Source organism: Orcinus orca, chromosome 10 (assembly GCF_937001465.1).
Source record: "Orcinus orca chromosome 10, mOrcOrc1.1, whole genome shotgun sequence".
Taxonomy (NCBI): domain Eukaryota; kingdom Metazoa; phylum Chordata; class Mammalia; order Artiodactyla; family Delphinidae; genus Orcinus; species Orcinus orca.
The window spans coordinates 91552909-91697087 of NC_064568.1; the positions used below are offsets into that span (position 1 = coordinate 91552909).

Here is a 144179-nt window from a genome sequence, read left to right on the forward strand (position 1 = left end):
TAAAGAGCAAACAAACAGTGATGAAAAACACAATTAATGAAAAACACAATAAATGAAATTAAAAATTCTCTAGAAGGAATCGATAGCAGAATAACTGAGGCAGAAGAACGGATAAGTGACCTGGAAGATAAAATAGTGGAAATAACTACTGCAGAGCAGAATAAAGAAAAAAGAATAAAAAGAATTGAGGACAGTCTCAGAGACCTCTAGGACAACATTAAATGCACCAACATTCAAATTATAGGGGTCCCAGAAGAAGAAGAGAAAAAGAAAGGGACTGAGAAAATATTTGAAGAGATTATAGTTGAAAACATTGCTAATATGGGAAAGGAAATAGTTAATCAAGTCCAGGAAGCACACAGAGGCCCATACAGGATAAATCCAAGAGGAAACATGCCAAGACACATATTAATCAAACTATTAAAAATTAAATACAAAGAAAAATTATTAAAAGCAGCAAGGGAAAAACAACAAATAACACATAAGGGAATCCCCATACAGTTAACAGCTGATATTTCAGCAGAAACTCTATAAGCCAGAAGGGAGTGGTAGGACATACTTAAAGTGATGAAGGAGAAAAACTTACAACCAAGATTACTCTACCCAGCAAGGATCTCATTCAGATTTGACAGAGAAATTAAAAGCTTTACAGACAAGCAAAAGCTAAGAGAATTCAGCACCACCAGACCAACTTTACAACAAATGCTAAAGGAACTTCTCTACACAGGAAACACAAGAGAAGGAAAAGACCTACAATAATAAACCAAAAAAAATTAAGAAAATGGTAATAGAAACATACATACTGAAAATTACCTTAAATGTAAATGGATTAAATGCTCCAACCAAAAGACAAAGACTGGCTGAATGGATACACAAACAAGGCTCGTATATATGCTGTCTACAAGAAACCCACTTCAGACCTAGGAACACATACAGATTGAAAGTGAGGGGATGGAAAAAGATATTCCATACAAATGGAAATCAAAAGAAAGCTGGAGTAGCAATTCTCATATCGGACAAAATAGACTTTAAAACAAAGACTATTACAAGAGACAAAGAAGGACAGTACATAATGATCAAGGGATCAATCCAAGAAGAAGATATAACAATTGTAAATATTTATGCACCCAACATAGGAGCACCCCAATACATAAGGAAATACTAACAGTCGTAAAAGGGGAAATTGACAGTAACACAATCATAGTAGGGGATTTTAACACCTCAGTTTCACCAATGGACAGATCATCCAAAATGAAAATAAATAAGGAAACACAAGCTTTAAATGATACATTAAACAAGATGGACTTAATTGATATTTATAGGACATTCCATCCAAAAACAACAGAATACACATTCTTCTCATGTGCGCATGAAACATTCTCCTGGATAGATCGTATCTTGGGTTGCAGATCAAGCCTTGGTAAATTTAAGAAAATTGAAATTGTATCAAGTGTCTTTTCTGACCACAATGCTATGAGATTAGATATCAATTATATGAAAAAATCTGTAAGAAATACAAACACATGGATGCTAAACAACACATTACTTAATAACCAAAAGATCACTGAAGAAATCAAAGAGGAAATCAAAAAATACCTAGAAACAAATGACAATGAAAACACAATGACGCAAAACCTATTGGATGCAGGAAAAGCAGTTCTAAGAGGTAAATTTATAGGAATACAATCCTACCTTAAGAAACAAGAAACATCTCAAATAAAGAACCTAACCTTACACCTAAAGCAATTAGAGAAAGAAGAACAAAAAAACCCCAAAGTTAGCAGAAGGAAAGAAATCATAAAATCAGATAAGAAATAAATGAAAAAGAAATGAAGGAAATGATAGCAAAGATCAATAAAACTAAAAGCTGGTTCTTTGAGAAGATAAACAAAATTGATAAACCATTAGCCAGACTTATCAAGAAAAAAAGGGAGAAGACTCAAATCAATAGAATTAGAAATGAAAAAGGAGAAGTAACAACTGACACTGAAGAAATACCAAGGATCATGAGAGATTACTACAAGCAACTATATGCCAATAAAATGGACAACCTGGAAGAAATGGACAAATTCTTAGAAATGTACAACCTTCCAAGACTGAACCAGGAAGATATAGAAAATATGAACAGACCAATCACAAGCACTGAAATTGAAACTGTGATTAAAAATCTTCCAACAAACAAAAGCCCAGGACCAGATGGCTTCACAGGCGACTTCTATCAAACATTAAGAGAAGAGCTAACACCTATCCTTCTCAAACTCTTCCCAAATATAGCAGAGGGAGGAACACTCCCAAACTCATGCTACAAGGCCACCTTCACCCTGATACCAAAACCAGACAAAGATGTCACAAAGAAAGAAAACTACAGGCCAGTATCACTGATGAACACGGATGCAAAAATCCTCAACAAAATACTAGCAAACAGAATCCAACAGCACATTAAAAGGATCATACACCATGATCAAGTGGGGTTTATCCCAGGAATGTAAGGATTCTTCAATATACGCAAAACAATCAACGTGATATACCCTATTAACAAATTGAAGGAGAAAAACCATATGATCATCTCAATAGATGTAGAGAAAGCTTTCGACAAAATTCAACACCAATTTATGATAAAAACCCTGAAGAAAGTAGGCATAGAGGGAACTTTCCTCAACACAATAAACGCCATATATGACAAACCCACAGACAACATCGTCCTCATTGGTGAAAAACTGAAACCGTTTCCACTAAGATCAGGAACAACACAAGGTTGCCCACTCTCACCACTATTATTCAATATAGTTTTGGAAGTTTTAGCAACAGCAATTAGAGAAGAAAAAGAAATAAAAGGAATCCAAGCAGGATACAAAATCAATGCACAGAAATCTCTTGCATTCCTATAGACTAATGATGAAAAATCTGTGAGAGAAATTAAGGAAACACTTCCGTTTCCCACCACTGCAACAACAAGAATAAAATACCTAGGAATAAACCTACCTAAGGAGACAAAAGACCTGTATGCAGAAAACTATAAGACACTGATGAAAGAAATTAAAGATGACACAAACAGATGGATAGATATAGCATATTCTTGGATTGGAAGAATCAACATTGTGAAAATGACTCTACTACTCAAAGCAATCTACAGATTCAATGCAATCCTTATCAAACTGCCAATGGCATATTTCACAGAACTAGAACAAAAAATTTCACAATTTGTATGGAAACACAAAAGACCTCAAATAGCCAAAGCAATCTTGAGAAAGAAAATCGGAGCTGGAGGAATCAGGCTCCCTGAGTTCAGACTATACTACAAACCTACAGTAATCAAGATAATATGGTACTGGCACAAAAACAGAAATATAGATCAATGGAACGGGATAGAAAGTCCAGAGATAAACCCACGCACATATGGTTACCTTACCTTTGATAAAGGAGGCAAGAATATACAGTGGAGAAAAGACAGCCTCTTCAATAAGTGGTGCTGGGAAAACTGGACAGCTACATGTAAAAGAATGAAATTAGAACACTACCTAACACCATACACAAAAATAAACTCAAAATGGATTAAAGACCTAAATATAAGGCCAGGCACTATAAAACTCTAAGAGGAAAACATAAGCAGAACACTCTATAACATAAATCACAGCAAGATCCTTTTTCACCCACCTCCTAGAGAAATGGAAATAAAAACAAAAATAAACAAATGGGACCTAATGAAACTTAGAAGCTTTTGCACAGCAAAGGAAACCATAAACAAGATAAAAAGACAAACCTCAGAATGGGGGAAAATATTTGCAAATGAAGCAACTGACAAAGGATTAATCTCCAAAATTTACAAGCAGCTCATGCAGCTCAATATCAAAAAACTAAACATCCCAGTCCAAAAATGGGCAGAAGACCTAAATAGACATTTCTCCAAAGAAGATATACAGATTGCCAACAAACACATGAAAGGATGTTCAACATCACTAATCATTAGAGAAATGCAAATCAAAACTACAATGAAGTTATCACCTCATACCGGTCAGTATGGCCATCATCAAAAAATCTACACAATAAATGCTGGAGAGGGTGTGGAGAAAAGGGAACCCTCTTGCACTGTTGGTGGGAATGTAAATTGATACAGCCACTATGGAAAACAGTATGGAGGTTCCTTAAAAAACTAAAAATGGAACTACCTTATGACTCACCATATGGCATATGGGCATATATGGCATATATGGGCATATACCCTGAGAAAACCTTAAGTCAAAAAGAGCCATGTACCACAATGTTCATTGCAGCACTATTTACAATAGCCAGGACATGGAAGCAACCGAAGTATCCATCGACGGATGAATGGATAACGAAGATGTGGCACATATAAGGAATGGAATATTACTCAGCCATAAAAAGAAACAAAATTGAGTTATTTGTAGTGAGGTGGATGGACCTAGAGACTGTCATACAGAGTGAAGTAAGTCAGAAAGAGAAAAACAAATACTGTATGCTAACACATATATCTGGAATTAGGGAAAAAAAAAGGTTCTGAAGAACCTAGGGGCAGGACAGGAATAAAGAGGCAGACGTAGAGAATGGACTTGAGGACATGGGGACGGGGAAGAGTAAGCTGGGATGAAGTGAGAGAGTGGCATGGACATATATACACTACCAAATGTAAATTAGATAGCTAGTGGGAAACAGCCACATAGCACAGGGAGATCAGCTCGGTGCTTTGTGACCATGTAGAGGGGTGGGATAGGGAGGGTGGGAGGGAGACACAAGAGGGAGGGCATATGGGGATATATGTATACATATAGCTGATTAACTTTGGTATAAGGCAGAAACTAACACACCATTGTAAAGCAATTATACTCCAATAAAGATGTTAAAAAAAAAAAAAAACTTGTTCCTGTGCAGAATTGCACAAATCCATTATAGTTTAAGCAACTAAATGAAAGTGCTTTTCTCCTCACCCTTTTCTATGGACTGAAGTGTCTCCCCAAAATTCATTATGTTGAAGCCCCAATGTGACTATATTTGGAGATAGGGCCTCTAGGGAGGTAACTAAGATTAACTGAGGTCATAAGGGTGGGAACCTATTCCAATTCAATAGGACTAGTCCACAGAAGAAGAGGAAGAGAGACCAGAGAGCTCTCTCCATGTGTGCACTGTAAGGACACGGTGACAAAGTGGCCATCTGCAAGCCAGGAGGACAGCTTTCACCAAAAATCAATGCTGATGGCACACTTAATTTTTAAATTTTTTGACATACAAAAAGCTGTACATAATTAATGTCTACAACTTGATGAGTTTGGAGATAAGTATATAGCCATGAAACCATCACCACAATCTATACCATAAACCTACCCATTACCTCCAAAAGTATCCTTCCACCCTCCTATTTATTTTTTGTGTGTGTGATAGAACATTTAACAGAAGATCTACCATCTTAGCAACTTTTTAAGTATGTGATACGGTAATATTAAATATAGGTATTGCACCATACAGCAGATCCCTATGGCTTATTTATCCTGAATAACTGAAAGTCTGAGCCCTTTAACTAATATCCTCCCATTTCCTCCTCCCCACTCAGCCCCTGGCAATCACCACTCTACTCTCTACTTCAAGGAATTTATTATTTTAGATACATCATATAAGTGGTATCATGTAGTATTTTTCCCTCTGTGTTTGGCATATTTCTCTTATGCCCTCAAGTTTCACCCAAGTTGTCACAAACAGCAGGATTTCCTTCTTTCTCATGGCTAAATAATATTCCACTGTGTATATATATGATACATGTTATTTATTGAACATTTAGGTCATTTCCATATCTTGGCTGTTGTGAATAATGTTGCAATGAACATGTGAATGCAGATACTTCTTTGAGATCCTGATTTCGATTTCTTTGGATATATATACACAGAATTGGAATTGCTGAACCATATGATAGTTCTATTTTTAGTTTTTCAGGAGCCTCCATACTGTTTCTATTAGTAGCTGCAAAAATTTACATTCCCACCAACACTGTACAAAGATTCCCTCTTCTCCACATCCTCATCAACAGTTATAATTTTTGGCTTTTTTTAAATAAAAGCCATCCTAACAGATGTGAGGTGATATCTCACTGAGGTTCTGATTTATTATTTCTCTGATAATTAGTTATGTTGAGCACCTTTTCATACAGATAGGAAATATCTGTTGGTCTTTTGTTATGTCTCATTTGGGAAAATGTCTATTCAATTCCATTGCCCATTTTTTAACCAAGTTATTTGTTTTGTGTGTTTGTTTGTTACTGTGTCATAAGAGTTCCTTATATATTTTGGATAGTAACCCTTCATCATACATATGGTTTGGAGATAGTTTCTCCCATTCCATAAGTTTCCTTTTCATTTTGTTGACTGTTTGCTGTGCACAACTTTTTAGTTTGATTTAGTTTAGTCCCACTTGTCTATTTTTTCTTTAGTTGCCTGTGCTTTTGGTGTCATATCCAGGAAATCACTGCCAAGGCCAACACTGACAGAATCTTAATCTTGGACTTCTAGCCTCCAAAACTGTGAGAAAAAAGTTTCATGTTTTAATCCACACAGTCTGCGGTATTTGTTATGGCAACCCATACAGACTAATATGTCTTTGTTAAATTAGACTTGAATTTTGTAAAATTATTGAAACATGTTTCTTAGATAGAAGCCACCGGGCTTTATCAGGTTTACAAAAGGAAATGGGAAACTAGCCACTAAAGTGAAAGATCCACATGGGCACAGACCTTATTTATACAAAAAAGCATTTATTGAGTGCTTTGAATATGTTAAACACTGTTCTTGGCATTAAGGATATAATAATGAACAGAATAGAGAAAGTACCTGCTCTCATAGAGATTGCATTCTAGTTGAAGAGAAAAATAAGAAGTGTTTAAACAAATAAATGAATTAAATAATTTTGATTAACAATAGTGCCAAGAGAAAAATAAAACAATGCAATGTGATAGAGATGGAGACTAAGCAGGGAGGGGGACAAGTGATGGTCGTCCTCTCTAGGCAGTTGGCATCTGAGCGAAGACAAGGATGAAGTGATAAAGCCAGCTATAAAGATAAGAGACAAAATCATTCTGGGTAGAAGAAAAATCAAAGGCAAAGATCCTGAGGCAGGCACAAGCTTGAAACAGCATGAATGTCCCCTGCGAAATGGCGTATTAGAAGGTGGGCAGGGGGCACAGTGTGTAAGGCCAATGGAAGGAATTAGGAATTCATAAGTATGATACAAAACAATGGAAGCCACTGGAGGGTTAAAAAATGGGGGAAATTATACGATCTGATTTATATTTTTAAAGATCACTTTAGCTATTAGAAGATGAAGGATAAAGAAGGCCACAGGTGATACTGGGAGATGAGTTAGGTGGAAATTGTACTAGATTAGGTGAAAGGTGGTGATGCCTTGGGTTAGAGCAGGTGAGTATAATAGTTGATTTGGTATAACAGATCCAGGTTACATATTTTGGAGGTAGACTCAACACGCTTTCTGAGGTGATATGAGTTGAGGAAAAAAAGAATTAAGAATGACTTTTCTGGTTCTAGGTTTAAGAGACTAAGTAGATGGTGACTGACTTGTATGTCTTATTCAGTCCTCCATATCTCAGTATCTCCATAGCACCATACCTGGCTCAGAGAAGGCCAAATAGATATTTGTGAACCGAGGAGGCAGGGGAAGGGAGAGGAGAGGAGAAAGGAGGAGAGGAGAGGGGACGGGAGGAAAGGACTGCCCTCACTATACCTTCATCCAAAGGAAAACGTCACCATCTCTTGCAAATACCCAACTATTTAAATATAATGACACCCAAGTTTTAAAATATATACTCCATATACACTCAGTATACCTTCCATAAAAGTCAATATAATAAGTATTGTACCTAATAATAACTGTAAAGTATTTCAAAATTCAAAAGCTTTCTAAATAAAAGATTAAATTCTCTTCAATATCGATTTAGTCAAGTATATATTATTTCCTCCTATGCAAAATAATACTATCCATGCTACATGGTCCTTTCTAGAGTCAATTTTGTTTAACCCAAATATCCATTCTCTGACCATGTCTTAGAATAGTTAGTTTATTGTATCACTAAATTTGGAGACAGATTATTTTGAAGACTCAGTCTTCAAATTTATCACTTTAGAACTCAGGTAATAGCCAGAAATTTTTACTTTAATATAAACCTTTTTTTCAGCCTATGTTTGGAATAACCACATTCAATATTTCCTTACTAGAAATTGCTGGAATAACCATTAACTCAAACTTTTGTCTTTTTCTTTTAATTATGCATAAAAGTATAAATGCGAAAATCTGCAGGAGTTGCCATAGCCAGAAGATACCCTATACAGGGAAGTTTAAATTAACATCAGGACTTAAATACGACATATTTCCATGCCTATATTTTAAATGGCAGAATGAATAATGGTTTCACATTGCACATAATAAAGAGGATTAAACAACATGCAGGGTGAATCCGGAAAGTCAAGCCAGTCTTGATCATCAAGTCAACAGGCAAAACATTGTCTGGAAGGTAAAGGGTGGAAGAGCAGGGAGCCGAGGTAGCTGTCCTGGAGTTTTAAAACTCTGGGAGAGTAGGACGGGGGTATTATAGCCTGGCCCACATTAAATGTAATCGTGCTGAATCATGCTAGTCAGAGATATAAAGACTTATCTAATACAGAAGTCCATGAAAGTTTGCCATGTCTGGTAGTAGATATTTAATTTCTTGGTTCCTTGGCGGCAAATTTATTTTTAATTTTGCCAAGCCCTAAGAAGACACTTAAATATTAGTATCTAATTCAGGGTGATTATAGAAGAGTAAAATTTGGAAGAGTCACGGCAGAGAGAAATGATCAAGATGTCCTCCGTCCACAAGCACATTATGCCTGGACACACCGTGTTTGCCAATCTATCTCCCACTGTCTCTACCAGCCAGAGAACAATTCAGCCTGGAGAAATGGGCATGAGCGCACTTCTCAGGAGACCTCTGGGAAAAAAAACACAGTACCTTTTTTGCCTTTGTCACCATTTTCCTCATAAAATGATCTTTAAAAATCAAACCTTTTAAACATCCAGATGATCAGGGGAGTTAAGCTATAACCTCAGACATATGGCTTACTTCCAAGAGCTCAAGAGAACCACCTCTCATTCGCTCCCTATATTTCTTCAGACTCTAAAACCAGACATGACGCAAGATGTTCCAATGGCGCGCTCCAGTGTGACATGGGACAAACTCATGCTAAGCCCTGAGGCACCTAGTCTTCCATGTCCTTTTTTACAGTAGACAGAACTGACAGCTTTGAAAGAATTTTCAGGTTCTCTCCTCCTATGAAAAACTGAGGGAAGCTCTCTTTCCAGAAGTTCCAATAGGAAAATGCAAGGTAAATCAGACCAGCAAGAACACTGCACAGCCTGTGTATAAACAAAGCCTCACAAAACAGCCTTAGAAACCTTCTCAACAACGAAAAGAAAAAAATCAATTTCTTGAGTATCTTTGTATACTTACTGTCTTAATTTGCCTCTACTTTTCACCTACATTGTTAAAATACCTACATCACCTTATCAGCAATTGATTTTATAACTTATTCTATACAAGTCCACTTTCTGGACTTCTCTGGATAGAATGAAGCAGGTGTTTCATGAAATACTGTACAATATAGTAGGTACCTCAAAGTACATTTTTTAAACGCATTAAAATAAATACACTATACAATTACTTTCCTTCATACCATGAAGACTGAGTTTATTTTCAATTGACTGATATTTGCCCATTTTAGGTACCTATTTTTTCCCAATTGGCATAAGAAGAAATGTTGGAAAATCTATGACTTTGCTTAATGCATATTTTGTTCATGGTTATCGATTACCAGGGTGGGGAAACATCTGTTGAGATTGGTGGATACATTTAGTCATCCAAAGTATAGGAGTGGAGATAGCAAAAAACCACAGCAAAGAATCTCAAGGAATATGGCTTTATTTTGCAGCATAGCAAGATTAACCTGTCTCACACAATAGCCCTGGCTGTCATGCTAGGGAGAGGAACACAATTGTTGCTTGCCCTTAGGAAAATACACGAAAAATATAGGCTTATAAAAGCGAGCAGTCTGGACATTTGGTGCTGATTGTTATAAGAAATATTTCATATGTTTAATTCAGCAGCAAAAGTAACATGAGTGGCAGTTAGAATTTTAGACTGCAAGAATGCCAAAAAGAAAGAGAAATAGTAGAAGGAGGTGTAAGAAAAGCAGTTTTAATAAAGTAAAAAATAGGGAGAGGGAATTGAGAAGGGGCAGCTTCCTTTCAACCTCACCTTCTATCACTTTCCAGAGACAGAGTAAGTCAATTATGTACCACAGCATCACCTAATGCAACTCTATTCCCTGGCTGACCTTCTCTGAACACAATTCCCTACAAGATGTCTTGACAAGTTGCCCTACACATCAGCAGAAAAAACTTTTGCTACCTGTAGATCCAGAGAAGCTCATTAGAAACACACCAAGTGTGGCACAGGGCTGTAAATTACTTTAAAATTCTCAGATCTTTCTCTTCTCTCTCAACGTGTACAGATCAATTATTAACATTTTCCATAGAAAAGTGGATAATAATATCTGTTACTATATCACAGCTTTATCAAGTTGCCAGTCATTATACACCACAAAGAAAACAAGTTTACAACCACACTAAACCAACTGTCACCTTGGAAGGAAGGAGGGTGGGGGGAAAGGGAAGGAGACAGGAAAGGAAAAAAAGTGATAAGAACTATTTACTGGGTAAATAAAAAAAATTTTAACAATAATTAATAAGCCAACATTTATTACACTAATTAGTATCTCCTAGAGGGATATAAATGTGTTTATACCAATTAAAGACTGTCTGATATGACAAGAAAATAGCCACATACCGAACATCAAAAGTATGTCTTTCTTCTTTCTCTTCTTCCCTTACTGTAGTGAGCACATGATGAGCACATGAAGGAAGGTAGAATAATTCATTATTTTGTCTCCCACAGCTTTGTATCTTCAACTTTTTTTTTGAATAAATACAAAGTCATAAATTAGCTTGTAGCAAAACAGAATTAATTGAATGTCTTAAGTAAGACCATCAAACCAAGGTCTGAGTCAATTTATCTGCCTAAGATTTTGCTAATGTAGTTTCAGCTCATTAGGGTGAGAGTTGATGCTAAGGATGGGATATTATTAGACATAGAAAGGGAAAACATAAGATCAGGAAAATCTGACTTGCTATGTTTTCACAAGAGAATTCCTTGAAGGTTATCTGACGTGTGCTACAAATCATAAAACAGCTCCCCTTCAAACAGTAATCCATGATTGAAAAAATGAAGATGCTTTCATAGAATCTGAAGATATCTACACATATACTGACACTGAGAAGGCTCTGCCCTTCATTCTCTCAAAAGCCCTTGCCAGAAAACGTCTTAGAAATACTGTGTGGAACTGTGTGTGTGTGTGTGTGTGTGTGTGTGTGTGTGTGTATAACAGCAACACACACACATATATAACAAAATATATTTAAGAAAAAGCAAAATACACTCTATGTATGCGTATTATACATAAAGAGGGAGACCTTATTCTGATTGTTTCCTTAAAAAATAAATTTTTCAGGCATCCAAGTGAAACAAGAGTCATTGTACACAGTAAGAAAGACACAACAGCAAAGTTATGGGGGAGGGAGATTTTCCCTGCATTTCTAGTAACAGAATAAATACTAGTCTGTGATTCTTCCAGCAAAAAGGCTTCCCCACAGGAGAACTTAAGACAGTCACTGAACATTCTGCCTGACCCAGATCAGGCAACAGTTGCACAAATGCCTGGTTCTGCTCCATCCCCACATTTCATTAATGTGAGCCCTCTCCTTACAGACAAGGTAACACGATCTTGCCACTCCTAGCACAACTACTTGTAATAAGTCACAGTAAATTGAGGAAAATCAAAATGTTAGACTAAGGCTTAAGTAATATCAGTTGGGCCCAAAGACACCAGGCTTATGAGTAGATTTTTCATTTGGCTGATCCAAATATTAAAGAATCCAGATAAATGGAGCAAAATATCATCAAGGCTGCATAGCTGGAATAAAATGTCCAGAAGTAGTAAAAAGTCTGGCTTGGTAAACAAGTGAAGTTACTTACCAGATCTGACCACGGTCCAGTTATGTAATCTCTCAGCTTCATCCTCATCACAGTGTCCCCATCATCCAGAGAACAGCATCCATAATACACATACGTTTGTGTGATGATTAGAATAGATGATGTAATCAAAGCACGTAGCACAATGCACATGACAAGCACTTGATACATGTCAGCTACAGTATTTTTATTATTTACTAGATAAATTCTCATTTCTCATTTCACTTAGCCTTTTCGTATACCCTATGATGGTGTAATAGAGCACTTGTTAAATACTCCCTGTAACTTTGAACACAACAACAACAATACTTAGCCTTCATCATGATTTATAAAACTTAATTGGTTTCAAAAATCAGGTTTAAAAAACCTAACTTGATAGACTTTTTATTTCTCTTCTGCTGGTGCTGAAAAACCAATGGCTGAAGCAGCTCCGTATACCAGCGAGATCTGTGACATGTTCAACTTCATGATACATATACTCTGCACAGCCTCAGATTTTCATAGGTTAAGCATGTTGAATTTTGCAATAACAAAAAATCCAAAATAAAAATATATATTTATATATGTATAAACATATATGCATATGTATGCAAAAATTCCTGTCATTTGAAAGGCTTTATATAATCTCTTAAGTATGGAATGTTTTATACAACTACCACTTTGTATTTTACACCCCTTTAAAACTTTCATATTTCCAGTTGAGTTGAAATTGTAATTAGTGCGAATTTCTAAAATTTATACTCTGGTAGGGAAAGAGTGTCACTATTTGTCAGAATTAGAGATGACCTTGCCCAAAGTGGGGAAACAAAAGATTGTTTATTTGGGGTGAATTTATATTCATGGCCAGCAAAATATTTCTCTGGTGCTTCAGACTCTCCTCTCTGGTACTGTGAGAAGGCAACTTTGGTTAGTTGCTCCCACTCACATCTGAGCAGAGCTGCAATAACAGCAAATGGTCCTTGGAAATCACAATCACATTAGGCTGCTGTTCAAATAGCTTTTAGGGTTGCGATAATAGGAGACATTCCTAATAACTGGTGACTCTGTGAGACCCTGCCCAGAAGGCCTCCAAATGGCAGCACACAATTTAAATTTTAATCTGGAAACAGTGGAAATGATGAGATTCCAGCTGGGGACCTTCTGGTCTGAGAGCCAGTGTTCAGCCTCCCCATTAGATGCCCCAAAGGTCCATTGAGTTGCTGAGTGAATGCCCTTACTCTTCTTACTCTTTCCCGCTTCATGCCCATCTCCCACCTGACTCCCCAGACAGAAGCAAGCTGCGTTTCGTTGCTTCCACAGAAGCTTTATTGGAGCTGATGAAGCATTCCCACATTGCTGTGACCCAACAAACGCATTTGCTTGAGATAAGTGGCATATTTTCATCTTTCTGACAAGTGATAACTTTCTGAACTTTTTTCCTTCCATGTGCTGGGTGGGCTTTGGGACATACGTATCCACTTAAAGCGTCAACTGAAAGCTGGCAGATGCATGCCATGGGCAGGAGGAAAGCACTTTATTTTTTCCTACAATAAGCAATAACCCTTAGTATAATAACTCAACACAAGTTAAATAGCTAAAGGGAACATTAGTGGGACCCTGTCAGCATAGAAAAGAACAGCTGGCCATGTTAGTAATCACTGCATGTCATTACTCGGGAAGTCCACTCCTAATTCTACTACCAACTTGTATTTCCTGAGTGTTTAGGCAGTATCACACGACAGATAAGAAAGTATCATAATAGGACATTGGAGGCAAAAGTCTAGATGTTGGTAATTGGCAATGTCAGATTTGGTTTCCAATGAACAGAAAGGAAAAGTATCTTACTAACTGAAATAAAGTTGGGAAGAAAATTTTGAAGACTCCTGCAATAGTATCTCTCTCGTATCTCTGTCTAAATCATTTTTAATAGGAAATTTTTTATCCCCGATGTATAACAATGACTCCCAAGAATGGTGATTTGTCTCTCAGACTAGGAGTGTGAATCTAACGAAAGGATGAACATTAATATCTGGATGCCTGGAATACTCGAGTGAAACTCATCTGCTTCCACTGGGCTCCATTAGGAAATCTATTCCAGTACCCCACTACCCTCGGCAGCAGAACTAGAAAGTTGTTTTGATTTTTTTAAACCACACACAGGAGCAAATTTCTACAAGGTGGAAATGGGAATAAAAACCAGTGTTTTGGAATTTTTTCTTTGCAGATAGTCATCAAATGAGTTACAATATTTGCTAACAGAGGGTAATTTGAATTATCCACGGATAGTTCAAAAACACAAAGAGTTCATTACCCAGATATCTCTATTTAAAATAGATTTGCTTTTGTTCATCAGTGCAGTGCACATGGCTGGGAAATGGCAAAGTGCCAGAATGAAACTGCTCCTAATTTTCAGAGGAGGCCACCAGCTAATTACACAGACTGCAGGTGTGAAGAGAGAAGCTCAAAGTAATCAATAGCAGTAATTAATCTGCTAGACTGGAGCTAAAGAGCTAACAGCTGGACATCAGAAACGGACACATGCAACAAGATCAGCAATAATTACCTCTTTAAATATTGAATTTCCATAGCAACAATTAGGCTTATAAATAAAGGCTGGAAACCAAGGCTTTGAGGCATGACACTGCATGGCAAACGCAACATTCCTCAAATCGACCCTTTCAATAAAACACCAACAATATGCTTGGGTCAGGTTGACCAGTTTCCAGGGTGGGAAGAAGCTGAAAGTAGCTCCTCCAGCCTTAGCTTTCTTGGCAGCTGGCCACTGGCTATCAGACCTGAGTCACAAAGATGGCCCTAGAAGTTTGCTTTGGGCAAGAAAGAGAGCAATGCCCTTCCACGTCACCTAGCACCACAGAGCTACCAGCTACAAGACAGGTTTCTCATTTGTGAAATGTGTTCCTTTTTTAAAATCACAAAACCTGTAAGCAAGCTGTTTAACTAAGGTGCTGGACCTATCACTCTTGAACAAAGCAGGGTTTTTTCAAAACCAATATGACAAACAAGAGACCCAGATATTGAGGCCTCTGTGACAATCTTTTGTTTTGTGGAAAGAATAAAGGAAACTTTTTCTTAGTGGGTTTGGTATTATTTGCGAGTCAATGGAAAAGTGGAGGGTAGTTGTTATTAATGTGAAATAAATGCCTGACACTAAGATCTTCATTAATTTGAGCCTATTATCGTTTTGTTTGATGAAGCAAAAGAGGCATAGGGAGGCGAAAGACTTGCCAGGACCCCATAGCCAATAGATGGGAGATGGGAGGGCCATAATTTGAACTCAGCCCTGGGAGTTTTTAAGATATTTCAGCAAAGCACTCAGACATCTTTGGGAAGGAAATATGTTCTCTAAAACACTGCAAATTATTGTTATGATTTGAAATGCAATTTAAATTACGTTGTTTATGTTCTATCACTGCCACAAAAAGTCAGCGATAGTTTGATTACTCAATAAATATCTGTTTAATTTTCTTTCACGCTTTTTCGTTTTGATGTTAGTTCACAACTTCCATAGCCCTTCTGCAAGCAAATAAGCGTTCCACAGAAAAACATGATGAACAATAATCACCAATCATTTATTTAACCAGAATCAAATAACAGAATAACTCTGCAGTATGGAGTTAGCCAGCACATTTCATCTTAATCATTATCAAAATAGAGCAGTCTTTATTGAGATCCTATCCTCTGCAAGGCACTTTTCATGCATTATCTCATTTAATTCTCATGATAATACTATAAACTATATAATATAATTAACACCCATTCACACTTGAGAAAAATGAGCCTCAGAGAGATTAAGCAATACTCCCACGGATACATCTATCAGTACAAGCTTCCTTGAGTTAGAAATTATAGTCCATCTATACTTGATCTACTTCCATGCTACGCCCCCCTGTATTGTCACTTTTTTACTAATTATGATGACCTTGTACTTTGGATCTGGATTTGCTACACCTTTCTTTCTAGTTAGACACCAACTGCTTAAGAAATAATACATGAAACAGATACGAAGACGAGCATTCTAAGAGGTGCGATAGATTGGTCATATGGTTAAGAGCTTAGACCCTGAAATTAAACTCAGAGTTTGAATTCCAGCTCCAACAGTTGGTAGCTCTGTAATTATGGTTACTCAACCTCCCTGTAAAATGGGCATAATAACAGAACCTTCATAGTGTTGTTAAGGACTGAGAGAGTTTAGGCAATTAGCACAGACCTGGCATACAAAAGAAGCTCCTTTACCAGTAAAATGTTACCATTGCTGTTTTTCTAATCTCTGCTATCTCATCCACCAACTCTTTATTCCAATCACTCCTTTTTATTTCCACCATCATTAATCCAGGTCAAGGCCCTTACTCCTCTAATCATGCCTTTTTCATCTCCTTGCCCCTGGCACCTCTAGCACATTGCCTACATGGACAAGGAAAGTGCTGATTCTTACTATTGCATAAGTGTGGGAATGAAGGAAGCACATCAGTACCTGTACTTAAGCACACGAATTTGTGAAGGCCAAGACTCACTCAGATGGCCTCAATATCACCACAGATATGTCCCTCAGTGACACAAGTTCTAAAACAACAGCCAACTCTTGGAAGACTATCCAAGATTGTATAACCGTGTCCCACTCCAGAATCTGTCAGTGGAACGGAAGTGAAACTTAGGAACATGATAAGGCTAGGTACACAAACTTTAACTTGTACAACACATGGAGATGTATGTGAACTTTGACTGCTCTCAAGCTAAACGGCTTTGCAACTGCATGTTCAGTATACAACACACACACATACACACACGCACATGCACGCGCACACACACACACACACACCCCTTCTTACATTAATTCCTTACTCCCACCATTAGTTGCGGGAATCTGAGGTGTGTAAGCAATAGTGACAAATACAGGAAAAGGGATTTTTTTGCTCTAACAGAGCAAAAAAATAAAAATAAGAACTTACCAATTGAATCAGTATACTTCTTTCAGTATTAATCTGTTCCCTAAATAATAAATGTATTATTTTACCAAACTAATTGAAACATGCTATTTTTCTTATTAGTTATCTATTTTATATGTATTAGTATATATATATGTCAATCCCAATCTCCCAATTCATCCCATCACCACCACCACCTCCCCACTTTCCCCCCTTGGTGTCCATACTTTTGTTCTCTACATCTGTCTATTTCTGCCTTGCAAACCAGTTCATCTGTACCATTTTTCTAGATTCCATATATATGCGTTAATATACAATATTTGTTTTTCTCTTTCTGACTTACTTCACTCTGTAGGACAGTCTCTAGGTCCATCCACATCTCTAGAAAAATGACCCAATTTCGTTCCTTTTTATGGCTGAGTAATATCTCATTGTATATATGTACCACATCTTCTTTATCCATTCGTCTGTCAATGGGCATTTAGGTTGCTTCTATGACCGGGCTATTGTAAATAGTGCTGCAATGAACATTGGGGTGCATGTGTCTTTTTGAATTATGGTTTTCTCTGGGTATATGCCCAGTAGTGGGATTGCTGGGTCACAAGATAATTCTATTTTTAGTTTTTTAAGGAACCCCCATACTGTTCTCCATAGTGGCTGTATCAATTTACATTCCCACCAACAGTGCAAGAGGGTTCCCTTTTCTCCACACCCTCTCCAGCATTTGCTGTTTGTAGATTTTCTGATGATGCCCATTCTAACTGGTGTGAGGTGATACCTCACTGTAGTTTTGATTTGCATTTCTCTAATAATCAGTGATGCTGAGCAGCTTTTCATGTGCCTCTTGGCCATCTGTATGTCTTCTTTGGAGAAATGTCTATTTAGGTCTTCTGCCCATTTTCGGATTGGGTTGTTTGTTTTTTTAATATTGAGCTGCATGAGCTGTTTATATATTTTGGAGATTAATCCCTTGTCCGTTGATTCGTTTGCAAATATTTTCTCCCATTCTGAGGGTTGTCTTTTTGTTTTGTTTATAGTTTCCTTTGCTGTGCAAAAGCTTTTAGGAAACATGTAATTTTTTGACTTCTCTCAGATGTTGGGTCAGAAAACTGAGGGAACGAAGGATGTTGTTCTGAATAAGGGAACTAATTTTACATCTTTTCACTCTTATGTCAGTCTTTAAAGTACAAAATTTTGCTGTATTGAAGAAATTTCTATAGATAAAACAGCCATGATCGCCTCATGTTAAACATCATTCCAGTTTTATATATAAAAACAGTGGGTGATTCCTTTATAAATAATAAAACCATATTAATTTGTACAAATTCACTCATTCCAAATTCGTTAACTGAATAGGCACTTTGTTAAAGTTTGATATTTAAACTATCATTGGGGAAAGATAAGTAAATCAATAGCATTTGGAGAAGAATACTTATCGCCAAACTGTCTCCATAGAAGACAGAGACAGACTTCCACGCCACTGTTCAACAAGGAATAGTTGGGGAGGAACACTTCCAGCCTCTCTGTCTGTATGAGAAGAGAAGCAATTTCTTCTTTTTTTTTTTTCGGTACGTGGGCCTCTCATTGTTGTGGCCTCTCCCGTTGCGGAGCACAGGCTCCGGACACGCAGGCTCAGCGGCCATGGCTCACAGGCCCAGCCGCTCCGTGGCATGCGGGATGTTCCCAGACCCGGGCATGAACCCGTATCCTCTGCATCAGCAGGCGGACCCCCAACCACTGCACCACCAGGGAAGCCCAAGAAGAGAAGCAATTTAACTGACACAAGAATCAAGGGCAAAGGACACATAGACAAAGAGAGAAATAAACAGTGAAGGCATACAATGCATTTGGAATATTTCCTCCTGGAAAACTTTATCTAGTATTTAGTGGCAGATGGATTTTGGAAGATGAAAGTAGATCATAACAATACAGTATGTAATTTTATCTGAATATGACACTAAGAGAAACTTGTTTTCCGTAGAAGTTGGCAAAGATTGTGTAACAATGTTAAACACCAGAGATTCTCCTTTTTGAAAAAAAAAAATTCAAATCAAAGAAAAGTGAAGGTTTGGTTGCCATACTAAATCCAAAAGGAAATAAACTATTACTGGTGATTCCCTACGCTGGCTAACCATTAGACCAAGGGCTGGTAAACTATAACCATAAGTCAAATCCGTGTCTTCTGCCATTTGTTCTTTATTTTTTGTTTTTCTGCTCCTTAATTATGTTTTTAATCTACTTTTATTGTAGTAAAATATACATAACAAACATCCACCATTTACGTTTCCTCAGTGCAATTCAATGGCATTAAGTACATTCACATTGTTATGCAATCATCAGAACCATCTATCTCCAGAATTTTTCATCATCCCAAACCAAAATTTTGTATCTATTAGACAATAACTCCCCATTTCTCCCCTCCCCAGCCCCTGGTAACCATGATTCTACTTTCTTTCTCTATGAATTTGACTACTCTAGATACTTCATATAAGTGGAATCATACAATGTTTGTCCTTTTGTGTCAGGCTTATTTCACTTCCATAATGTTCTCAAAGTTCACCCATGTTGTAGCATGTGTCAGAATTGCATTCCTTTTTAAGGCTGAATATGTTCCATTGTATGTATGTACCACATTTTGCTTATCTGTTCATTTACTGATAAAAGCTTGTGCTGCTTCCACCTTTTGGCAATTGTGAATAATGCTGCTCCGAACATGGGTGTACAAGTATCTGTTCAAGTCCCTGCTTTTGATGTTTTGGGTACATGTCTAGGATGAAATTTCTAGATCATATGGTATTTCTATGTTTAATTGTTTGAGGAACCTGCTGCCTGTTGTAAATAAAGTTTTACTGGAACACAGCCATGCTCATTTGTCTACGTGTTGCCTATGGTTACTTTCAGGCTACAATGGTAGAGTTGAGTGGTTATAACAGAGAGCACATGGCCCACAAAGTCTGAAATACTTACTTTCTTGCCCTTTACAGAAAAAGTTTGCCAACACCTGCATTGTATCTCCAGGCACTTATAAAAATACAGATGCCTGGGCACTCTCAGACACTTTGAATCAGAATCTCCAGGGGAGGGAGCTACAAAGCTGTATTTTATATATTCTTTCAAAATGATTCTGAGACAGCTAGTCTCTGAGTCAGCACTTGGGGACCCCTGAACTAAGAGGACCTCCAGAAACTGGTAAAAAAAAATCCAACTGCCCTAAATGTTAGCTACTATAGTATTCACTGAATCTCAGCATTTAATAAACTCCTAATGCATACCTAATCCTTGAAAGCATGTATATTGAGGATTCAGCACAAGCTAAGCTTGATTTAAAACTTGTGTCTGGGGCTTCCCTGGTGGCACAGTGGTTAAGAATCCGCCTGCCAATGCAGGGGACACGGGTTCGAGCCCTGGTCCGGGAAGATCCCACATGCCGCAGAGCAACTAAGCCCCGTGCCACAACTACTGAGCCTGTGCTCTTGAGCCCGCGTGCCACAACTACCGAGCCCACGTGCAATAGCTACTGAAGCCCGCGCACCTAGAGCCCATGCTCCACAGCAAGAGAAGCCACCGCAATGAGAAGCCCGCACAGTGCAACGAAGAATAGCTCCGGCTCGCTGCAACTAGAGAAAGCCCGTGCACAGCAACGAAGACCCAATGCAGTCAAAAATAAAATAAATAAGAAATTTTTTTTAAAATCTCAAATAAAGGGAAACTTTATTAAAAAAAAAAAAAAGACTTGTGTCTGAAAGATGAACAGTCTGGGAACTGAAGTGAGCCTGATTTTAGACAGATGTATTATAACACATACAAGAGGACGTATTTTAATGGCCTCCCTCTTATTGATCCATGTAATGAGTGAGCAGAATTTCTTCGTCTCAGTAGTCTGTCATATCTCTTTAACTCAGCATCTCTAAACCTCTGACCTATTGACAGCTTTTCTACTTTTTAGTCTGTGCTGTTTTGTTTTGCTCTGCATTTTCTGAGTCAGCTCATCAATTTCACTCTCCTTTCTGGGGATCTCGTGTCTCTCTGTCCATGTTAACACTGGTGTGTGTTCATTTTTGAGATTAAGGAGGTGAAGCCCTATCTATGCTTTTCTCTCCTTTCAGATGTTCTTTTTCAATTCTTTGCATGAATCCACAGAAAACATTCACACCACTGTGGCCTTGTGAGCCAAATCACACTCAAACCAGACATCACAGTTACAGCACACACCATATCCCACTGAAGCAAATATAATTTAATGACAATCTCTTTGGATTATAAAAGTAAACATTCTAGCACAATCAAAGTCACTCTTATCTCAGGCAATATTCATTATGAATTAATAGTACGAACTAAGAATTTAGATTTTCTTAAGATATCATTAAATAAATGGACTGGAGCTATAATTGATTAGGGCTAAAATCTTGGCAGCAGCATATAACCAAAACCAGTAATAATTATATGAAAAATGTACTTTAATATGCATTTAGTCAAGTTAACAAATCCCTATTAGGCATTGAAGAAGCAGAAATGAACAAAGCATAGTTCAGTGATCCTCAGCCTTACTGAGAACAATTACAATGTTAGGATTTTTGACAACATACTAAAGGAGCTGAAGTTCATCCACCACACACGTGGTCATCCTTCATAATTATGTAGATGTTTGAGTACATCTATGAACTTCCCTGACTGTGACTTCTTTTATTATCCTACAGAAATACATGTCCCAGAAATCAAGCCATCTTTCTTGATTTCCACTTGGTGTTGTACTCTATTACCTAATACACCCAGCTGCACCCACTCTGCACTGATTTATATCAGCTAAATCCTCACCCATCAGACGGTACTAAACAGTACGGACCCTCAAAGACAGCAAATATTTTATATCCTTATTAAATGTTGATGGTACAGTTATAAACAGTTTAAATGTTTAATAGAAAAAAAGCAAAGTCAGTGTTTAACCTTTTTTTCCCTTCATGACTGAGGCTCATTTTCTTGAACTTCATTTACTATTCTAAAACCCTCAAATGCTTCTCTAGTGCTATAGACTGTTTCCAGTGGCCCTGATTTCCTGCACTTTTAAAAATCTTCTCATTCATTCTCAGGTTAGCTGCTATCTGTCTTTCTTTTTGGATACAGTGATATACTGGAAAATCCATGGGCTTTGAGGTCAACAGACCTGGTTCCAAATTGAGCTCACCACTGATTAGTTGTATAATCCTGTGCAACTTTATTAAATTCTCTGAGCCTCAGTTTCCTCACCCATAAAATGTGGGTATTAAAACTTCATTTGAGAGGGGTCTTTTTAAGATTTAAAAATTAGAATTTAAGGTGTAAAATGCAACATTATGCATAAGGACGTCCTCAAAAAAAGCAACTATTACCATTCTTTTTACTAGTCTTGCTCAAATTACATTAGTCTCCCCTCTAATCTTTCTATTCATATCCTGCTCCCTTCTGCATGTAACCCTATTTCAAACCATTATCAACACTGCTACAGGTGTGGCTTTTCTACAATATGATTCTGCTTCATTTCCTACCCTGCTGAAAGTCATTCAACAGCTCACTAACACTTTATCACAAACGTAACTCCACTTGGAGTTCCCTGCAAGGGACTGTATTAGCTTCCTACTGCTGCTGTAACAAATTACCAAGAATTTAGTAGCTTGAAAAACACAGATTTATTACCTCATAGTTATGAAGGTCAGAAGCCTAAAATCAAGGTGTTGGTAGGGCTTCATTCCTTCTGGTGGCTCTTTGGGAAAATCTGATATCTTGCCTTTTTGAGCTTCTCAAGTCCATCTGCATTCCTTGGCTCCTGGCCCCTTTCTCCAGCTTCAAAGCCAGCAGTGTAGCATTTTCATATCTCTCTCTGACTCTGACCTCCTTTCTGTCTCCCTCTTCCACTTTAAAGAATCCTTGTGATTTATCCGGTTTATCTGATATACAGATTATACAGATTTATCTGTACAATCCAAGAAAACCTCCTTATTTTAAAGTCAGCTGACTAGTAAACTTAATTTCACCTGCAACTTTAATTTCCCCATGCTATGCAATATACATGTCCACAAGTTCCAGGGGTTAAGATGTGGCCACCTTTGGGAGTAGCGGGGGGGACATTATTCTGCCTACAAGGGCCATGTTTTTCCTTTGCCCCTATGCCTTCACACATGCTGTTCCATCATATTATTAATGCTCTTCCCCTGCTTTTCCATCTGAGTCAATCTCCTTCCATTGAGACTCAAATCAAGTATCAACTCATTCCATAGGCTCTCATAACCCTAGCCCTATCTGTATTATATTCCTCATTTCTATGCTTATCTAACACTCTACTTATTACTCAATAATAGCTCTACAATTGAAGTTATAACTATTGATTTATATACATCAAAATTCTGTATGGTCAGGGCCTGGGTCGTTGTTCCTGAATACCAGTCCTTAGCAGGGTATGAAAATTAAAATAGGTGCACATAAAGTGTCTGATGAAAGAGTAAATGCACCTTTGGGAGAATAAAAGTATATAGTTGTTGCTGTTATTTTTTTTTAATTTATTTATTTTGGCTGCATTGGGTCTTCATGGCTGCATGTGGTCTTTCTCTAGTTGTGGTGAGCAGGGGCTACTCTGCATTGCAGTGAGTGGACTTCTCATTGCAGTGGCTTCACTTGTTGCGGAGCACAGGCTCTAGGTGCGTGGGCTTCAGTAGTTGTGGCACAGGGGCTCAGTAGTTGTGGCTCATGGGCTCTAGAGTACAGGCTCAGTAGTTGTGGTGCACGGGCTTAGTTGTTCCGTGGCATGAGGGATCCTCCCGGACCAGGGCTCGAACCCGTGTCCCCTGCTTTAGCAGGCAGTTCTTAACCATTGCACCACCAGGGAAGTCCTGCTGCTGTTATTTTGTCCTTTGGTTTTATCAGTTTCTTTGTGTGTTTTTGCTTATTTCCTGAGTTTTACCTGAATTACATTTCAGTTCAAGACATCAAATGTGTGACTACAGTGAAAATGTGAGTCTAAAATAGAAATTAAAGTCCCTATAATTCTCAACACTAGCTTCACCTTGAAAATCACCTGAGAAGCTTCAAAAATAACTGATGGGGCTTCCCTGGTGGCGCAGTGGTTGAGAGTCCGCCTGCCGATGCAGGGGACACGGGTTCGTGCCCCGGTCCGGGAGGATCCCACATGCCGCGGAGTGGCTGGGCCCATGAGCCATGGCTGCTGAGCCTGCGCGTCCGGAGCCTGTGCTCCGCAACGGGAGAGGCCACAATAGTGAGAGGCCCACGTACCATAAAAAATAAAAAATAAAAAAATAACTGATGACTTCAACCTAGCCCCAGAGGTTCTGACATAATTCTGTAGTAAGACTTGGGCATCGGGATTTTTAAATCTCTCAGGAGGTTCCATCATGCAGCTAAGGCATGAAGATTTGTAGCAATCCTGTGTCAGGCAAGTCTATTGGTACCATTTTTCCAACAGCATTTGTTCATTTCATGTCTGTGTCACATTTTGTTAATTCTCACAAGAGTTCAAACTTTTTCATTATTATTGTATTTGTTATGGTGATCTGTGATCGGCAATCTTTGATGTAACTATTGCAAAAAGATTATGACTCATTGAAAGTTCAGATGAAACTTAGCATTTTTTAGCAATAAAGTAGTATTTAATTAATGTATGTATTTTTTAGATATAATGCTATTGCACACTTAATAGACTACAGGATAGTGTAAACATAATTTTTATATGCACTGGAAGACCAAAAAATTCATATGACTCACCTTATTGTGATACTTGCTTTATTGTGGTGATCTGAAACTGAACCTGCAATTTTTCCAAGGTATGCCTTGGTATTCATTGATATGCTGTTTGAAAAGAAGAAACACTCTGTGAATTTGAGTTGTATTCCCTTTTCTGATAAATTCTGTACATTCTCTTGAAGAAAAAATAGAAGCAAGGTTTTATGTGTTCCTATTAAGTGGCTTTGTGCTGTGAAGTAGAAACCATCTCAGACTCCGAGGAGCTGGATCTCCTGTTGTTGCATGACCAGCTCATTAAACTTTAGTACTTGGGCCCCGGCTTCCTATCCCGGGCTTAACCCGGGAGAATATTGGGACTCACCAAGAAGAAAGGCAAGTTCCCACCTATGGAAACTCTTTGAGGCTGTACAAGGGCAATACCTAATTCATGAGGCCTCCAGAGCCCAGACTTTTGCCAATCATCTATTTTTTTGCCAATCTGTCTGTTACCAAACTAAAAGCATCTATAATGATTTCTGGGAGAAAAAATACTAAATAAAACTCAAAATGGTTGAATGCACTATATCTTGCTGAAAGGAAGTTGTCATATGCAATCAGTGTATCACACATCAATGAACATTTCATAACGTCTCCTTTCCCTCCCAACTCCAAATGTTAGTGTAGCAGACTACACACATGGGGTAGAAAACTGTTTTTAAAGTTCACACCTGCTTTGTACATTTAAAGGCTTAGAGCAGGTTTAAGAGCATAGTACTTTAGATGTGGTTTATAATATTTGCTAAGATACTATTACTGCTTTCTTTGCTTCTTATACTAAAAAGAAAGTAACTTGAAAATATTTTTAAATATAGAATACAAATCTATTTTTCCAATTATAAATATACATAGAGAGAGAAAATTGCATAAAATAGAATATCTACTTTATTATATAAATTATCTATTTCTGGGTAACAAATTTCTGCAAACTTAGAGACTGAAAACAATACGTATCATTTTGTCATGTGTTCTGTGGATCACAAGTCCAAGCACAACTTAACTGGGTCCTCAGCTCTGGGCCCCAGAAGGTTGTAATCAAGGTGTCAGCTGGAGCTATCGTCTCATCTGGCAGCTGGACTGGGGAAGAATCCACTTCCAAGCTCACTCAGGCTGTTGGCAGAATTCATTTCCTTACAATAGGACCAAGGGCCCAGGATTCTAATTGGTTGTCAACTGGAAGTCACCCTCAGCTCCTAAAAGCTTCCCCCGGCTTCTTGCTAAATGGACCACCCCCCCACAGTATGGCTGCCAACTTCTTTAAATCCAGTGAGAAAGAGAGTCTCAAGAGCTAGTCTACCAGCAAGACAGTATTTTATACTATAACATAATCACAGGAGTGACATCTATTACCTTTGCCATATTCTATCAGTTAGAAGCAAGTCACAGCTTCCACTCACACTCAAGGGGAGTTGATTACACAAGGATGTGATCATTAGGGGGTCATCCAAGTGTGTGTCTGCTACCCTCCTTTTGCCACAGCATGACCTGTGGTAGTATGCAATGAAGATTAGCTAACTCATTCTACCTATCCAAGATAATGATTCTAAGTAGAGCTTCTCATACCAAGGTTTCCTGAGACTGGGGACATTTCTAAGACATTTATGGGAACTAAGGGGGTGTAACTAAAGGGTAGACTTAGAATTCTGTTTGCCCTTTGCTAATAAAGGTAAAAACAGTACATTAGTTATGAAATATCTGGACATGCTTCAGTAAACTCTTTTTGCATAGTCCCAAGCTAAGTGGGAGATTTTGGGGTCTTATTTTAAGAATTCAGTAAAAACATTTGCACAGTATTCAAGATGGCTAATTAACTCAAAGACCACCTGGTAGGATAAAACCTTGACATAAGGTAGAGCTCTGATTTCAGCTATGTTGTGTTAAACAGGCCAGGCATTCTGTGAATACACACTGATTTCAAATGAATCAAGACACTGCATTAGGGTCCCATGGGGGATGAGTGACTTGCACACAGTCACACTGTGAGTAGCTTAGGGTTTTATCTTCACATATTATATGGCAAGAACATTGCCTTTCTGTCATAGCTCTTTCCCTCCTCAATTCCTTACACTGATATATAGATATATACACACATATACCCCATTTGATCTTAAAAATAAACTTTCAGCTCCATTTGAGATATGGCGAAACTGAACTTCATGAAGGTGAAATAATATTCCAAACACTATAAACTGTATCTGATGAAGCCTAAATACAGATTCAAATTTGTCAGATTTAAGCACTGACTTAAAGTAGTGCTCCCTCCATTACACCACGCAAACCTCCCATTTCTAGTAAGGCTTCAGTAGTGATTCTAAACAGGGAAGAGGTACAACAAGCTACTTAAAAATTGTCTCTCCAAACATTCATAAAAACTGTTGTAAACATAAAAACAATTACTGCCATTTTCAAGCTTTCTACTGCCAGAGTGAAAGAGAGTATTGGCATGTACCAGTCCTTGGATACTATGGGTATCTTAAACATGCAGTCACTTACCAGATACCAGCACCGCTTCACAAAGAAAATGATCTAATGCAATGCCCCAACACAGAGAGCTGGAAAATTTCACTGGCTACTTACAGACAAAAAGAGGAAATTAGAAGAAAACATACATTTGTCAAGTATTCCATAGCCAGTTTCTTTAGGGACTTTAAGTTATTATTCAGGTTATGAGATGAATGTGTGTGACCCCAAAATTCATGTGTTAAAATCCTAACTTCCAAAGTGATGGCATTGGGAGGCAGGGTCTTTGGGAAGTAATTAGGTTTAGGTTTAGATGAGGTCATGAGGGTAGGATCCTCATGATGGGATTAGTGCCCTTAAAAGAAGAGACTGGAGAGAACGCTCGGTGAAAAGGCGGAGGAGTGGCGGCTGCCCGAGCTGCGCACGGCAACGCGCTCCTTCCCGCTCCCCCACACCGGCATCGGCCCTCTCACCGACTGTAAGAAATGGTGAAAGAAACCAATTATGATGTTTTGGGGGTCAAACCCAATGCCACCCAAGAAGAACTGAAAAAGGCTTACAGGAAACTGGCCTTGAAGTACCACCCTGATAAGAATCCAAATGAAGGAGAGAAGTTTAAACAGATTTCTCAAGCTTATGAAGTGCTCTCTGATGCAAAGAAAAGGGAATTATGTGACAAAGGAGGAGAGCAGGCAATTAAAGAAGGTGGAGCAGGTGGCGGTTTTGGCTCCCCCATGGACATCTTCGGTATGTTTTTTGGAGGAGGAGGCAGGATGCAGAGAGAAAGGAGAGGTAAAATGTTGCGCATCAACTCACGGTAACCTTAGAAGATTTATATAATGGTGCAACAAGAAAACTAGCTCTGCAAGAGAATGTGACTTGTGACAAATGTGACGGCCGAGGTGGTAAGAAAGGAGCAGCAGAGTGCTGTCCCAATTGCCGAGGTACTGGAATGCAAATAAGAATTCATCAGATAGGACCTGGAATGGTTCAGCAAATTCAGTCTGTCTGCATGGAGTGCCAGGGCCATGGGGAGCGGATCAGTCCTAAAGATAGATGTAAAAGCTGCAATGGAAGGAAGATAGTTTGAGAGAAGAAAATTCTAGAAGTTCATATTGACAAAGGCATGAAAGATGGCCAGAAGATAACATTCCATGGTGAAGGAGACCAAGAACCAGGACTGGAGCCAGGAGATATTATCATCGTTTCAGATCAGAAGGACCATGCTGTTTTTACTCGACGAGGAGAAGACCTTTGCATGTGTATGGACATACAGCTGGTTGAGGCATTGTGTGGCTTCCAAAAGCCAATATCTACTCTTGACAACCGAACCATAGTCATCACTTCTCATCCAGGTCAGATTGTCAAGCATGGAGATATCTAGTGTGTGCTAAATGAAGGCATGCCAATTTATCATAGACCATATAAAAAGGGTCGCCTAATCATTGAATTTAAGGTAAACTTTCCTGAGAATGGCTTTCTCTCCCCGGATAAACTCTCTTTGCTGGAGAAACTCCTACCTGAGAGGAAGGAAGTAGAAGAGACTGATGAAATGGACCAGGTAGAACTAGTGGACTTTGATCCAAATCAGGAAAGACGGCACCATTACAATGGAGAAGCATATGAGGATGAGGAGCATCATCCTCGGGGTGGTGTTCAGTGTCAGACCTCCTAATGGGGCCAGCGAATAACACTCACTGCTGGCATTTTATTTGCAGTAGTGATTGAGGGAAGGACTATAATCATAACATGCTCACTACTTGCTACTGTTTGTTTTAATATTCAATTATAGTAGTGTTTTAAAAGTTAAATGAAGAATAAACTCGAATATAAAAGCTCTGACTTTGCCCTGTATATATGATGACTTCAGTGTGCAAGATAAGTTTAATATTTGTAAAAACTACTTTAAAAAATTTCCCCTAGCAGTTGTTAGGCCATACTTTGTAATTGATTTCAGCTATGTACATGGAATAGCTTAGACTGAAATGCCAGGTATATGTATTGGCTTCAGTGTATGACCCTTAATTGTTAAGCTATGAAGTTAAAATTGTATTGAACTGGCAGTCAGACGAAGAATTTGTAGAGAAGTGTTGGTCTGTATAGTGGTATTAAGTGGGATTCATTGTGATGCCTCTGCATTTATTCTATTGCCTCAACTGTTACTTGAAGATGGCATGCTATATAATTTAGCCTGTGGTATCAGTGATAGAAATGACATCTTTCTAAAGAAGGGGTTTATCATATAACATGCGGCTTCTTGAGGGCTTGCGCTTGTAGGATTGCATTCCCTTCTGCTGTGCCATCTTTTTTTAATATATCTAGCTACTGGTCCTGGTTACTTTTTTTTTTTCTTCCTTCTCTTTGGACCACAGTAAGCCTTAGTTTAGAGTAGTCACTTCTGGTGCAGGGTAACTTAGAAGTTAGAGTGATGAGAAGTACTTTGCATGTATGAGTTAGGAAGGTGTTTTGCAGGTATGTTACAGGCTTACTTTAAACCATTTAACTTATGCTCCAAAGTAACTGTAATTTAATGTTAGTAGAATAGCAAATTATGAATAGCTTTAATTGTATGTTTAAAGTCATATGTTCACAAGCTTAAATCTGGATATCAGAATTTAAGCAATTCTTGAAATGTATGAATGTCTCCTTAATATACTGATTCAAAAGCAAAAAAAAAAAAAAAAAAAAGAAGAGACTGGAGAGCTCTCTCTCAATCTCTTTTCCCTCTCCCTCTCTTCTCTGTGAGGATGCAGCAAGAAGGCAGTCATCTGAAAGCCAGGAAGAGAACCCTCACTAGAACTTGACCATGCTGCCCCCTGATCTTGGACTTCCCAGCCTCCAGAACTGTGAGAAATAAATGTTGTTTAAGCCACACAACCTATGCTATTTTTTTTATAGCAGCCTGAATTAACTAAGACAATTCCTTTTTCCATACAATATTCCTGAGAAGCAGGTGGTTTTCTTCCATTTACCAGTGATGAAACTAAAGGCCAGAAGAGTTTAAAAATTTTTATAAGTAATGAGCTATAGAGATGGATTCCAACCGAAGTCTATGTGACACCAAGATCTGTGTATATTCTATCATACCAGGTTGTCTTCTTTCTACTTTACTACTAACAGTGTGACTATTGGCAAATCACTTGCCTGCCATGAAACTCTAGTTAGACAATCCCTTAGCTCCCTTCCCTTGAATTGTGAGCTTCCATGATTCTGACTCACAGTAACTAGTTAAAAGCATCATAGTGAGTGACGTCAGCAAGATGGTGGAGTAAGAGACCCCAGCCTACATCTCCCCACAAGGATCAACATTTAGACAGATATTTACAAACAAAACATACTTGGAGAGCTCTAGAGTCTACTTAAGACACTTCAAAAACATAATGAAACAAAAAACTTGAGACACTTCAAAAACATATTGAAACAAAAAACTTTCCCGCACAAAAAGGGAAGGAAAATAGTTTCATTTTTACCTGCATCATCCCATCCCCCAACCTGGCCTTGCTCAGTGCCAAGAAGAAACTCCTTGGCTACAAAGAGTTCCCCTCACAGGGAAAGAAAGAGTAGGGTGAACAATCAGCTTCCCCAGCTTTTTGGGGCAACCCACGAAGACCCTGCTTTGGGATCAAACAAAAATGAAACCACAACATACCAAAACTTACGGGTTGCAGCAAAAGCAGTGCTGAGAGGGACATTTATAGGGATAAATGCCTACATTAAGATAAAAGAAAGATCTCAAATAAACAACCTCACTTTATACCTTAAGGAACTAGAAAAAGAACAAACTGAGCTGAAAGCTAGCAGAAGGAAGGAGATAACAAAAATCAGAGCAGAAATAAATGAAACAAAGAATAGAAAAATAATAGAAAAGATCAATGAAACTAAGAGTTGGGTTTTTGAAAAGATAAACAAAACTGACAAAACTTTAGTTGCACTTACCAAGAAAAAGAGAGCAACAACTCAAATAAATAAAATTACAAATGAAAAAGGAAACATTACAACTGATACAACAGAAATAGAAAGGATCATAAGAGACTACTATGAACAATTACATACCAACAAATTGGACAACCTTGAAGAAATAGATAAATTCCTAGAAACATAACCTACCAAGTCTTAATCATGAAAAAACAGAAAATCTGATCAGACCAATAACAAGTAAGGATATTGAATCAGTAACCAAAACTTCTCAACAAACAAAAGCCCAGGACCAAAAGGCTTCATGGATAAGTTCTACGAAACTCTTCCCCCAAAAATTGAAGAGAAAGTAACACTTCCAAAGTCATTTTATGAGGCCAGCATTACCCTGATACCAAAGCCAGATAAGGATACTACAAGAAAAGAAAACTACAGGCCAACATCCTAATAAATACAGACGCAAAAATTCTCAACAAAATACTAGGAAACCAAATTCAAGAGCTCATTGAAAGGATAATACAGCACAATCAACTGGGATTTATCCCTGGGGGGCAAAGATGTTTCAGTATACGCACATCAGTAAATGTGATACACCATATTACTAGAATGAGAGACAAAAATCATATGACCATCTGAATAGATGCAGAAAAGGCATTTGACAAAATACAACATCCTTTCATGATAAATATTCCCAACACATTGGGTATAGAAGGAATGTACCTCAACATAATAAAGGCCATATACAAAAAACCCATAGCTAACATCATACTCAATGGTGAAAAGTTGAACGCTTTCCCTCTAAGATCAGGAACAAAACAAGGCTGCCTGTGCTAACCACTTCTATTCAATATAATACTGAAAGTCCTAGTCAGAACAATCAAGCAAGAAAAAGAAAGAAAAGGCATCCAAATCAAAAAGAAAGGATTAAAATTATGTTTGTTGATTACATAATCTTGTATAAAGAAAATTCTAAAGACTCCACAACATAAACAAAACAAAAACCTGCCATACCTAATAAACGTCGTAAAGTTTCAGGATACAAAATGAACATACAAAAATCAATGGATTCTATACACTGACAATGAACTATCTGAAAAGAAATAAAGGAAATAATCCCATTTTACAACAGCATCAAAAATAATAAAATGCTTAGGAATAAATTTAAACATGGAAATATAAGATCTATACACAGGAAACCATAAGACGTTGAAGAAAGAAACTGAAGAAGACAAAAACACATTGAAAAATAGCTCATATTCATGGATTGGAAGAGTTAATATCGTTTAAATGTCCATACTACCCAAAGTAATCTACAGATTACATACAACTATCAAAATTCCAATGCCATATTTCACAGAAATAGAAAATAAAATGCTAAATTTCACATGGAACAAAAAAGACCCCAAATGGCTAAAGCAATCTTTGAGAAAGAACAAAGTCGGAAGCATCACACTTTCTGATTTCAAACTGAAGTACAAAGCAATATTAATCAAAACAGTATCGTACTGGCCTCAAAATAGACATATAGACCGATGGAACAGAATTGAGAGCCCAGAAATAAATACATGCATATATGTTCAACCAATATTTGACAAGGTATCCAAGAATAATACTCAATGAGGAAAGAATAGTTTCTTCAATAAATGGTGCTGAGAAAACTGGATATCCACATTTAAAACAATGAAATTGGACCCTTCTCTTACACCACTCACAAAAATTAACTTGAAATGGATTAAGGATGTAAAACTCCTAGAAGAAACATAAGATGAAAAGCTCCTCGAGGGCTTTCCTGGTGGCGCAGTGATTGAGAGTCCGCCTGCCGATGCAGGGGACGCTGGTTCGTGCCCCGGTCCGGGAGGATCCCACGTGCCACGGAGCGGCTGGGCCCGTGAGCCATGGCCGCTGAGCCTGCGCGTCCGGAGCCTGTGCTCCGCAACGGGAGAGGCCACAGCAGTGAGAGGCCCGCGTACCACAAAAAGAAAAAAAAAAAAAGCTCCTCGACATCGTTCTTAGTAATGATTTTTTTGTATATGACACCAAAAACACAAGCAATAAAAGTGAAAATTAACAAGTGGGACTACATCAAACTTAGAAGCTCCTGTACACCAAAAGGCAATCAACAAAATGAAAAGGCAACCTGAAAAATGGCAGAAAATACTTGCAAGCCATATATACATCTGATAAAGGGCTAAGATCCAAAATATAAGGAATTCATACAACTCAGTAGCAAAAAAAAAAACCTGCTTTAAAAAATGGGCAGAGGACTTGAATAGACATTTTTCCAAAGAAGACATACAAATGGCCAACAAGTACATGAAAAGGTACATGATTAACCATCAGGGAAATGCAAATCAATATCACAGTGAGATACACCACATACCTGTTAGATTGGCTATTATCAAAAAGACAAGTGGTAACAAATGCTGGCCAGGATGAGGAGAAAATGAAATCCTGGTGCACTGTTGGTAGGAGTGTAAATTGGTACAGCCACAGTGGAAAACATTATGGAGTTTCCTCAAAAAATTAAAAATAGAACTACCATGTGATCCAGCAATCCCACTTTGGGTATATACCCAAAGAAGATGAAATCAGGATTTCTAAGAGATATCTGCACTCCCATTTTCACTGCAGTATTATTTACAATAGCTAAGACATGGAAACAACCTGTGTCCTCTGATAGATGAATGGATAAGGACGATGTGATACACACACACACACACACAAACACACACACACACAGGAATATTATTCAGCAATAAAAAGAAGGAAATCCTGCCATTTGCAACAACATGGATGGACCTTGAGAGCATTATGCTACGTGAGATAAGGCAGACAGAGAAAGACAAATATTGTATGATCTCAGTTATAAATAGAACATAAAAACATTAAATGCACGGAAACAAAGAGTAGAATGATGGTTGCCAGGTGTTTAGGGATGAGGGAAATGGGAAATGTTGGTCAAAGGGTACAAACTTTCAGTTATAAGATGAATAAGCTCTGGGGATCTAATACACAGCATGGTGGCTATAGTTAACAAAACTATTGTGTACTCGAAAGTTGCTGTGAGAGTACAGCTTTAATGTTCTCATCATAACAACAAAGTTGTAATTATATGAGGTAAAGGATGCATTAACTAAGTTTATTGTGATAAACATTCACAAAATATACGTCTCAAATCATCACATTGTACACCTTAAACTTACACAATGTTATATGTCAATTTTATCTCAATGAAGCCTAAAATACAATAAAAGTGTCATAGTAATTGAAGCAAGAAAAAAGAACCTCTTTTTCTCTTTCTTTTTAAACTAGAAAAAAAAACTACATAACTTTTAAAATATATAAAAAGAAAGTTAAATTAGTTTCCTAGGGCTTCTATAACAAATTAACACAAATTGGGTCACTCAAAAAAACAGAAATTTGTTCTCTCATCTCTTGAAGCTAGAGGTCCAAAACCAAGGTGGTGGCCAGGTTCACTCCTTCTAGAGGCTGTAAAGGAAGATATGTCTGTGCCTCTGCATAGCTTCTAGTGGTTGCTGGCAATTCTTGGCATTCTTTGACTTATAGGTGCATCACTCCAATCTCTGCCTCTGTCTTTATGTTGTTCTTCCTGTGTGTCTGTGTCCGAATTTCCCTCTGCTTGTAAGGACATCAGTCATTGGACTAGGGCCCATCCTAATCCAGTATGACCTCATTTTAACTTGCTGACATCCACAAAGATGATTTAGAAATAAGGTCACATTCACAAGTACTGGGATTAGGACTTGAACATATCTTTTGGGGCAACAGAATTCAACCCATAACAGGGAGAAACTACTTACCATGTACTCCTAGACCCTAAAGCCAGAGTTAAGTGAGTCAGAGTCAGGTGAAAGGTTAAGGTAGGACACCATTAGGGATGTAGGGTGGTGCAGAGATCCTGGGAGAGAATGATGAGTCAGCACAGGGAATCATGAATAGTTGCAGAGCATGCTTTCCAAGGCAAGAGTTTTTAATTTTAGGTAAAACTGGGTTGGTTCCCTATCTCCTAAGAAGAGGACAAGGAACTAGAGGTAACAGAAAAAGGAGAGAGAGGTAGAGGAAGGCAGTTATATTAAGGAAACAAAAATTAAAGTTAGACTGATGATTTAAAGGAAATAGAAGCCAAAGCTTCATAAGCATTAAGTATAAATATTCAAAGCAAATATAAGTCAATAATGCTATGCCAAACAGTTCACATAGAAAATCAAAACTGTATCACGTAGTAAAAATGTGAATATAGTTTTAATGAGTCACTGAATAAATACATTCTCATGAATTACTCCCATTTTTGAGCATACTATTTGCTGGAAAATCAGTCTCAAGATAATTGTACACAAACAGAAGGGGCCAAGGAAAAACCCCAGGCACTAACTCTCTAAAACTGTGGAAACTATAAATGAGTAAAACTGTCCTTGGGATTACTTATACTTGTAATGACTGCTTTATTCAGTCTTTGGTCTCCCTTCATTTCCCTTTGATGTCTCCACAAATCAGTGACAGCTACAGCATTTCTGCTGAGGCAGCACTTTTCCCCCAAGTGATCTCATAATATCTGAGAGAATATTTGGAACTTCATACACTCCTTGATATGCAAAAAAAGACCTTACTTTCAAGTGCCTCAAGCCAAGACAAGGATTGCATAAATCATGTGACACAGAATGGAGAGGACAAATAAAATACTCTATAGGATTAAAGTTTAAATATTTGTGCCGGAAAATATTACCATTGATCTTTGGAATCTTGAGAACAAAGATTTAACCGTATATTTACTTGAATCCTTGACACTGTATTTTCTACACTAAGTAAAGCAGCATGAAAGAAAACCATCAGCAATAGCAGAATAAAATGAAAGGCAAAGAGGGAAATGGACATTTGATTTGCTCCCTTCATGATGAAAATAAAAAGTAGAGATTTGTTAAATGAATTCAGAATGTGCCATTCTCTGTTCCATTAAATTCTTTATTATCTTCTCTTCCTCTTTCCTTCTGACCAAAAGTCTTTACACCGTCTTTACAACTGGTTCTGTGAGACAATGGATCTGAGGAGTACAAAGCAGACTGTAAACGAAGTAAACGAAGTATAGTAAACGAAGGATAGAGGCTTTTGTGGATGCTTTCAAATGGCATTTGGATTCATAATCGGTTTCTTTTCTAAATATAGAAATATAATCATTCCTCTGTCTTGTAAGACAACTATTATCGCACTGATCACAAAACTGAAACTAGTTACCACTTTGAAAAACCCTGAAACGGGCTAAAATAAGGTAGAAGGCAATGGGGTAGCTTTTCCGAAGACACATCATACATAAATTGCTGTACTATTAAAAAATCATGGTGACACCTTTTCCTCCTCAATTGAAAAAAAGTTTCTTTGACTACTAGAGAGAATATACAATATGCACTCTACTTGTAAGATTTTCAGATCCCTAAAAATACTACTCATTAGAGCAAAGCATTTTTCCCATTATGTCAGGAGTTCAGGCTCACATCAATAGACAAATTTGTGTTGTTTTACCTGGATACTTGAATAGCTCCAAGCAAAAGCAACCATCATACTGGTACATTACTCTTCCCCCCTAAAATTTAGCTGTGAATAAGATGCTTCAGAACTTCCATCAGGACATTCCATGATACAGTCTTAAAATGAACAAATTTTTGCAATAACATGAATAATTTTTGTAAACAAGACGGCAGCAAGCCTGGGGAGATGAGTGAACCTGTTCCTCTGGACCTAATTGCTTGGCTGCAATCTCATTTTCCATCACACCTTATTTAGCTTTTCTTTACTTATATCACATAAATTAACTCAGCAGCCATGCAGAATAATTTTGCTTCATTTAGACCTAAATTAATGAGCGTGATCACAAAGCCATGTGTACAATTTCAATGAAGATACACTATAATTATTCTATTGTACGGGTTAGCATTTCAGCCGTGTATTAATGTATTTTGAATGCATAATATATGATGCTCTTGTGGTCTTCTGCCATAACACTCTACTGAAAAACGTCCTCCAGTTAAGAATTGCTAAAATAAATTATTAAACACAAAGGAAGGAAAAAGAAAGGGGGAAAAATCGGGAAGAAAAAAGAAATGACAAAGGGAGAAGTACGCTCCCAGGAATTCATTTCCTCATATAAATTTTATTTCCACATCGCTTCATTAAGTAATGCATTAAGTTGTGCAACAATAGATCATATTTTTTTCTCAGCATTTAAGTGAGGGGCTTTGCAGATAGGGAACTCTGGGCATTTGAGCATATGTAAGAAATGGAGAACAGAAATCACAAAAGAACACAGGCACTTATGTCTGCAGTCAGTCATGAGTTATGCCAGTATCAGCTTGAGACCATGAATTATTTTTGCCCACGCCATACAGTTCATGGAGCCGTACTCAGGAAACATTACACCCTTAGGGCAGGCAATTATATGTTTTTAGGATTAATCCCAAACAAGACAATGTTTCAGAAGTAGACACATTCTCTTTTGAAGAGCTTTTAGTTATAAAAAGTCATTTTTTCTTCCCGACCCTTAACACCTTCTAACCCCCCTCCTTTTCCCCTACTTTATAAAAGGTATAAAATACTGCATCCACCTGCTAACGCTCACAGACCAATAACTTTAATTTTTGGCACTTATTTACAGGCTGAATAGACCCATCCACACCTGCTTTCCCCTTAATTAGCTGGCTATCTAAAGGCTGCAGATTGGAGGCTGCCAGCTTCCTCAACTAGAGGAAGATCATTTAGTGGCTGATGTAACAGAACAGGAGGTGGGGAAAGGAGGAAAAAGGATCTTTCTTTTTTTTTTTTTTAACATCTTTATTGGCGTATAATTGCTTTACAACGGTGTGTTAGTTTCTGCTTTATAACAAAGTGAATCAGTTATACATATATCCCCATAACTCTTGCATCTCCCTGCCACCCACCCTCCCTATTCCACCCCTCTAGGTGGTCACAAAACACCGAGCTGATCTCCCTATGCTATGCGGCTGCTTCCCACTAGCTATCTATTTTACGTTTCGTAGTGTATATATGTCCATGCCACTCTCTCACTTCGTCCCAGCTTACCCTTCCCCCTCCCTGTATCCTCAAGTCCATTCTCTAGTAGGTCTGTGCTTTATTCCTGTCTTGCCCCTAGGTTCTTCATGACCTTTTTTTTGTTTTTTTTTAGATTCCATACATTTGTGTTACCATACAGTATTTGTTTTTCTCTTTCTGACTTACTTCACTCTGTATGACAGACTCTAAGTCCATCTATCTCACTACAAATAACTCAATTTCGTTTCTTTTTATGCCTGAGTAATATTCCATTCCATATATGTGCCACAGCTTCTTTATCCATTCATCTGTTGATGGACACTTAGGTTGCTTCCATGTCCTGGCTATTGTAAATAGAGCTGCAATGAACATTTTGGTACATGACTCTTTGAATTATCGTTTTCTCAGGGTATATGCCCAGTAGTAGGATTGCTGGGTCATATGGTAGTTCTATTTTTAGATTTTTAAGAAAGTTCCATACTGTTCTCCATAGTGGCTGTATCAATTTACATTCGCACCAACAGTGGAAGAGGGTTCCCTTTTCTCCACACCCTCTCCAGCATTTACTGTTTGTAGATGTTTTGATGATGGCCATTCTGACCGGTGTGAGATGATATCTCATTGTAGTTTTGATCTGTATTTCCCTAATGATTAATGATGTTGAGCATTCTTTCATGTGTTTGTTGGCAATCTGTATATCTGCTTTGGAGAAATGTCTATTTAGGTCTTCTGCCCATTTTTGGATTGGGTTGTTTGTTTTTCTGGTATTGAGCTGCATGAGCTTCTAGTATATTTTGGAGATTAATCCTTTGTCAGTTGCTTTATTTGCAAATATCTTCTCCCATTCTGAGGATTGTCTTTTCATCTTGCTTATGGTTTCCTTTGCTGTGCAAAAGCTTTTAAGTTTCATTAGGTCCCATTTGTTTATTTTTGTTTTTATTTCCATTTCTCGAGGAGGTGGGTCAAATAGGATCTTGCTGTGATTTATGTCATACAGTGTTCTGCCTATGTTTTCCTCTAAGAGTTTGATAGTGTCTGGGCTTACATTTAGGTCTTCAATCCATTTTGAGTTTATTTTTGTGTATGGTGTTAGGTAGTGTTCTAATTTCATTCTTTTACATGTAGCTGTCCAGTTTTCCCAGCACCACTTATTGAAGAGGCTGTCTTTTCTCCACTGTATATTCTTCCCTCCTTTATCAAAGATAAGGTGACCATATGTGTGTGGGTTTATATCTGGGCTTTCTATCCTGTTCCATTGATCTATATTTCTGTTTTTGTGCCACTACCATTCTGTCTTGATTACTGTAGCTTTGTAGTATAGTCTGAAGTCAGGGAGCCTGATTCCTCCAGCTCCGTTTTTCGTTTCAAGATTGCTTTGGCTATTTGGGGTCTTTTGTGTTTCCACACAAATTGTGAGATTTTTTGCTCAAGTTCTGTGAAAAATGCCACTGATAGTTTCATAGGGATTGCATTGAATCTGTAGATTGCTTTGGGTAGTAGACTGATATTCACAAAGTTGATTCTTCCAATCCAAGAACATGGTATATCTCTCCATCTGTTTGTGTCATCTTTAATTCGTTCATCAGTGTCTTATAATTTTCTGCATACAGGTCTTTTGTCTCCTTAGGTAGGTTTATTCCTAGATATTTTACTCTTTTTTTTGCAGTGGTAAATGGGAGTGTTTTCTGAATTTCACTTTCAGATTTTTCATCATTAGTGTATAGGAATGCTAGAGATTTCTGTGCATTAATTTTGTATCCTGCTACTTTACCAAATTCATTGATTAGCTCTAGTAGTTTTCTGGTAGCATCTTGAGGATTCTCTATGTATAGTATCATGTCATCTGCAAACAGTGACAGCTTTACTTCTTCTTTTCTGATTTGGATTCCTTTTATTTCTTTTTCTTCTATGATTGCTGTGGCTAAAACTTCCAAAACTATGTTGAATAATACTGGTGAGAGTGGGCAACCTTGTCTTGTTCCTGATCTTAGTGGAAATGCTTTCAGTTTTTCACCACTGAGGACGATGTTGGCTGTGGGTTTGTCATATATGGCCTTTATTATGTTGGGGAAAGTTCCCTCTATGCCTACTTTCTGGAGAGTTTTTATGATAAATGGGTGTTGAATTTTGTCAAAAGCTTTCTCTGCATCAATTGAGATGATCATATGTTTTTTCCCCTTCAATTTGTTAATATGGTGTATCACATTGATTTGCGTATATTGAAGAATCCTTGCATTCCTGGGATAAACCCCACTTGATCTTGGTGTAAGATCCGTTTACCTGTTGTTGGATTCTGTTTGCTAGTATTGTGTTGAGGATTTTTGCATCTATGTTCATCAGTGATATTGGCCTGTAGTTTTCTTTCTTTGTGACATCCTTGTCTGGTTTTGGTATCAGGGTGATGGTGGCCTTGTAGAATGAGTTTGGGAGTGTTCCTCCCTCTGCTATATTTGAGAAGAGTTTGAGAAGGATAGCTGTTAGCTCTTCTCTAAATGTTTGACAGAATTCGCCTGTGAAGCCATCTGGTCCTGGGCTTTTGTTTGTTGGAAGATTTTTAATCACAGTTTCAATTTCAGTGCTTGTGATTGGTCTGTTCATATTTTCTCTTTCTTCCTGGTTCAGTCTCGGAAACTTGTGCCTTTCTAAGAATTTGTCCCTTTCTTCCAGGTTGTCCATTTTATTGGCATATAGTTGCTTGTAGTAATCTCTCATGATCCTTGGTATTTCTGCAGTGTCAGTTGTTACTTCTCCTTTTCCATTTCTAATTCTATTGATTTGAGTCTTCTCCTGTATTTTCTTGATGAGTCTGGCTAGTGGTTTATTAATTTTTTTATCTTCTCAAAGGACCAGCTTTTAGTTTTATTGATCTTTGCTATTGTTTCCTTCATTTCTCTTTTATTGATTTCTGATCTGATCTTCATGATTTCTTTCCTTCTGCTACCTTTGGAGTTTCTTTGTTCTTCTTTCTCCAATTGCTTTAGGTGTAAGGTTAGGTTGTTTATTTGAGATGTTTCTTGTTTCTTAAGGTAGGATTGTATTGCTATAAACTTCCCTCTTAGAACTGCTTTTGCTGCAACCAATAAGTTTTGCGTCGTTGCATTTTCATTGTCATTTGTTTCTAAGCATTTTTTGAGTTCCTCTTTCATTTCTTCAGTGATCTCTTGGTTATTAAGTAGTGTATTGTTTAGCTTCCATGTGTTTGTATTTTTTACAGATTTTTTCCTGTAATTGATACCTAGTCTCATAGCTCTGTGGTCGGAAAAGATACTTGATATGATTCAACTGTCTTAAATGTACCAAGGCTTGATTTGTGACCCAAGATATGATCTATCCTGGAGAATATTCCATAAGCACTTGAGAAGAATGTGTATTCTGTGGTTTTTGGATGGAATGTCATACAAATATCAATTAAGTCCATCTTGTTTAATGTATTATTTAAAGCTTGTGTTTCCTTATTGATTTTCATTTTGGATGATCTGTCCATTGGTGAAAGTGGGGTGTTAAAGTCCCCTACTATGATTGTGTTACTGTCGATATCCCCTTTCATGGCTGTTAGTATTTGCCTTATGTATTGAGGTGCTCCTATGTTGGGTGCATAAATATTTACAATTGTTATATCTTCTTCTTGGATTGATCCCTTGATCATTATGTAATGTCCTTCTTTGTCTCTTATAATAGTCTTTGTTTTAAAGTCAATTTTGGCAGATAGGAGAATTGCTACTCCAGTTTTCTTTTGATTTCCATTTGCATGGAGTATCTTTTTCCATCCCCTCACTTTCAGTCTCTATTTGTCCATAGGTCTGAAGTGGGGGTTTTGTAGAGAGCATATATACGGGTCTTGTTTTTGTATCCATTCAGCCAGTCTATGTCTTTTGGTTGGAGCATTTAATCCATTTACATTTAAGGTAATTATCGATATGTATGTTCCTATTACCATTTTCTTAATTGTTTTGGGTTTGTTATTGTATGTCTTTTCCTTCTCTTGTGTTTCCTGCCTAGAGAAGTTCCTTTAGCATTTGTTGTAGCGTTGCTTTTGTGGTGCTGAATTCTCTTAGCTTTTGCTTGTCTGTAAGGTTTTTAATTTCTCCGTCAAATCTGAATGAGATCCTTACTGGGTAGAGTAATCTTGGTTGTAGGTTTTTCTCCTTCATCACTTTAAATATGTTCTGCCACTCCATTCTGGCTTGCAGAGTTTCTGCTGAAAGATCAGCTGTTAACCTTATGGGGATTCCCTTGTGTGTTATTTGTTGTTTTTCCCTTGCTACTTTTAATATTTTTTTCTTTGTATTTAATTTTTGATAGTTTGATTAATATGTGTCTTGTCATGTTTCTCCTCGGATTTATCCTGTATGGGACTCTCTGTGCTTCCTCGACTTGATTAACTCTTTCCTTTCCTATATTAGGGATGTTTTCAACTATAATCTCTTCAAATATTTTCTCAGTCCCTTTCTTTTTCTCTTCTTCTTCTGGGAACCCTATAATTCGAATGTTGGTGCGTTTAATGTTGTCCCAGAGGTCTCTGAGACTGTCCTCAGCTCTTTTCATTCTTTTTTCTTTATTCTGCTCTGCAGTAGTTATTTCCACTATTTTATCTTCCAGGTCACTTATCCATTCTTCTGCCTCAGTTATTCTGCTACTGATCCCTTTTAGAGTAGTTTTAATTTCATTTATTGTGTTGTTCATTGTTGCTTGTTTCCTCTTTAGCTCTTCTAGTTCCTTGTTAAATGTTTCTTGCATTTTCTCTATTCTATTTCCAAGATGTTGGATCATCTTTACTATCATTATTCTGAATTCTTTTTCAGGTAGACTGCCTATTTCCTCTTCATTTGTTTGGTCTGGTGGGTTTTTGCCTTGCTCCTTCATCTTCTGTGTGTTTCTCTGTCTTCTCATTTTGCTTAACTTACTGTGTTTGAGGTCTCCTTTTTTCAGGCTGCAGGTTCATAGTTCCCATTGTTTTTGGTGTCTGTTCCCAGTGGCTAAGGTTGGTTCAGTGGGTTGTGTAGGTTTCCTGGTGCAGGGGACTAGTGACTGTATTCTGGTGGATGATGCTGGATCTTATCTTTCTGGTGTGCAGGTCCACATCTGGTGGTGTGTTTTGGGGTGTCTGTGGCCTTATTATGATTTTAGGCAGCCTCTCTGCTAATGGATGGGGTTGTGTTTCTGTCTTGCTAGTTGTTTGGCATAGGGTGTCCAGCATTGTAGCTTGCTGGTCGTTGAGTGGAGCTGGGTCTTGGCATTGAGATGGATATCTCTGGGAGATTTTCACCATTTGATATTACGTGGAGCTGGGAGGTGTCTTGTGGACCAGTGTCCTGAACTTGGCTCTCCCACCTCAGATGCACAGCCCTGATGCCTGGCTGGAGCACCAAGAGCCTGTCATCCACACGGCTTTCTCACTCCAACAGCCAGTCACCCTTCAGACCACGTCCACACCGCTCCCCAGTGCCCCTGCCCCCAGCACGGGACACCTGGGGGAAACTTTCCCCTTGCCCCTCAATGCAAACTTGGCTGCCCCCCCAGCGCCTGCAAACCGTCCTAAGGATCTTTCTTTTAGAGAAACCAGAGAGGGAAACATTAGTGCAAAAGGGGTAATCATTCATGAAGAATAAGGGAGTAAATATACATATATATATATATTACTATATATATTATTATATATACAGAATATATATTATGATATATATGTATATTTTTTAAGCAACTTGAAGCCAGAAAAATAAACAGCACCCCTTACTTAGCAGTGATACAATCACTTCTACTTAAGAACATCTGAAATCTTCCATGGTATCGAACTTTCTTCCAAATTTATTACCTAAGACAGCACCCTATATATCCTGGAAGAGGTGAAGAAAGTGACACCTAATAGAGGAAAAATAATTCAGTTGGGGTGAGAAACCCTCAGGGCTCTAGACTTCACTCTGCCACTGACCCATCACTAGAATTTGGATAAGACGCATAACCAGGTTGCCTCAGGGTCCTCATGTGTAACGTGTGGGAATGAATAGGATGGTCTCTATTCTTCCTTGACTTGAATATCCTGCTATTATTTCAGCCCCTCTCTTCAACGGAACTACCACTGAAGCTACCCAGAGAGGCAGGGGAAAAACATAAAATAATAGTGTATTGTAAAACTTCGTCACTTTTCACATGACTGGAATGTTTGAAAACTTTCAAACCAAAACAGGTGAATTTTAGAGCTTAGAGGAAAATTTAATGATGAACTACTTCAACTTTCTCACAGTACAGATGAGAAAACCAAGGCCTACAGTGATTTCTCCCGGCATCACAGAGCACAGTTAAGACTAGAAATCAAGTTCATCTGCCTACCTGCACAAATAACTGGTGATTTGGTAGTGAAAAAAAATCTGACCGTACACATGTGTCCTTAAGTTTGCACCAAAATAAAACTGCAGTCATTAGAAGAGCATGCTGCATGCTAAAATTTAGGTACAAGTTTATCTTTCCATCACATAGTTTACAATCTTTTATATATGCAGTGGGTGCTCAATATAAATTTGGTGTAAATAAAAATATACTCTCCAAAGGCCCTTCCAGATTCGTACTAGACCAGCATACCTGTATGCTCCAGATATTCTGCAAGCATAGGTTCCATTTCCCTCAAGTTAATTATCAAACTCCTCACCATGACCTAGAAGGCCTTGTTGAGCTGACCACTGCCTCACTTCTGCAGCTTTATCTCTACCTGTTGCTCACCCCCAGAAAACTGTATCTTTCAATCATATTGACCTATTTGCAGTTTCACAGGCACAACCCATTCTCTCTCATTTCTCCACTTCCCCTCACATGTTCACCTGCACTCATTTCCTATTCATCTTTCAAGTTCTGTATTTTACATCACTTCTTCCAAAAAGCCTTATATTTGACCCTCCTATGACCAAGTTAGTTGACACTACCAAGTTAGTGGATGCTGGTGCTTACTTCCACCTAGTAATTACTTCACTATATTGTACTTGCATTTCATTCATCTGTCTCTGCCACCATACAGTAAGCTTGTTAAGAGAAGGAATTTTCTTCTTCTCCATCAAATGCCCCACAGTGCTTAGCACTGTGATAGATGCTCAAAAAATATTTGTCAAATAAATTAATATCAAGACAGCTGAAATTATTATTATATTACTATGAATTCCTTTGTTCATGGGTATTTAAAGAACTGAACATGTGTCCTTACAATTTCCATAACAAAGTGTTAAAAGTCTTTTCCTTTATACTCATCGACCCATTGACCTTCCCAGGATCCTTCGAGCATCCTCAAATTTATGAGATTTACTAACTGAGGTATGAATGCAGGGCTGTTGGCTAGGATCACTCAACCACTGAATATTTTCTATTGCATTTCAGTCTTGTATAATAGTCAGTTCTAATTTTCCCCGGAGTGTACTGAAGAGAGTGCTTAGGAGCTAAATTCTGGAGCCCGACTACCTGAATTGAGTCTGTGCTGTGCCACTTAATGTAACCTCAAGCAAGTTGCTTCACCTCTCACTATGTCTCAATTTCCTCATCTGTAAAATAAGATAATAATATCAGTACCTACTTCACAGAGCCACTGGCGTTAAATTAGTTAATATTTGTAAAAATCTTACCACAAGAGGAATTGTTCAAATGCTTTCTTAACATTTTTGTGATGATAATGATCATCATTATCCCTAAGCATTTTATACAAGTTACCTCATTTAATCTTCACAACAATTCAATGAAGGAGTTATCATCTCAATTACAAATTAATACATGAAAATTTGTAAAGTCTGAACTATTGGATGTTGCAAAAGTTGTATCTGTAAACGTCAAGATTCTACTATATATCTTTTCCCCACCTCACCTCTACCCTCTAAAGATAACTGCTCCTCAAACATCTTTATTCTATTAAAGTTAATATGATTCTCTGAGTTACCCACAAACACAAAACCTTGGAATTATCTTCAATTTACCTCTCAGCCCAACATGCAGCCAATTCTCTTCTTTAATATCTCTTGCTTCCCTCTCACCTTTTCATCCCTACTTCTGCCCTCTTCACTCAGGTCCTCATCATCTCAAAATTAGATGGCTGCACATTTAATAACTCTTTGTTTTAGTTTTAAAAGCACATCAATTTCATAGAAATAGAGCTCTACCTTCAGGTATGAATTTTTTTTTTTAAATTAATCCAATAAAAGTCAACCACAAACTTCTCCTGATTTTTGCATCTCCTCTGCAAACCCAATCAAAAAAAGTAAAATAAACCAGAAAAAAAACACTCCATTCCAATGATTCCTACATCAACCACATCACACAGAAAGAGCTTCTGAAATAACCCAATTTGTCTGATTGGGAATGTAAACTCCACATCAAGTTGACTTCACACTTTCCTAGTAACTTATTTGTGCTTCGTTTTTTAGGATAGTTAAGCAAGAGGAGATGCTTACTTAGTGAAACGAATTAACTTCTCTTCTACAATTTGGTTTCCACTATACTGATAGCTTTTTTAAGACCAATTATGCTCTGAGATATCAATAAACCTCTTTTCTCTGCAGCTCTTATAAATAAACAAATGAAAAGGAAGATCTATCTCAAGTCTCATTAAGGGTTTGTCAGTCTTCAGTTGGCTACGACTAACCTCCAGTTAGATTTTTCTGATTCTTGTGACCTCTTGGTCATGATAAACTAAGAAAGGAAAACAGTTCTATGGCTCATAAGGTGGAGAGGGTTCTGAAGGGCAATCCAGGGACTCATCTCTGTGAGCTCACAACTCTAGGGCAGCCACAAAGTTTAAATTACCATCATAGCCTGACTGGATGTCCAATCTAGTAGACCAAATCCTATTTTATCTTCTTGGGAAGCATCTCAGAGCCAGAGATGTATTTCTATACTGTTCCCTGTATCAAGCAGTACATCTCATGCACAGAGAACATACCCAACGTCTGCAGGCACTCAGTCTACAATTCAAACAGTACCTGTTTACTTTGTTAATTGTAAAATAAAGTGCACATTTTTAGAGGTGAGCGTCTCACTGAGGGTCTTTCTTGGGCCAACCCCTACCATGGCTGAATTCAGAGAATAATGATTCCTTTAGTTAATAATGACACCTTGAATCCACATAACTTCTCTCCACTCTAGACTCAAGATACTTTTTTACAGATACAGTGTTATTTATACTCAGAATATATCTGTGATCCAAGAGTAAACTGTGAAAACTTTGAAACCATGGAGTTAATCAAAACCATTTTCCCCAGATTTGAGCTTTAGGGTAAAGGAGAGAAAAGGAATAGAAATTTGAGAGGAAATAAAAATGGACATATCTTAGTATTTAAAGAAATCCTTTAAAATACATAAAGATATTTTATTTGAAGATATATGTTTCCTGTAAAATTACTGCATTTGGTACAGTGACATATTAAAATTTTAAGATAGTAGAATCACATAATAATTATAAAGTGATTATTGAAATTACTCAGCCTTTCTAAGTTAAGCCAATATTTAAGACATAGAGAAAATCCTACCAGGAGAAATTAATTGCCTAATTTTAAAGAAAGAGAGAGAAGAAAAGTGAAAAAGAGTAAGATGTTTGGTTTTCTGGACTTAGTGTTAACCATTTAAAATGTTTCATTTTCATTGAATTTTCTAAGGAAAAAAAAAGACAGGGAATCTTCCTGAATACTCCTTTTTGCCATGGATGTTCTTTAAAATCATCTCTTATTCTGAACTGTCACCCTCAGAGGTCTCTGAGTCTTCTAATGTTCTCTTCTTTACATCTCCACAGTCTTTTGAAAACTGATGATTCTAAGACAAGAGTCTTTCAAAATGTCCCAATATGTGATATTTCTAAATGCAGACAAATTGCTTTCATGTTGCAAAAGATGAAATAAAAACCAGACTTAAGCAAGCAGGAGACTCAAGACTGGGTGGTGCAGAGCACTTGTTGCAGAAAGCCCTGGCTTGATAAACTCTCAGGCGATCCCTTGACTAAAGGCCTGAATGTGTGGTTTATTCTGTAACAAGACAATGAAACCTTTTGTTTCAAATCTAGTCAAATATGGTAGGAACCTATTTCTCCACTTCTACTTTTGAAAAGGATACTACTACAGACTGTTCCGGATCTCTTCTGTTAGCCCTATATGAATCCACTGTGCACTTTTCTCCACTGTGTGTCCTGGGAGGCTGACCTGGACGGACCACTCCATCAGCAAGCTTCTCACACTCTGGCTGCTGGTTGGGTTCCCTGGGGAGAACCCATTAGAGTAGACAGGAAATCAGAGGGTAGACAGATATCAATGTAGACTATTCCATGAGCAAGCTTCTTACACTCTCTAACAGGAGAACCCATTCGTGTAGACAGGAAATCAGAAAGAGGAAAAGCTGAAGGTCAGGTACGCATTCACCCAGCTCTCTCTCTGCTGTCACCACAGGATGGATTAGTCCCTAGACTGAAGGTCACAGCTCCTGTCAAGCAGACCTCTCCACCTCCTTCTCTCCCTTTCAGGGCTCTGAGAACCCCTCTAGTCATTCTGGACTGTACCTTGTGAACACACTGAACACACTGTTGTAAATCGTCCCCTTATTAAACTCTATTCAAATTACCCAATATCCTGCCAGGACCTTAACTGACACAGATTGTATTCAACTCCCACTCTGAGAACAAATCAAGAGGATGAAGCCATAGCTACAGATCTCAAGTCAAGAAAAGGAAATCCACAGAGAAGACACAGCATCCTAGCTTGCGAAAAATAGTGCTGATCTCTGAAAGCTAGAAAGTGTCCAATTCATCTTTAAATGCTGTACTGCACTGTCTGCCTTTAAAACAGAATGAACATATAATGTTTCCTAACAAATAAAGCACAAAATAATTCTGAAAAAATGTCTTTAAAAGTAATTTAGTAGGATTTAAATTCTAGGTAGCAAAATATAAAATACTTATCCTAATAATGGTTTTTATAATTCTAGAGTATTTTTCCCATCGAGTACTATAGTACTTTAAAATATTTCCAGGGGAAACAGAAGAGAAATCTTGAAGTTTTTCCTCCCTCCTTGCCCATTAGTTTTTTTAAAGCTTTTCTGTTTCTAAATAGGTAGACAATTTTAACCTCATTTGAGAACTGGGAAAGCTGAGGCATGGAGAGATGGCACAGCTCACCAGTGTTGGGAATAAACTTCCATCAAAGGTCATCCAACTCGTCTTAGAATTCATAACTCTCAGCCTACCTGCTGAAAACATATGAATATCATGACTCAAAGATAATATCAAGTAATCCCTGCTAGAAGTAATCCTCTGACCCACAGTGCTGATACACTTATTTCACACACACATTTTAATAGTCCATTTGGTCCCAATCCAAGACACAGCCCAGAGCTATAGCCCTAAATGAATTCCCCTACACTTTTCATTTCTTCTAGGGAATTGGACTAATTATAGTGACTACTTTGGAGAGAGCAATAGTTTGAAAACATTGCCTGAGGGATACAAAAGTTGTTTTATTTCATAATTAGGCATTTCTGTCCCAGGGGCATTCTATAGTCACGGTTTGAAATAACAGCCATTATTTTATTACAATTTTCTATTTTTTGCACATAAAAATATTTAGAACATGTTTTTAGCTGAGTTTTATTAGTCATAATGCCAGGAAGAGCCTGGTGTTGTGGATGATGAAATTATCTTTGAGGGCTTCCCTTTAGTGTTATTTCTTCCTTATAGTCTCAGTGTTTGGTACTAGAACTGAAATTTAAAGTGGAAATTGAATATTCTATCTGCTTGGGGAAGTGACCTGTACATGAGACTAAAGTGAACCCCACCCCTCTGTCTTCCCAATTCCTTAACCTTAATCAGCACTGTATCTTCTTTGCCACATGTACAGCTACTTATGCCTTGGGTAATGCTATATTAAGAAGAACTAGAAACATGGAATTGATTCAGTAGGCACAGAAGTAGCAATTTAAAAACAATTGACATTAAATAATGCCCTCATCAGGCAACTGGATTAAATTTCCCTCTTGGGAGATCTAATAACCACAAGGTTGTGTGCATGTACTGGCACACACATATATGTAGAAAACAGAATAATGAAGTCATGGAAACAGAAAGGATTGTCTAATATATCTAGGCAATTCTTTAATACAAAACAGGAGTCACCTCTATAATATCCATCAAGTTTTTGCAGAAATTCTTCTAGGGACAAGGCATAAGTTACCTTACAACACACACCACACTCGTACTCTATGAGAATATTATTCTTTATGTAACGACAAAATCTTGTTTCCCCTTCACTTCTGTACACTGATACCAGTTCTTCCCTTTGGGGATAAATAGCAGAATCCTAAACTTTCTAATACATTATAGCCTTACAAGTGTCTGAAAAATAATTATCAAGTCATTCATAGTGAAGAATATCACTTTTTGCTAGCCAGTACCCATCCTTCTTCTTACCCTTCTTCTGGCAACAGCATCTAGTTTTCCTTTAGTGCCACACCTTCTTCACTCTTAATCCATGTGGGTTTTTGCAGGGGTTGGAGCTACACACTTCTGGAATGGGCAATAAACATATACAAATTTCCTGTCCCAATGGTCAGTTTATAACTGGGCATTTGACAAAAACTAAATCAATGAGACCCAATTCCACTTATTTTTTTACAGAACCTTTGAGAAATAAAAGCTCTCTTTTTGCTTTGGGTTGTTAGTTTTAAAACGATGCAAACTCAAAGTTTCAGGCACCACCTCATGGAGAGGGTTTTCGCCTGAGAAGGAAGCCAAATAAATCAGAGCCAAAGATAGAGGAAAGAGATCAGACGACATGGTTTGAAACCTGGATATCAGCTGAACTTTATACCAGGCCTAGTCCCGACCTTTTCAGTTATTTACATAAGTCAATCCATTTTACTTTTTGCATAAGTCGGTATGAGTCATCTCTAACCAAAAGAGTTCTGAGTAATATAGAGCTTTTCTGGATTTCATTCTTTCTAAGCACATCACAGTTCCTCCAACTATTCTTTAAATGACATGTCTTCCTAGCTTCTCACCAACTCAATAAACTCACTGCTTGACCTGTTCCAGTGAGAATGAGTTTCATAAACTCTTACCCAGAACTAAACCCAAATTATGAGATGTTTACCATTAACTGATCTAAATATGATAACTATCACCTCAACTCAATATTACATGAATAATATTGTGATGGTTAATTTTCTATGTCAATTTGGCTAGGATATGATACCCAGTTGTCTGGTTAAACACCAATCTAGGTGTTGCTGTGAAGGGTAGACTTTGAGTAAAGCAGATTACCCTCCAAAATGTGGGTAAGCCTCATCCAATCCATTGAAGGCCTTAAAGAAAAGATGGAGGTCCCCATAAAAGAAAGGAATTCTGACTCCAGACTGCCTTCACACTCAAAACTGCAACACTGTCTCCTGCCAGAATTTCTAGCTTGCCTGATTTCAGACTTACCAGCCATCCACCAATTAATGCATGTATGTCTATGTGTCTATGTGTGTCTGTGTGTGTGTCTGTGTCTGTGTATACTACTAGTTCTGTTTTCTTCTACTCTGCTGATTCAAATAAGGATATAATACTCTTTCCTTATGTAGAGCTTTCAGACAATAAAGACACTCAATCCTTTTACTTGCATGAAGACTCCCATCTTGTAATTGCTCAATTCATTGTTTTAAACTAAGCTCTTTATACTTTATATGTAGGCCTACTTTCCATCAATTGAGATTCTCTTCTTAAAGATTCCTTCATCTAGCACATTCATTAAGGTTCCCAGATTGGGACCTACACACATTTGGTAAGAAGGCTTTGATCTCTTCATTCTAGTAATTAGAAAAATGTTCATTAAACTATACCTTATATTGGAGCCCTGCTGCACACAACTCAAGGCTCCCATCAATCAGTATCCTAGTGTATGAGCTCTTTAACCAGTTGTTAATCCACCTAACAGGATTATCACCCAGCCCAAACTTCTCCTTCTTGCCTGCAAGAATATAAAAGTTTCCAATGCATGCCCTGTGGAAATAAAATAGCCTATGTTCACAGAACTCTTTCCATCTTTGAATCTAATAACCTATGTAAAAATAGTTACTTTGACATAAATTGTTTGTGGACTCATTCTGGTTTTAAATGGTCAGTTTTTCTTTTGTGAAGAGTCCTGATAAACAATTCATCTAGAATTTTGCCAGAGTGCCATCAAAATACTAGCATAGGGACTTCCCTGGTGGCGCAGTGGTTAAGAATCCGCCTGCCAATGCAGGGGACACAGGTTCAATCCCTGGTCCGGGAAGATCCCACATGCTGTGGAGCAACTAAGCCCATGCACCACAACTACTGAGCCCGCACACCCTAGACCCTACGCGCCACAACTATTGAGCCCACATGCTACAACTACTGAAGCCTGCATGCCTAGAGCCTGTGCTCTGCAACAAAAGAAGCCACCGGAATGAGAAGCCCACACACCGCAACGAAGAGTAGCCCCCACTCACCGCAACTAGAGAAAAGCCCTCGTGCAGCAGCAGCAAAGACCCAACACAGCCAAAATTAAATAAATAAATTTATCAAAAAAAGAAAAAGAAAATGTGCATAGTCTATATAATAACAACCATGTTATACAAATCAGCAAAACTCTTCACTGAAAGAAAAGCCTAAGAAAATACACCAAAAATAATATGGTTGTGACACACTAGATACTAAATTTCTTATAAAGAGTGTGAATTACTTTTACAAGTAAAAGAATAACAACAGGTTCTATTTTAAAGAATGGGTTGAGGGGTTCTGTTTTTTACCAAAACTTACAGGATCTGGGAGTATTTTTATAATAGCCAGTTAAAAAGTCAAGAAAAATGATGAAAAGTGATCCCAATTACAGAATAACATGAGGGAGAAAGATAATGAGTCAGTCAAATTATGTTATAATCTGTAAAACCTAAGAAATGCTCTCCTTTTTTCCACCACCACCACCCCCCAAAAATATATCTTCCTAATTGTGTTCTGCCATACGTTCTTTCCAGCCATACTTAAAGGCATTGTCACTGCTCCGTAAAAGGATTTCAGTCATGAATTAATGGTTAAATCATAGTTAGCTCATAGCAGAGCCCTGAGCATGCAAGACTGATAAATTTTATTAAGGATGAGAGATAGAAGGAGAAGATAATTTGCCGTATGTAAAGCAGCCCCCCTTCACTTCTGAAATGCATCCCTGTGAGTCCTGAACACAGAATTCATGTGAATGTAGGAAATATCAATACACACTTAACACACTGAATTCTTTTTATGAAACCATACTGTCAGAACTAATACCATTCTATGCGTAGCAGCAGTGAGCAAACCCATTCTGATTTGAGCCTTGTAATATATTAGTGATTTCTCCAATAAAAAGTGTCATGAGATGGTAGAAATATATAGTATGAGGTGAGAAAAAAAGTGATTCCCATATAGAAGAAACTAAGATTGTGCTGCGACCCAACATATATTTATTAATAAAACTACACTGACAGTGAGAAAACTAAATCCCAGATATCAGACTTTTAGAAAAAGGCAATTTTCCAGATCCCATATGTAGAGGTAGGATAAGGGGTATAAAAGGCATACGTATGTGAGAAGAGAAGGACAAGTTAATGCAGAGGGTGTTCCCCTGAGAGTTGTCTGAGAGGTGACACATCAATGAAGTATAATAAAATGAGGTTCAAGGACAGGAGAGACTAGATTTGCATTGAACTGATCAGTGGGCTAGAGACAAAATGACTGATAGGCAGGGGGATAAGGAAAACAAAGCGAAGAGCAAAGCAGAGAAGTTAAGATGAAAGTGTTCAGGAAAGCAAGTCCATTAGTCCAAGGATAGAGAAGAAATTCCCTTTTAGTCCTTAAAACCTCCCTACTGAGCTTAGGAGAAATAACTAAAATTTATAATCACATGTTAAAGAAAACATATTCATTTCATTTTATCTCTCCAAAATTAAGTGATAAGTGACTGCTGACTTGTTTTTTAATAAGAAGAATAAAAGATGAACTTTAAACCAGTGAATTGTCTCCTAGTACCTTCTCTTCTCCAACGCTGCACAATCCTTAATGATCCTTCTATGGAACTCGGCCCCCAGGCTGCACTCTGCTTCTCACTATAGAATACTGCCTCTAATTAAGGATTTTGCTAATGCCAGGGTTAATCAGATGAAATATAGTTTCGGTGTAGTTATAAAACTGCTCTGAATTCAGAGAAAGTTGGATAAATCAGTACCTATAAACACAGCCATGAGAGGACATACTGCTCTGAGTGATTCAAAATTGGCTTCTGAGTCTATTTTGACTACATGACTTTTTCTATCACAAATATATAGGATTCTCAGGCTGAAATGATTTTCTTCTTATAGTGTTTTTCATGACCTTTAAGTGTCTCTAAATGTCCATACAGATTTATTTAAAAGAAATGTAAATATTAGTCTCAACAATAATAGAGCCATTTGACAATACATGCTGTTGGTGTGATGCAACGGGAAGTACATAACATCACCTGTGGAGAGTTCTGGGCTTAAAAATGTTTATCTTGAAGCTAATCATGGAGAAACAACCAGACAAATCCAAATTCAACCAAACAATCGGACTTGACTCTGCAAAACTGTCAGTGTTATAAAAGACTCTAAAGGGGCTTTTATAAGGGAAAAGGGAGGGGCTTCCCTGGTGGCGCAGTGGTTGAGAATCTGCCTGCTAGTGCAGGGGACACGGGTTCGAGCCTTGGTCTGGGAGGATCCCACATGCCGCGGAGCAACTTGGCCCGTGAGCCACAACTACTGAGCCTGCGCGTCTGGAGCCTGTGCTTCGCAACAAGAAAGGCCACGATAGTGGGAGGCCCGCGCACCGCGATGAAGAGTGGCCCCCACTTGCCACAACTAGAGAAAGCCCTCGCGCAGAAACGAAGACCCAACACAGCAAAAATTAATTAATTAATTAATAAACTCCTACCCCCAACATCTAAAAAAAAAAGCCTAGCACATTATCGTGGAAATCACTCAGACCCTTTATTAAAAAAAAATAAAATAAACCGATGGGAGAATCATTCCAGATTAGAAGAAACTAAATAGACATGACAACTAAATGCCAAATGTGATCCTTACTTGGATCACTAGATTGAAAAAAGAATAACTAAATGGCATTACAAGGAGAGTTGGGAAATGTGAGTATAGACTGAATGTGATATAGTAATAATAGTATATCGATGATAAATTGGGATAATTTATTGTGCTTATGTAGAAGAATGCCTTTGTTCTTAGGAAACATGTCCTGAGCTATTTAAGAGTGATGTTCGCAACCTCCTTTCAAACTGTTTAGAAAAAAGAAAAAAGTGTAAAAAGTGTAAAAAAGAAAGATATGCATATGCATATCTTACATATGCATAGAGAGACAGACAGACAGAAACAGAGAAAAACCAATGTGGCAAAATGTTAACAATTGATAAAGAATATATTGGTGATCATAGTATTTAACATTCTTTCAATTTTTCTATAGGTATTTTATTTTCAAAATAAGATTGGGAAAAACGCATGCAAAACAAATAATACATAATCCTGTGATATAATGGGGGAAGCTTAGAAGTCCAAAGACTGGGTTGTGAATACAGCTCAGACAGATGTATCTTGGTGACCCTGGACAAGTAGCCTAACTTCTTGGGGCTTTAGTTTCCTCTTCTATAATGTAAGGTAGATAAACTGAATCATCTCTAAGGCCTCTTCCTATAATATGAGTAGGCACTTGGGAATAAAAATAGTCACGTGTCTATGCACGTGGGTGTACGTTGACATATGCAGATAGCATAATAAAATTGCTATTTCTCTTCATAAAATTACTCCCTGGTAATTTCATAATTTATAAATTATTCCTCCTCAGCACCTTGGCTAATTGTGTGTGTTTAATGATATTACCTCACTTGGCACTAAAATTGTGTTTCTTGTTCCAAGAATCAGAGCTCTTATCTACCTTAAAAAAAAAAGAATTCTACACAAAATAGCAAAGAAAAAGGAAAAAAGGACACAAGAGAGAAAGGGGGAAGGGAAGGAGGAAAGAAGGGAGAAGGGGAAGAGGGAAAGGGAAGGGATGGAGGGAGGAGGGGGAAGCAGGGGAGGAAGAAAGAATTCCAAGCTGAGGGATGCTCCAAAGAAGTGTATATTTAACACCAGAGCTGGATGGCAAAATGGGAACTAAGGTTCCTATTTAGTATCACAAATCCCTCAGGTGATCATCTCCAATTGAGAGTTGGAATGGGACCATCAGCCATTCTATTAACCCATATATATATCTATCTAACACATGTGTGTGTGTGTGTGTGTGTGTGTGTATATATATATATATAAAAAAAATACATATATGTAAAGCTCAACCATGTCGACTAGGAACCAAAACAATGAATGGAAGCAAAAATGGATAGTCCCAAGAAAGAGAGTAGACCAGTTTTTTAAAACTGTACATATAACTTGCCCAAAACTCCACCTGATGCACCACTTTCCAAGATTAGAAAGTTTCTAGGACTATCAAGAAGTAGACCAATTTGACCAATACCCTTAGCTAAAAAATAAAAACAGAACAGAACAAAAGAAGAAGCTTCTGTTTATCTTTTTAAAATGCAGGAGACCAGCACAAAAACTCTATGTTCAAAAAAGTTAAAATTTTTAAAAATCACTCTAACTTTATTTTTTACTCTATACTTTTTTTTTGAACATTTGTTACTTTTTAAAAATTTATTTATTTATTTATTTATTTTTGCTGTGTTAGGTCTTTGTTTCTGTGTGAGGGCTTTCTCCAGTTGCGGCGAGCGGGGGCCACTCTTCATCGCGGTGCGTGGGCCTCTCACTATCGCGGCCTCTCTTGTTGCGGAGCACAGGCTCCGGACACGCAGGCTCAGTAGTTGTGGCTCACGGGCCTAGTTGCTCCGCGGCATGTGGGATCTTCCCAGACCAGGGCTCAAACCTGTGTCCCCTGCATTAGCAGGCAGATTCTCAACCGCTGCGCCACCAGGGAAGCCCCTCTCTATACTTTTTTGTATGTTCTGGCTTTTTAGACAATATGCTTTTTACTACGGCTTATTCTGATTTTTTGCTATGGCTATGGATTATCTTTTAAAATAAATTTAAAACCTTAAAAGGAAACAAAAAACCTCCATGTAAAGTAGCATCATTATTTACCTCTGAGATGAAGAAATTTCCAGAACTATCATAAACTGAGTTGATAAATATATTGACATCCATAAAGTGATTCTGCAATTGGAAATTTTTTGAAACATTAGAAACTAATTTTAACTAATGTGAGAGTGTAGTCACTCTTCCCATCATTGGAAGATGGATTCTCTGTTTACTTTCATTATTCTTGGTGACCTGCTTTGGAGTTGCCATGAACCCACTGAAGAAGTTTTTTTAAAATTCTTTGATTTCCATCATATGGATACTTGACCTCATCATTAGCAAGAAGAGAAATGATTGTGGCAGAATGAAGTCGTATTCTATCCAGCTCTCCGTCAAGGGGACTGAAGCCCACCCTCTCTCCCAATCTCACCCTCTTTATTCTGCCCCCATTTTCCTCACCTATGCAATAGCCCAAAAAAAGCCCATAAAAGGATTCTTACCCACCCACCTTGACAGTGTGTCCTTGGCAATATTTCAGATGCAGTCTAGATGAGGATTTATCATAGTGACTGCCCACTTGTGACAGAATTGAGCACACCCACTCAGAAGTTAAACCTGTCATGGCAGCTTTCTATTGGAGCTTCTACTTCTTTGCCTGGGCCACTAAGGGACCCAGAAACTTGCCTGGAATTGTCAAAACGAGTCTACCCAGACCGGGTTTTCAACAACACTAAGAGTTTTAGTAAGACAACAAGAGGATACGTTAAAACACACACAATGAAGTAAGACCCACAAGCACACACTTGTATAAACCAATAATAGAGATTACACAACGTCTACTTCTTCAAAACCAGTTCCTCCTCGTCCAGCAAACAGTCTCTTCTCCTTTCCAGCCTGAATTTTTCCAGCGTGTGCTGATCCTCTGCTGCTGGTCCCTATCTTGCTCTGGAACACCTTCAATATGCTTGTCCCTAAGAGTTTCCCAAAAGCTCAAGCTTTTCATCCATAAAGGCTAAGCAACTCATTTTAAATCATGAGTCTTTATAAACTGATTCCTCCAGGAGATTTTTCTCCCATCAATATGCTGTGCAACATGTACAAAGTGTGCAAAATGCTGACTGCTGCCTCTACTTATTAACAGAAACGACTGCTTGATTCTGTAGCTCTCTCACTCACTTTTTTACAAATACCACCCTGATTCATCCCTCCTCCACCATGACCAGTATTCTGTGTGGTGTGACAATAAAAGAGCATTTTAACCCCCTTTGGACAGGAAACACAATTTCTTATTCGACCTTCATTGGATAATATCATGACTGTCCTTGGGTAATATTTGCCCCAATGGTAGCAGCAGTCTGGGAATGTTACTGGGAATATCACCTAATATATGGGGGCTACACTACACTGGCATGCACCCCAGCCCAAACTGCTGCATGAGCCATTTTTGGTGGCATGCAGGGCGATTGATATTCACATGCATCCTGATCTTCATCCTGCTCTCACGAGCACATCTCCCTTCTCCACAGGCCTTCTTCCCAACAGCTCAGGTACTGGAAGTTTGGCCTCTTGATAGAGAGAGAGACATAACTATATATATGGATATAACTAAAGCACTGATGTGACTTTAAGATCACCAGAACACCCAGTGCAAGTTCTTCCTCGCCCTTAAAATTCTCCATAAAACACATTGCCCTGCCCTACACAGGAAAATACTAGGTACACCTTGTGTAAGTCATCATCCTCATATCATTTCTATATAAAAGGCAAATAAGTTACAGAATGTCTCCCCACCACCCACCAACATCCTCTGCTGGATCTCACTCGTAAGTAGAATTTAAGGCCAAAATACAGACACTGTTCAAGAAAGAACAAACCTAGTGATCCTTCCTATGCCAAGCAGCCAATCATAACAGTGGAGCCAACACAAAGAGTGTGGCCCCATGGACAGGGAAGGAGTAACAATCCAAAAGAGAACTATTTTTTACCTGAGCAGTGATACAACAGCTGAGAATTACAAGAGTTCATGTAAACAAAATATTTGGAGCAGTTTGGGGAAAATTAGCAGTAACTACAACCAGTTGCCAAACCAATAGACATATAGTCCTGAATAACTCCTTCATTTACACAGTCAGAGCAGAATCCTAGTCAAAGCTAAGGGGAAGTTTAAGCAAAGCCAGAGCAGAGGCCACTGGCTGAATTGCAACACCATCATTATACCTTCAGGGTTCAACGCACATGGTATAGTAGGTCCTGAACTTTTTTCATATATATATGTATGTATATACATATATAACAAAGTCATCTATCTGTAATCAATATTTTGATTGGCTACATTAAATAATCAACCTTGATTAAAGGCTATAGCCAAGTCTCATTAGCTGCGGTGTCTCTCCTTCGATTTTTGTTGGCTTGCTGGACTGTTTAGCCGTTTTCACTAACTTCAATTAAGGAAAGAGAAAGAGGCAGAACTTTTAGAATTAGATGAAAACCTTTTGCCCTATTCCTGCAAGCCTTTCTTCCTGTTAAATTGTATTTTCTGGCTTAAAATAAAGTCTCCAATGATTATGCCTGTCATTATTTTAAAAATAATAATTAGTTGTTAAGGAATAAAAAGCACAAAGCATGTATATTTATTTCTCTGCCTTTCCCCTCCACTCAGTGGCTGTAAAAGGTCAATGATAGTCCCACAGAAACAGGGGTTCTTTTAACTGCACCAGAAAATGCATTTAAAAACCTAAACAAGCTGGCTGCGACCATATCTTTGTTTGGCAACCTGAGTATTCTCTTCACTTAGTCCTGCTCATAGCAACACACAGAGGATTACTCTGCAGCCAGGGATAATAGCTGATCCCATAATCCAGCACTAACACTTGGAAAGGTTAATTACCCTATTAAATCTTAGACATTACTAAGAAAATCTTTGTATAAACCTTTTAACTCACGACAAACGCGGCCTCCTTGGTGCCTTCGGTTTGTTACGCAATAAAGGTCTTCGCTCTCCCACACTTTTCACCATTGTTTCCGGCATCTTCAAGAATGTCCAGATGCACACACACAACGGGGCACACACATCTGCACACGTGCACCGAGCAACAGAGTCAAAGCTTCTTCCTTATACAAAGGCAGAAAGTGGGAGTGTGGTTGGAACAGATAAAGTAAAAACTCCTCACGTCTATAAACTGGCTGCATCAGAGATTAAGCAGCAGTGACAAAAACACTCAGTGATTCAAAGGCTGTTGCTGTGTCAGAAACCAGAGGTACCTAAAAAGATTCAGGTTGTAATCCCCGCACAAACTATATGCCCAATATGTGAAATGATGAGGAGGGTTGAATTCTTGATGCTTAGTATCAAAGTTTCCCTCTGGAGTATAATACTAGCAATTAGACTTTAGGGACACCTCTGTGCTTTCATTTCCACACTCACTATCAGCCTGTCATAGTTCCCTTTCTTCTGCAGGGTTGCTTCCTTCTCAGATTTCTTATCACACTTTTGAGGAGAACCCATTGATTTCAAGACATAAACATAATCAAACAGAAGAAGCAGAGGCTCAAGAAAGTAGGGTATGTCGGGACTTCCTTGGTGGCAAAATGGTTAAAAATCCGCCTGCCAATGCAGGGGACACGGGTTCGAGCCCCGGTCCGGCAAGATCCCACATGCCGCGGAGCAACTAAGCCCGTGCACCACAACTACTGAGCTTGCATTCTAGAGCCCTCGAGTCCAACTACTGAAGTCCGTGTGCCACAACTACTGAAGCCTGTGCACCTAGAGCCCATGCTCTGCAACGAGAGAAGCCACCGCAGTGAGAAGCCCACGCACCGCAACGAAGAGTAGCCCCCGCTCGCCACAACTAGAGAAAAGCCCATGCGCAGCAATGAAGACCCAACACAGCCAAAAATAAATAAATAAGTTTATAAAAAGAAAGAAAATAGGGTATGTCATTTATAGGACAAACAAAAACACTGGACCCCCTCCATCCCTCTTGTCAATTACGGTATTTCATTGACTGTGTCATCAAACAACCCTTATCAAATGTTGTCCTCAGAAAAATGCTGGAATACTGTTGATAATAAATTGGTTAATAGCATGGCCTGTAGAGTCAACATCCCAGCTCCAGACATATTGGCTGCATGAGCCCATCTGTAACTTGAGTTATCTGACTAGCCTAAGCCTCAGATGCCCCATCCGTAAGATGGGAACGACAGTCATCCCGAACGCATAGGGGCGTTGTGAGACTAACAGAGGAAGTGCATGGTGTGCGTGGCCAAGCACTTAATGCTTAGCCAGTGCTCAGATGTTAGCTGCCCCGTGATTATCACGGTGGGTGATAATCAGCTCTTCAGGGAGTGATTTCATCACACTTGGCCACTCCTGGAGAGCAGGCTGCTGTCCAAATGAGCAGGCACTTTAAGAGCAACCAGTCACTTGCCCCTAAGAGCTAGTGAGTAGGTCAGGTTCCTAAGCAGGTTTCTTCATTTTGTCCAAGGAAAGTTTTGATAAACTTAATGACAGAGACATACAAGGATGCTAACACATGGCGGGAGCGGGGGCGGGGGGTGGGGTGGGGGGCGTGGGTAAGTTTACAAAACTGGTAGAACTAGAAGACTCACTTCCCTAACCTTACTCTATTATCCCTACCACCCAATAACTGGTTTGCTTTATTTCTCCTGCTACTGTCTTTTGGCTCTAGTTTCACCTAGTCTCAAAGAACCACAAAGAGAAAAGACTTTCCTATTTAAAAAAAAAAAAAAAATTGCAAATGAGAAGCTTAAACAAATCTAATTTTAAGGAAAGCCCAAAACTGCTCCAGTAGTACCAGCGCTTCCCAGCAAGAGAGTTCTTTGCATTTCCAGGTTTGTATAAAATTGGTTTTTATAGAACTGCCACAGAAAATATGGACCTATAAATGGTATAAGTAATACAAGCATGGCAATGAAGTTATGATCGAAACTTCAGAAAAAAAAGAACACCTTTGATGTCAGTAGCAAAGGCCTTTCCCTCACTGCTTTCACAGGGAGGAGTCTAGAGTTTTCTACTGGGGCATTCGGTTCTTGATGAATGCAGAACTGCGGACCCAAATCCCTCGCAAAACCTTTATCTCTGGGTCAGTAGAAAGCTAAAACTAGTGCTTTAACCTGTTATGAGTAAGCAAATTCAGTCTATTTTTCATGCATGTAGCAATCTTGCTCTTTAGACTCTGGAAGAAAATTTCCAAGTGGTTGAAATAAGATCCAGTAAGGAAGTAGTCTGGATGTTCAAAATTCTTCCTTCCTCATATTGTCAAAACAGTCACTTTCTCTGGTTCTACAATGCTTAATTTCTCAAGTGTTACTACCTACCAGTCTCAAGTATGCTGATGTATCTATTCGCCAGGACTTCCATGGTCACAGGTGGGTGGACTAGCAGTTTGTTTGCACTTACTTGTCATCGTAGATCTAATTCAACCCTTTCATATTAAAGAAAAGGAAAGAAAATTGAGACCAGGGGCTGAAGGTACTTTTCCAAGATCATGCTGCTAGAGTGGTAGAACTTTCAACTCTAAATCTGGTGGAGTCTAGTGATTGTTCCACTATACTAAGTTATTCACTAGTCATTTGCTTTTTCCATTCTTTAAAACTAGGAACGATTGTGGACAGCGGTCTCCAATGTATCTTGTTGGACAGGCAAATCATCAGTTTTGAAATCCGCATTACAATGCTGCTGTGAAGTTTTGAAGGCTGCATAATAGTACTAACAATTACAATAATAATGCACTCAGTAATGCTTCCTAAGTGTCAGGCCTGGTTCTCAGTGTGTCCTATGTATTAACTCATTTAGTCCTCAGAGCACTGCCATTTTACAGATGAGGAAACTGAGGTACAGAGTCTAGGTAAATTTAACAAAGTCAAGCAGAGCCAGGAAGTGGCGGAACCAGGTTTGAACGCATAATGCCTCCAGAATACATGCTCATAACTGCTCCGCTAAACTGGCTCCCTAATCTAAGCTTCAGGGCAGGATTTTATAATATATACATAAAAATTGCTGGCAGTCAATTAAAATATGATGCTTAACCAAAGAAAATACCATAAGGAGCAACCTCAGTGCCTAAGTTTATTTCTTGCCCATGATCAGTGGATCTGGCCTCTTACATACCCTGCATCTCTCAAGTCATCAGCTTCTGTGATATTTTCCAGCTCTGGCAAACCATTCGTAACCTATGCATAACCTCTTGGCCTGGCGACGCAAAACAGCCCTGGGTCCACCACCTCCACCACCTTCTTCTTAGGCCCTCAAGCAGAGAAAACAGTGGCCTTGCTTTTGTAACCAGTTTTATTCCTGTGTACAAGAAAGAACGGTAGGGGGCAGGAGGGTAGAAGGTCATGGGAGGGAAGATATTAAAACAGTCATCATAAAAGGAAGTAAGACATGAGCTGCTGATATTTTCGAGACCGACTCCAACCATTACTCCCATCCATTACCTTCACTCAGCTCTGCAGCAACTCTGAACACCAACCACATGACATGCAATATTATCGGGTATTAAGGACAAAATGATGACTAAGGAGATCACATACTAGAGTAGAAGGCAGACAGTGAAGGAAATAGGTAGAAAACACTGTGTCAGGTACAGAGCGAGGTTCACTCACAAATGATTTATGGGAATGTACAGGAAGAGCACCTAAATCATCTCAGTCAAGGGGTGAGGGGCCGGGATGAGGCAGAGAAAACTTCCCTGATTCCCCGAACTCTGTTTCTCCATCAGCCTATGTGTCTCTGCTTTAAGTTGTGTCCAGTCTGGATGCTGAGCAGGGCTGGAAGGCAGAGGAGCCACCGGAGACGGCAGTTTGTTCAGTGTCCCCTTCTGCTGCTGGTTCTCCACATGGGTTTCTTAGATCCAAGTACTGACCCTTTCTCTGCAAGTCAGACCTCCATAATGAAAGACACAGTCTTTGGAGTCAGAGAGGTCTACATTCAAACTTCGGGATCATCTCTTGCTTGCCGCTGACCCTGAATGAGTTGTTTAACCTTCTTCAGCCTCAGGTCTTTATTAAATAAACAAAATGTCTATTTCAAGGGTTATGATAAAGACTGGATGAGATAACAACTTTTTAAGTTATTGACAGGGTTGACAGTACCTGACAAATAAGGGTACTGAGTAAAGGTTAGCTTCCTCCCTTTTCCCATTCCTTATCCCTAGTCTCCTTTCACTATCAAGGTTTCCACGGATCTAAGGCAGCAGGGGAACAGGCTCAGCTCTGAGCAGAGGCACAACCCAGTCCTGCTGGGTCCCACACAAGCTCAGGGCCACCTGACTGTGTCCTCTTCCCATTTTAGCAACACCACCACCATCATTGCTGCCCAAACAGTGATCCTATTCAGGCTCCTCGTGACCCATGGGCTCCAAAGTAATTCATCAGCCACCTCGGCTTGGCTCACCGCTACCCTGAGTGTCACTTTCACCGTGCAACAAGAAGATAGTGACGAGAGGTCATACTGTAAAAGAGTCTTCATTCAGCCTGCAAACACAGCAAACATAACTATATCTCAAAACTGAGATTACCAGGAGATAGCATTTATTATGAGATAACAACAGTAAACCTTTGTCGTTCTAAGTCTTGACTGTGGCACCATCTAATTTTTTCATTTTAGCGTGGATAAGCTGAGTCCATGCTTTATGAATCCAGAAACTCATAGTGACAATTGACAATGAATTCAGACCCTGTGCTGTTTACTTTACATGAATTATTTTATTTATTCTCATAACAGCTCAGAGTTAGGTACTCTTGCTAGGCCCATTCTACCCATGACAAAAGATAAAACTGAAACCCTAAGAAGCTAATCAACTAACCCAAGGTCACACGGCCAGGAAGTGGTGGGGCTGAGATTTGAACCATGACGTCTTGATAACAAAGCTTGGCTACCACGCTGCATCAGATTCCATCTTATAATCCTAGGTTTCACAGCTAGGATTCATCTTTTCCACAGATATTCTCGATCATACACTACGTGCCGGTCACTGCCCTAGCACTGGTAATAATAACACAGAGAGAATGCTGTTTTCACGGAGCTTACTTTCTACTTGGATAAACAGAAAATAGATATACCTATAGTAAAAGACCAGGTAGTGATAAATGCTATGAAAAAAAAACATAGTACAGTAAGGGGCTATAGAGGGAAAGTGCTATATAGCTCAGCTAGACAGGTGATCATTTAGTCCTGTGTCTTCAGGTAGGACATGTATTATTATCCCCATCCAGTAATTAGATAAGGAGGAGCTGAAAAGCTAAGTAACTTGCCCAACATCACAGAGCTTGCAAGAAATAAAGTATAAACTAAAAGCCAAATCTCCTACTTTCTACTGCTTTTTTAGTATGCCATACTTAGTTTGTCTAATAATACTTCAACCTGAAATTGCACTTCCATAAACATGCATTTCTAAGCACAGATAATCCCTGTGTACTCATTTTTCCTCGTTGGTCCCCCCAAAATGAGATCATCTAATAAAAAACAGAGTGGAAAAGGAAAAAAGGCATTTAAAAAAAGAAAACTCTCTGAACTCATGAATAAGAAACTGAACTGTCCAGAATGAGGTCTCTCACCCTCACTTTTAAATACCTTGATTAATGGCTGATGGGATGTGCTGCAGTAGAATACTCATGGATTTGGCTCTCACAAGTAGAAATATCCTGGATCCAACACCTCAATTACTGAGGGAAAATAAGAGCCCCCAAAATCACTACTAACAGCATTGACATAATTTCCAATCCTGCTCTTTTATTTATTTGGGTAGTAAACAAATGAAGTTTTAGTGATAAATTGATTGCTCTGTTCTGTGCCGTAGGACTATGGGCATACTAATGGGCTGAACTGCAATTATGTGGTTTTGACATGACAAATATTAATCAACTTAAACTCTCTGAAGACTATTTGGAAAACATGACCCAGTAGGGGGAAATAAACCTCATTCTTCTAACTGATTAAATGTTTTATGGTTATATTCTTCCATGCCTATTTTTTTTAATATTGGCAGGAGAACAGATAATTGACAATTGCAAATCTCATCTACAAACTGTATTACTTAAAACAAGCAGGGAAAGACTAAACCTATGAACTGATATAAATCCAAACTTCAGACTGAGCTTTTCCTGAGCTGGGCATTTGGTTAGCGAAAAATCAATTAATCAATCAATCTGAAAGTGTTAACTATTAAACATCTGCCTCTCCAGGGCTTCCCTGGTGGCGCAGTGGTTGACAGTCCGCCTGCCAATGCAGGGGACACGGGTTCGTGCCCCGGTCCGGGAGGATCCCACATGCCACGAAGCGGCTGGGCCCGTGAGCTGTGGCCGCTGAGCCTGCGCGTCCGGAGCCTGTGCTCCGCAACGGGAGAGGCCACAGCAGTGAGAGGCCCGCGTACGGCCAAAAAAAAAAAAAATCTGCCTCTCTAAAAGTACAAATGTAACACAGACGTCAACTGGGGTGACCCTGCCTTTGAAACTGTGATCTCAAATCTCATTCTAATTACCCTGGACAGTGCAGCATGCCTCTCAACATCTGGGGGTTCTTGGAAAACTTATGTTTTTCCTTGACATCTTTGGTTCCAATTCTCTACTAAAATCCTAACAATATCTCTCTCCTCTCTTCTTCTCCTTTCCTCTCTATGTCAACCCATTTATGGAATATAGCCCTCTCTTCATGATCTTCCAAAAAGAATACTCATACCTGGCGATGGGATGTAGTAGACTCTTTACTGAAAATTCAAGGTAATGCTGGCTGAGGAAGTGGGATGGTTATTTACAATGTGGCACAGATCAACAGAAGAGAGGCTTCTGTTCCTCTTTGGACAAGTTCCGCCACCATCGCTCCACCACCACTGCTGAATTTTTCCTGCCTTCTGTTAAGACTCTCTGCATTACAACCATGACCTACACACACTTAACCTCCTCCTCCTTCCTTCTCCTCTCTGCTTACTTCACTTGCCCCTATACTCCAAATGCCCTATTCAATTCTCATGCAGAGTTGTTTATATAAGATCTCTCTCATTCATAACAACTGGGCCATGAAGGCCTTCTTTCCTCAACCAAAATTGTCAACACGGATAGCAAGCCAAACAATGGAACTTTCCCATAAAGGAAACTCCATGGTCAGCTCTTAAAGCAAGATTTTTTTCTCCTCTATACGTTGACAGTTAATATTATCTATCCTCTCAGAGGGTGGAGGAAAAGCATTATCTACCTTTCCACCTGCTTTTTACCTGCAGTCAAAGCTTATGACAGTTTTAGTGACTCTTCTTTCATATCCCCCAACCTACTTCCCAACGTTAATTAATATTGCCACTTCACCAGCTGTGGTATTTACATCTGAGTAAGAAAATGCTACCAATAGGAACTGAAGAAAGGCTTATAAACCTCATTTGTTAAGCTGTATTGCCCAAGCTGGCAGGCCTCCAATTCACAGCAGATTATGTGCCTGCACAAGGCACTGGAAGTCAAAATATTGTAAGACAGATCTTATTTACCTTTAGAAACCATGTATTTCATAATAGTGGTATATTCTTGATCAGGAATCTGATTCTCAAATATTATTCAGGTATAGTCAGTCAACCCTTTGACCAGGTGTAAAGGAGACACTTACATCCAGTGTTATCTAAACAAAAAATACTCACTTTAATGACTATTTTTCATTATAAAAATTTTTTTCTGATTATAGAAATAGTATGTTTTATGAAGAAAGTGTTTTACAGAAAAGAAAAATTACCTTCAAACTCACTGCCAATGGATAACCACTGTTTACATTTTGTTATATTTCCTGTAAGTTTATTTTCTCTGCATATTTTTACAGATATGAGATCACCACAGTATATAGTTCTGTGTTCTGGTCTTGGCACTTAATATTACATATTCAGTGCTTTCTATTTGTCAACATAATTGTAATGCCTATATATTAATTCACTTATATACACTAATTTACATAACTTCACCTATTGTTCAGTACTCAGATTTTCTAAAATCCAAGTTAACACCTTATTAAATCCACTGTTTTGTCAACTATGATAAAAATGTGTGTGTATACATGTAAAATGTGTATACAAAGCCAATTAGGGTACAAAGGGCAACATAGTAAGTAATCACATACCTTTTTTCCAATTTTTTTATTGTGGTAAAACAGGCATAACATAAAATTTACTGCCTTACCCATTTTCAAGTGTACATTCCAGTGGTATTAAATACATTCATAATGTTATGCAACCATCACCACCATTCACCTCCGTAACTCTCTTCATGTTGTAAAACTCGTTCAGGTTTTTCCTTAAGATGTTATGGAAAAACCCAAATGGACTTTTTGGCCAACCCAATATATACCACATTTTACTTGTTGATTTGTCTGTCAATGGACTCTAGGTTGCTTCCACATCTTAGCTATTGTGAAAACTGCTGCTATGAACATGGGTGTACAAATATCTCTTCAAGACCTTGCTTTCAATTTGGGGGGGGATATACCCAGAAGTGGGAATTGCCAGCTCATACGGTAATCATATTTTTAAATTTTTTGAGGAATCGTCATACTGTTTTCCACAACTGTACCATTTTACATTCCCACCAACTTTGCACAAGGGTTCCAATTTCTTCATATCCTAGCCATCACTTGTTATTTTCCATTTTTGTTGTTGTTGTTATTGTTGCTATTGTTGTTAGCAGCCATCCTAACGGGTGTGAGGTGGTATCTCACTGTAGTTTTGATTTGCATTTCCTTTATGATTAATGATGTTGAGCATCTTTTCATGTGCTTATTGACCATTTGAGTACGTTCTTAGAGAAATGTCTGTTCAAGATTTTTGCCAATTTTTGAATTGGGTTGTTTGTTTTTTGTTGTTGTTGAGCTTCAGAGTCCTTTATATATGCTGGATATTAATCCCTTATCAGATATATGATTTGCAAATATTTTCTCCCATTCTGTACGTTGCCTTTTTACTCTGTTGACATTGTCTTTTGATGCACAAAATTTTCTAATTTCCACAAAGACCAATTTGTCTATTTTTTCTTTTGTTTCCTGTGCCTATGGTGTCATGTCCAAGAAATCATTGTCAAACCCAACGTGGTAAAACTTTGGCTCTATGTTTTCTTCTAAGAGTTTTACACCTGTGGATCTTACATTTAGGCCTTTGATTCATTTTGAGTTAATTTTTGTGTATGGTATTAGGTAAGGGTCCAATTTCATTCTTTTGCATGAATCACATAACTTTTTATGGAATTTCTTTAGCCTAGATGGAAAACAGAGTTTTGAAGTTACAAAGAACTGAGCCAGCCTCAAAGTAGCCTATATGTGAAGATGGGAAACAGGGAGACATCCACTTCTACCCTCAACCCCATCCCTACTACCCAATACTGAAACCATACATTGCAAGGGCGAGAATGGAGAGGAAGACCTCCATATCTCTCTTCCTCTAAGACGCAGAGGAAGAAAGACAGCCAGCTTTCCAGTGGTGTATGTCAATAGTAGATTGTCCAGGATACAAGGTTTCCATTCTGCCTACTCAAAGAGCCATAAGTGATTCCATGTGTGAGCATATACTAACCAATTCATGATGCACTGGAGCCAGCCATAAGCTACATATGTATATATGATGTCATTTACTCCACTAATTAATCTTTGCCTCTCAAATGCATGATTCTAATTATGTTTCCAAAACTATACTTATTAAAATGCCAACATCCATTGTATTCTCATCTTCCTGAGATTTTCTGTTTGGCTTATCATCTAAGGGAAAAACCAACTGCCTCACAGCTTAACATTTTCCCCGTAAACCATGCCCAATGTGTCTACAACAGCACCATCCCAGTGACTCTGCTGGAACGTACAGAAAATGTTATGGTGTTGATAGTATCTCAAAATGGTATTTCTACACTTTTTCAAATCCCAATTCCACTATCCTGTCAAAATCCTAAGTTCTCCCTTATGGCTGCTGGTAATTTCAAAAACCAGGGCCTACTACTTCACCTCCAGAACTGTGGAAAAGAGACTCAAGTCATTTTTTTTTCCAGATGTTCTCAATAAAAGGATCAGCTAAGATCTCAATCTCTTATGGCAACGTGTGAGAGACGCTTTTCAAGGGGAATGGTTATTAGCATCACATTTAGACTCATAAACCAAGATAAAAGGATTTGGAGGGAATAAACAGAAGAGTCTAGGGAATGAAAGTCTGTGCCCCCAAAGCCAGGTTTATTTTGTGGTGGCTCTTTATAGAACAAACTGGGATGTGAACATCTCAGCCTCCCAATATTTACCACTCTCAATATTGTCCTGCTCTCTTGTGAAGCAACTGGACAGAAGCCATAATCTAGAGGTGCACCCTGAAAAGACTATGTGGCATTGACCGGCTTTACACATGGGAATCCAAAGGTACACATAATAGGGAATGCTATGACTGTGTAGTGCACAGTTTTATTGGAGCCACAGGCCAATAAAACCAATGCTGTGCTGAATAAAAGGGAATAACAAAATAAAATGGAATAAAAAGCCATTAAATTCTGGGACTCCACAAGGTTTCTCTCCCAGTGAATCACTCCAAGTGTCAACATGGAAAGTCAGCTCTCCAAAAGTCAGCACTATGTTGTAACCAGTCACCTGTCTCCCGAGGGGAACAAAATCAGCCAACAAACCCATTATGCCTTGTCTTCTCCCAGGAGTTTCCTTGGTGCCAGAAGCCAGAAAACTCTACAAAAGACCTACAGAGGATACCAGTGCCTCATGAGAAGTCCCTGAAAATGGCCAGTCTTGGTATTTTCCTGAACCAAGAACAAACGGGCGAATCAAAGCAGGGCATATATTCCTCTCCATAGGTGCCTCACCCACTCTCATGCCCATTTCACCTTGGTTCTAGCACCCCTGGTTTATTTCTAGATTTCCCTGCAAACAAACTGAAACTCCCAGCTAATTCTTACAGTTTGTTGGAAAGTTGGCCTCAATGGGTATTATTTATATTACCATCCAAGAGACTATTCACCCCTAAACCTGGGTATTTATCCAAAGAAGGGGGTAGGGTGGAATCTCTTACAGGAAGCATAAGGGCTGAGGAAGGGGAAAACAGCTTTAATTTCCCTTGATTACTTGAATGGAAGAGATCACCTAACCAATATCTCTAAATGATAAATTTCATAACTCTTTGATTTGGGGATAATTCCACAGAAGACTCTTGTCTCATTGTTTTTTTAATCTAGCTTCATTTTCTACCCTGTTCTTGCTGAATCCCTCACCATACTTTTTTTTTTTTTTTCCACCATACTTTTAAATTCTCCCTCTGGCCTCCCATAAAGAGAACTATCCCAAAGGCCTACCTGGCAGCCTGTCCATTCCCTCTGGGCAGAAGACCAAGAGAGAGACCTGCAGGCTGTAGCTGGTGCATCTCCTGAAGATGAACCAGAAGGAGAGGCTGGCCCTTTTCTTGGTGGCAGCTGGTTCAACCTTAACAGGCAGCTGGCAACAGCCTCCTATTTGAAGCTGGGGCAAAAAGCAATGATTCCATTGATTCCAGCTCCATCTCACCTCTCCTGGCCCACAATGCTCCTGTCCCAGTGACTATGGAGGCAGCAGTTGTGCAGTAAATAGGATCCTCCTGGGCCAGCCAATCTCAGTGAGAGCAGGATGCCAGCTGCTCCATCACCAGAAACAACTCCTTGCATTCCTCCTCAGCATTCTTCCTCTCTCACAGATCCTGTCCTGTCCTTCTAGCCACTGGAATCACTAAGGCAGGCTGAGACCAAGTGGACAAATTCTCTTCTACCCCAAAGCCAAGGTTATTTACTTTCCTGGCTCACTGGAAGCAGCCTTAGCTCAAGACCAGGTGGAAAGGTGCTGGGTAGTCAATCATTCTCAGTGACCCTTTGGTTAAGTGTGGGTTTCAGAGATTACCTGAGCACATTTGCTTCAATTCTCTCCCTCTTGACTGCTCGCATAGTGTCATAGGTTCTTCTGGCCCACTGGACACTTCCAATATGCAACAGTCATGATCCTGGGGTCTTTTTAAGTTCAGGACCTGTCAAATTCAGGATCTGGAGAAAATCACCTTCTTGGTGGCAGTGTTCATGGGACAGCCTTATGTGGTAAGGTTCCCTCTAGGGATGCCCAGAGTCACTTCCCCATCTGATTTCTTACTTCTCCCCTCTTCTCTTTTTAGGATCTTGAAAGAACAATAATAAGCGGGAGATTCCAAAAATTCTCCCACATATGTCTCCTGATAAAAACAGGGGACTCACCTGGCAATGTGGGAAATCATCCCTCTCGCTTCTCTGATTCCAAGAACCAGAAAAGAAAGGCGGTGATAAAATCTGATCATGCTAAGGCAAGCCAGGAGAAACCCCACTGCCTGGAAGACCACACCGATCTAACTGCTGCTCAGAACCTAAGACGTCAGTTTTCTTACTACCCCCCTTCCATTTTCTCTTCTCATCGGTAGTCAAACTTACTATAATGAACATTTTTATGTTACTAGGGAAAAAGGGTATTTTTAAGCTCCATTCCCCTCCCAATGACTCAAAATAAGTACAGTGTAAAAAAAAAAAAAAAAGAAAGAAAAAAGCTTCCCCACTCCCTTGAGCCAATCCACCCAGTCCCATGACTACTTCACTCCAGGAAGAAAGCCAGACCAGATGGAAGTGAGGCCTATGAACCCACAAGTACTGGGCAGAGTGGAGAGCGGGGCAACAGGATTTTCAAAAGCCCCCCCCCCCCAACTTTCCTTTCGACTTTGAAGTGCCTAAGGCACCCCTTTAATCCCTGATAGATACAGAAAGGAGTCCTGGGGGAGAGAAACAGGAAAAGACCATAAAGAAAGGGCTTGATTGTATTTAAGAAATGGTCATTCTAACAGCTCCCTGCCTGCAGGCTCTGCCATCCTGTCCCTAACTAGGGGAGGAAAGACCAGCCCTTTCCAGTATGCTGAGCAAGCAGCCCAAGGCATCTACACATGAGAACAAAGTAGTCATGGGATGCCAGCAGAGCAGCCAAGCAGTCACCCTGCAGAAAAATGCCATAGGCCGCACTGGCTCTCAGCTTACCTAATTGACAAGTGGCAAACTGGCAGTATTGGTGGTGAAGCCTCGGGAGCTATCATGTCCAGCAAAGAGAGACTTGGCCAGTTACCTCATCAGTACGTGGTCAATCAGCCAGGGTGGCTGAAGAAATAGCTCAGACTCATACAAGAAGGAACCTGTCCCAGCCTAGGGTGATGTGATACACAAACATCCTCAATGGCTAAGGGACGGAAACGTGACAATATGACTTGCAGAAGGCATTTTTATAGCAAGGATAGCACAACTCTTATACCGTGTAATAGGACACTGGGAAAACGCTGGCCCCTATAGCTTCTTGTGAAATAGAAGAGACAAATAATTTAATTCAGGCATGAAAACCTAAAATACTTTTTTAAAGGTATAAAGACTCAGGCTACAGATGAGACTTGCCTCTAGCTATCCCTGGTTTGAAGACTGTATTGATTCCTAATTAAGTAGGAGTATTATGCCACGATACCTATAATATTTAGACCTAAATTAATCAATTAATTAACCAGTAGAGACTTTACTGCTATCTTTTTCTGAAGGGCTTTCTTGAATAATTATTTTCACTCTTTTCTTTACTGCCAGATTATAGAAGCACTCTTCACTGCTGCCACCAGCACCACCACCAATACCATGTATGCCAGTTCAAAACTTCTGTCCAATCTTGGTGCCCAAATGTACAGACTGATGGAGCCAGTTTATCTACAGTTGCACACATGGACCCAAAAGAGGCCACAGCTTTTTTCAGTTTTGTCAAATATCCTAGTCTTAGAAAATAGATCCTAAACAGAATTTATCCTCTTGGGGTCAGCCTGGGGTAAAAAAAAAAAAAACCTGACATTGTCATTGACTTTCACTTGGTGCGTAAATAAGAACGAGGCGTGCTATTTCCTCCCTACCTGTTATCCCCCATCCCTTTGCTCCCTCTCTTCCCAGCTTGCTCTTTCTACTGCATTAGGTTAATAGATTGTTATTTTCATGAAAGCAAACCTGCTCAAAGCTTCAAAAATCTTGCAAGAAATTGTTATTGTGATTCAATCTTTCAAACTTTGCCATGTTAATAATTTCTTTAGATTCATAAAGAGCTTATTGGAACCAGCATTGGAATTAATTGAATTTGTAGTCTCACCAAACAGAGCCAGCAACTCTATTATTAGTATTAAGATAATTACAGCAGGTTTTTTTTGTTTGTTTGTTTGTTTGCAGTACGCGGGCCTCTCACTGTTGTGGCCTCTCCCGTTGCGGAGCACAGGCTCTGGACGCGCAGGCTCAGCGGCCACGGCTCACGGGCCCAGCCGCTCCGCGGCATGTGGGATCTTCCCTGACCGGAGCACGAACCCATGTCCCCTGCATTGGCAGGCGGACTCTCAACCACTCCGCCACCAGGGAAGCCCCTATAGCAGGTTTTGATATTTTTGCATTCTTTATATTAAAGGGGCAGTGTCAAATTAAGCACAAAGCAGCCTCAATTCTATCCTTATGTCCTCATTCATAGTTCCTCCTGTGACTCAATCAAAAGCAGGATATAAACCATGTATTTATTTAATGTCTATTATCTTTGTTACTAATAGCTCTAAATTAGTAACAACTAAGTCTTCTCATTCCATAGTTTATTTTTAGGCATTTTTGTTTCCTATTAAAATTACACTCTTTATTGAGGCCTTACTTTTTGTGTCTTGGTTCATTTTCCCTTAGCAATATTTTCCAACTGAGCTTCCTTTCCAGATTCTACGTCTTTACACTGTTTAGCTTCACAATCTGGTAGAAATATTAACTTCTAAATGCTAGGGACAGCTTGCACTGATATTTCTACTGCAGGATATAACAGAATGGGCTCAGAGCCAAGAGACCTGAGTTCTCGTACTTGTGCGATTCCTCAGCATCAGTTTTTCCTTTGTTTCAAAACAACAACAAAAAGAGGAAAGATGATTTTTACTACCACTATCATCTTTAAACTTTTTCCGAGTCTCTACTTTTTTATGTTGTAATTGAATGATGTTATAAAAGACCTATAAATACCTCTCTCACTAGTGAATCATAAATAGTTCTTTTTTTAAATTTATTGTACTCCTTACTATAGCTTTATGAGAATGAGAAAGTCTTTACACAATTGCTTGTTATCTAGCATAACGCCATTTGGTAAAGATTTTTGCCTTAGAATCTGAGACTGTGTGTGTGTGTGTGTGTGTGTGTGTGTGTGTGTGTGTGTTGTATGGAATATGTGTACCTATGACAGGTATAGATTTATAGGTACGTTGGGGAAGATGGTAATAGTGAGGACAACAGGAGTACTATTTCTGACCATTTTGTTTAACCACTACCATCCTGAGTTTCGACAGATTTTAAAAATATCAAGGAGATACAGTTATATGCCTTGAGAATCAAAACTATGTCCCATTCTTTATGGTGCTCCTAGATGGTAAATAATCATATAAACAAGCCAGTTTTAGCAATCATTTTGATCATGAACTGTTATAGTGAGCATCTGTTAAGGGATCAGCCTTGGCAGTAGGTGTTATATTTAAGTCATAGTTCCTTACCCTTGAGAAGTTAATACTCCAGTTGAGGAGATACAGAATCATAGAATGTTAGGGTTGGGAGGATTAGCAAAGTTACTTTAGTCAAACCTCGATCCCATGAAATCATTATAATCAATTCTTCAACTCAAAAGAGATAATCTTATAAAGGAAAATCCAGGCACACTGCACAAGGCAGGGCAGATTAGAAGAATGGCCATTTATTCCCTCTCTCCATCATTCAACCAGCTCTGTACTAAGCTTATTAGTGAGGTTTATAAAAATAAGAAAATAATATCCAGGACTTCCCTGGTGGTGCAGTGGTTAAGAATCCACCTGCCAATGCAGGGAATACGGGTTCAATCCCTGGTGCGGGAAGATCCCACATGCCACAGTGCAACTAAGCCCGTGCACCACAACTACTGAGCCTGTGCTCTAGAGGCCGCAAGCCGCAACTACTGAGCCCACATGCCACAACTACTGAAGCCCATACTCCCTAGAGCCCGTGCTCCACAACAAGAGAAGCCACCGCAATGAGAAGCCCGTGCGCCTCAACAAAGAATAGCCCCCTATCACTGCAACTAGAGAAAACCCGTGCACAGCAATAAAGACCCAACACAGCCAAATAATAATAATAATAATAATATAATAAATTATAAAAAGAAAATAATATCCATACGATAACCCCACTGAATATAAAAGATGGAGCTGATATGTACTGATAAAACACATCCCCCTACACTTCCATTCTCTCAAAAAGCCAAAGAAAATCAGTTTCTATGATAGATTGATTTGTTATGAAGACCAGGTTGAGGAGGCAAGGGTGACTGTGTCGCTTAGAGAAACCACCCCCTTAGCTGAGTAATTCCACGTAGTTGCCCTCCCTCTAGTGGTCAAAGTAGAGATGGCAGCTCTCTCTTTCAGTCTGGATGGAAGAAGGAATAGGGTTACCCAACCCCCAAAGTTTTGACTGTCTGTTTCAGAACCTCAGTGCTAAGTTATAGAACAAGTTGCCTTACAAAGATTTCTTCTTAATGAGAACATCTTGCTTGTTTATACTGATCATGGCACTTACAAAAGACCATATGTCTTTGAGATGCTGCTTGGCAAGACTTTTCCAATGTTTACCAAATCTATTTTGTATCCCATGCTAATAATAGTCCAGTGGGTCCCCAGGCAGAGAGATGGAGACTGAGGACTTCTTGTCTCTTCTGTTACTCAGTATTCTGCCTTCGTGATGTGAAAGACCTCTTAGTTCCTGTGAAAGGACTAAAAGAGCTCAAAGTTTCCCAAATGCTGTTATTTTGGGAAACGTTTATTTCAAGAGCTAAATTGTAATCTTTTGACAAATCAACATTGAGCAATGCTCTGTGCTTTGTTACACACACTTTAAATTATTCCTTTTAAAAGAAACTTTCAAATGAGTGGTAAACCATTTTCTATAGTATCCATAGTATAATTCTATCCTCTAGAGCCACAGCATTTTAGTTTAGGAAGGAACAGCAGAGGTACGTTCCAATTTGAGAGGCCGGAGCTGATGCCCAGTGTTGGCAATAACTGGTTCAAGGTCACACGGCTAAATTCTCCCCACTGTAACACCCTGACCATACTGTGTAATTAAAAATAAACTGAGAGTGAGTGGCTGCACCTACATTATCTATCACTGACATAACAACATCAAATAAGTAATCAATTTGTTTTTTCGTTGACATAGCAAGAAATAACATGCTCAGTTTATGTCTTCTGATTCTGGTCATCCAGAAGACTCAGCTCCTGTTGTTATTCATCTGGCACAAAGCTATATGGCAATTTACACAGGGATCTGGGAATTAACCGGTTAGGTTCAGTACCGCGTGTCATCAAGATCTGCTTAATTTACGTGAGTCTTTGAAAGTCCATCAGACATCTGTTGTGTGCAGAATACATGTCTGATACTAAACTTTTCTTCCTTTAAATTGTTGTGAACATGTAAGGAAGCCTTAAGAATTTTTGTTTTCTTAACTGTGATAGCTCTCAGTAGCATAATCCTTCTTAGTAGCATATTTTATATACTTGGAATGACTATTACCAGGTAGTTCTCCCTGCTTGGGAAATGTGGAAATATGGCAACTATTTGTAAAGAGGTTTGAAATAGCTCACAGAAATGAAAAATGATCATTGAAAATAGCACAAATTGACGGCTTAACATGTGACAGCAGGTATTCCAAATGCCTTATCTCTATTAACTCATTTATTGCATACAATAACCTTATAATGTAACTACCACTGATATCACCCTTCAAAAGAAATGTTCACTTTCGTTAAGCTATCTCCAAATTTTTTTCACACACGATCTCACTAATTGTGATAACATTCTTCTGAGACTACTAAATGCTTCGTTTTCTATTTTCTTTATAAAACCTATATTATACTCCTTTTGACACAACACAGGCTTTAATTTTTTATAATATCTGTTGATGCCTTGAATTCCTTGAGCGCAGGGTCTGTGCTTTGTTTCTTTGAATTTTCTTGTTATAAATAACTTTATTACATGCAGTGGGTGGATTTTCTGAATAGAATTTGTTTCTTTATATCTAAATTCCCTACTGAAGTTTCATGAATCAAATGGAAAAGTCTGCAACATAAAGATCCCTTATTTCCCAAAGACGAAAAGCAGAATTTCATAGAAAGTTTATGAAACAGCAATTAAATTTAACTCAGAGTGTAGAACCATTTTCTTCAACTCTAAAAGTACTCTGGAATTAGTCAGCACTAGGCGGAAAGCAGTTGGAGAAAGTTCTTCTCTGATGTGACTATGTATCCTTTGGAGACAAAAAAAGTCACGGAACATGTGCTGGTGCCAGAAAATTTAACAAGAGTGAACAGTAGTGGTGAGTCAGCACATAAGGGGCAGGGTTGTAACTCTAGGAAATCTGAATTGAAGCCAAGCTTAGAGGTGTGATATATGTGTCAGGTTTCAGGGAACACCAAGACAACCTCTCCCAAGACACAAAATACTTTGCATAAAATAACAGGCCACACATACTATGAGGTTATTGTTATTTTTAAATCAGTTCGCCAAAACTTGAACTTATGTTTCCCCCAAAGCACAGGCACATACCTACACACATACTTGTGCTTCTTTATATTCATGATTTCGACAGTTTACATACCGTGTTTTGGGAAGGGGGGAAAATTATTTTACATTATACAGCTGGCTGTGTCTATATGATTTCAAAACCCAGCTGAAAATGGGGAAAAACATTCAGTCTAGTAAAAAAATCATTTTATTCCTAAGTATATTTGTGTCTTGCACAAATGAAACTTTTTGAGCAACTTCTCCAAGACAGCCCTTGGTTGGAAACCATCAGGGAAGCAAAGTTCTGCCTCTTAAGATGTTTTTTTTTGTTGTTGTTTTTTGCGGTACGCGGGCCTCTCACTGTTGTGGCCTCTCCCGTTGCAGAGCACAGGCTCTGGACGCGCAGGCTCAGTGGCCATGGCTCATGGGCCTAGCCACTCCACGGCATGTGGGATCTTCCTGGACCGGGGCACGAACCCATGTCCCATGCATCAGCAGGCAGACTCTCAACCACTGCACCGCCAGGGAAGCCCTCTTAAGATGTTTATAGCCTAGGAATACTGGGAGATAAACACCAAGGCACAGTAAGAGTAACTGGCAGTATATGGTGATGGCCTCGAGGAGTCATGGGATAGCTATGGGAGTGAGAAGAAGGGAGACAGTGTCTCCAGCTGGAAGAATCCAGAAGGATTTCATAGAGAGGGTGAACTACTAGCTGATCATTGAAGAATCGTTAGAAATTTAAATAGGCGGAGCTGGGAGAAGACCTTCTAAGTAGAGTTAACCACAGAGCAAAGACAAGGAGAGGAGAATGCTCAGGGCATAGACAGGAAAATCATCACACTTGAGAGAGAGTGGTGGGATGTGGGCATGAAAAAGTAACTTTAGAGTCAGGCTAAATTTTTCTATCAATTTTTATAGTGTTCTGTAGCCACAGCTGAAAACTCCTAAGAGCAAAGTCACAGTGCAAGGCCAGGCCCAGAAAGGAGCCCACATGCAACAGATGTTCAAATCATTTGGAGAGCGAGAGGCAGAACAAAGAAAAAGGAACCTTTCCAAACAAGTTAAAGCTCTGGGGACGTTAATACAAACAAGGCAATTAGGACAAATGTCGCTTAAGAGCCTTGTCTCTGTCTCTGGAGACAAAGCAAGAAGACTCAGCTAATGATACCAATGTGAACTTTAAAGAATTGGATGTGGGCATTTTAAATGGTGAAACTTTAACTCTGGAACTATCTCTAAATGACTGTAACCTTATTGGTCCTTAGGGCACAAGGTCAAGACTCAATAATTCTATCTAGTCCTCTACAATTATAAAGAATATGTTTGTTATTTAGCGATGTAGATTAACTTTGAGTGCACACACCCAGTAGCTGACAGACAATGAGAGCATCTTCCACTAATCAAAGAAACACAATATTGGTCAACACAGTTCTGGAAGTTTTAGCCATGGCAATCAGGGAAGAAAAAGGAATAAAGGGAATCCAAATCGGAAAACAAGTAAAACAGTCACTGTTTGCAGATGACATGATACTATACATAAAGAATCCTAAAGATGCTACCAGAAAACTACTAGAGCTAATCAATGAATTTGGTAAAGTAGCAGGATACAAAATTAATGCACAGAAATCTCTTGCATTCCTATACACTAATGATGAAACATCTGAAAGAGAAATTAAGGAAACACTCCCATTTACCACTGCAACAAAAAGAATAAAATACCTATAGGCAAAGAATAAAAGACCTGTATGCAGAAAACTATAAGACACTGATGAAAGAAATTAAAGATGATACAAACAGATGGAGAGATATACCATGTTCTTGGATTGGAAGAATCAACATTGTGAAAACGACTATAATACCGAAAGCAATCTACAGATTCAATGCAATCCCTATCAAATTACCAATGGCATTTTTTAAGGAACTAGAACAAAAAATCTTTAAATTTGTATGGAGACACAAAAGCCAAAGCAGTCTTGAGGGAAAAAACTGGAGCTGGAGGAATCAGACTCCCTGACTTCAGACTATACTACAAAGCTACAGTAATCAAGACAATATGGTACTGGCACAAAACCAGAAATATAGACCAATGGAACAGGATAGAAAGCCCAGACATAAACCCACACACATATGGTCACCTTATCTTTGATAAGGGAGGCAAGAATATACAGTGGAGAAAAGACAGCCTCTTCAATAAGTGGTGCTGGGAAAACTGGACAGCTACATGTAAAAGAATGAAATTAGAACACTCCCTAACACCATACACAAAAATAAACTCAAAATGGGTTAAAGATCTAAATGTAAGACAAGACACTATAAAACTCTTAGAGGAAAACATAGGAAGAACACTCTTTGACATAAATCACAGCAAGATCTTTTTTGATCCACCTCCTAGAGTAATGGAAATAAAAACAAAAACAAACAAAAGGGACCTAATGAAACTTAAAAGCTTTGGCACAGCAAAGGAAACCATAAACAAGACAAAAAGACAACCCTCAGAATGGGAGAAAATATTTGCAAACGAATCAATGGACAAAGGATTAATCTCCAAAATATATAAACAGCTCATGCAGCTCAATATTAAAGAAACAAACAACCCAATCCAAAAATGGGCAGAAGACCTAAATAGATATTTCTCCAAAGAAGACATACAGATGGCCAAGAAGCCCATGAAAAGCTGCTCAACATCACTAATTATTAGAGAAATGCAAATCAAAACTACAATGAGGTATCACCTCACACCAGTCAGAATGGCCATCATCAAAAAATCTACAAACAATAAATGCTGGAGAGGGTGTGGAGAAAAGGGAACCCTCTTGCACTGTTGGTGGGAATGTAAATTGATACAGCCACTACAGAGAACAGTATGGAGGTTCCTTAACAAACTAAAAATAGGACTACCATATGACCCAGCATATGGCATACGGGCATATATGGCATATATGGGCATATACCTTGAGAAAACCACAATTCAAAAAGAGTCATGTATTACAATGTTCATTACAGCACTATTTACAATAGCCAGGACATGGAAGCAACCTATGTGTTCACATATATACAATGGAATATTACTCAACCATAAAAAGAAACGAAATTGAGTTATTTGTAGTGAGGTGGATGGACCCAGAGTCTGTCACACAGAGTGAAGTAAGTCAGAAAGAGAAAAACAAATACCATATGCTAACACATATACATGGAATCTAAAAAGAAAAAAAATGGTTCTGATGAACCTAGGGGCAGGACAGGAATAAAGATGCAGACGTAGAGAATGGACTTGAGGACACAGGGAAGGGGAAGGGTAAGCTGGGATGAAGTGAGAGAGTAGCACTGACATATATACACTACCAAATGTAAAACAGATAACTAGTGGGAAGCAGCCGCGTAGCACAGGGAGATCAGCTTGGTGCTTTGCGACTACCTAGAGGGGTGGGATAGGGAGGGTGGGAGGAAATGCAAGAGGGAGGGGATATGGGGATATATGTATACATATCGCTGATTCACTTTGTTATACAGAAGAAACTAAAACAACATTGTAAAGCAATTATACTCCATTAAAAATGTTTAAATAAATAACCACAATATTGGAATGAGGGATTCATTCCTTTCCTAGAAAAAAAAGAAAAGTTTGTTTTTCACCTGACTTTTAAATGACTTAATTAGAGAAACACACCCTCCACCACCACCAAAAAAATAAACTAACAGTGAGAGGCCTGCAAAAAAAGTACCGCAAAAAAAAAAAAAAAAATTTGATCTGCGTGTACATTCCCGTACTGCTGCCTTTGATTTTGTATCTGTGTGGTCAGCATTCACATTCATTTATAAAGCTCATAGCTTTGATCATCCACTATGTGCCAGGTATTCAATCTAGTTATTATTTCTCTATTATTTTTCAACCCCAAATTCTGCAGATTTTTTTTTTTTTTTCCGGTACGCAGGCCTCTCACTGTTGTGGCCTCTCCCGTTGCGGAGCACAGGCTCCGGACGCGCAGGCCCAGCGGCCATGGCTCACAGGCCCAGCCGCTCCACGGCACGTGGGATCTTCCCGAACTGGGGCACGAACCCGTGTCCCCTGCATCCGCAGGCGGACTCTCAACCACTGCGCCACCAGGGAAGCCCTCTGCAGATATTTTTATTGACGTAATCTGCAATTTAATTTTCAGATGATCCAAGATGACACATTTTAATCAAAGAAACACTTGATAGAGGAATGGCTGTAGAATGAGAAGAAGAGGCAGGTATACTAAGATATGAGAAGAATGGCTATGCCACCATTTTATACACAAGGATAGTATTACCTTTTTAACAGAACTGCTCAAAAGCACTGAATTTTGTCCCCTGGATTTTAGCTTTAAACACACAATTATCTCTAGTGAGCATCAGTTAAAGTACTCATCTAATTATGATTTTCTATTCAAGTAATCATTATATTGCCAAGGATAATACTGGGCTAGCCTGAATTATCTGCCGTCAAGAGAGGAAACAAAGCACTACCTTTCTTGCATCTACACAGAACGCAGTAGAATAGAGATCTAGCACTGAGCTGCTTGGTTTACTGATTAATGTAGGAAGCACATAAAAGAAAGGTAAGATGGTTCTCTGCCCAGATAAAATAAACTGATGACTCCCTACCTTTCTCCTTTACAATCTCAGAGCTAATACTCACCCTAGCCAAGTGTGTTAGTAAATACATAATTAATGTGTTAACTATCCTTATAGTCTTGTTCTCATAAAAAGAGAAAACTGATCCAAAAAACTGAACAATCCCAGTTTTTTAATATTTATTTCCAAAGGACAAAATCAAGAATTAGATATAATCAAGGAAAAATGGATAGGTTTCATACGGCCAAGAAAGTGTAGAGCTATAGATGGCCAGTGATTTTTAAATGTTATTAGTAACTGTTAACAAAAGTTACTGAATGCCTACCATACATGGTATTGGGGAAAAAACATATTTACGTAGTTGTTCAGCAAATGTATATTGACAGTCAATTATATTCCAGACTCTGCTGTGCTAGAGGCTGGGGAGATGGGAGACAATCTTTAATTCTGAAAGGATTTCAAGCTGATTGGAGATGGAATACAGACCCCATCCCAATTAACAGAGGAGAGAGACAGACAATAAAAGCTTTGGGATTTCTGAGGAAGTATTCCAAGGCCCACAGGCTGAGAACAATTTCGTGTGCAAAATGAGACTAGACCTCAATGGGTGGGCGAAAAAGACCTTGCTCTACTCCAACTCCCTCCATCTGCTCTCTACTTCCCCACAAAAATGAAATATGCTCTTCCTTGAATTTTGTTTTCACCATGTGATGGATTTCAAGGTTCTTCTCCAATTGTCCCCACACTCTGTGGCAGGGAGACCTGAGCCATGCTGAAGGAAAAAACAAATGAGAAACTGACCAGTGAGTCAAAAATGGAAGAGAAAGGCTTTTGAGGACTACCATCTGCTCACCCACCCAAACCCAAGAATTTTTGGATGCAAATGAAGAAGAAATGAGTAAACAAGCAAACCTAAATGGTTTATAAAGCTACATCTTGAGGGCAAGAATAGGCATCTATGCAATTTGGGATTGCAACAAAAGTCAAAATACAAATTGCAAAACAATTAAAAAATACAAATTGCAAAACATCAGGATAAAGGTTGAAACCCCGGTGCAAACTTTCCAACCACAGCAAAGAAAAAAATAATAAAAGAATTATGAAAGAGACAAAAGAATTTAAGACACAGGCAAAGTAAATGTTAAATGCTAGAGGAAATGGAAAATTTAAGAGGAAGCACAGTGAAATCTGTGGGACGATCTAAACACCGACTCATAACCCTCCCAACTTTTCTGAGAAAATCTTAAGAAAAATAATCAACATTCATCAACTCAGAGCCTAGGAAAGCAATGCTTGTGGCCCACCAATAGGCCAAAGAGCAAGAACATTTCGGATTTAAAGGGCCCAAATCCACCATGAAGACTTTGAATAAAAAGCAGAATTCAAATCAAAAGTAGAAGTAAGCAGCGAAACCGGGCCACCACTGTCAACTCAACTATATATTTTCAAGTGTTAAAAATAGCAAGGGGAAGGATATAGTCTCAAAAACTTTTCTTTTAATGGAAGCAAATGCCAACTGAATTCAAAATAACAAATTCCAACAAAAAAAGGAAAACACAATCTGCTGATTCAAATATAATTCATTAGTAAAAATAAGGTTGTTGAGGAGTAGAGTACTCTGGAAACCCCTGAGCAAAAGTGGAGACTAAACAGATAGCAGGCCATTGGAGGGTAATGATTTTCTGATAGTGGTAAAGAGAATTACAGGTACTTAAGGGGGCATACATAGAGTAGAGGGATCTGTAATATATCCTCAGCCTTAGAACTATGATTGTTATGGGGGGATAGTTTTTTCAGGTTAATTCATATTCTCTCTCCCTCTCTAACCCTCTCTCTCTCTCTCTCTCTCTCACAAACACACAAACACACACACACACACACACACACACATAAACCCTGGTACTCAATCTTCCCCCTTTTTTTTCTTCAACAAATTCACTTGTCTTGCCCATTACCACTTCTATACCAAATGTTTCCTGATAATGACATTGTATTTTAGCAAACCCTAATGTTCCTTGCAAAATTATTTGATTAGTTCCTTAACAAACAGCTAGGTCCAGAGGGTATGACACATGGGACAGATAAGTTCTGTGAGAGAAGGCGAAAAAGAGGAAAATGTGAAGTATTTTCAACACCTACAGTATAGTCCCTGCTTTTCTTAGCCCTGTTCAGTAGAATCACAGAGGTGTGATTGCCCCAGGTTTGACCTTGTTTGGGTCCTGAGCCAGTTCTGACAAGGAGAGGAGGCATATTAGGTGGGGGATCCCTCCGGTAGGGTTACCACTAGAATTGGTTAACCTGCTGTAGAGGATAAACCTAAACAGGCTTCTGATCCACGAGCAATAACAAGGATTTGAAAACAGTGATGTCTGTCTCTCTGAAACACTGTATTCCCACTTGTTCTGAGTCTAACTAAGAACAGCAATACAGAAAACCTTCCCAGACACAATGGACCCTTGCTGCCACAGTGGCTCAAAGTCTTTCCACATTAGGCTTTGAATCCATGTCTCTCTACCTTCCCCCGTGGATTTTCATATATCCCTTCCTACTCCATGCTCCTACCCCTCTCCTTGCATGCTTCAGTACTGCATAACCCTCTCTCAAATGCACATGCCCAGTTAGGTATTTTCCTTTGCCTAACTGCCCCTCCCTCATCTACTTGATGAAGCTCAAATCCCTTGCCCAACACTCTACACTCCTCAATGAAAAGTGAGAGGAAAGAATTCAAATACTCACAAGAATAGAAATACATTAGCTGAAATTCACACAGTCTCATATCAGGTCATCCTCTGAGACCTGGCTGTGGGGAAAGGAAAGTAAGTCGATGAACGTCCTGTGTGCTTAAAGAGTGGGATGGATAATTTGCACATTGCCTACCACAGAATCACAGTCACTCCTGCACTTGATCGCAGACATCACCAAGGCAACTTGACAAAAAGGCACAAGACCTGGACTGGCTTGCTTTCTCATCTCAGCTCTGAACTACTATGCAACTTCACATCCATGAGCCTCCATTTCCCAATCTGCGAAATAAGAGCTTAGAAAAGATGATCTCTACCGTCTTTTCCATTATTTAAAAAACCTGCAATTCTAAAAGATGAAGATAGAACACTTCCTAACACCATACCCAAAAATAAACTCAAAATGGATTAAAGACCTAAATGTAAGCCCAGACACTATCAAACTCTTAGAGGAAAACACAGGCAGAATACTCTCTGACATAAATCACAGCAAGATCCTTTTTGACCCACCTCCTCGAGAAATGGAAATAAAAACAAAAATAAACAAATGGGACCTAATGAAACTTAAAAGTTTTTGCACAGCAAAGGAAACCATAAACAAGGTGAAAAGACAACCCTCAGAATGGGAGAAAATATTTGCAAATGAAGCAACTGACAAAGGATTAATCTCCAAAATTTACAAGCAGCTCATGCAGCTCAATATCAAAGAAACAAACAACCCAATCCAAAAATGGGCAGAAGACCTAAATAAACATTGCTCCAAAGAAGACATACAGATGGCCAAGAAGCACATGAAAGGATGCTCAACATCACTAATCATTAGAGAAATGCAAATCAAAACTACAATGAGGTATCACCTCACATGGGTCAGAATGGCCATCATCAAAAAATCTACAAGCAATAAATGCTGGAGAGGGTGTGGAGAAAAGGGAACCCTCTTGCACTGTTGGTGGGAATGTAAATTGATACAGCCACTATGGAGAACAGTATGGAGGTTCCTTAAAAACCTAAAAAAAGAACTACCATATGACCCAGCAATCCCACTACTGGGCATATACCCTGAGAAAAACATAATTCAAAAAGAGTCATGTACCACCATGTTCACTGCAGCACTATTTACAATAGCCAGTACATGGAAGCAACCTAAGTGTCCATCAACAGATGAATGGATAAAGAAGATGTGGCACATATATACAATGGAATATTACTCAGCCATAAAAAGAAATGAAAATGAACTATTTGTAGTGAGGTGGATGAACCCAGAGTCTGTCATACAGAGTGAAGTAAGTCAGAAAGAGAAAACAAATACCGTATGCTGACACATATATATGGAATCTAAATAAATGGTTCTGATGAACCTAGGGGCAGGATAGGAATAAAGATGCAGACATATAGAACGGACTTGAGGACACAGGAAGGAGGAAGGGTAAGCTGGGACCAAGTGAGAGAGTAACATTGACATATATACACTACCAAATGTAAATAGATAGCTAGTGGGAAGCAGCTGCATAGCACAGGGAGATCAGCTCTGTGCTTTGCGACCACCTAGAGGGGTGGGATAAGGAGGGTGGGAGGGAGATGCAAGAGGGAGGGGATATGGGGATATATGTATGCATATAGCTGATTCACTTTGTTATACAGCAGAAACTGACACAACATTGTAAAGCAATTATACTCCAATAAAGATGTTAAATAAATTACTTACTTAATTAATGAGTTAAATAAAATTTTTAACATAACAAAAACCTACAATTCTGCTGATTGTTTAGAGGAAGAGACAATAAATTTGCCTAGAGCCTTTGAGGTCACTGTGAAGGAGGAATGCACCATTTAGTACATGAAGATAGCAATTTATCTTATTTTATTTATTATTTATAAATTTATTTTTATTAAAAATGCCCTATTAACATTTCCTGGAAGATCTAAGAGTGCTCTTCAAATATGTGGGAGGCTCTCACATGGGTGCTGTCTTCCTCAAATAGAACTGTTTTATATATAATCCCATAAGGCAGGACTTAAACTGATGGGTAGAAGACAGACTTAAGTTTAATATAGAATAAATGTTTTATTCATTTCGGGATGGTCCAGATACAGAATCAACTAAAAGAATTCCACAAACGCATCACTTTATCCGAAGGAGATCTCTGAGAATGGAGAATGGAGTCAAACACTCTGCAAGTATTATTTGATGATTGCTCTTACACTGACTTTCTTGGATAAAGGATCCTTCCCAATGCTTCTTACTGCTGCCTGCCTCAGCCAACATCCTGTCCAACAGAAGGGCTTTTTAGCTCTCAGATCAAAGCCTCCCTGTGTGCAAAGTGCCCATTGTTCATTAGTGAAATGTGACTTGCACCTGCTCCGCTGAGGTGTACTGCTTTCACTGCATCCCTCTCGGTTTCAGCAGGCTGTAGCAAGATCACAGGGCCAGTCACTTTGGTGACGAAGGAAGCCACGCTCTGCCAGTCAAAAGCTGGACCAGCTGTGCTGGGCCTGTGTGAACCAGGTGCCTCCTGCTTCCCCAGGAACCTGCTGCCAAGCCTTGGCAGCTGGGTGGACCAGCAGCTGCTCCTCTAGCTTCAGTCTTGCTCTCTCTCTCCTCCTCAGTCTGAGAATCCAAGTGCAGTCCCCGGGGAGGCCCATCACAAAGAGGAGGAAAGAGAACTTTGAAAGAGGGAGATACAAGGGCGATGATTACAGCCGGTTGACTGAAGGCATGAAAAGCAGGAAACACAGTCAACATGAGAACTATGACAAACTTCAACCAGTCTAAGCGTCTCATATTCTGAACAGCGTCATCCTTACGATGGGAGAAATACACAACAGAAAGGCAGAGATCACAGTGAGAAAATAAACTGTTTATTAATAACATCATTGACATTACTATTCAGCATAGCTTTTAAATCCATGCCAGTACTGACCCCCAATAAAACAACTGATCATGATAAAAAACTAAGAGCCTCAATTTAGATTATCAAGCAGTGCCCTCTGCCCTGCAAGGATACTCATTTTCAGGATGCTTCATGAAATAATATGGACAACAGCAGCAGGGAATAAGATTTCCATTGGTTCCTGTGAGCTTGCCTTGGTTATAGGTTCACTCAGTGTCATGACTCAGGAAACACTATTAAGCTATAACTAAATTGTATGGATTTGAGTTGTGAATTGCACGTTGTCTGTCCTTTTCTAGAAAGTATTTAAGCACCACCAAACCACTCAGCCAAGGGAGTGACTTCCTCCCCTAAAATGCTCTTCCTTGCACATTGCCCTTGGAGATGTGGCAAAGGGCTCCTTCCTAAGCAGTACATCCCAGTCTGGGGCAGGGAAGCGGGGGGATGGAGGAGAGTGTAAATGACACTGTTGTGCAGTGACTCATCCTTTCACTGACTTCATTCACTTCTGTGTTTGCAGCCAGTTGGACAGCTGTGTTGGCCATGTGAAGTCAGAGAAATTTTTTATTCCAAAGACAGGAAGATGGGGGGGAGAAAAACAGATAAAACAGTGGATGCGTGTGTGTGGAGCCATAATTGCTGCATGACTTCAGCTTCTCTGACCAGCTAACAGTCACCGCATTAGTCACCAGTCCTCAAAGGATAAGACGGGGCTGGCTGGACCCAACATGAAGTGAGACGGGCCTGGCAACTGCGGCTCAGGTCCAGGAAAATTTTCTCCCTGTGTCGCAGGGAGGTGAGGGGCAAATGCTTACAACTAAAGGATAAGATGATTAGCTGAAAACTGAGGGGAATCAAGCTGTTACAATAGTAAGTGAGATAAGAACCTGGCCCTCAAAGTGTCCACAATCTAGGGGGAGAGGCATCTGTGATCAGCCAGAAGTGTAAGCAACACTCTGGGATCACAAAGCAGGAAGTAACAAAGAATTGCTAGACGCTCGCAAAGCAATGCAGGCAGGACCAGCATCCTTTTACACGTCAGTTGGACCCTCAGCTCCACCTGTACGCTCTCCCTGTCACTGATCAACACTTACTCTCATTTCCCACAAAGACTATTCCAAAATTCCAACATTCACTTCAAGCCTCAACCTTCCAATACAAGGGTCAGCAAACTGGCTCGCAGACCAAATTTAGCCCACTACCTCTTTTGTAAATAAAGTTTTGTTGGAACACAGAATTCATTTAAGGTAACGTCTATGGCTACTTTCCCACTAGAATAGCAGGGTTGAGTAGCTGTGGCAAAGACCAGATAGCCTGCAAAGTCTAAACTATTGATTATCTGTCCTTTCAGAAAAAGAGTCTGCTGACCTCTGCTCTGATGCATAGCAGAAAACAATGTCTCTTACTCCATCAGGAAGATGTGAAGGTGAATTCTCTCAACTTTTGACCCAACACCTATAGCTGTTCCTATTCCCATCTGGGCCTGTCCAGACTCAGTGGACAAAGGTGCCTCCTCGGCTATTCAAGACAAGTCTGTTCACATTGGCCCTTGATGCCATCCTCCCTCTTTCCTCCAGGTGTTTGCTTTCATGTCTTTAATCTAAAATCGGAGGATTGGTCTTCAGCCCACTTTTCACTCTATTGCCTCTCAGGGTGAGAGTCTGCCTTCTTTGATGGGATTTCCAAATTATCTCTATGCTCTCCCTTCCTGCAGCTTTGACTTGTAGTTCCAATGGATCGCTAACCTCTGCACCCAGATATGTGAGAACCACAAAAACATCATGTCCCAAACTAAATCAACATCTTTGAAAGCTTCTCCTCCCTCAACCTCCCTATCACTGCTGCTGACTCCACCATCCACCTAGGAATCTGCAAGCCAACTCTGACCGCCCCCCTTTCCCTCCACCACACATACAATAAGACAAAGATGCTATTGAATCTACCTTCTAAATCTGCCCACCTTAAGGAAAAACCCAGTGCTCACTGCCCTACTGACTGCCCTAGTCAGCCTCCTCTTCTCTCACCTGAACAACTACAGGAGCCCCTTAATCAGGGATCCTGTTGCCTCCTATCTCATGCTCCACCAGTCCAACCCTCACACTGCTGCTTGAAGGCTCCCATCCATGCAAATCTCACCATATATCATCCCTGTTTAGAATCCTTTACTGATTCTGTATGGCCTATGAGTTATAGATCCCTTAGCCAAGAATTCTCCATGATATGATCTATAGCTCTCTTTCCAGCCTTACCTCCTACATGTTTGCCCTGCCCTAGGCCTGTAACACAACCTGATGCCACCATGGTCCTCTTCTGAACCCACCAGTTCATGAAGGCAAACAATAAATACCCACTAGGTTTTAGAACTCTCACTCTGGGCCTCAGCCCCCTTAATTGATCCATACCTGACTTTGCTCCAATGCCATCTTCTCCTGACTCTACATTTTTGCCTCTGGGATTTCAACTTGGATCCCACTATGGCCTTTTGAGTTTAGCATTTATAGTTAATCTTTCTGGTGAATCTAGACTTTCTTCTAACAGTCTTTGACTTAAGATTGATGTTCCAGTCTTGGAATCTTTGTTTGCTTTGGACATGAACATCATATACCAACACTTAAAAACTCTTTGGATCCAATTCTAAGTTGTAACTCAGCCAACACTTAACAAGACTAACCCCAACACCCAGGAATGAGACATTAAGATACCTCTGTCTTTATATTTGCTTGCTCAGTACCGAATTATTTACAGTTCCCTTAAGACCTCCATGGTGTTTCATGCCCATGCTCTGTTTGGAATGATATTTTAACTCTTGTTCACTTGGATAAATACTAGATACTCCACATTCATCTCAACCTCACCCACATAACCTGCAGCTTAGTGGAAGGTGCTGATCAGAGGAGAAATATGGGAGAAATCCAAGATGTAAGAAGAGGGGAACATCAAGAAGTTAAATTAATAAAATTCGGGAGAAGCTATAGGACAGCCCCATCTTGAGAAGAGAGAAAGAAAATGAGAACAAACAAAAAAAGTTATAACTGTAGAATGACTCACATGTTTTTAACTTTTAAAAACTTAAATTAACAAAATACCAAAAGGATTCTGGCCAAGTAGAGGTAAAGAATGAGCTAAACTAACATTTTCTCTGGCAATAGAAACAAACCTCGTAATAACAGCATTGTAATGAGAAAAATCAAATGTAAATGAATACAGAATAGAGGCAGCATGTTTTCCAATTAGCTCTACCTTACAGGAAGATCTGGAGAGAAATTTGTGGGGTGTTAGGAACACAGACAAAAAACATGGAACTAAATGGAAATAATAAGACAAATAAAGGAGTTAATTCAAGAGTGTATATTCAAGAGAGCTTTAAGACATAGCTAGTTCTCTGGCTGACCTTGGTCTGAGCAGAGCTAAGTAAAAAAAAGTCATGAAGCTGGGTATCCTCAACATCTTATCTGGTCTTTTCAGGCATCACAGCTTGAAAGAAATCCCCAGGCATCATGAACCTGGGCTGAGGGGAAAAAAGGATGCTGGGTCTTTGGTTTCTTGATCACAGTAATCCAGGCACACTGCTGCCTGGCGTAGCCCTCTCTCCCCTGGCATCTCCTTAAGGTTGGACCCAAGGATGGAGAGGAAGGATGGGAAGAAATGGATTAGAACCAGGAAGTCACATCTTCCCTAAATACCCTCCACTCAGAATGAGTTCACTGCCCCTCCTCAAGTCTCTAAAAGCACCCTGTGATTAGTCCGTCATGGCACTCTGCACATTTTATTGGTAGTATCTGTTTATATACATATACCCATTTCCTCTAAGAATATCATACTATAGTGGTTTAATATAGGATTGGATAAAATGGGATGTAATAAACTCTGATATTTCAGCAGCTTAGTACAAGTTTTTTTTTCTCAATCCTACAAAATCTGATGCAAGGTAGTAGAAATGTTTTCCACCTGGAAATCATGGGCCCAGGCTCCCTCCACTGTGTGACACTGCCAGGTCAACACATCATTTCCTGGGCCACAGCAGCATGGGAAGAGAAACAGAAAGTAGCGTGCTGGCTCTTAAATGCCTCAACCCATGAACTGCGTTCACATCTCAGGATCAGAACTATTTACCTGGCTCAATCTCCAGAGAAGGGCTGAAAAACATCACCTCCTATGCGTTCAGAAAGGAAAATAATTCAACACAGGGAGCACTGAGAGTTTCTACCTCTCCAATCTCGTTGTCCTTGTGACTCCGATACCTGGAAGATGGGCAAGTGCATACTAAATACTGAATAAAGCCTTGCTGAACTGTATTGACTCTGCCTGGTGAACGTAAGGGAAGTGTGCACAGAAGATGAGACCAGGAAGCAGAGAAAAGGCCCCTTCAAAACCCTAACCCCAAGAAAGGAGTCTGAAACAAGAGAAGAACCAGGAGAAAGCATTTTTGAGGAATCCAAATGAATGAATGAAGATAAGAATAGTCAATAGCATCACATGCCACAGAGGAAATAAATAAGAACATGACTGAAAACAGGCCATTAGATTTGACAATTAGGTCATTAATGGCTTTTCTCTGGTGCAAGCCAAATCTCATTATGGTGAGTTTTAGACGGGATCCAAATCATTTCAGTGAGCTAGAGTTTCATAGCATGAACGTTGCTTGAAACAGATGGCTGTTTGAGATTTGTGGATGTTTTGTTTCTCTGAGATTTTTAACCTTAATAAAATTTCTTGCCATGAAATAGTAAGAATAAGAATAGCGACCATTCATCATCCACTTGCTAAGCACCCAGCACTCTGCTAAGTGTTTTATCACACTATTACTCATATTTAACAACAATCCTAGAAAGAAGGTATTGTTATATTCTGGTCCCATGGTTAGTATATACTACAGTGAGGTTGGGGCCCAGCTCTTCAGTTCCAAAGTTTGTGCTCTTTGAAACACAGTCTGAACAGTGTGATATATTTGAATAATGACATTTTCACAGTAAATTAACAATAAAGCAAATGTAAACTTCTCAGATTTTGTAGGGAAAACAGTGTGAAGTGTATATTGGTTGAATTGCAATTAGATTGAGAGAATATCTCTGGAAAATTCTTTCTGAGTCAGTAGGGAACTGGTAAGGAAGCCTTGGAAATATTATTTTGGCCATATCAATAAGCAAACAATTCAAATTTCATTTAAAGCTCCCAGAGAATTTCATCCTTGGCTAATACAGTCCTACAGTTCTATGGTGCCTGATTTTTTAACCATCTTAAAATGACTAGCCAAGTTGCCTTTTAAATTCATACCTGCTATTGAATACTTACCTGGCTGGCCCATCTAGAGCAGGACTTATGAACAGTCTTCCATACACACTTTCATATATGGCTTTTTATTTTATTAAAAAATTCACTGGACTTTCTGGATGAGAGTTATTAAGACACATATTATACCTTGGCTTAAGTCAGAAATGTATAGTTTAGCACTTATAAATTTCATTGTAATTTTTATTCTAAGCTTCACCAGGAATTTCAAGTTTGTATTTTACTATCTCAGAGCCTGAAAATTAAGTGACTATTAAAAGTAAGAATTGGGGCTTCCCTGGTGGCACAGTGGTTGAGAATCTGCCTGCCAATACAGGGGACACGGGTTCGAGCCCTGGTCTGGGAAAATCCCACATGCCGCAGAGCAACTGGGCCCATGAGCCACAACTACTGAGCCTGTGCGTCTGGAGCCTGTGCTCCGCAACAAGAGAGGCCACGATAGTGAGAGGCCCGCACACTGCGATGAAGAGTGGCCCCCGCTTGCCACAACTAGAGAAAGCCCTCACACAGAAACGAAGACCCAACACAGCCATAAATTAATTAATTATTTTTTTAAAAAAAGAGATCTTAAAAAATAAATAAATAAATTAAATTAAAGTAAGAATTATTTCATGTGAATCCTTAGGAATGACTGTTAGAAAATAAATATTAGGCAGAACAGAATAATATAGGTGTGTTTCATTTACTAATTTATCAAATCTTATTGAATAAACACCTGAAGAGAGCAGAGTACTGGACTGAGTACAATAGGGAAGATACTCCTTACCCTCCCTAACCTTAACTGAGGTTAAGGAGTATCTACATTGTTCATAGTAGAACAATGAAACTAAGTGAATGGATTTGCATAAGAAACAAGCAAAGTAGTATATCTGCAGCTACAAAATTATATAAAAGTCTGTCCTGAACTTCTGTATACTATTCAACATTCAATTTACAGAAAAAATAAATGTAAGCACCTCATGACAAATAGTTCACTTTAACAGACGCATTGTAAGTTTTCCTTAAACAGCAAACTCTTCTTATACATATTTCTAGTGTGATTCTTTGGAACCTTGATCTCCCACTCTATCCCAAACAATTTTGTTTTTTGTTTTTGTTTTCTCTTACAGGACTAAGCTTTATCCCAGTACTAGGCGTCTACTTTCAGTGTATGGACTTGACTTTTACTTCACAGAGAACACAGAGACCATCCTCCTGCATCTAATTAGCTTTTCCTTCAACCTTTTGTATAATGAAGAGAGTATCTCACTTCCAATCAAGGTTCGGCCCCCTCAAAGATACTGTGAGTCCTAACCACCTCCACTGCTTTTAGACTTTACCCCTTGAGTTTCTCCTCTTTTGCTTTGTATTTCAATCTGCAATTAAATACATTTACTGTTCACTGCCAGTCTTTTCACCGAAGTTTCCCCAGCCATGGTTTATTTGGCAGTTCACCCCCTAATCGTTTCCTCAAAATGACATTATATAAATCACATTTCCTGGGCTTTTGCACATTCAAAACTGTTTTCCTGTAGTCTTTAAACTACAGATGGAAGACATCTTGGTCATAGATAAGATCTTTGGCCCATTCTTTCTTTTCTTGAATATACAAAATTGTTCCACTGTCTTTTTGGATTAATTTATATCTTTAGAAAAGTCTGATGCCTGCCCAACTTCATTCCTCCATAAGTGAGTTGATGTTTTTACCTGCTTGTCCAAAACTTACTTTCTTTATTCTAATCACTTTAAGATATGTGCTGATGTTGACTTTTCTAGATCAATTTTCCCTGGTACACAGTAAGCCCTTTAAATATGTAGATTCATGCCTTATATTGTTTTTAGAAAAGTTTCCTTTAATTGTATTTTTAAACATTCATTCTGTTCTTTTGTTTTGGTTTTCTTCTTGGGAGACTCCATATGTATAAGTTTGCTTGTGTTTTTTTCCTATAATTTTGCCTCTAATTCTTTTTATTTCTGTATTTCTTGTTCGTTTCATTCACTTTTCCCATACTTTGTCTCCTTCTGTGCTTTCAATGGTGCCTACTCTTCTTGTGTTCTAATTTAGACTTCTGAAAAAAATTTTTCCTTTTTCTTTTGTTTCTTCCATGGTTTCTGCCAAATCCCATTGCACCTCTTCTTTTAATTATTTCGTCATCTGTTGTCTGGTCCTGAGTTCTTGTATTTGTGCTTTTTACCCCTTCATTAATAACAGTTATTACTTGCTAAATAATCAAGTAATGTTAAGTTACAATTTTTATCTGCTTCTTAGCAATACTTTTCTGGTGCATTTCATTGTCTATAGGAAAATTTTCCAATTCTTTTCCACAGTTTGATAATATCTCTGTATAGCTGCTTTTCCACCTCCTTTTGCTGTTACTCATATTTGAATGAGTTTAATTTTCCTGGACTAACTTTTTGAAAAGGTTACTAGCGGGTAGAAAGGAAGGACTAAGGAGTTCCAGTCTGCCAAGCTTTACAGCTCATGGGCTCTCTCTGTTCCTGTCTGTTGCAACAGACTATTTCCTTTAAAAATAATGCCAGTTATTATTCAACCACATTCCCTTTGCCCTTAAGGTTCAGAATGGTTTCCATTGATGTGATCTTCCAGTTTCTTCACCAGCCACTGCCACACAGGACATATCTCTTACCTTCCAAGGTAGGATCTCCACTTTTTGTTGGTGCATTCTGATTTGTACTTTCTGTAGTCTGCCACCTGTGTGGACCCCAGACCCTTCCCATCTCTCCAGAATTCCACACCCTGTTCCATCTCATCTAGGGTGAATATATCTCAGTTTGTCCAAGGATTGAAGAAGTTCCTAAGACTGGGATATTCAATGCTAAAGCTAGGAAAGGTCCAGGCAAACTTGGACCAGTTGGTCACTCTGAATTCATCCTTGCTCATCACTGCAGTTGGCATTCAGGATGGGGCCCGCCTCGTCTGGAAGTAAACACTTACTGTCTTTCCTGAAATTCACCACAGCTAATGCCCTATTCACCATCCTTCTCATTGTCCATCACCATTTACCATGCAGCTCCTTGACTGCTCCTATTGGCTTCAGTTGCTTTGGGCAGTATGTATACATAATGCATAGTTGAAGAGATCTCTGGTTCTCCAGGTTTTACTGAAAATGGAGTTTGTGAAGTTTTTTTCACTCAACTTGCTCTATATAATTTCGAAGAGGAGAAGTGGAAACATTCAAACTAAGCCTCTCACATGTTTCCTTGGAGCTCAAAAGATATTTTCTGTTGTCTTAATAGAGTTCCAGGTTGAAGAGCTTCACTTCTAATATAATTGAATTTCTTAACCAAGAGAACTCTGCAGTCAAGACTGTGATGCTTAGAATAAGCAGACCATGTAAGCAATACCCCACACAAAATGATGAGCCAGCAAGGTGAACTTCAGGCTGTGTATGCTGCACATTACACAAGCACATCAAGGCACACAAAAGTACAAAAGCACAAGCATCAAGTGCTGTGTGGATACAAAGTAATAAAAACAGTGTGGGAAACTCTGATAACTAAGAAATCATAATGGGAGTTAAATAACAGCCTGAAGAGAGGGTAGGTGGAACACAGAACCAGGTTGTTTTTTTTTTTGCGGTACGCGGGCCTCTCACTGTTGTGGCCTCTCCCGTTGCGGAGCACAGGCTCCGGACGCGCAGGCTCAGCGGCCATGGCTCACGGGCCCAGCCGCTCCGCGGCATGTGGGATCCTCCCAGACCGGGGCACGAACCCGTGTCCCCTGCACCGGCAGGCAGACACTCAACCACTGCGCCACCAGGGAAGCCCCAGAACCAGGTTTTGAATAAGCCCTCTTTGAATAAAAAGTTGCTGTTTTTTTTATTATAGCCAATTCATAAATACAAGTGTAAAAAATAGGCAGAATAAGTGCTCCTATATGCAAATCATTGTGCCACATGCAGAGGCATTGGTTATTTTACTTAAACCTAACAACTTTTCAAGGTAAGCATAATGAAATTGAGTGTCGGAAAAGTTAAAATAACCAATATCATTCAGCTAGCAAATTCCAAAGCTAGGATTCAAACCTGGGCATCTCTGGGACCAATGCCCATACTCTTCTTGCTACATCACTCTGCCTCTTTTCAGTCAAAGGAAGGAATTAATGGAAGTTCAATGCATGGAAGAGAAACCTTGAGGGAGATAGTAACTTAAAACAGGGGCCTGGGGAGGGCAGTCATTGAGTTCTAACCAGATGTGGCAAAAGCTCAGGTGTAAATAGTATAACTGCAGCAGAAACACAGAGGGAGCAAGAAAGGCAGCAACGATATTTATCAAGATTTTTAATGCAATTGCTTCCACAAGCTAGAGAGACATTTAAGACCTGAACAACTCGGTGCATCTGATTTCATCCCCTGACAGAAGCCCATTTTGACGAAGTGGGAATTAAATTCACAAATGTAAGAAACTAGAATAGTTTATCAAATTTCTTCCTGCTGTTATGAAAAATAATGTTGTGATAGGGAATGAGATTAAATCTCTCAAAAATCAAATTTAGTTTAAAAAAAGAGAGAGGGTGGCAGGCTAACTGGTCTACCAGAGGAGACAGAGGTATCAGGTTTAATTCTTGGAAAAGGGTTTGCAAAAAGAAAGTCTGACTCTTCATGTTCCTGAAAAGTTATTAAAATTAGGTAAGTTCCAAGCATTTATAAAGTGTTAGCTTATAGCCCCTTCCCAAATTACAAACATGATGCATCCAAAGACTCAGGTGATCAGGATGACATCACTGGAATCATCTTCATCTTCAATCAACCCTCACACAGACTCCACTAGGAGCAAAGCCCTCTGCATGTTTAACCTTGGCTTCTGCATAGTGCCCCAAGAATAGAAAGAAATTTGGGTTTGCAAGCCTTCAGTTGATAGGCAAAAACTGCACCATGCAGGAAGCTAAATGATTTGAAGGGCATATACAGTCTTGACCAGAAACCTCCCTGCAATGCCATAAATCTTAATTTCATTAATTTCCAGCTATTCCAGTAATTTATTCAATAGGAAAATAAAATATTAACCCTTTATCTCCAGATACCAGTGCATTTGAATTCCACTAATCTTTATCTAGCTACTCCAGCCCATACTGACCTCTCCTTTCTCTGAAAATTATTCCAATGGCTCATATAGTTGGACTCTTAATTAGTTTTGTAATTGTTTATATCAGTAAGCTTGGATGCAAACTAGAGGATAAGTTCTTTAAGCATTAGCTCTAAACATTGTGATAATGCAGAGAAAATTCTTGGAGAAAACAGAAACCGTCAGACAGGAACTCCCTGTGCTGCCCAAAGACACAACATACATACTATCTTTCATCCCTCTAGCTGAGGCCAATTCTTCCCTCTGCATTCCAGATTCTATCCTTTCTGATTTTGTCAAGAACTTTGCATTATTTAGTGTGTATCTCTTGTATGGTTAATCTTTTCTTTCCTATTGGTCCCTTTCTATTGTATTCAACCATGCTCAAGTATCTCCAGATTTTCAAACTTTCCCATGTACTTTCTCCCCATTCTCACTAAACATTATTACTCTCTCCTCCCTTCATGGAAAACTTCTCCAAGGATTGTCAAGTGTCAAAGTTCCTCTATCTTCATATCAATATTCTTCACACACTCTAACCTGGCTTCTCTCTCAAATGTGCCATTTAATTCCATCCAAACAATTGTATAAGGTGATCAGTGACTTCCATGGTATCAAATTCAATGGAATCTTTTTATTTTATTTGACATCTCAAAATATGCAACACTGTTATTCACGCCCTCTGACCAAAACATCCTCTTTGCTTTCTGACATAAAACTCTTCTAACTTGATTTCCTACTCAATACACTTCATTCCCTTTCTTGGATACTTCAGCTCTACCAACTCTTTAAATGGTAGAGTTCCTAATTGAATTTCCCTGGGCTTTTTCTCACTGGGTCAGTAAGTGGCCTGTTACTCTGGGTTTATTTTTCATGATAGGCTGGGATTCCAAATATGTAAGTGTGCTATTTTTATTTTATGTTGGAAAACTCTCTTCCCTTCTGAGTAGCAGAGCTAACATTAATTTTTTGGCATAGTGTGGAAAAGTATAAAAAATTTTCCAGGACTTCATCTTATCTGTTATTATTTGATTTCGATTTTCAGGTAAAACGGTAATGGACCAAGGGGTGATGTCAGTGAAAACAGTTGAGTAGGATCATCGAAAATTCTGTCTCTGTGAATGCAATAAGACTACTGGCAAAATTGTCAGAATCAACTTTTTCAGAACTCTGATAATTAACCAAAGGCTTTCAGCAATCCAGGGAGTGTTTATTCAAGAAAAACATATGACTCTCAGTAAGAACAGTGACCTTTGTAGCATTTTTATTCCCATCACCCCCTCCCCACCTCCATGGTAACTTTGAAAGCCAGCAGCCTGAAATCACAGTGGAAACCAGTAGCCTAGCAGCCACTGGAGGCGGGGGACGGAACTGAAGCTCCATCAAAGCCTCATCTTGTGCCAACAAATCAGATAATCTAAATAAAATGGACAACTCCCTAGAAAGATACATATGACTAAAACTAACTCAAGAGAAATAGAAAATATGAATAGACCTATAACAAATAACATGACATTAGTAACCAAAAACTTCCCACAAAGAAAAGCCCAGGACCAGATGGCTCCACCACTCAGTACTACAAAATATTCAAAAAAGAATTCATATGAATACTTCACAAACTCTTCCAAAAACTAGAAGAGGGAAGAGCACTTCCTAACTCCTTCTATGAGTCCAATATTGCCTTGAAACCAAAACCAGACACTCACAATGAGAAAAGGAAAAATACACACAAATATTCCTAATGAATAGTGATGTAAAAATCCTGAACAAAATACTAGCAAACAAAATTCAGCAACACATAAAAAAGATTATATATACCATGTGACCAAGTGGAATTTATCCTACAAATACAAAATTGGTTCAACATAGAAAAATGAATCAATGCAGACACCACATTAGTAAAATAAAGGGTTAAAAGCCACATGATCATCTCAATAGGTACAGAAAAAGCAATGGACAAAATCCAAAACCCTGCATGACAAAAACATTCAATAAACTAGGAATAGAAGGAAACTCCTTCAATCTAATAAAGGGCATCTATTTTTTTAAAAACCACAACATATTTAATAGTGAAAGACTAAAAGCTTGAAAGATTAGAAACAATACGAAGATGTCCATCTCACCACTTCCATTCAACATTGTATTGGAGATTCTAGCCATGCCAATTAGGCAAGAAAAAAAAAAAAGACATCCACATTTTTTAAAAGAAGCAAATTTATGTCTATTTGCAGATAACATAGTCTTCTTGTATACAGAAAATCATAAGGTACCACCAAAAATAAAACTATTAGAAGCAGCAAACACATTTAGCAAGGTTGCAAGATATAAGATCAATGTACAAAATCAATTGTATATCTATACATTAGCAATAAACAATCTGAAAATGAAAATAAGAAAACAATTTTATTTACAATAGCAACAAAAAGAATAAATACTTAGGAATAAATTTAACCAGAAAGTATAAAATGTGTACACTGAAAACTATAAAACATCTTTGAAAGAAATTAAAGAGTATCTGTAAAATGGAATTTTACATGTATTGAAGTTCATGTATTGAAGTTCATGTATTGAGTTCATGTATTGAAGGATTAAATATTTTAACCCGAAAATACTCCCCAAATCAATCTACAGATTCAATACAAAGTCCATCAAAATCCAAGTTGCCTTTTTTACACATATTGCCAACCTGATCCTAAACCTCATATGGAAATGCAAGTGAATCAAAATATTCGAAAACAATCTTGAAAAAGAATTACAAAGTTAGAAGACTCACACTTCCTGGTTTCAAAACACACTACAAAACTACATTAATCAAGGCTGTATGGTACTGGCATAAGGACAGAGATATAGAAAAATGGAATAAAATAGAGAGTTCAGAAATAAACCCATAGGCTTTTGACCAACTGATTTTTCACAAGCATGAGAAGACAATTCAATGAAGAATATTCTTACCACCAATAGTACTGGGACAACTGGCTAACACACACAAAAGAATAAAGTTAGATCCCGACCTCACACCACACACCAAAATTAACTCAGAATGAACCAAAGACCTAAATGCTAGAGCTAAACCTATAAACTATTAGAAGAAAACATAGACATAAATCTTCATGACCTTTAGGTTAGTCAATAATTTCTTAGATATGACACCAAAAAAACCCAGGCAAAACAATAAAAAATAGATAAATTAGACTTCTTCAAAATTAAACACTTTTGTGCTTCATATGACACTATCAAGAATGTTAATACAACCCCTGGAATAGAAGAAAATATTTGCAAATAATATATCGGACAAGGGACTAATATCCAAAATATATAAAAACTCTTACAACTTATTATTCAGCCTTAAAAGAAATTAAGTACTGCTATATGATAAAACATGGATGAACCTTGAAAACATGATGCTAAGAAGGAGCTAAACACAAAAGGCCACATATTGTATTGTTCCATTTAGATGAAGTGTCCAAGGTACTCTAAGGTAAATCCATAGAGACAGAAAGATTAGTTAGCACGTGCTAGAGGCTGTGGAGAAGGGAGAATGGAGAGTACCTTCCAGTGGGTACTGGATTTCTTAACATAAAAATACTCTAAAATTAGATTGTATCAATGGCTGCACATGCTGAATATACTGAAAACCACTGAACTGTATGCTTTAAGTGTATGCATATTATGGTATGTGAATTATATTTCAATAAAAAAATTTAAAAGGGACTTATGCCACTCAGTAATGCCACACTTAGGTATATATTCTATGGAGAAACCTCACAAGGAGACATGTACAAGAATATTTATTCCTGGGCTTCCCTGGTGGTGCAGTGGTTGAGAGTCCGCCTGCCGATGCAGGGGATGCAGGTTCGTGCCCTGGTCCAGGAAGATCCCACATGCCGCGGAGCGGCTAGGCCCCTGAGCCATGGCCACTGAGCCTGCGCGTCCGGAGCCTGTGCCCCGCAACGGGAGAGGCCACAACAGTGAGACGCCCGTGTACCAAAAAAAAAAAAAAGAATATTTATTCCTGCATTGTCTGAGAAAAAATAGAAACAAATTAAAGATCCATCAACAAAAGAATGGATAAATTATGATTTTTTTATACAGCAGTTTAAATGCACTAAAGCATGTGTATTAATGTATATTGAGTGAGAAGTTAAAGAAGCCCAAAACATATCGTTTAATAAGGATGGAAAACAGGCAAAGCAATGTTATAAATTATTTATGGGTACACATATAGTACAGGTATAAAATATTCACAAGAATTAAAACTCCATGTTCAGGATACTTGTTACCTCTGCTGATGGCAGGAAAGAAATGGAATCAGGTTAGCTACAGGGGCTTCAACTATATCTGTAAGATTTCAACTTGGAAAGGAGAAGGGAGGTAGGGAGAAAGATAGATCTGAAGAAAATTTTTAAAATCATTATAGGAATGAGCTGAGTGGTAAATACATGATTTTTTGTTATATTAGTGTCTATACTTTTCTGTGTGTGTGAAATATTTTATAATAAAATGAAAGATATGCTACTATTTAAATATACGTATATTTTATATATCAATGGATATAGATATAAACAAAACATAATCAAATATAATTTGAGTTTAACTCACCAGTTCTTCCAAGTGTAGAGACCAGAGAAATTAGAACTTAAAGTGGCTTACTAGTCTACTGATGTATTTTGCTAATTAATTTTCTAAGCGATCTCTATAGAGATCTCCTTTTAATCTTAAGATAATTTTTTTTACTGTTTGAAAAATCAATTCATGATTATTCTCAATATTTAGAAACTACGATAAAGTATAAATAATTCAATATAAAATTACATACATAATCATACTGCTGAGAGATAGCCGCTATTTATATTTATATAAATATATTTATATTTATATCTGGGTACTTTCAGTCTTTTTCTTACGGCAGACATATATCTTTTTATATAAAATTAGGGTCATGTTATTCACATGTAAATTAGACTCTCATTTGTCTGCTGAAAACTTCCAATGCCTTCCTAATACCCTCGTATAAAATCTAAACTCTTTACCTAACCTTTGCCTCAGAGACCCTATAGGATGTAGGCCTGCTTGCCTGGTCTTCTCTCACTCTCCCCCCCACCTATTCTATTTAAACCTCATTAGCCTTCTAATTGGACTAAGCTTGCTACCAACACAGCACTTTTGCACATGTTCTTCTTTCTTCCTAGGATGTTCTTCTCTCATGGAATTGTTTGGATTATTGTTCATCAAATATTCACCTACCTCTCCCACTCTAGATGGAATATGCTTCCCTGTCCCATTGACAGGCTTGTTGGGGTGATATGCTTTGGAATTTGCAATGGAATGTCAGCAAACATGGTAACAGTTTGCAATATGCTGGGATGGCGAGGTTTGCCCTCTTGTGCCTCTGTCATCACCACGAGAGGAACATACCCCAGCTGACCTGTTAGTCCAAGAAGGATGAGACTCACATGATGCAGGCCTGGGCATAATTTTCACCTTGGTGCCAAGCCATGCCAAGCTCACACTGAATCAGCTAAGCCCTGTCTACCTACCTCAGAGAGAATAAATTATGTGGAGAGAATAAATTATTTTAACTTATCTTAAACCACTGAGTTTTGTGGTGGTTTGTACCCAAGATTATTATGGCAATAGTTCATGGATATATCCTGTATCTTTGCATAACTTATTCTTGCACTTCATTTAAATCTTGATTCATGTGTCACCTTCTTTAAGCCACTTTTTATCCCCTTGACTCTGCTTTATATTTATCCATGATATGATCATAATATGTATTTGTTTGCTTGTTGTCTCCCCACTAGAATGTAAGCTCATGAGAATAGACACTTTATATTGTTTACGGCAGTCTCCGTCATGCCTAGAATGTGCCATGAACATCGTACATACTCAATAAATAATTCTTGAGTGAATGAATATTTGGACTTTTTTTTAAACTTTGTATCATACCCTAGACATCTAGTTTTAGACATTTAATTTACTTCTTACTTTTGCTATTATAAATAACATTAGGATAAATATCCTAGTTCCTAAATCTTTCAGTATATCACTGATTATTTCCATAGAATGTCTAAGTCAAAAGGTTTTGAACAAATTTGGGATTCTAAATGTATTTGAACAAATTTTTCTCTCTTAAGTTTGCATAGATTTTTACTTTGACCTATAACAAGAGAAAGGTTTTCATCAAAATTTTGCAAAACTTAGTTTTATAATTTTTAATCAGTAAGATTTAAAATGGTACGCCATTCTTTTCATTTGCATCCTCTGCACTGTTGATAGGGTTAAACTTTTTCTACATGAATAACACATTGTTATTAATTCTTTGAGAAATAGGTATTCATGTTCTTTGCCCAGTTTTTCTATTAGTATGTTAAGTTTTTCCTCTTTGATTCTTAAGAACTCCTTTTATCTAAAGGCCGTTAAGTTTTGTGGAGAATCTCAAGCATCGTAAATATTTTCTCCAACTTTTTTTTTTTTCCACTTTAAGCCACTGAAGCATAGCACATATAATATCAGCTTTTCAGACAGGAAGAGCTGAATTTGAACACCAGCTTTGCTTCTTCCTAACAGTATGATTTTGAGCAAATTATTTATCCTCAAAAAGCTTCCGTTTCTCATCTGGAAAATGTGAAGTATAATACCTACCATACAGGACTGGTTTTAAGCAACATTAACTCTGATTAATTTAATCAAAATAATGTACTGGGAAGATACTGAGATAGCTCACCAAATGATGGAAGAGGTAAACCATCAGGCCTTAGGAAGGGAAAGAACCACAAGCAGCCCCAGGCGTCAGCAGCAGGAGCCCTTCCGTGGACTGCCCTGCTAAGGTCCAGCCAGCACATGACCCAGCTCTACTTGCTCTTTGTCCCTGGTGTCTACATTCAATATCCAAATTCCTGGTTGAGAGAATTTGACTCTCCTAATCTAGGTTATATGCCTCCCTCTATAATCAGGAAATGGGGCTTCATTACAGAAAGAAGAGGTGGTAAGTGTGTGAAGCATGCAGCCCCAGCCGAATAACAAAAAAGAGGGGAGGAAGGGAAGGGAGGAAGGAAGAGGAGAGAATGAGGGGGACAGGGAAGGGGAGAGGAAGGGACAAGAAAGACAGAGAGAAGGGAGGGAAGGAGGAGGAAGGGAGAGAGGCAAGCTACTCCCATTAAAGTGCTAAGCTCCTTATCTGCCCCTTTAGTAAACTGGCAGAAACAGTATACTATGCACTATTTTTCTCTGGATTTTACACATATTGAGAAAAATGAGATTCCACTGAAACCAGAATCTTAAATAAGTTTCTCATGGTAAGTTATCTTTTGCTCTTATTGAGCTTATTCCCAAGAGAGTCAGCCCTTGAATCAAACTGCAAATCTTCTCAGCACTCTAAGGGCTTAATGCTTAGTAGTAGCTGTAAAGCAGCAGCAGGGCTTTTCTGTTGACTCTGCTTCCCTAGGATACACTATGCATGTTTAATTGTACTCTTGAATAGAACAGAATCCTGAATGGAACAAGTACCTGAACACAACCTTTCAGAAGATCCAATATTTCAAAGCCAAAATAGAAATGCCAGAATATCAAGTTTTCAAATTTATATAAAATAACCATGATGGAAAATTCTCCAAAAATATTATCCTTGGAATGGACTTAACCCTTCCAGGACTTAATTTCCTGTCTTTAAAATGGGTTTAATGGTATCTACCTCTCATGATTACTCTGAAAATTAAAACAAGATGAAAATAAGATTGAAATTATAAGCACCTTATAATAGAAATCCACATTCCACTATCTCTTTTTCCTTTGAGCCAACTGAAAGCCCTATGAAAACTTTCTTTGCCACAAAGATTTTATATACATATATATTTATATATAAATATATAAGCATATAATATATAATGAATAGGGAGTATAATAATAAAGACCATAATTAAAGTATTTAACAAGAGGCCTATAAAACATCTTATCAGTATCCAAACATGATATTACTCTTCATCGCAACCCTGCAAGTTCCATTTTACAGATGAAGAAAGTAAAGCTCAGAAAGTTTAAGGAAGGGGCAGGTCAAAGTTCAAACTTATCTCTGACTCAAGAGTTCATGCTCTTTCCACTAAGCTACATTATCTCCTAGGAAGATACAATGATTCATAAAGAAATCACTATAGAACTAGACAGCACAGTAATCAACTGCTCAAGATCTCTTCAGCCAGTGTTCTGAAAGAACAGGAAGTAACCACTGAGTGGTTTAATGTATCTAACTTCAGCACCACCCTTAGTTCTATATGGGCATATGGGAAAAATCTTGTCTGCAGCTTTGGGAGAAGACTCCATGGAGGAGGAGGGATTCCAAATGCCATGAAACATGGTTTGAGAAAACCACCAAATTTTAGGTCAGTAAAATTTTTACTGATCTCCCCCATCCGCGTACCCAGCAATTCAGACTGCTATTTTTGCTAGTAAAGAAAAGGAAGAAAAATAAGAAAGAGGAAGCAAAGGAGGAAAGGGAAGAAGAAAAGGAGGAGGAAGAGGGCGGGGAGAAGACAAGACCAACCAATCTGAACAAGTCTGTTATCAACAGTTTTCATGACTGGTAACCTTTGATCATTTTTTTTCCCTCTGATGGGCCATAGTATTTGAAGTAAATCTTTCAAAGAACCTGATATTTCAAAGACAAAAGGGAAACTCCAGCATGCCAAGTTTTAAAATTTGTAAATATCAAATTATTAGTATGATATAAGCATGTCAGAAAATCCTCCAAGGAAACTGATCATAAAGTATGTCTTACTTGGATAAAGTCACAGCCCTAAAAGATATTTCCTCAAATTCTCTGAATTGGAGCTAAAGAAGTATATATTACACATATCTAACTTTTTTTTTTAGTATTTGGAGATGAATTTTTTTCAACCAATATTAGGAAATAGAGTCAATCAGATTCCTGTAAGGAACACCAAGGGGGCTTCAAAACGCACATAGCAACGCTCCTCTCTTCGAATCACCACCATCCAGCTAGATTCTGAATGAGGGAGTGCTCCAACAGGATTGGCATCAGCCCTACCTATCCCTGGAAGAGTCTTGTTATTAAATTATTTTTCAAAGATTCATCTTCCCCTAGTCTTCGGAGGCAGTACAGCTGGGAGTCATTAGCTGTAATCAGTGGGCAGCCAACAAAAAGAGGAAGCAGTGGGGGAATGCTCTTTCTGTAGAAGCCATCTGGGCAGAGGGAATTTGGTTTTAAACCCTAGAGGGTGGAGGAAGTTATTGGGATCTTGTTATATTTGGACTTGACTTTGGACCCTAAACAAAAGATCTTTTTTTCCCCAGAACTTTGCTTTTTTGAAGTAGGAGTAAAAGATAGCTGTAGTAAGCTAGTGGCCATCTCACAGGACATTATGGTCAAAGCAGACAATCTGAAAACAAAAGCCAAACACTAGTAGGTTGGGAGTCTATTTCTGGTTTAGAGTTTTTGAAAGAAAGGAGGATCTCTTCCTACTGTGAGCAATCTCCCTTTTCTCTTCCCTTCTTACCCACCTTCACAAAGAAAAGCATACCTCTTACACTCAAAAAAAAAAAAAAGATTATGCTTGCCTAAGTTCTCCATACAAAGAGACCACTTTTGACTTGTTTCATAAGAGGGAAAGCACCACATTTTTCATTTCACCCTTTCTCTCTCTTCTCTGAGGATGCTGGTAATATGGTATAATAAATAACGCGCAAGAACACACTTTGAGGCCAGAAACCTGGGTTTGATCCTGGTTCCACTACTTACTGTGTGGTCTTAGCAAATTAGGTCAGCTCTGGGCCTCAGCTCCCTAATCTATAAAACAGGTTAATAATAGATCTCTCATAAGGTTGCTAAGAGAATTTGTGATGAGGTGTGTCAAGCACCTAGCATACTCCCTGGAACACAGCAGACATCCAACAATTGGTTGCTATTGTTATTTATGTTATTTATACCAAACTTTTAATAAAAGTAGCAAAATTCACCAAATCACTTCATAGGATTTGGGGGGGTGGGTTATGGGGGGAGAAGGTTAACACAGCTAGTTAAACATGGCTCATACCTCCAAATCAGAGGATCTGTGGGACCAAACAGCACCTATAGATGTGTTTTGGCTTCACAGGGTTTTAATTTTTTTTTTCATTTATTTTGAGCATCTCAAAATGCAGATTTCCCATTAAAATATATATTTCCAGCTGTGCTTGAAAAACCGAAAGTTGAGCAACCCAGGGCCAGCATTCCTGGATGGCAACAAAGCGCTAAGGCTGAACAGGGATTACCCCTCTCAGATAGGATGTGTGCTCTTCAGTTTGTCAGTCCTCGCCTTCCCCACCCCTTCCCGGTCTCTTACCCTGCCTGGCCTTTTTAGGCATTTGAATCTGTGATATCTTCTCTAACCCTCTGCCCCAAAGTGTAGATGGCTGAGAATAAGAGAAACATAAAGGTGCTTCATGAAGGATGAGTTAGTAGTCGCAGGGCAGGGAGTGAAAAGAAAATATCATGTGGCATCTTAATTAGGGGATTAGTAGGCCAAAGGGCACCAGACCCAGTGACTGCTCCAGGAACTTAGAGACTTGTCATTTAACTTCAACAAGTCTCAGGTTCTAACCTGTAAAAGGCAGCTAGTATTTACTGACACTTTACAAGGTGGATTTGAGGATCAAATTATGTAATGCATACGAGCAAAGTGAAAAATGTTATGTATAAATAAAAGGTAGATTACCAAACATAATGGACACAATATTTAAAGGAAGAAAATCATTTTCTAGCCCATTTCTAATATTATATCTTCCACAGAAATCACACAACTGAAAGGATTCTTTAAAATAATTAATCTAGCCCTCAATTTCACAGATGAGCAATTGGAAACACAAGAAGCAGCTTTCACGAAGCTTACAATATAGTGAAGTAAGACAAAATGTATGAAAAGGGTATGCACTGAAGGGATACCTAAAGTTATGTAAGCCTCTATTAAGTCCAGGGGTGGAAATAGCAAGTCACCTGGAGCAAAAAAAAAAAAAAATGTTTTTCGAAAAAAATAACCTAAACAACAACTTAAACTGCTTCTGCCTTGTATTTTTTTTTTTTTTTTCTTTTCTTTTCCTTTCTTTTCTGCAGTACGCAGGCCTCTCACTGCTGTGGCCTCTCCTGTTGCGGAGCACAGGCTCTGGACACGCAGGCTCAGCGGCCGTGGCTCACGGGCCCAGCCGCTCCGCGGCATGTGAGATCTTCCCAGACCGGGGCACAAGCCCGTGTCCCCTGCATCGGCAGGCGGACTCTCAACCACTGCGCCACCAGGGAAGCCCCCTGCCTTGAATTTTGAAGGGTAAATTCAAGGTGCCTAAGGGTAACAGGCACCCCTGTGGTCTGAGAAAAGGATATAACAGGACATAAGTATCACAAGCAGACACAGAAGATGTCTCTCCCCATGACTACTGAGCTCTATGGATAGGGTGAGAAAATTTGCAGAAACTATGAGTCTTCTGAGGAGGGAAAACTCACCTCAAACTCCCTGAAATCCACAATCAGGACATCTGTCAGGAAGGACCAGAAAGGCTTTTACCCAAGGTCCACTGGCAAGAAAGGGAAGTCCCAAAGTGGAGCTCGCCAGGAAAGAAGGAGCATAAGGTCAAAACAAGGGTCTAAGAGTTCTAGTAAGTATGGGGGAGGCTGGAAACCCTTCAGTGTCATTTTGGATCTTCCTAAAAACATATTATCAAGATAGGATGAGATATACAAGAGATTTCTTGGGGGAAATTCTCCTCAAGACTAAAGGGGAAAGGAACAAGAGAAAGTTAGGAGAGTCTTCGGATCAGACTGACACTTGTGAAGGGAGAGAAGGAAGCAAGTAGGATTATGTTCTGAGGAAGTCTCAGCCGAGCCAATGGGGCACCTGTTGCAAGGCTGCCTATTAGCAGCATCTGTGTTGGGCAGGAAGGTCCCAGTTCTAGTACCCTCCCTCCTATCTAGGCATCTGGACCTGCAAGAAGATTTTTTTCTGAATGCAGAAGTGTCCACCAGGCTGGACAAAACCAATGTTCAACAGTGGACAAACTGGAATTTTCAGTCCTTTCTCTGCCTTTCTTTTAGAAACAAGATTTGTCCATTTTGGATGGAGTAAACCCCTTAATCTTTAAAAAATTAGAGAAGGGGGCTGTTGGGAAATTCCAAGAGGGAGTTAACAGATTTCCTGCTAATAACAGTAGGTATGGGGTAGGGAGTAGATCAAGCAATGAATTAGAAAAATAACATGTGATGTCATTATATTTGTATTGATACCTTGGCTGGTGAAGTGAGTTATACTGATTAAGTATAGATACAGGAGGGCTAAATAACAACAGAGTTTTGATAGAGTCAATCAATAATAGAGATCTCTAACAGCAGAAATGATAACTTATACCTGTATAGGACGTTACAGATTACGAGGACTTTTACATATATTACATTTGTTAATTCCCATGACAATCAGCAAGATTCAGAATAGTCTGTCTCCATCTTAGGTATACAGAAAATGGAAGCCAGTGGAGATTAGCAAATTTATCTGAACCACCATTAACTTCAAGAAGAAAAGTTCATACTGGAATCCTTTTTTTTTTACTTTTTTTTTGCCCAAACCCTACTTTCTATCCTTTCTAGGTTGACTCCCTAGATTGCCAAATCAATGCAACTGACAATAAATTCATAGGATGTTAAAGGAGGGAAAGATCTTATTTGAATGAAGCCGTCAGAGAAGGCATTCCAGAGCAGGAGAGATGGGCTTTGCTTCTTGAATGATGGGCAGGATTCAGAGATAGGGAGGAGTTGGATGTTCCAGATGGGGAAAACACAGGACACCGGGGAGAGAGCAAATAAGACAGCTTGACAGGGCTTCCCTGGTGGCGCAGTGGTTGAGAGTCCGCCTGCCGATGCGGGGGACACGGGTTCGTGCCCCAGTCCGGGAAGATCCCACATGCCGCAGAGCAGCTGGGCCCATGAGCCATGGCCGCTGAGCCTGCGCGTCCGGAGCCTGTGCTCCACAACAGGAGAGGCCGCAGCAGTGGGGGGCCCACGTACCGCAAAAAAAAAAAACAGCTTGACAGGTACGGGGAATAGTAGAAAATAGGGAACAGTAAGTTGGGACCAAGTTGAAACTATATCCAGAAGGAAGTGGAAAGTACTAGGTTTTTGAAGGAGGGGTGATGCCATCAAAGCCATTGGGAAGAGCACTGTGACCAGAGCCCTATAGGTGATGGTTCAAAGGAAGAGAGAAGGACCTAATTAAGGAATTAATTTAAACAAAATAACAAAAGGACTGGAAAATGATTATAATACTAGTGAATACAGAAGAGTTAAATGTTAGGGAAGAAAAGACTGAGAAAATTCCCATCACAGAAGTCACAAGGATATATTCCAGAAAGAGGGACTCAAGAGACAGGATCAAATACAGATAAGAAACCATTCTGAACAGCTTTTATCTTAAGGATTCTTTATTTGAACCAATTCTGCAGCAAATGAGGTTAAGAAATGTTTATGTTAGAAGATTTTTGTGTAGAACACTGTTTTCCTCTTCTTGGTTTCAGGGCAGCCAGACAGAAGAAATTAAGTGTAATTAAATATAAAAAGTATCAATTAGCACTGATTCTCCCATCTACAGAGAGAAATGACCAGTTGGGAGTGAGTGATCTCATCCTCTTTCAAGTCTCAGAAGGAGTTGGAAACAAGACATATTCAGTACATTTAATCACGTGAGAAGACATCATAGGAAAGTAAAGGGTCCCCAATACCAATAGGGGATTTTTTTCCCCAAATTAGCCCTTGTTCAGCAGGTCATTATAATCTCTAAAGTAATAATATTTTATGTCCTATTAACTTACACTAACAGAAATCTGACAGCCTTGGGTGAAATGGAATCTTAATCTTGAATGATATGATACTCCTACCCACCACTGAATATTTAAAACCTTTATATATCTAACAAGAGGAAGCATAATCTGGCAGAAGGAACACATTTAGCGTCAGTTCCCACTTTCATTAGTTTTTACCAAGCAGATTCAAACCAACCATTTCTCCATTCTCAAAATGATTTCACGTATCAGTGTTCAATGGGATATTCCCAGATTACAACGTTCTGCTTTTTCTGCAATCATCCACAATAGGTCCCACCAACACCTTTTGTCAGAGTGCCTTCCCCACTTCTCTCTGCTCCTTGTTCAATGCGTCACCAGTCAATGGCTTTATGGCATTACCTAATTGGCATAGTTTTCCTCCACTTTCCCCAATATTTAATATCCACTCTCCCCCTCCAAACATACCCTTATGCATACACAGCCTTTTAGTAATATTCTGAATATAGAGGGCAGATGTTTCAGCAGAGTTAATTGAGTTTAACAACATAAAATAATTCAGTGGTTTGTACAATAAGCTGATAAATTCCCCTCAATCAGGTAAGTACACCCAAACCCTACCCACCCACTGACTCCTGAGCATATCTGATTTTACTCAGGTGCCCAGATACTTCCAGTCAGAATGACTCCCCCCCCCCATTCTTCTGGGATAAATCCTCCTTTTAATAACTAGACAAAACTCCCAAGCCATACATGGCAGGAAGCCTAGAGCCTCCCTCAGGATGTGCCTCTGCCTCTGCTGAATTAGTCACTCCACAACCTGCCACACCTGCTGCTCCAGCTCTACTTGCCCACCACACACACTGGACACCATGGTTTTTCTACATTTCCTAAAGCATCCCTAACGTCCCTAATGCACACAGTAGAATTTTACTGGTGGTGAGAGGGTAATAGAGAGCAGCACAGAGCAGGAAACAACTTCCTCTCAGCTCCAGACAACGGTAGATGCGTGCTGCCCATTCTGTACTACAAGAACTGTTCAGAAGCCATATTCCTTCATAGGCCACGCAGCACCTCCCTCCGCGTTCCTGGGAGTCCCTGCTCCTCCTTTGTCCTTCTCACACAGCCCTCTTCCCTCTCCATTCACAGCCCCCTCAATCTAGATTACTCCTCCATATGCTCCAGAAGTCTTGTTTTTCTCAGTCAGAAAGTCTATCAGGGCTTTTTCCAAAGCAACAGAATCATTCCCTTGGGAATAACATATCATGCCATTCTCCTAGAAGGCAGAAACAGTAACAAATTTTTCAAATTTTTGCTTTGTTAATAATTTGTTCCTGCTTCATTTGCAACAGCTGAATATGTGGAAAGTCTTTTATTTAGGGCACATTTTCCTGAAACTCACACTACAGTGTCCTGCACTGTATGCTCTCCTGCATCCTGAAAGATGTGGATCCCAGCGGTAATCAAGGACCCTGCTAGCTATGGGCTGACCTCACTCTGAAACCCATTCACAAGACCACTAATACCACTGATTTCTCCAAGGCAAGGGAAATTTTTTTTCTGCCAAGCTATCTTTTATTATTCTCCCAGAGGTACCCCTTTCTCTCTGCCAGGCAGTAGAACATCCTTCCCCACTTCCTGTGGTGACCTTGCTCTCCAAACAATCCACACACATCTTTCTTTCAGTCCTCCCCCAGTGCCTGGCCATGAGCTTGCTATTTATACCAGCGTGACCCTTATTTACCATGTGAAAGCTTGGAAAGATTTTTGTATCTATACTTTCCAGAAGACCCTCTGGAATGAGATGACCCTCGACAGCTGAATTTATCAGTCTTCATTTTCTAGCCTTGTCCACCTCTCTGTCAGTTTCCATCTTTCCTTACCTAGAGCCCTGTATTTGTTTCCTAGGACTGCCACAACAAATCACCACAAACTTGGTGGCTTCAAACAACAGGATTTTATTCTCTCACAGTTCTGCAGGCAAGAGGATCAAAATCAAGGTGTCAGCAGGACCGCACTCCCACCAAAGCCTCTAGGGGAAGAGCCTTCTTGCCTCTTCCAGCTTCTGAAGGCTTCAGGAGTTCCTTGGTTTATAGCAACATAATTCCAATCTCTGCCTCCATCGTCACGTGGTTTTCCATCTCAAGCCTCCCTCTGCCTCTTCTCTTCTAAGGATGCTTATCGTTGGATGTAGTGCCCACCCAAATAACCCAAGATGATCTCATCTCAAGATCCTTAATTTAATTACACCTGCAAAGATCCTATTTCCAAATAAGGCCACCTTCAAAGGTTCAGTATAGACACGGCTCTTGTTGGGGAGGAAGATCACCATCCAGCCCACTACAACCTCCACACTTCTAAAACCTTTGGCCTGACACTTGCCTGTGAAGAACATCCTTCCTGCAGACTCCCCAGAGCCCCAAGAACCAGGAAAGAAATTCACTAGGTTTGTCCACTGTGCACCACATGGGCTCAAGGGAACTCTGTTCCCTTCACCTGAGGGCAGGTAGTAGATACTGTCTGTATGCATAGAGAATTGCTGCCACAGACCTAATTTCACATGGGAGGATTCTACAGTAGTATAAGGTGGGGAATGTAATCAGTCTCACTGGACTTTTCCACCTCCCTTAGCAGAATGGAAATTTTTACTTTCTCTTCTTTCACCTTCCCTGGAAGTTGTACCTAATATCACATGACAACATTTTCCAAACCATGATCTGCAGAACAGGAGATGTTGCTGAGTGTTCTCCAACTAGATGCTCTGAGAGAGTGAGCACGCACACAAGCTTATTAGCAGCTCTGAGAAGCCGCCAGTAAAGTAAGTAGGCTTTAATATTTTACTAAAGAAAGCTGGTTAACCACATTTAACCCAAACTCTCTTGACTTCAAAGACCTTTTTCTTAGAGTATCTTTTGCGATCTCATAAGAATGCTAATGTCCTACAGAATACATATGGGAAATTTTTTTGAAAATTTGAAAAATGAGGAGTGTCGTAAAATTAATATTACATAAGCAACAGTTATTGTCTTCTCATTCCCAACATTAGGATATAAAGCTGTGTTTTAAGTCACCTTGGTACTATAGGTCTAAAATTAAAGTCTTAATCTAATTTTGGTTTTTCTACGTAGAGTTGAGCACCCTGAATTATCTGGCATCTGTAGAGGATGAAGGAACAAAACCAGCACAGAATAACCCTCAAGATTTTTTTTTTTTTTTTTTTTTTTGCGGTACGCGGGCCTCTGACTGCTGTGGCCTCTCCCGTTGCGGAGCACAGGCTCCGGACGCACAGGCTCAGCGGCCATGGCTCACGGGCCCAGCCGCTCCACGGCATGTGGGATCCTCCCGGACCGGGGCACGAACCCGCGTCCCCTGCATCGGCAGGCGGACTCTCAACCACTGCGCCACCAGGGAAGCCCCCCTCAAGATATTTTTGAAGGCAGTGACCCACCTCCTCTTCATCTTCTCTCTCCAGCCTCCTCCTAATAGTGGTACCTTGCATGCAACAAGCACTGACTGTTCTCTAAGAACAAAGTAGTGAGTTATAATGCTCCCTCTTGCACTAATGTAATCTATATGTGAGAATAAGCCCTAATTATTTTTCCTTTCACAGGCATAGTAGAACAATATTTCAGTGATTATTTGTTTTTAATATAATGAGAAACACTACGAGTTACAAGATAGATAATTTGCAAGAAAGTTTTCAGTGAGTCATTTCAAATTACAGAACTTGATAACTTTAAGCATAGACACCACACATTGTTCAAAAAACGGGCACTATCTGTGTGCTAATGAGCCTGACTGTAGGTTCTCCCTCCACTTCCTGAGCTGCGGATGTTGGAATGGACACTGACCCAGAAGTCAGAAGAGACAGGTTTCAGTTCCACTTGGATGATCACAGACAAATCTTTCTGAAATTGGAGCTCCTTTCTGGAGTTTCCAAATACGCAAAAAGGACATACTAATACTGCCAATCCTTACTACTCAAAGATTCCGTATTTGCAAATTCACCTACTTGCTAACATTTATTTGTAACCCCCAAATCAAAACCCATGGTGCTTTCAGTCATTCACGCACATGCACAGAGTGGCAAAAAATTTGAGTCACTGAACATGCGTGTTCCCAGCTGAGGTGGGACAAGGCAACACTAAGGCTTCCAGTGTCAACTCTCATACTGCAGACAAATATCCCTTTCGTGATCTGTTTAGTGCAATATTTGCACACTTTTTTGTGGGTTTTTTTTTTTTTTTTTTTTGGTGATTTCACTCTTTAAAATAGTCCCCAACCATATGACCCAGCAATCCCACTACTGGGCATATACCCTGAGAAAACCATAATTCAAAAAGAGTCATGTATCAAAATGTTCATTGCAGCTCTATTTACAATAGCCCAGAGATGGAAACAACCTAAGTGTCTATCATCGGATTAATGGATAAAGAAGATGTGGCACATATATACAATGGAATATTACTCAGCCATAAAAAGAAATGAAATTGAGTTATTTGTAATGAGGTGGATAGACTTAGAGTCTGTCATACAGAATGAAGTCAGAAAGAGAAAAACAAATACTGTATACTAACACATATATATGGAATTTAAGGAAAAAAATGTCATGAAGAACCTAGGGGTAAGATAGGAATAAAGACACAGACCTACTAGAGAATGGACTTGAGGATATGGGGATGGGGAAGGGTAAGCTGTGACAAAGTGAGAGAGAGGCATGGACATATATACACTACCAAATGTAAGGTAGATAGCTAGTGGGAAGCCACCGCATAGCACAGGGAGATCAGCTCGGTGCTTTGTGACCACCTAGAGGGGTGGGATAGGGAGGGTGGGAGGGAGGGAGATGCAAGAGGGAAGAGATATGGGAACATATGTATATGTATAACTGATTCACTTTGTTATAAAGCAGAAACTAACACACCATTGTAAAGCAATTATACTCTACTAAAGATGTAAAAAAAAAAAAAAAATAGTCCCCAAGTGTAGTAATGAAGTGCTGTCTAGTGTTCTTAAGCACAGAAGGCTGTGATGTGACTTAAATACGTGTTGGATAAGCTTCATTCAGGCATGAGTTATAGTGGTGTTGGCCATGAGTTCAATGTAAATGCATACACAATATATATTAAATAAGTGGACTTTAAGCAGAAACACACGTAAAGCAAGGCTAGGTACTGATCGGTTAATGACCATGTTGTGACAGAGGCTCACAGGGACTTAACCGTGCATTTGCCTGAGGAGCAGTGGTTCAGTATTCACTAATTCAGTGTTTCTGATGACTTTATAGAACATAAGCACCATGAGCAATAAGAATCAACTGGATATCTCAGCCTCATAAAGTAGCTTTGATGCACAAATTAGAAAATATATATTTATATTTTTATTGAAGTTGATCTTCATTTTGAAGATCAACATATTGAAGTTGATCATTTCTTCATTTCAACTTCATTGAAGTTGATGACATTTAGGTTATTTCCATGTCTTAACTATTATAAATAGTGCTGCTATGAACACTGAGGTGCATGTATCTTTTCAAATTATAGTTTTCTCCAGATATATGCCTAGGAATGGGATTGCTGGATCATAGGGCAACTCTGTTTTTAGGTTTTTGAGGAACTTCCATACTGTTTTCCATAGTGGCTGCACCAATTTACATTCCCACCAACAGTGCAGGAGGGTTCCCTTTTCTCCACACTCTCTCCAGCATTTGTTATTTGTAGACTTCTTAATGATGGCCATTCTGACCAGTGTGAAGTGATACCTCAAGAAAATATATTTTTTAGCAACATATAACAAATTATTTCTGAATACCTGTCACACACCAGGCTCTGTGTAGACACTGTGGACTGAGATACACCAGTCAGAGTCCCTGTCTCACAGAGAAGATTTAGGCGAACACTTAGAAGAAGCTTTAAACAATATGTTATGTTAACATTTTTGTTAATGTTTTCCTAATATTACGTCTATTTAAAAATCCTTTGTCTTCAAAATGTAGGCTTTGTTCTTTTAGGACCAGAAGTGGATTTGGAAAATTAAATGTCTTCACAAAATTCCCCTAATTTAAGCCATAGAAGTGAAGAAAGAAAACAAACGTAAAACATTTCAAGAAAAATTCAGTATTAGATTTGGGATTATAAAAACTTTGTATTACAATAGTTATTAAGCACAAAATTTACAGAGCGTTTTACAAAGAGAAGATCAAAATTCCCACCAATCTTTAGAAAACTGAATTTACATCAAGGAGAACATAGAGGTACAGCAAAGGAGTACTGGGTTACCAAAGGGTCATTTGGCCATAGGTGCTCAGAAGGCTAATCAAATACATAAAATAAAGACAATTCTGATCAGAATAGAGAGTAAGTAAAACCAAGGAGGTACAAAAGTAAAACTAAGAGATACACCTGGATATTAAAGTCCTTCTCCACATGATTCAAATTATAGCCACTGGCGTATGAGAGAAATAGCAGCAGTCAAGACAGGTCAAAAGATGCAGAAGCAAATGCCAGGAAGGGTGTTTGAACTGCTGCTCCATGTCATTTGGCCAGTTTTACCAATGAGACGGTCAGCTCTATTTTGAAGACGGTGGCTAAAATGTTTCAGGTGTTAGAGTGCCATACTGAATGGTTACGCAGCTTCTCCCAGTTTATTTTCCCCAACTCCACTATCAACTGATTGAAAGGACTTAAGATTTTGAAAATCTAATGTGCCTCACTCCCCTGGGTGGGTATGTTGCTATGTAACAAAGAACATGCCAGTTTATCTTCCCCAGCACTAGGCACAGCTGGAAGGAAAGAAAAGCAAACCCATTTTAAACCATTTGAAAGCTACTCTCTATTCCAGACTATGAGGCTGCTCTCTTTAGGGTCTAAAATATGCTTACTTTACCCATCTTTGTTGACACAACCACAAACTTCAGCAAATACTGGAACCAGACTCAACCAGATTCCTTATAAACTTCCATATGTGAGCAAAATTCCCCTTTGATTTTGCCTAATGTTCATCTGCTATAATTTTTACCAAGTTCTAAAAAGGAAATCTAGCATTCTCTATTATGTATTTTACTGTAAAAGAATAAAATGGCAATTGGACAACACTTACCCATTTCAATCTATAGTAAATTCTGTCTCTTCATCCTCTCAAAAACTTTTTTTCTGGTAGTCATCATTTATCTTTATATCTTATAAGCAGTCCTGCTAACCCATGGAACTCTTTTTTTTTTTTTTTTCTGACACCCAAAGCAATGAGGATAATTGGACTTACTCTTGCAGGATAAAAAATAAAAACAGAAGTCAGAGCTTCAGGTTGTGTTGGTAGTTGGGCTATGGGACCATCTTTTTTCTGAAGGAACCCTAAATGTGTTCACAACTGGCTGAGTCTCCACTGGGAGAAATGTGCTGTCCTACATGCAAAACTGAGAGCTCGTGTCCTCTGCCTTCGTCCTCAGATCTTCCTTCAGACTTGGCATCGTGCAGAAAGCCAGGAGCCCTGCCTCGAGAGAGCTGAGCCTCTTCTATCTCAGACAGCAGCTGGCTATGTAATCCTGGACCAATGTCTGGTAACTTCTCTGAGCTTCAAGTTCTATTCAGCCTTCCCTGATTTCCTCTAGTAACAAATTCTTTCTCCCTACTGTCCACTCCTTCCTTATGGAACTTTTCACATTTGTGTTGTATTAGAGTTATTTATATACAGCTGCATCTTGTCTATCATATGTAGGCAGAAACCTCAGTTCACCCATATTTCTGTCTCCCTCTTCTCTGTACTCCAAGGCCCAGTCAAGAGTCTCAACTTTTAATAGATATCATTAAGTAGTCATTAGATTACTAAATAAAACATATAAATACATTTCACTATGCCAGTCTCTCTTCAAATGTAAGTGGACATAGAAAGGGGGTGATCATAGTTGCTAACAAGCTTGAGACTATCTACCGAAAAAGGAAAGCAAATATTCATTATGAAATTAACAGTGCTATATGATAAAGATAAGCTTATATGATAAGTGTTGTGTGATAAGGAATACAGGGATATCAAAAGCTTGATTCTGTTTATAAAAACTTTTGGGAAAAGCAATGTGTGTATCTTGCAGCTGGCCTCCCATGTTGATCCCATAGTGACCCTACTCTTCGGCATGTCCCCTAGGCCAAGTTTAATCAGCACGGAACAAGGTGCTCTCCACCTAGAACAGCTGAGGCAACCTCAGCCTCTTTTGATACCTGGAACTCCAAGCTCTCTCCGGCATTATAATAAAGCACATTCACTACTACTAGTATTAAGAGAAAGGGAAGGGACCTTAAATGTGTGATGAAGTGTCAACCTTGAAATCAGATGGGGGAATTCATGCATTTTAACATGCCTCTTTTGTAAGGTGACACATTCCTACCCAGTAAGGAACAAGGCTGCCAAGGATATAACTTCCTTTCTCAGAATCCAAACACCTTTCATCTTAAAAAGTCACATATGACTCCTCAAGTTTTAAACATCAGCTTCCTTTCACATATGTAATGACATATCCAAGAAGGGCTTCAGAAAGGAGTGGGATCAAAAGACCTGTCTGAAGCCTCAAATGCACAGCATACATTCACATTCACATTCTAGTTATTTGTGCAAAAGGCACAGCTCACAAGGCCCTCTCTGATCTGGCCTAGTTACCCCCACATTCTTGAACACCTGACACATCGAGCAGCTCATCACTATCTGGACATACTGAGCTTCTTCTCAGCTCCTCCTCTTCTCTGCTAGATGAAGCGCTTTAAGCTTCTGCTTTCTGAATCCATTCCAGAGTGAGGTATTTGTCCCTGCATCTGTGCTCACATATGACTTTATTTAGTACTTGGATATCATGTTTGGTTAGTTGTGTATCTGTGTGGCCCTCACCACCCTAGACTTACCCATTTTTCATCTTCAGAAGTTAGCATGGTGCCTGACATACAACTGTGTTTATTCATACCTGTCCTCCCACTTCCTTGGTATAGACTTGTCACTTCAAAGTATCTGTGCAGGCCAAGACTAAGAATCTCACAATCCCCTTTTCATCTGGGTGGGGCCATCCAGTCAGCTCTCCCCATGGTATATGAGCAGAAGTGACATTTGCCTCTTTCAGGCCAAGTTGGTTAAGAAATGGCTGTGCCTGGACTTCACTGATGGCGCAGTGGTTAGGAATCCGCCTACCAGTGCAGGGGACATGGGTTTGAGCCCTGGTCCGGGAAGATCCCACATGCCGCGGAGCAACTAAGCCCGTGCGCCACAACCACTGAGCCTGCGCTCTAGAGTTCGCAAGCCACAACTACTGAGTCCAAGTGCCACAACTACTGAAGCCCACGCGCCTAGAGCCCGTGCTCTGCAACAAGAGAAGCCACCACAATGAGAAGCCCGGGAACCACAACAAAGAATAGCCCGCGCACAGCAACAAAGACCCAAGGCAGCCAAAAATATAAATAAATAAATAAATAAAAATTTAAAAAAGAAATGGCTGTGCCTTCTTAACCTTCTGTTTCCCTTTATACCAGCTGGATGCAAAGGATTCCAAGGCCTGGCAGCGTCACAAGATGGAAGGTACCTAAGTTCTTGAGTCACTGCGTGGAGAAAAGCCTCCCACCAACTGGAACACTCTCATTAGATTGTTACATGAGCAAGGAATTAACATCTATTGTGTTAAGCTACTGAAATTTGGGGTTTCATTTGTTATAGTAGTTTTAGCCTAAATAATACAGATTAATTCTCAAAATGTGTACTTTATTAAATAATTCTGTGTAACAAACCATGCTTAGTCTCTCTAATGTCTAAATCATATAGCATGGATATAGGAGAGTGAAGGAAAGGGAACTGAGCAGGAGGGAAAGGAGGGAAGGGAGATGGAAGGAAAGAGAAGGGAAGAAAGGAGGGAGGGAGGAAGGAAAAAGAAGCTGTATACAATAAAGAATTGTAGTCAAGCTGCCACCTCAAACGTAAGCTGCCTATATCCTTATCACCAATCAAGTACATTATAACCAGGTCATTTTTTAATTTTGCTGCTGTATCTGCAATGCCTAAAATTTCCTGCGATATAGGAGATGCTCAATAAATATGTGCTGGATTAATGAGTAAATAAAATTATGAATTAATACCATGTTTTTCTTCCTTATAAAATGACCCCAAGAATTCACTCCTCCTTAGGGCTACAGATTATGGTATTCAATCAAGTATAAAATAATTTCTCTCCTCCAAAAGTTTAAAAAACAACACATAAGACTGTAACATTCATCTGAATGCTTATGATATGCCATGGGCCTTATGGAATCCATGTTCCCTGGAAGCTTTCTTCTAAAATAATAGCACATTGCTTGCTGTTAAAGAGTTGATGCTTAATAGTTGGCTCTGAACTAAATGAAAGAATTGTTCTCCCTTTCTTATCCTAATCTCCAAAATGAGTTACTTATTATTATAAGAATTTTTAGGAAAACTTTCAGAAGATATTTTTGGGGAGAAGAGCAGGGGAAGGAGAATTTTCTAAAACAGAAAAAATAATAATCCTACCTTAATATTGAGTAAAGGGAAAAGATACCACATGTAGTGAAGAGACCAATTTAATCCACATCCTATGGTCCAATGGTCCAATTACTGCAATATATATGATGCTAAATTTTGCCCAGTCCTGCTAATCAGACAGCAGCTCACTGTGTCTGTTTATCTCTAGGCCATTACCCAGTTGTACAGTAAATCTGCATTTCCAGAGATGGTCTAAAATAGAAACCCATGCTGGCTAAATTTGTTTTGGGACATATCAGGCAACAGCTAGAAATTTTTAAATGACCAACTTGTATTCCACCGAGGCACTGAATGAATTGATTAGGGAAAAGCTAAAAATTGAATAGTATTTTCCGGAGTAGGCTAAGGTTAGTGCTGCCAGTGAAAATGTGTAACTACCAAGTGAACGGCTATCAATCAGAGCTGATTTTCAAATAGAAATATGGAAAAAATGAAATTAAATGGGAAAGGGGAATATCTTATTTTCCTCTCTATATGGCCGTTTCCAACTAGGTAATGATATAATTAATTCCTCAGGAATACATGCAAACTCCCACCACTAAAATTATGATAGAAGATAAGTTTTCCCACCAGCCAGAGGTTATTTCTCGGTTGAGACAACCTTTGATCTGAAGATGGACACACACACTCTGAAAGAGCTGACACTCAAAGGACCAATATCGCGTGATTGATTGGTTTCTAATATGGAGAGTGCGGCGCTGCCGTTGAGAAGAAGGGCTCTCTTGAGAGACAAGCCCAACTATTGTTTGGCTGCTCTCATGTTAGCGAGTGCCCTGCGGTAACCCTCATGCTCTGAAATACTCATATTGGTTATTTCAAAGTTGGGTGCGGAATTGTGCTTTCCCATGTCTGTCACTAATGACTTGCAGCTGTTGCTAATCTGTGCCTCTGATTTCCTTTGATTACTATGTGTATTGATGCCTGTGGTAAATAGGCATCTGCCAGGTGCCAGCACAATCAGGGGAAAAATATAAAAAGTTCCCTGTTTCAAATTCAATGTGACATTGTGCAAGTTGAGAGGCAGCCATTTAACTATTCAGAGGAAACAGCTTCCTGGGGCACCTCCGGCCTCCTGGCCAGGGACATTCCTCCCATTCTCCCCACACCCACCCCATGATGCTGATTTTCTTCAGGATGGTTTTCAGCCACGACAGGAGGGCTTCCATTGCCCATGACATCAGCAGAGAGGAATATTTAAGATGGGTGGTTACGACCCAAGTTTCTAGAGAGCATCTCACCCCTCAGCTGATTTAAGCCTTAAAGGACCTCACCTGTTCCACTAACTGCCCAAAAGCTTCTCCACAACAGCTGTCCTGTGTTTTTCCCTCTGAGGAACACATCTTTCTCGGCAAAGGCTCTGGGCTGTATCACCTTCTCTTTCAGGAGAACCAGGTGATAATCTGGAAGAAAACAAAGCAAGATGTAGGCTTTCAGTGGAAAAATGCAAAAGTGATCAGGATCAAAAGCCAACACCTGAGGGTACAATGGCACGTAGCTTCTTTGGAGCACTTGTGTCTTGCTTTTTTGGTTCTCAGGGAAGCTACAGACAGAGGTTGAGTTCATCCATTTCTTACTCTAACACAGCAATGTTACACAATAACTTTGAAGAAAAAAAGGAGCCTCTGGTGTCCCCAGGTAGGAGTTTTTCTCCATGGCTTCCTCGACCCTCCTTTACCACAGCAGTAAGAGTGATGATTTTATCATTGTTAGGAAACAGAGCAAGAGGCAGGTCTGCTTTGGAGTTAGTGGTTAGGTTGAGAAGTTAGGCACCTCAAAGAAGGGACCAAAGAATAAAGGCTGGCCAAGTGAAGCCTAGAACATTGAGAGAAAATTTCATGAGATCCCAAGATATATTGACGTTAAATAGGTCATTTGAACCTTACAAAAATCTGATATGAAAATGAGCATCTGATGGACTCTTATCATTCCCACTTGGGCAATTTTAAAACCCAGACTGAGGCTGGGACATTGATTTACAAGCAGAGCTCAGGAATGTCTGGTCTTCTTCCATCAAACTGGAACAAAGTGTCCACTCTAGACATTTAATCCCTGTGGCTTCAAAAATCTGCCAGTAAGACAGTATGCCCCAGCAATAGATAAAAATAGAACATAAATGAAAGAGGACCTCATATCTAAGTCAGAAGAAATAACTAGAAGAATTTAGTAAATGCCCATTAGCCCAGTGATTAAGGGAAACAGATGCATCATAGTAATCATCTGAACATGAATTGTAAGATTCAGAAAGAAACCTCTGAGTTAAGCAAATTACAAGGCTAATAATAAGGGAATATAGCTAATAAATTAGCAAAAGTATGAGTCAACATTCTTAGAAAGAGATATTATATCATTCCCGGGATATTCAGACAACAAATACTTCAAAACTATTTTACTACACTGCATTTATTTAAAGACAGTGGTAAAAAATAAACTTCCCAGATCCAGACTGGAAGCAAGTCAACATCTAAAAGAGTCCTGGGGACGAGGGGAAGATGGCGGAAGAGTCAGATGCGGAGATGACCTTCCTCCCCACAGATACACCAGAAATACATCTACACGTGGAACAACTCCTACAGACCACCTACTGAACACTGGCAGAAGACCTCAGACCTCCCAAAAGGCAAGAAACTCCCCCACGTACCTGGGTAGGGCAAAAGAAAAAAGAATAAACAGAGACAAAAGGACAGGGACGGGACCTGCACCAGTGGGAGGGAGCTGTGAAGGAGGAAAGGTCTCCACACACTAGGAAGCCCCTTCGCGGGCGGAGACTGCGGGTGGCGGAGGGGGGAAGCTTCGGAGGCGCGGAGAAGACCGCAGCAACAGGGGTGCAGAAGACAAAGCAGACAGATTCCCGCACAGAGGATCAGGGCCGACCGGCACTCACCAGTCCGAGAGGCTTGTCTGCTCACCCGCCGGGGCGGGCGGGACTGGAAGCTGAGGCTCCGGCTTCAGTCGGAGCGCAGGGAGAGGACTGGGGTTGGCGGCGTGAACACAGCCTGCAGGCGGCTAATGCACCACGGCTAGCCGGGAGGGAGTCCTGGGAAAAGTCTGGACCTGCCGAAGAGGCAAGAGACTTTTTCTTCACTCTTCGTTTCCTGGTGCGCGAGGAGAGGGGATTAAGAGTGCTGCTTAAAGGAGCTCCAGAGACGGCGCAAGTCGCGGCTATCAGCGCGGACCCCAGAGACGGGCATGAGACGCTAAGGCTGCTGCTGCCGCCACCAAGAAGCCTGTGTGCGAGCACAGGTCACTATCCACACCCCCCTTCCGGGGAGCCTGTGCAGCCCGCCACTGCCAGGGTCCCGGGATCCAGGGTCAACTCCTCCGGGAGAACGCACGCCGGCCTCTGCCGCCGCAGGCCGGCCCCGCACTCCGTGCCCCTCCCTCCTCCCGGCCTGAGTGAGCCAAAGCCCCCGAATCACCGGCTCCTTTAACCCCGTCCTGTCTGAGCGAAGAACAGACGCCATCCGGCGACCTACACGCAGAGGCGGGGCCAAATCCAAAGCTGAGCCCTGGGAGGTGTGAGAACAAAGAAGAGAAAGGGAAATCTCTCCCAGCAGCCTCAGAAGCAGCGGATTAAAGCTCCACAATCAACTTGATGTACCCTGCATCTGTGGAATACCTGAATAGACAACGAATCATCCCAAAATAAGGAGGTGGACTTTGAGAGCAACACTTATGATTTTTTCCCCTTTTCCTCTTTTTGTGAATGTGTATATGTATGCTTCTGTGTGAGATTTTGTCTGTATAGCTTTGCTTCCACCATTTGTCCTAGGGTTCTATCCGTCCATTTTTTTTGTTTTTTGGGTTTTTTTTCTTAAAAAATTTTTTTCTTAATAATTATTTTTATTTTAATAACTATTTTATTTTATCTTATTTTATTTTATCTTCTTTCTTTCCTTCCTTCCTTCCTCCCTCCCTCCCCCTCCCTCCCTCCCCCTTCCCTTTTTCTTTCTTTCTTTCTTCCTTTCTTCCTTTCTTCCTTCCTTTCTTCCTTTCTTCCTTTCTTCTTTTTCTCCCTTTTATTCTGAGCTGTGTGGATGAAAGGCTCTTGGTGCTGCAGCCAGGAGTCAGTACTGTGCCTCTGAGGTGGGAGAGCCAACTTCAGGACACCGGTCCACAAGAGACCTCCCAGCTCCACATAATATCAAATGGCAAAAATCTCCCAGAGATATCCATCTCAACACCAGCACCCAGCTTCACTCAATGACCAGCAAGCTACAGTGCTGGACACCCTATGCCAAACAACTAGCAAGACAGAAACACAACCCCACCCATTAGCAGAGAGCTGCCTAAAATCATAATAAGTCCACAGACACTCCAAAATACACCACCAAACGTGGACCTGCCCACCAGAAAGACAAGATCCAGCTTCATCCACCAGAACACAGGCACTAGTCCTCTCCACCAGGAAACCTACACAACCCACTGAACCAACCTTAGCCACTGGGAACAGACACCAAAAACAAGGGGAACTACGAACCTGCAGCCTGCAAAAAGGAGACCCCAAACATAGTAAGATAAGCAAAACGAGAAGACAGAAAAAGACACAGCAGATGAAGGAGCAATATAAAACCCCACCAGACCTAACAAATGAAGAGGAAATAGGCAGTCTACCTGATAAAGAATTCAGAATAATCATAGTAAAGATAATCCAAAATCTTGGAACTAGAAGAGACAAAATGCAAGAAACATTTAACAAGGACCTAGAAGAACTAAAGATGAAACAAGCAACGATGAACAACGCAATAAATGAAATTAAAAATACTCTAGAAGGAATCAATAGCAGAATAACTGAGGCAGAAGAAATATATATAAGTGACCTGGAAGATAAAATAGTGGAAATAACTACTGCAGAGCAGAATAAAGAAAAAGGAATGAAAAGAACGGAGGAGACTCTCAGAGACATCTGGGACAACATTAAACGCACCAACACTCGAATTATAGGGGTTCCAGAAGAAGAAGAGAAAAAGAAAGGGACTGAGAAACTATTTGAAGAGATTATAGTTGAAAACTTCCCTAATATGAGAAAGGAAATAGTTAATCAAGTCCAGGAAGCACAGAGAGTCCCATACAGGATAAATCCAAGGAAAAACACGCCAAGACACATACTAATCAAACTGTCAAAAATTAAATACAAAGAAAACAAAAGCAGCAAGGGAAAAACAACAGATAACACACAAGGGAATCCCCATAAGGTTAACAGCTGATCTTTCAGCAGAAACTCTGCAAGCCAGAAGGGACTGGCAGGACATATTTAAAGTGATGAAGGAGAAAAACCTGCAACCAAGATTACTCTACCCAGCAAGGATCTCATTCAGATTTGATGGAGAAATTAAAACCTTTACAGACAAGCAAAAGCTGAGAGAGTTCAGCACCACCAAACCAGTTTTACAACAAATGCTAAAGGAACTTCTCTAGGCAAGAAACACAAGAGAAGGAAAAGAACTACAATAACGAACCCAAAACAATTAAGAAAATGGGAATAGGAACATACATATCGATAATTACCTTAAAGGTAAACGGACTAAATGCTCCCACCAAAAGACACAGATTGGCTGAATGGATACAAACACAAGACCCATATATATGCTGTCTACAAGAGACCCACTTCAGACCTAGAGACACATACAGACTGAAAGTGAGGGGATGGAGAAAGATATTCCATGCAAATGGAAACCAAGAGAAAGCTGGAGTAGCAATTCTCATATCAGACAAAATAGACTTTAAAATAAAGACTATTAGAAGAGACAAAGAAAGACACTACATAATGATCAAAGGATCGATCCAAGAAGAAGATATAACAATTGTAAATATTTATGCACCCAACATAGGAGCACCTCAATACATAAGGCAAATACTAACAGCCGTAAAAGGGGAAATCGACAGTAACACATTCATAGTAGGGGACTTTAACACTCCACTTTCACCAATGGATAGATCATCCAAAATGAAAATAAATAAGGAAACACAAGCTTTAAATGATACATTAAACAAGATGGACTTAATTGATATTTATAGGACATTCCATCTGAAAAAAACAGAATACACATTTTTGTCAAGTGCTCATGGAACATTCTCCAGGATAGATCATATCTTGGGTCACAAATCAAGCCTTGGTAAATTTAAGAAAATTGAAATTGTATCAAGTATCTTTTCTGACCACAATGCTATGAGACTAGATATCGATTACAGGAAAAGATCTGTAAAAAATACAAACACATGGAGGCTAAACAATACACTACTTAATAACGAAGTGATCACTGAAGAAATCAAAGAGGAAATAAAAAAATACCTAGAAACAAATGACAGTGGAGACACAATGACCCAAAACCTATGGGATGCAGCAAAAGCAGTTCTAGGAGGGAAATTTATAGGAATACAATCCTACCTTAAGAAACAGGAAACATCTCGAATAAACAACCTAACCTTGCACCTAAAGCGATTAGAGAAAGAAGAACAAAAAAACCCCAAAGTTAGCAGAAGGAAAGAAATCATGAAAATCAGATCAGAAATAAATGAAAAAGAAATGAAGGAAACGATAGCAAAGATAAATAAAACTAAAAGCTGGTTCTTTGAGAAGATAAACAAAATTGATAAACCATTAGCCAGACTCATCAAGAAAAAAAGGGAGAAGACTCAAATGCATAGAATTAGAAATGAAAAAGGAGAAGTAACAACTGACACTGCAGAAATACAAAAGATCATGAGAGATTACTACAAGCAACTCTATGCCAATAAAATGGACAACCTGGAAGAAATGGACAAATTCTTAGAAATGCACAACCTTCTGAGACTGAACCAGGAAGAAAGAGAAAATATGAACAGACCAATCACAAGCACTGAAATTGAAACTGTGATTAAAAATCTTCCAACTAACAAAAGCCCAGGACCAGATGGCTTCACAGGCTAATTCTATCAAACATTTAGAGAAGAGCTAACACCTATCCTTCTCAAACACTTCCAAAATATAGCAGAGGGAGGAACACTCCCACACTCATTCTACGAGGCCACCATCACCCTGATACCAAAACCAGACAAGGATGTCACAAAGAAAGAAAACTACAGGCCAATATCACTGATGAACACAGATGCAAAAATCCTCAACAAAATACTAGCAAACAAAATCCAACAGCACATTAAAAGGATTATACACCCTGATCAAGTGGGGTTTATTCCAGGAATGCAAGGAGTCTTCAATATATGCAAATCAATCAACGTGATACACCATATTAACAAATTGAAGGAGAGAAACCATATGATTATCTCAATAGATGCAGAGAAAGCTTTTGACCTAATTCAACACCCATTTTCGATAAAAACCCTGCAGAAAGTAGGCATAGAGAGAACTTTCCTCAACATAATAAAGGCCATATATGACAAACCCACAGCCAACATCATCCTCAATGGTGAAAAACTGAAACCATTTCCACTAAGATCAGGAACAAGACAAGGTTGCCCACTCTCACCACTCTTATTCAACATAGTTTTGGAAGTTTTAGCCACAGCAATCAGAGAAGAAAAGGAAATAAAAGGAATCCAAATCGGAAAAGAAGAAGTAAAGCTGTCACTGTTTGCAGATGACATGATACTCTACATAGAAATCCTAAAGATGCTACCAGAAAACTACTAGAGCTAATCGATGAATTTGGTAAAGTAGCAGGATACAAAATTAATGCACAGAAATCTCTGGCATTCCTATACACTAATGATGAAAAATCTGAAAGTGAAATCATGAAAACACTCCCATTTACCATTGCAACAAAAAGAATAAAATATCTAGGAATAAACCTACCTAAGGAGACAAAAGACCTGTAGGCAGAAAATTATAAGACAGTGATGAAAGAAATTAAAGATGATACCAATAGATGGAGAGATATACCATGTTTTTGGATTGGAAGAATCAACATTGTGAAAATGACTCTACTACCCAAAGCAATGTACAGATTCAATGCAATCCCTATCAAACTACCACTGGCATTTTTCACAGAAGTAGAACAAAAAATTTCACAATTTGTATGGAAACACAAAAGACCCCGAATAGCGAAAGCAATCTTGAGAACGAAAAACGGAGCTGGAGGAATCAGGCTCCCTGACTTCAGACTGTACTACAAAGCTACAGTAATCAAGACAGTATGGTACTGGCACAAAAACAGAAAGCTAGATCAATGGAACACGATAGAAAGCCCAGAGATAAACCCACACACATATGGTCACCTTATCTTTGATAAAGGAGGCAGGAATGTACAGTGGAGAAAGGACAGCCTCTTCAATAAGTGGTGCTAGGAAAACTGGACAGCTACATGTAAAAGTATGAGATTAGATCACTCCCTAACACCATACACAAAAATAAATTCAAAATGGATTAAAGACCTAAATGTAAGGCCAGAAACTATCAAACTCTTAGAGGAAAACATAGGCAGAACACTGTATGACATAAATCATAGCAAGATCCTTTTTGACCTACCTCCTCGAGAAATGGAAATAAAAACAAAAATAAACAAATGCAACCTAATGAAACTTAAAAGCTTTTGCACAGCAAAGGAAACCATAAACAAGACGAAAAGACAACCCTCAGAATGGGAGAAAATATTTGCAAATGAAGCAACTGACAAAGGATTAATCTCCAAAATTTATAAGCAGCTCATGCAGCTCAATAACAAAAAAACAAACAACCCAATCCAAAAATGGGCAGAAGTCCTAAATAGACATTTCTCCAAAGAAGATATACAGACTGCCAACAAACACATGAAAGAATGCTCAACATCATTAATCATTAGAGAAATGCAAATCAAAACTACAATGAGATATCATCTCACACCAGTCAGAATGGCCATCATCAAAAAATCTACAAACAATAAATGCTGGAGAGGGTGTGGAGAAAAGGGAACACTCTTGCACTGCTGGTGGGAATGTGAATTGGTACAGCCATTATGGAGAACAGTATGGAGGTTCCTTAAAAAACTACAAATAGAACTACCATATGACCCAGCAATCCCACTACTGGGCATATACCCTGAGAAAACCATAATTCAAAAAGAGTCATGTACCAAAATGTTCATTGCAGCTCTATTTACAATAGCCCAGAGATGGAAATAACCTAAGTATCCATCATCAGATGAATGGATAAAGAAGATGTGGCACATATAGACAATGGAATATTACTCAGCCATAAAAAGAAACGAAATTGAGCTATTTGTAATGAGGTGGATGGACCTAGAGTCTGTCATACAGAGTGAAGTAAGTCAGAAAGAGAAAGACAAATACCGTATGCTAACACATATATATGGAATTCAAGAAAAAAAAATGTCATGAAGAACCTAGGGGTAAGACAGGAATAAAGACACAGATCTACTAGAGAATGGACTTGAGGATAGGAGAGGGGGAAGGGTAAGCTGTGACAAAGCGAGAGAGTGGCATGGACATATATACACTACCAAACGTAAAACAGATAGCTAGTGGGAAGCAGCCGCATAGCACAGGGAGATCAGCTCGGTGCTTTGTGACCACCTAGAGGGGTGGGATAGGGATGGTGAGAGGGAGGGAGACGCAAGAGGGAAGAGATATGGGAACATATGTATATGTATAACTGATTCACTTTGTTATAGAGCAGAAACTAACACACCATTGTAAAGCAATTATACTCCAATAAAGATGTAAAAAAAATAATAATAAAGAAATAAAAGGGTCTTGATGGATTGGAAAGGGGAAAGACTTTACTGAGATACAGAATATATTGCCAAGGAGACCGACCGAAGGCAAAGACATCAAAGAGATTCGACTCTGCTGCTGCCCTTTTAATCAAAGTTTCGCCAAGTATGCAAAAGCATCTCTCTTCTCATTGATAGTCAGAAAAGAGATAGAATGAGATGAGGTGTAGGATTGATAATCATCCAGAATACCAGTAGGAAAAGGCTAGCTGGGAACACGTTAGTCTTCTAACGCCAATTCACACGGCCACCTCCCCACCATCCCCATTCTCCAAAAGAATGTAATGTCAGGCACAACATACTCTTAGCCTCACAAGCAAACCTGCATGGCAGAGAAATCTTTGGTTTTCCAGCTCCTTGATATGACCTCTTATAATTACCCGTAATCTTAGTAATGGGATTTAAATTGCTATCACACATGTGAACACAATATATTCCAGAAAGACCTGTGAAAGGAAACTTCCTGCTGGAGCTCTGTCAAGGGTCTAGGTCCTGCTCAGACAATGAGGTTGAGCTGAATCCTGCACAGACAGCAAGAGCTAGTTGCAGCCAAGTGAAGTAATCCGCTGGATCTTCTGTCCATCAACCTCCCTGCTCCATCCGCAACAAAACTCTTATTCAGTAACTTGGAGGAATCAGAAATCACAAAAGAAATCCACTAAATGTGAACTCGGTTTTGTCACCATGAGTGTTCCTTTCATTACTGGGTGAAAGTATGAGATATCTAATGTTTAGTGATATCAGTTTCACATTTAATTCAGGTCATTGGAATGGCAGTTGCCCCTTTTCCAAATATTTAAACAGGAGTTTTGTGACTGGTTCCCAAATAGTGATGCAAGGGGAGTATCAATGTGAGCTGCTCTACAAATTAAAATAAAATAATTAAAACATAAAAAGAATTTGGAAAAAGTGCTTATTATGTTATGCTCCCTTTTAAGGATTCCTAAAATACACTACCACATAATGGATTCTGGAGGAGTCCTGAAGTTCAATAAAATTTAATCTAGAATTCTGATGGGAAAATTACTTCATACAGACAATACCTGTAAATACATGAGAAAAAGTGTTTCATGTTCATGCTATTTTAATATATTCATTTGTCTACACCAACACAGACATTTTATTACTTACAAATTGGCAAATGTAGGGAGTACTTCTACTATAGATTTTCATCTATATAATTTGGTCCATAAAGTGGCCATGATAATAAACTTTGGCAATAATCAAGATGAGACAAAAATCACTGTTCAAGTGATTTTTTATCCTGTAGCAGGATAAGTTAATTTGGGGTCTTTCTTAACTGCCTATTATATGTTTTGTGAAATATTTCATTTGTATTAATGAAAGTGGGAAATGTTATGATTTTTGCCACAAAGAAATGTGATCTCAGGGAAATCCTACAAGCGTTTCATAATAACATTCATCCTCTACGCCCTCAACCCCCAAAATTACTATGTAAGTATAATCAGATGAGTTTTAAAGAAGACCTTCCATGTGAAAAGCACGTGATAGAGACTGACAGTCCTCATTCCTTGTTTGGGAGCTTGTTAAATTCAGTAGATGAGGCACGATAACTCTGCTAATACTTAAAGACATAATACTGTAAATGCTGTAAGGGAATAAAAGAGGGCCAGCTCCCAATTACAACTGGGAATATCAGGCAAAGCTTCATGAAGTGGATGTCATTTGAGCAGAGCCCTAGAGAATGTGCTGATCATTAATAAATAGAAACGAGGGAAAAGTATTATAGCATGACCAAAGAGAAATATCAGAAAATGAAGAGAAAAGTTGCATTCAGATTTTTTTCAGGGTCTTGAATACTAGGTAGGACATTTGAAATGTGAAAATAAATTACATAAACAATAAAGAACCAATGAAGATTTTTAAGAAAAGAAGCAACCCTTAAAGAGCTATAACCTGGGAGGAGCATGTGGAATGGATGAGGAGAGCAGTCTAGAGCAATGGTTCTCAAAGTGTGGTCCCCTGGGCAGCAGCAGCATCACCTGGGGCCATGTCAGGAATGCATACTCCTGGGCCCCACCCCAGACTTAGAAGTCAGAAACTCTGAAAACGGGACCCAGGAATCTGCGTTTTAACAAGTCTTTCAGGGGATTCTGATACATGCTCAAGTTTCAGAACCACTCATCTAAAGGCAAGAAAATCAACCACAAGATAATTTTATTCATCTAGATGACTGGTAATGAAGATATCTTACCTGGTATCTTAATCCAGGTAAGATAATTGTAGTAAGAAGGAAAAGGATAGAACAGATGGAGGAAAAGCAGCTAATTTCACCGAAAGATCAGTGATCTAAAGGATGCAGATCATCACGTCTCTTCAAATGCTATCCCAAATTTCCCAGACAGAAGACCACAGTTCCCTTTGTTTTTCCCCAGCATGTAAGCAATATTGTAGAAACACAACTGAACAACTTCTGAAGACTAACTATATATAAGGAATGAGGGATACAGAGGATTTAAAATAACTCCAAGTTTTAAGCCTCAGAGATAGGTTGTTGAAAGATGCCTTTAACAAAGACAATTAAGAAAAGCAGGGCTTCCCTGGTGGCGCAGTGGTTGAGAGTCCCCGCCGATGCAGGGGACACGGGTTCGTGCCCCGGTCCGGGAGGATCCCACATGCCGCGGAGTGGCTGGACCCATGAGCCATGGCTGCTGGGCCTGCGTGTCTGGAGCCTGTGCTCCGCAACGGGAGAGGCCACAACAGTGAGAGGCCCGCATACCACAAAAAAAAAGAAAAGAAAAGCAGGAGGAGCTATAGATGGAAAAATGGAATGAATCCATGTGTTTAGTTTTTACTTATTTATAACCCTCTCCAGTGAATAAAAGGATTCACAGAAGCTTACAAAAATGCATACTCTACAGTAAGGTAAAGTAACATAAAAGAAAAGAAAAGAAAAAATAAGAAAGAACAAACGAGGCCGGAGAAAAATAAAGGTAGAAAAGTAAGATGAAGCCACAAGTGAGCCAGAATAGGGCCACGACTATGGCTTTTTGCTTCCTTGTAATCATTACCCCAAAATATTCACAGGATTCATGAGAGCAAAGCAAATCAGTTACTTAGGAAAAGTCCATTTTTCCTTTGTACTGAAACCAGGGAGGAGTTTCCCCCTTAGACCATCCAAGAGGGGATTTATAATGTAGCAAACAGTCCTGTCAGTACTGCCCTTGGAGATAAATAATTTGGTTTGAGACTGCCACATGGAACTATATGTGCATGTCCTTAGAACAATAAAGTTAATATTGTTGCTATTAGGACTTATGCCTATGGTATAGAAAACACTACCTAAATAAGATATAATATTGTCACTAAGATTATATAGCAATAGGTTTCAAACATGAATAAATATTTAATTGAACATATAAAAATGAACAGCAAAGGAAACTATCAATAAAACAAAAAGGCCATCTACTGAATGAGACAAGATATTTGGTAAAAGGTATTTGCAAACGATATATCTGATATGGGAGAAGATATTTGCAAATGATATATCTGACAGGGAGTTAATATCTAAAATATACAAAGAACTCATACAACTCAACATCAAAAAAACAAACCACCCAATTTAAAAAATGGGCAGAGGGACTGAACAGATATTTTTCCAAAGAAGACATACAGATGGCCAACAAACATAAGAAAAGAAGCTCAAAACCACAATGAGATATCACCTGAAGCCTGTCAGAATGGCTATTACCAAAAAGACAAGAAAAAACAAGAGATGTGGCAAGAATCTGGAGAAAAGGGACCCCTAGTGCACTGTTGGTGGGAATGTAAACTGGTGCAGCCACTGTGGAAAACAGTATGAAGGTTTCTCAAAAAATTAATAACAGGGACTTCCCTGGTGGTGCAGTGGTTAAGAATCCGCCTGCCAATTCAGGGGACACAGGTTCGAGCCCTGGTCCGGGAAGATCCAACATGCCACAGAGCAACTAAGCCCATGCGCCACAACTACTGAGCCTGCGCTCTAGACCCCGTGAAACACAACCACAACTACTGAAGCCCACACACCTAGAGCCTGTGCTCCACAACAAGAGAAGCCACTGCAAGGAGAAGCCCACGTGCAGCAACGAAGAGTAGCCCCCGCTCGCCACAACTAGAGAAAGCCTGCACACAGCAACAAAGACCCAACGCAGCCAAAAGTAGATAAATAAATAATTTTTTAAAAAAATTAATAAAACAACAACCATATGGTCAAGCAATTCCACTTCTGGTATTTTTCCAAAGAAAATAAAAACTGTAATTAGAAAAGATATATGCACCTCTATGTTCACTGCAGCATAATTTACGATAGCCAAAATATGGAAGCAACCTAAGTGCCCATCAATAGATGAATGGATAAAGAAGATATGGTAAATATATATACAATGGAATATTACTCAGAATATTACCATAACAAAGAAGGAAATTTTGCCACTTGTGACAACATGGATGGACCTAGTGGGTATTATGTTAAGTTAAATAAGTGAGACAGAGAAAGGCAAATACTGTACAATTTCACTTATATGCAAATCTAAAAAACAAATAAACAAACATAACAAAACAGAAACAGACTCATAGATACAAAAAACAAAGGGTGGTTGCCAGAAGAGTGGGGGTGAAATATGTGAGAGAGATTAAGAGGTACAAACTCCCAGTTACAAAATAAATGAGTCACTGGGATAAAATGTACAGTATGGGTAATATAGTCAGTAACATTGTAATAACTTTGTATGGTGACAGAACTAGACTCATCTTGGTGATCATTTTGTAATGTACAGAAATACTGAATCACTATGTTGTGCACCTAGAACTAACATAGTGTTATATATCAATTATACTTCAACTATATAAATGTATATATATATGTGTGTGTGTGTATATATATAAGTGTTTCCCTCTTGGAAAAAACCTAAATTCATCAAACTTTAAATTTATAAAGCTGATGAATAATAAGCATTCCAAAAGATTCAAAATAAGCTGTCAACATTAATTTTTATTGACTAGCAATTGCCGTTAGTGAAGTCAATTGATAAAATTTCATTTATCACTAGGTTTTCTTTTTCTTTTCTTTTTTTTTTTGTTTTGGCTGTGCCATGTGGCTTATGGGATTTTTAGTTCCCTGACCAGGGATCGAACCTGTGCCCTCAGCAGTGAGAACACGGAGTCCTAACCATGGGACTGCCAGGGACTTCCCTATCACTAGATTTTCTGGGGTTTTTTGTGGTTTTCTTTTTCATTTTATTTTATTTTGTTTATACAGCAGGTTCTTATTAGTTACCTATTTTATACATATTAGTGTATATATGTCAATCCCAATCTCCCAATTCATCCCACCACCCCCAACCGCCACCCACTTTCCCCCCTTGGTGTCCATACGTTTGTTCTCCAAATCTGTGTCTCTATTTCTGCCTTGCAAACTGGTTCATCTGTACCATTTTTCTAGATTCCACATATATGCATTAATATATGATATTTGTTTTTCTCTTTCTGACTTACTTCACTCTGTATGACAGTCTCTGGGTCCATCCACATCTCTACAAATGACACAATTTCATTCCTTTTTATAGCTGAGTAATATTCCATTGTATATATGTACCACATCTTCTTTATCCATTCATCTGTCAATGGGCATTAAGGTTATTTCCTTGACCTGGCTATTGTAAATAGTGCTGCAATGAACACTGGGGTGCATGTGCCTTTTTAAATTATTGTTTTCTCTGGGTATATGCCCAGTAGTGGGATTGCTGACATATGGTAATTCTATTTTTAGTTTTTTAAGGAACCTCCATACTGTTCTCCATAGTGGCTCTATCAATTTACATTCCCACCAACAGTGCAAGAGGGTTCCCTTTTCTCCACATCCTTTCCAGCATTTGTTGTTTGTAGATTTTGTGATGATGCCCATTCTAACTGGTGTGAGGTGATACCTCATTGTAGTTTTGATTTGCATTTCTCTATTACTGATGTTGAGCATCTTTTCATGTGCCTCTTGGCCATCTGTATGTCTTCTTTGAAGAAATGTCTGTTTAGGTCTGCCCATTTTTGGATTGGGTTGTTAGTTTTTGTGATATTGAGCTGCATGAGTTATTTATATATTTTGGAGATTAATCCTTTGTCCATTGATTTGTTTGCAAATATTTTCTCCCAATCTGAGGGTTGTCTTTTGGTCTTGTTTATGGTTTCCTTTGCTGTGCAAAAGCTTTTAAGTTTCATTAGGTCCCATTTGTTTATTTTTGTTTTTATTTCCATTACTCTAGGAGGTGGGTCAAAAAAGACCTTGCTGTGATTTATGTCAAAGAGTGTTCTTCCTATGTTTTCCTCTGAGAGTTTTATAGTGTCCAGTCTTACATTTAGGTCTTTAATCCATTTTGAGTCTATTTTTGTGTATGGTGTTAGGGAGTGTTCTAATTTCATTTTTTACATGTAGCTGTCCAGTTTTCCCAGCACCACTTATTGAAGAGACTCTCTTTTCTCCATTGTATATCCTTGCCTCCTTTGTCACAGATTAGTTGACCATAGGTGTGTGGGTTTATCTCTGGGCTTTCTATCCTGTTCCATTATCTATGTTTCTGTTTTTGTGCCAGTACCATGTTGGCTTGATTACTGTAGCTTTGTAGTATAGTCTGAAGTCAGGGAGTCTGATTCCTCCAGCTCTGTTTTTTTCTCTCAAGATTGCTTTGGCTATTCGAGGTCTTCTGTGTCTCCTACAGATTTTAAGATTTTTTGTTCTAGTTCTGTAAAAAATGCCATTGGTAATTTGATAGGGATTACATTGAATCTGTAGATTGCTTTGGGCAGTATAGTCATTTTCACAATATTGCTTCTTCCAATCCAAGAACATGGTATATCTCTCCATCTGTTTGCCTATCACTAGTTTTTTGTTTGTTTGTTTATTTATTTATTTTTGGCTGTGTTGGATCTTCGTTGCTGCGTGCAGGCTTTCTCTAGTTGCGGCGAGTGGGGGCTACTCTTCTTTGCAGTGTATGGGCTTCTCATTATGGTGGCTTCTCTTGTTGTGGAGCTCGGGCTCTAGGCGTGAGGGCTCCAGTAGTTGTGGCTGTGGCTCATGGACTCTAGAGCGCACACTCAGTAGCTGTGGTGCACAGGCTTAGTTGCTCTGCAACATGTGGGATCTTCCCAGACCAGGGATCGAACCCGTGTTCCCTGCATTGGCAGGCGGATTCTTAACCACTGTGCCACCAGGGAAGTCCCTATCACTAGTTTTTGAAGAACGCATCCATTGCATTAGATGTGGCAAATATATTTTAAAGCTACAATACCAAACATGTTTCACAAAACAGTTTGTACAATAAATGTGATATTAGATGAACAATGAAAAAACTCTGTTGGGTAGATTAGCTATTCTATTATGTCATGAAACAGTAGAACTTTCTGATAAGGCTATTTTTAAAAAGTAAATATATTCCAAAGATCAGTGTATGACTGAGGACTGTTTTAGTTGTAATTATCAGAAACTGATTCTGACTTTAAACATTATATATATGTATATATGTACATATACATCTGTATTATTGGAATGATACATGAAGTCACTCATGGATCAAAGGCAATTTTGGAGAGTAAGGACAACAGGATCTAATGGTCAGACTGCTCAGCGGGCACTACCGTTATCAGTATGAATCAAGCCTCCAAGTTTTCTATCCTCTACCACTCAGGTCAAGATTCCCAGTCCTAGAACAGAGAGTATTGCTTCACACGCCCATCTCTTAGCTAGAGAAAGGCAGGGCCCCTTGCACAACAGCCTGTCTCAGGCAGCCTGTCTTACAAAGATGTCAAGGTTGTGCTATGGCAAGAGACAATGGACAGCGGAAAACAAATGTGCCCCACATGGAGTAAGTGTGCATTTCTGACAGGAAGGAAAATAAAAAACAAAAAACATGTACATTGACATAAAACATGAATCCAGTCGTCATCCCAGAAAGTGGAATATCTTCACATTCACATCTTTTGAATATCTTAAGAAACCAAGATTTTTCCATAGCTTTTTATCAACTCAAAAGGACTCCTCATCAGATCGGGAGGATTTTTTCTGTCAGTAAGAATGTGACAGAATCATTTTGTCTTATTCTTACATTTCATAAAAATTAAAATAAAATTAAAAGGAACAAAGGGTAGTATTGACCTTATGCTTGAAATAAGCCAAAATTATACTAAAATACTAATGCAACCTTAGACAATGTGAATTGGAAAATTAAGTCCAAATGACAGGAAGTACAGGCTCAGTGCCTTCTGTACTGTTGAGACAGAGCATTGTTTTGAATTCTGAGTTTTATAATTTAGAAAGGATGCAGCAAATTAAGAGTATGCTCAGAGGACATGACAGGATATCAAGGAAACCATCAGAATAACAATGACAGGAAATGGGAACAATTCATATATAGAGAAGAGAACTTGGGAATTAAATGACAATGGTCTTGAATGTACTATACTGTAATGTAAAGAAAAAATGAATGTGCACCCCAAAGATCTAGAATCTAGTTCTCACTCTTTTCCTATTTTGCTGTGTGATCTGGGACAAGTTGCTTACTGTCTCTGGGTCTTGATCATCACATCTATAAAAGGACTGGCTACATGTTGTAGCCAGTGGCAGGAATTTTAATCAGGTAGGCCCAGGTTCAAGTCCCATTTTCACTTCTTATTGGTTATAGGATTTTGGTCTGAGCCTCTATAAAATAAAAATAAATAAAGATGAAATCTCCCTCAGAGTTAACTTTAAAGATAAATAAAATAATGCAAATAAGATGCCAGGTACAGTGCCTGATATATACTAGATCATAAATTTAGAGTGTTCAATTACCAAAAAATGGTAATTGTAACTATTCAGTAGTATGAGTCTAGGAAATATTGATATTTGGAGTACCATTACAAGAAATAAACAGGTTTTCTGTCTTGCCATGGGACCAGTTGGTAGAAGCTATAAGTAGGTAGATTTTTCTTTAATTAAAGAAATAACTCTCTAATAACTAAAACTTAACAAGAGAAAAAGCTGACTTGTGAAGTAGCAAGATTCCCAACACTGCAAATACTCAAAAAGGGCAAGATGAGTGTCAAGCGGGGAAACTACAAAACAGTTCCTATATTTTATATGAGTATATAAGTATATAAATTCCCTTACTAACCCAAACATCTATGAATTTCAGCTGAGTGCAGTACCAAGCACACTCATAGTTTATAATATTAATGTACCACTGCCCTCTAGTGTGTAACCTAAGAAGATAAAATCATGGACACACACACAAAAAATAAAGAAAGAAAGAAAGAAAAGAAAAAAAAATTGCATAAGCACCACGCAAAATTATTTTTACTTGCAAAAAGTTATCTCACTGATCATTGAGTAAAACCTTCTCATTTTCAGATGCAGAAGCTGAGGAAGAGAAAGCAAAATGATTAGGCCAAAGTCAGCTGCAGTGCTTGGTCTAGAAGGCTGGCCTGATCGCTCTCAGGTCAGGGTTCCTCCCATTACATCACATGCCTGGTCCTGCAGGGCACAGCCAGGTAGGTCTTCCCTGTGTAGCATCACTTATTGGAGTCGAGAGTCCTTGGTTCTAGCCATGTAACAAGTAAAAGTTTCCCTTAGCACCATGAGCCCAGTGCGTCCTCAATCACAAGTTCAACCCTTACAACTATTTTTCTGAAAAAACAATGGTTAATGAGGCCTTGTTGACAAGAACAGTCCGTTATCAGCAAGCTAATGACCACTCAGGCCGCAGCAGGGATGCCAGCCTACAATTAGGTCTGCAGTGATGTACACACAGAAAGGGACTCTAGTTATAATTAAACCTGATCCTTTGGTTCAATTGCTCATTAGGAAAGAAAATAAAACAAAACACAGACCCCACAACAAGAAGGCCTAAAACTAATACTTTGGTCAAGGGATGAAATTCCAGGCCACTGATCTATTAGTCCATGTCCAAGTATCTGTCTCTGAGTGAGCACTTAAGCTTATATTCTTATTCAAAATATTTTGTAATGGAGGAGGAGTTGTTTTACATCTTAGTGATTTTAAAAATCATGGCACATAGGATGGTGGGTGACCTTTTATCTTCTTCATTTTGCTTATCAGTACTTTCCAATTGTTTTCACTATAAACTGTATAACTTGTGTAACTAAACATATTTAAAACTTACTAAATCTTGGCAAAATCTCTTTAAGTGACGAAAAAATACCTAGGTATTAAATACAAGAATACATAAGAAAACAAATCTTTCATAATTAGAAGGAGGAAAAACAATCTACTGAATGGCAAAGTGATGTTGTAAAAAGCCAGCATGAATTCTGGGTTCTAGAGACAGACCAGAGTTTGCACGACAGCTTTCCTAGTTAATGCCTTTGATACTTTGGACAGATATCTAAAATCTTTAAGGACGGTGATTGTGATTAAATGAAAGGTCTTATGTAAAGATCCTGGCACATGTAAAAAAAAAGTGATTATTAATTATAGACTTCTTCCTCTTCCCCATATTTCCCTGTGTTACCATTTCTTTCTCCCCATAATTCTAAGAATATGTCTAAATCTAGAAGGAAAGATGCTTTATTAAGAAAGAACTACCTACTTAAAGCCTTGGATTGCTGAGGAAAGTAGTAAGAAGAGGTGGAGAAAAGGAGGT

The 144179-nt window shown here is 39.0% G+C and overlaps 1 protein-coding gene and 1 long non-coding RNA gene across 2 annotated transcripts; both read left to right on the plus strand.

Moving 5' to 3' along the window:
* The first annotated feature begins 6191 nt into the window (after positions 1-6191).
* LOC125965685 (uncharacterized) lies at positions 6192-95590 on the plus strand. Its single transcript, XR_007479917.1, has 4 exons — positions 6192-6523; positions 83097-83171; positions 90519-90593; positions 95566-95590. It is a non-coding gene; the product is annotated as an uncharacterized LOC125965685 (long non-coding RNA).
* Positions 27667-29957, plus strand: LOC101270141 (dnaJ homolog subfamily A member 1-like). The gene is given in 2 exon segments (XM_033434827.2): positions 27667-28074; positions 28077-29957. Coding segments are annotated over 2 exon segments (1188 nt in total). The 5' UTR covers positions 27667-27767; the 3' UTR covers positions 28958-29957.
* Positions 95591-144179: the final 48589 nt, after the last annotated feature.